Source organism: Crocodylus siamensis, chromosome 5, assembly GCF_052110815.1.
Source record: "Crocodylus siamensis isolate JL-2025a chromosome 5, ASM5211081v1, whole genome shotgun sequence".
NCBI lineage: Eukaryota > Metazoa > Chordata > Crocodylia > Crocodylidae > Crocodylus > Crocodylus siamensis.
The window spans coordinates 4,110,393-4,215,198 of NC_143399.1; the positions used below are offsets into that span (position 1 = coordinate 4,110,393).

Sequence of the window (104,806 nt, forward strand, 5' to 3'; positions counted from 1 at the left end):
TGGCAACCACCCGGGTGCTCCCACCTGCCCAGGCTGGGTGCAATGGGACACCCCAGGGACCGAGCTGTCCTCACAGGGGTGCCTGCACTGTCTCCCCGTGCAGTGTTTGGTAGGAGTTGCGATGGCCTGACAGGCGTTAACATTTCTCACGCCATTCACGTGCAAGTTGTGTGAGAAAGTGAACCCGTGGCCCGTTAAAACCGACAAAAAAACCGCTTGAGCGACGCGGCTAACCAGCCACAAAGAGGTTCCACATCACCTGTGGAACCTCTTTGTGGCTGGTTTGCACAGCGCTTTCGCCCTGGTCCCCTGCGTGGAGGCGCGATGGATATTTTTTACTCCAGCAACGACATATGCGGCTGCGCTAGGTCTTGAATGTTTGGCACGCCAGGACACACACTTTTGGGAGGTCTGGCTTCAAATTCCTCAGATCCTGCCATGCAATTAAAGTAATGTCTGCCTGTGCCCAGCCACAGGTGGGGGGAAGCCAGGTGGATAAATAGTGGCGTTGCTGGTGGGTACGAGACTTTATGAGGGGAGCCTTAAGGAATTGGTAGGGCTGTTCAGGGGAGACCTAGGAAGTGTTGAGATGCTTGGGGAGGAAAGTAGGAGTAGGTAACATAGCAGAGGAAGGAAGGGAGCCCTGACACCAGCTTATACCACTGTCCTAACTACTCGCCTTCCTTTTACCCCATTGCCTCCCAATGGCTGGCGCCTGCCAGGGGTCCAGCAATGAAGGAGAGGTGGCCCTTGGCTGTCAGCTCGGTAGCCTCTTGGTAGCCAACAAGTTCAACCGCAGCCAAATGTCTGCAACCTTCCCATAGCTCAGCTGATTGCACGCAAATGCAGTTGGATTGCTGCATTTCATGGCTACCAAATGCAAGAGCATTGCGTGAGACCCCAGCAGTCCTGAAACGGTGCTGGGGAAACAGCCCAATACAACCATCAGTGATGCAGTTTCTTCTACAGAGACAAAAGTTGGAGATAACATAAGAAGATCAGTCGTTGAGCAGAAAACCCCCCTCTATGGAGCAAGTAGGGGAGGAGACTTGGCTTTGTGCAAGCTGTTTTCCCTTTCTATGCCTCTCTTTTTTTCCCCCCACCCACTCCGTTTTCATCTATTTAGATTATAAAATGGGAAATGTCCCTTATCCTTTGTAGAGCCCCAGGTACAACAGAGCACTGGGCTTCACTGGGATGATCCCAGTGGGATCTCTGTGCATTAGTGTAAGGCAAACCATGAATACTCATTAGAAATGGTTGCATAGTCAACAGCAAACACAAAATTCAGGGCATGCTTTGGGAAGACCGCCCCATCGCAAAATGTCCTGTCAAGCTGAACAAAAAATGCAAGCTGACATTGGCGCTTTCTGCCTGCACCAAACTCTAGTTAAGCAGTGGAGGGGGGCAAAGACACAGTTAATGTTTATCACCTGGAGGTCTTTTTGTTTGAAGTACTGTCTCAAAATTAACTATTTAATCCTGGGATGTAGTACCATTATACAGATGGCCCGGTCTGTTGTCCTGGTATACATCCTAAAAAGGCTGATACTGCATTGTCTATGGGATGCCAGGGGCATCAATACAGCCTGCAGCTGGTATTTTGAAAATTCATCTCCCTTCTCTGCTTTCTCCCTTTACTTCCCATGGGCCCAGCTGGCATGTTGGATAAATAATAGGTTTCTCAGAGATCTCTCATTTAGCCTCAGGATCCAGCAAGGTACTAGCGTAGCTCAGCAACCTGTCAGATAACACAAAGGGAAAGTCTTCAGCTTCTTTGCCTTCACATCTTCTGGGCTAAGGTCAATGCAAGTTCTCCTATGTCTCCCCAAACCCTGCTAGCCATATCTCTCTCCAAGCAGACCAAGAACAACAATAGTAAAGTAACAACAAAAAGAAAATGAGTGTGGTATGTCCTGCTTGTTTTGCAAGCGGCATGCGTTCTTGGGTTCAATCTCAAATCATCAGACCAGCCACAGCTGTTGCCAACTTGCACTTCTTTTGTGCTCTGCCCTGCATAATGTTCTACCTCGGGTCATGACAGCTATTAAGAAAAGGCTCTGTCCACCACAGCTGAATCTGAGTGTTCAAGACCAGAGCAGCCTCTGCTCCTCCAAGCAAAGCTGTCTCTGCTGAGCCTGGCTGGGTGCTTCTGATTTACAACAGTTGCCCTAATTCCCTTACTCCTTAGCCACTTCTGTGGCTGTGTAGGACCGTGGCTACAGTGCAAACAAGGGGGGATGGAGACACCTCTAGCCCTTGCACACCACGTAGTTGTGCTTTACAGCTCCTAGCTAAGCATGAACAAGGGATTGGCTTGGAATCTGGGGCTGCAAATGGATGTCGCATTATCCCCAAATAAACCATTTTATCTTGGGATGTAGTGCCATTGTACAGATGGCCCTGTCTGTTGTGCTGGTATACATCCTAAAAAAGTTTCCCCAATAAGAGGTAGTACCCATTTATCCTGGGATATTGCAAAGGACATCTGTACAGTTATCCCAAGATTGAGCCACTGAATCAATGGCAGCAAAGTGGCACTGCATTCAGCGGCTCGCTTCACCCTGATCAGAAGGGAGATGTTTGTACACGCTGTGTCTAGGATATATTTGTTCTGGGACAAACAGTGGTGCAACTTATCCAGGGACAAATGCAACTGCTGTTCCTAGCCTAGAGGAATTGAGATGCACAGAGGTTAAGCGAAGGGAGAAATGTCATTCCAAACCCAAATCTCCAAAGGAGCACTATGCGCATTCAGTGCTAGAGGACACGCAACCTGGAATGTACTCCTTCCACAGACTCAAACTTATACCGACACGAACAACTAAAACAGCATTCAAACCTCACCTCTGTTATAATTACAAACACTTAACGTTCCCATTTTGCTGTCTATTCTTTTTCAAATCATTTGCCAGGTCGCTCTTTCTCCCAAAGATCCTAATTCCTCCCCCCCTAGATTGCTACCTTTTTTTGCCCATGCACAGATCGAGATGAACTCCTTGATTGTGATCATTACTGGGGGTAGTTTTGAACTGCTGGTGGCAGACAGACCATTCAGGAAATAAGCCCCACTCCACTTTCCGTTCCAGGCAGGAGGTGGTAAGAACACCCTGGATGTGCCCCATGCCATCATTTTTGACTGTGCTACAATCCCAGACATCTTCTCCACCTCATTTCCAGGGTACATGAGCACAGAGTTTGAATGGGTTAGGGAGATTATTTCCTTGATGTGCGACTAAATAACAGCAATAAACCAAAGGCAGAGGAATTCACAGATTCACCGAAGTATAGGGCTGGAAGGGACCTCAAGAGATCATTGGGTCCAGCCCCCCTGCTTGGGGCAGGAAAGACCCAAATCACCCCAGCAAGGTGCACGTCCAGTCTCCTTTTGGAGATCTCCAGGGTAGGTGCCTGCATCACCCCCACTGGGAGTCTATTGCAGAGTCTGCTTGCACGAACCATGAAGTTTTTCCTTATATCCAAATTAATCAAACTGCTTTGGGATTTCTCATACCTGTACTACTGAACGAGGTTTCTATTTTGGTGAGATTATCTATATTGCCTCAGTAAGTAAAGGACTCACTCAAAGGTCAAAGTCGTATTGGGTTAGGTGCTCTACAGGAAAAAAAAAAATCACATTTATACTTCCCCCTTAAAACTCTTTCTGTCTTAATGGGACTCTTTTGCACTCCAAAATAAATTCCACTGGACTAAGTGAAAAAAGACAGGCTGTTGCAGGGCAGGTGGAATTTGAAAGCTCCCCAGAGCCATGCTTATGAACCTCAGTAGAGGAACAAAGGCATTATCAAGCAGATGTAAGCAGATGATTCCAATTTTTCTCTGAGCCTGATCTGCATATAAAATGAACTTTTCCAAACAGATTTTATCATGACTGCAACACCACCTGTGAAATATGAACTTTCATTTCTACCCAGGAGAACTTTTACAATCTTTTCTCCGATACCTGATGGAGGGTGGTGCCCAAAAGCTTGCAAGTAAAGAATACTTTGCAAAAATCTAGTTGATCTAATAAAAGATATCGCCTCTACTACAAGTCCTGTATGGCAAGAAACCTTTGTAGAAGTATGTTCTGTAGCAAGTCTCATTCCTCAGCCAACAAATGATTCCTGTTTCAGTGCACTTGAGCTGTAGCGACCAGTTCTATATAAAGCAACTCCAGTCCACCTCTCTGATCTAATAGAAAGGCTTAAGGGGAAACAGTGATCAATGGGACACAGGAGTGAGGAGGGGAGTCGAATCACTCGTAGACAAATATCACCGGAACGAAGGAGTCCTGCGCATCTTCACTGAGGCTGACATTTACAAAGGGCATAATCAGTTCTGCTGACATTTCAATCTGCCGCTCTCCGCACTAAAATAAATACAGGTAACCCGTGGAAAGCTCGTGTCAGTATAAAATGAAAAGAAACAAAACAGGAGAATTAAAGCCACGAGCAACAACAAGAAAAAGCTACCAGCAAGTACAACTACCTGGCTCACTTATAAGACCCTCCATACAAAGATCTCAACACCATTAATATTCTTGTCTGGCAATACCCTTAGTAAACACGAATCCTACTTTTAAAGGTTTGCAGAGGTTAATTAACCTTTTCAGTCTTGCTAATGTAATACTCCACCTAGAAATTCCAATCTGTACTTGTCAATACCCATAGACACGATACAAGTCCCGCTCCAGATATCCCCGTCATCTGCATACGCGCCGAATGAAATTCACCTCTACTCACGCCTTACCCCAAGGCCAAAGCACCCTTGAAATCAAGCAAGATTTAAACCGATGAATAGACGTCATGCTGGCCTTTGCACGGGGAGACATTAAGACTTAAATATCACATAAATCATGCAGGGACCAGGTCTTGACCCCTCCCCATAGGGATAAATTTTTCCCTAGTGATATTTTGAAAGATCAGGAGCAAAAAATGAACACATTTCTTTTGAGTGTGGGATGCTATAGTTTGGAAGGTGCCAGGTTCATTTCCCCCCTTCTTTAACTACTTCAGGTCAGAATATGATCCAGCTGAATGTGATCAAGAGAGCAATACCAGCTATACCCTTCTCTGCTGCTGTGCTACTCCCCCATGCATCACAGTGAGGTCACAGGGGAGGGGATCTGAAAAGGTTGCACATCTTCACACTTCTTCTGGTCCCTTAGGTCAGCTGGTTGAACCACCTCTATTCCACAGGCCTTTCAAGTCCACTCTGAACCCCAGTATTATCCCAGGATCATGGGGTTGGAAGGGACCTCAAGGGTCACATGGCCTAACCCTTTCCACAAATACAGGGATCCTATTCTTCAATCATTCCTGAAGTTTCTGCAAAATCATCTTAGCCTCTTCCTGAAAATTTCCAGTGAAAGAGATTCCACACTTTCCCTGGGTGACAAGAAAGTTTTTCCTGAGAGCCAATATACCGGTAAGTCTCCTTTTCTACAATTTAAAACACACAATTATAGGGCCCAATAAGATGTATGTGCTGAAACGGTCTTCCAGCCTGAATTGGGAGACTTCAAGAGACGGAGAATTCCCCACCGCTCTTGAGAGCACTGCCTATTTGTTGTTTCTGACAGAAACTAATCCGTTAAGAAAAGGACTGTAGGAACCAAGCTTATTTTCTTGATTAAACTCATGTGCAAACAGCAAGGTGTAGAGTTGTGTGACAGCAGCCCAGAAGGAGTGACAGCAGCTACAGCTATGGGATGAAGCAAACTCATTAGACATGCTTTTATCTATACCCCTCCAGTTTCCAAAAGACTATTTTGTGCGTTAATCAGAATCTTACCAATCAAGTTTCTACCCATGTTCTATCTTGTTCTGAATAAACCATTCCAGAAAATTAGCACATATTACAAACATTTGTAGTAAGCAAGCCCCAGTATAGGATGTGTGTTTCCTGTGCATCATTCAACTCTACTTTCTTAGGATGCTTTATCCTGTTTTTTTCTGCTATGTTGTTGTATCTAGCACCATGGAGTGTGTAACATGAGTGCAAAACCTTCTGGGACTGCAGTTCATTGCCATGCAAAGTGCTGTGCTCAGTGGGGGAAGGTGGCAGAGCAAGGAGCAATGGGCTCAAGTTGCAGCAAGGGAAGTTGAGGTTGGATATTAGGAAAAAACTCTCTCACCAGGAGGGTAGGGAAACACTGGAATAGGTACCCAGAGAGGTGGTGGAGTCTCCATCCTTGGAGGATTTTACAGCCTGGGTAGACAAAACCCTGGCTTTGAGCAGGAGATTGGACTAAATGACCTTCCAACCCTCACTTCCTATGATTCTGTGAAATAAAAGACATTCTGGGAACACACGAGGTAAGCTAACATTAGTTTGTACCTCTTTATTAAACATTCCTAATTTGAGCTTGTGTGGCTTTAACTTGCATCCAACAATTCTTGTTCTGCTTTCTCTGCTAGCATCAGAGCTCTTTCGTATCCCATAGTTTTTTTTCCCTATGAAATATTTACGTACCATAAACAAGATAAATATGCTTTGAGTCCTTCCCACAGCTCCTGGGCAGCAGCTCAGCTGCATGCCACACCTTTATAGATGACTAACCCTATAGTATCAAACTAATCTGGTAGAACAGGGATTCTGTTTCTAGGAAGTGATCAAACGATTATGCTAATATTCCAAGAATTAATCCTCTAAAAGGGTAGCAGCAAGACCAATTACTGTCATCTGTAAAGGTGCTATCAATGACGCATGATAAAACAGTTAATTTTACACATGGCTGTTCCTTTTATTTCTTCTGCTAATGGCTTTTCAGGTAGCTGTTTTCTTTGAAACTATTTGATAGACAGCAGAGAAACCAAGCAGCCTGTCCACATTAGGAAATGCTACATGAGTAAGAGATAATTAATAGAATTATCTTTGTACTTGTAAGCGTTAGGCTTTTATCTCAGCACATTGACCTACATGTTATAATTAGAATGACTTAAAACCAACCCTGGCCAGAATTTTTACAACTAGCTGCCTAAAGCCAGGCACCTAAATTGGTCTGGTCTGGTTTTCAACAGGCAGGGATAGACCCCCACCCCGGAGATCTCGCCTGACTTCTGCAGAAGTCACTGGCTAAAAACGGATGTCAGGCTTGTCCTGCATCTGACTCGCATTAAAACAGGTTTCATAGTTTCTAGGGTCAGAAGTGACCTGAGCAGATCATCTAGTCTGACCCCCTGCCATGGCAGGAAAGAGCACTGGGGTCAAACGACCCCAGCAAGGTGTTCATCCAGCCTCTTCTTATAGCCCCCCCAGGGTAGCAGCCTGCACCACTTCTCTTGGACGTTGGTCCCAGACCCTAGCCGCCCTGACGGTGAAGTCGCGCCTCCTGATGTCTAGTCTGGATCTCCCCTCTGCCAGCTTGTGACTGTTATTCCTGGTCACTCCTGGCGGTGCTCGGGGGACAGGGACTCCCCCAATGCCTGCTGATCCCCCCTGACTGGTTTGTAACAGGCCACAAGATCCCCCCTCAGCCTTCTCTTTTGGAGGCTCAACAGGTTCAGGTCCTGTAGCCTCTCCTCATAGGGCCTGCCCTGCTGCCCCTGACCATGCAAGTGGCCTCCTCAGGACCCTCTCCATGGTGTCCACATCCCTCCTGAAGTGCGGTGCCCAGCACTGGACGCAGTCCTCCAGCTGCGGCCTGACCAGTGCCGCACAGAGGGGGAGGATCACCTCCCTGGATGTGCTCGAGATGCATCTGTGGATGCAGGACAAGGTCCGGTTGGCCTTCCTGACCGCGTCCCCACACTGCCGGCCCATGTTCATCTTGGAGTCAGTGATGACTCCAAGATCCTTTTGTGCCTCTGCGCTGACGAGAAGGGAGTTCCCCGGCCTGTAGGTGTGGTGCCGGTTCCTCCCTCCCCAGGTGCAGCACTTTGCTTATGGAGGGGGTGTATGTCTGTGTGTGCAAAGGAAACAAGTTATTACCAGTTTATGGAGGGTGTGTTTATGTGTGTGTCTGGGCATGTCTACACATGCATTTACACCAGCTTAAATTTACTGCACAGTAAGCAGGACTAGGCCGGTATCTACACATGCAGGCATTAAAGTGCATTAACACTGTGGACTGACTTGGGACTAAAGTTACACTAGAGGACTTTAGGTTTTTGGTGTTAATAAAATTTATCACCAGGCCAGTTCTTCCTCTCATTTACATGAATCTGAATCACCTTCACGGAAATCAACAGAGCGGCTGTGCTGCATAGACTCTACCTGCAGTATCTTCTGTATATCTCTAAATGGGAGGCGAATCCCAAAGTAGAAAACACTGAAATAGCCCTAAAAAAAGGCCAGAATAAAAAGAAAAAATCACTCCAGGATTGGTTCTTTCCAGATTTCCACATTCCACAGGTCTGTTTGCTGCCTGTCCAGTTTTACTGCTAGCTAATGACCACCCAAGAAAGACATCTAGACCTAAAGTCTGGGGCCGCATTGGGGAAAGACTTGCCTGTTTTTAGTTCACCTGCCATGTGCCATGCTGCAGTCGCCTGTTCTGCGATAGCATTGAAAACCATTTTGTCCAATCTTCACTCGTTGTTCAGCAAAAAGCGAACCACTGCTAGCAATTGCCATCTACCATGGGTCATTTCCAAATGTGCGCAGATCCTCGGACATCTGTCAGCTGTTATGCCAGGGAAGGGAAGTCTTATTTTACTCCAGGATCTCATGCATAGAGAGCATCTTCTGGCTGAAGGTCTCAATGCACTTTGCAAACATCGACTCGCCAGCTCTCCCATGCATCCTGAGGTATGGAAGGATCCTCATTTTACAGAGCATAAATTTGGAAATACAAGAGCTGTGACCTAATAGGACTGCTTTGTTACAAGAAGCCAGCAACAAAGCCATACGTAGAACCAGCATCCCTGACACACTAATTCCCTGTGAAGCCACTATACTCTCTTCCTCCCTTTTTCACAGATTCATCCTCTGAAAATACCAATTTTTCTTGAGCCACTAGCCAGGATCTGGGCAGCCTGTGCACCCCCGTGTCAATCTTATCTCATTAAACATCCCATATCTTCCCATTACACCTTTTCAGAACAATGGAGAATACCTCTTTGTTATAGCCTTGTAAAACCCTAGTATATGAGCTCAGTCACAGCAACACTTTCAGACTGTGGTGACATCGTTAATTAAGCCCGCCTTATCCAAGCTTCTGGAAACATCCACTAATTAGGTTGATAGGTTCACAGATGGTGGAAGGGACCTGAGCAGATCATCAAGCCTGCCCCCCTGCCATGGGCAGGAATGATTAGTGGGCTCTCATGACCCCTTGTAAGTTTAAGCTCATATGACCCCGGCTAGATAATTATCAAGGCTCCTTTTAAAGCCCCCCAGGGTAGGGGCCAGCACCACTTCACTTCTCTTGGAAGTCGGTTCCAGACCCTAGCCGCCCTGACCACGAAGTCGCGCCTCCTGATATCTAACCTAAACCTTCCCTCTGCCAGCTTGTGACCGTTAATCTTCGTTACTCCCAGTAGTGCTCGGGGGAACAAGGTCTCTCCCATTCCCTGCTCTTCCCCCCTTAGTAAATTTATAGGTGGCCACCAGGTCCCCCTCGGCCTTCTCTTGTGGAGGCTGAACAGGTTCAGGTCCCGTCGCCTCTCCTCATAGGGCCTGCCCTGTTGTCCCCTGATCATACGAGTGGCCTCCTCTGGACCCTCTCCATGCTGTCCACATCCCTCCTGAAGTGCGGTGCCCAGACCTGGACGCGGTACTCCAGCTGCGGCCTGACCAGTGCCGCACAGAGGGGGAGGATCACCTCCCTGGACCTGCTCGAGATGCATCTGTGGATGCACGACAAGGTGCGGGTGGCCTTCCTGACCGTGTCCCCACACTGCCGGCCCATGTTCATCTTGGAGTCAATGATGACCCCCAGATCCTTTTCTGCCTCTTCCCTGACGAGAGGGGAGTTCCCCAGCCTGTAGGTATGGTGCTGGCTCTTCCTCCCCAGGTGCAGCACCTTGCACTTGTTGGTGTTGAATCCCATCCTGTTCTCGTCCTCCCAGCCCTGCAACCTGTCCAGGTCCAGCTGTATCCAGTCCCTCCCTTCTAGTGTGCCCACCTCACTCCAAATCTTGGTGTCATCATCAGCAAATTTGAACAGGGTGCTTTTCACCCCATCGTCCAAGTTGCTGATGAGGGTGTTGAACAGTGCGGGCCCGAGGACCGAGCCCCGGGGGACCCCACTGCCCACATCCCTCCGGGTCAAATAAGACCCATCCACCACCACTCTCTGGGTGTGGCCCTCCAGCCAATTTGTGACCCATCTGACTGTGTAGGCATCAACACCACAGTTACCAGCTTTTTAATGAGGATGGGGTGAGAGACGGTGTCAAAGGCCTTCCTGAAGTCCAGAAAGACGACGTCCACCGCAACACCTGTGTCTAAGGATTTGGTGACCTGGTCGCAGAAGGCCACCAGGTTGGTCTGACAGGGCCTGCCCCTAATGAACACGTGTTGGTTGCCCCTGAGCATCATCCCCGCTGCTGGCCCCTCGCAGATGTGTGCCAGGATAATTTTCTCAAAGAGCTTCCCCAGGACTGAGGTAAGACTAACGGGCCTATAGTTGCCCCGGTCCTCCTGCCTCCCTTTTTTGAAAATGGGGACCGCATTGGCCCTCTTCCAATCATCTGGCACCACACCAGAGCACCACAAGTGCTCATAAAGCCATGCCAGGGGTCCCGCAATGACCGCACCTAATTCCCTCTGCACCCTGGGGTGGAGCGTGTCTGGACCTGCTGATTTGAAGGCATCCAGCCCCTCCAGAAGTTCCCTAACTCAGTCCACCCTGATCACAGGCCTGGCAGAGTCTCTCCTGAGTCCGTCCTGTATCCCAGTGGGAGAGATGTCCCGGTCCCTGCTCAGAAAAATGGAGGCAAAGAGTTTGTTAAAAAGGTCTGTCTTTTCATCTGGTGCAGCCACCAGATTGCCAAGCTTATCCTGCAGGGGCCCCACATTGCCTGGTGCCTTGTTTTTACTCCCTATGTATTTAAAAAAAGGACTTTTTGTTGTCCTTGATCCTTGTTGCTAGCCCTAGTTCTGTCTCTGCCTTGGCCTTCCTAACAGCCCCCCTACAGACTCATACTATGGAGGTATAATCCTCCCCCTTTCGCTGGATACACGCCTCCTTTTTGGCTTTCAGGTGTTCCTGAATGCCTTTGGTGAGCCAAGGGGGCTTTTGAGCACCCTTGCCCCCTTTGACTTGTGTTGGGACTGTCACCCCTTGGGCTCGGAGGATTGTCTTCTTAAGGAATGACCACTCGTCTTGGACACCTAGTTCACCTACCCTCCAGGACCCCAGTGCCTCTCCTACCAATATCCTCAACTCGTTGAATTTGGCCTTCCTCAAGTCAGGAGCTACTGCCTTTGACACCCTGAGCTGGATGGTGAATTCCAGCAGCCAATGATTGCCGTTGCCCAGCTGGTCGAGGACCTGGAGTCCCCTCACCAGGTCATCGCCTGTGACCAGGACAAGGCATTTCCCCCTGGTAGGACTGTGCACCTCCTGGGTTAAGCAGAGGTCCTGTATCTCGGCAAGGAACCTACATGAGTGGTCAGACCTGGCTGACTGCTCCTCCCAGCAGATGTGCGGGTCGTTTAGGTCACCCATGATGACCACATCCCTTGAGCTGACCCAAGAAGTCCTGGCCCAGCTCTTCCCCCTGGTTGCGGGGTCTGCAGTAGATCCGCACCATTAAGTCTCTTTCCCCGTGACCCCCTTGTATCCTGACCCAGAGCACTTCAGCCTGCCCCTCCTCTGACCCCACCCTGTTAGTTGAGGACGTGTATTGCTGTTTGACGTAGAGCGCCACACCCCCACCTTTGACCTTAGCCTAAAGCCCTGGTTTGACAGCAGGCTCACCAAGAAGTTGCCTATTTATTGAAGCAGACCATCTTTGGATGGGGAAAGTGCTGTCTCCATCAAGGACAGGTACTGTTATTAACCCAAATTTGTGGGGTCTAGGTACTGTTGGGAGTGATATGAGTCCCGCTTCCATGGCATGATGGCAGAGAGACATCAGAGGATCAGTGCCCATTAAGAAAATGTCCTGTTGCTGGTGGTGGTTGTTAGCAAAAGTTTGCTTGTGGCGTAACTGCCAGTGAAGATGGGCTAAAGCTTTTTCAGAGGCATGGGCCATGGTAACAAAAGCAGGGAGGCCAAGTGAGTTAAAACAGGCAAGTGTTTCTTGTATCTCCCCCCAACCTTAGCCATCTAAATACATTTTGAGGATCTGGGCTGGAATTTCTTATTGCATATCCTGTTTGTACAGCACCTAGCACGATGCAGCCCAGCTGAGTCTCTACGAGCTATTCAATTACTTACAGGATCAAAAGGTTAATCATATCATCGGGGTGTTGGGATGCTCGGCTTGTAAAGCTCACGGTGACCCTTGGCTGGAAAGGGAATGAAGAGCAGCGTTCGCAGGGGCTGTCAGGACTAGTTCTTCCCCAGCATTTTCAACACGTTGGCCTGCGTTTGCTAAGCGTATGGTTGTTAGGAGAAACTCGGGCAGTTCACTTTTGGCATCCGAACCCTCCAGGCATATTTTTAAGCAGTAAACAGACTCCTCGAGCTAGGAAGTGGGTGAGATTCATTAGTGCCATTTCACCCTTGACAGCTGTCAGCTGCTTCTAGGCAGGAGAAATCAAAGCCAGCCACTGAGTCAGCAACTCAAACACCCTGAAAACAAACTAGTTGCCGCCTTTGGCATCAGACCAGCGACGTACAGCAGAACGAGGGGGCCCTGGTACTTCTAGGATGACCAGCACGATGCCCAAAAAACTCAAGTGCGGAGGCTAAGTGATTGAGGCCCTGGTCACAAGTCCGATAGAGAACCCGGGTATCCTGACTCCAACCGAGGCAACTTGTTCACTGGATGACGTGATCTCCCTTGCTTGCATTTCTCCAGACAACGCTAACCTGGCCTTTCCACTTGGGTCATGGGTCAGCCTATTGGGGTAGTGTGGGGAAGGCAGGCCCATTTCTGTAGTAAATGGCACATGTGCGAGGGAGGTAAGAAGCAGAACAGCCCAGGGGTCTCCATCTCAGATGGCCAAGCCACCATTTATGGGTCAACCGGAGGCCACCTTTGGCACGAGTCAATGCTTGTGAGATGCCTTGACCCCGGCAGCCCGCATGCCAGCATCGCACCCTTTTTCCTGCAAACGGAGGCGGTCTGAGAACTAGCCCAGCACGTGTTGCCAATGTGTCAAACAAGATGGAGCCATTCCACCATCCCCCCGTTAGGGAATATTGATAGGCTAAAGGGGACCTTTCGAGAACGCTTGTCATTAGGGGACAAAGTAGCTTGAGCGGGGAGGTCTCCTCGGTACCACTCTCCTAAGAAAGCAACATGAGTAATTGCAGTTGCTTATTTCTGGGAGTGCTTGCAGAGCGGTAGATGCTGCATGAACCTATTGCGATTGCCTCCGTTACCATAATATCGGAGCACTTTGTTCGTCCTTAATGTATTTATCCTCCCAACACCCTGGCGAGGGAGAGGGTCGTTTAGAGAGAGGGAACGGAGGCACTGAGGGATTATCCAAGGTATTTAGGCACCTGAACTCGCCACTTAGGTGACGCCGACATTCTCCAAGCTGCTGCCTAACCCTGTGCTCATCGGCATGCCCACCTCAGCATCCACCCCAACCCTATATATTAATAAACTGCATATAGCCCTAACTCCAGCCAAAAGTGGGATTCTCAGGCAAGAGGCTCAGACTGGCTGCAAACCAGGCTCAGATGGTGGCTGGGGACCCTCCCTTACGTGGCCAGCTTTCCCCATGCATTGTACAGGGGTCCACCATTGGGATAGACTATTTCGCCGAGCAGCAATCTGGTTAGGTATTCTACGCTCAGTATGGTAATCCCATAGTTTCTCTGGGGACATAGCTCTAAGCAACCAAGCTGAGGTCACACAGGAAGCCTTTTAGAGTTGGATGAAAACTCTTCCACCAAAACTTTGACGGACAATTCATCTCCGAGCATGAAAACTTGCATAAAAAATATTTAGTGTCGTTTTTTGGGGGGTTTTTTGCTTTAGGAAAATAAATTATTTGAGAGATTTTTGAATAACCAAGTTGCAGCAAGGGAAGTTTAGGTGAGATATTAGGAAAAACTTTCACTTCAGGGTAGTAAAGCTCTGGAACAGGTTCCCCCGAGAGGTGGTGGAGTCTCCATCCTTGGAGGTTTTGAAGACCTTGGCTGGGATGATGTAACTGGGGCTGGTCCAGCTCTGAGCAGGGGGTTGGACTGGATGTGACCTCCTGAGGTCCCTTCCCACCCTCCTTTTCTATGACCTTATGACTTTTAAAAGCAATTGTTTTGGTAAAATGCTCTTTAAACACCCCCGTAAACTTCTCCCTTTTTCCCCAGTGGAAAAAGGTCAAAGAAAAGAACAAAAGGGAAGCGAAAATATGTTCCTGAAAACCTGGAAGATTTTATTTAAAGATGGAAAATGCTGGCTATAATGAGAACATTTCTCTTTTCTTCACCAATGGTTCTACAAAGCCACTTGTGCTTTGCCAACCAGCGCTTCGGTTAAAGATCCTCTCATTTGGAGCAGACCTATTAGCTATTACGATGTGTTGTGCTTGCTCAGTCATCTGATGGGCATATACGGATGCTCAGATATAAGTTACAACGGCTCCTAGCTACTAAGCTGAAAAGCCCCAAGGCAAGATAGTAGCCTGACCATCACCCTACACCAAATTGCCCAGCATAATTACGTGTGCCTTGCTCAGAAAAACACAAGCCAGCCATGCCAATGAAACAACACAGGAGCGGAGCGTTTAAAAACCACAAGATGCAAGCTTCTCCCCTTGTAATAGTTTCCCTCTTTCTTTACTGCTAATTTAATTAGACCCTCTTTTTTCCTTTCTGAATTCCCACTGACTTTGTTTTGCTCACTGGTAGGAGCAAAAGCTGCCAATTCCTGCACTGTAAGGCTGAGCTGATGAGCTTCTACTGACTGCAGCAGATGTTACGGCTTTATAAAACCAGTCTTTCCATCCCTCTGCCAAGCCAGTAAATGTCAGCCCCTTCAAAGCTGGAATTTTAACTCTCTTGTTAGCTCCAAATTCATCGTGGTTGCGTTTTTCCTTGCTTTTATTTAATAACAGGCATGTGTCATTAAATAGTGGATCTTGACGGAAGGTAGTTAGTGGGGTCCGCCAGGGTTTGGTACTTGGGACCGGTGCTTTTCAACATCGCCATCAATGATCTGGATGCGGGGGTGAAACGCACGCTGGCAAAGTTCACCGATGACACTATGCTGTGGGGAAGTACAGGTAGGCTGACGATCCAGGTGGACATAGACACGATTAGTTAGATGGGCGGACCAGAACCAGATGCAGTTCAACACTGAGCAGTGTAAAATGCTCTGTCTGGGGAGGAAAAATTCACAGCAAACTTACAGGCTCAGTGGCGCCACGTCCGAAAGGGACCTGCGGGTCAGAATTGGCCATCAAATGAATACGAGCCTCCAGTGTGATGCTACAGTTAGCAGAACAAACGATACGCTGGCATGCATCAACTAATCGCGTCTCAAGCAAAACTAAGGACATTATTCTCCTGCTCTACTCGGCATTGGTGAGGCTGCAGCTGGAGCACCGCGTCCAGTTCTGGGCGCCGCACTTCAAGGAGGATGTGGACAAGCTCAAGAGAGTCTAGAGAAGAGCCATGTGTATGATTCGAGGCCTGAAGAGCAAGCCATATGAGGACAGGCTGACAGATACGGGACTGTTCAGCCTAGAAAACAGAAGACTTCCGGGGGGGGATTTGGTGGCAGCTGACAAATATATCAGGGGAGAGCATCGGGAGGTAGGCGAACAAAGCACCCCAGGGGAAAACAAGGAACAACAGCTATAAACTCCTAGAAGAAAATTTCAGACTGCATATAAGGAAAAACTTCTTCGTGGTACATGTGAGCAGACTCTGGAATAAGCTCCCAGCGGAGGTGTTGCAGGCAGACCTGTTACAAACTAGTCGGGGGGACCAGCAGGCACTGGGGGAGTCCCTGTTCCCCCGAGCACCGCCAGGAGTGACCAGGAATAGCGGTCACAAGCTGGCAGAGGGGAGATTCAGACTAGACATCAGGAGGCGCGACTTCACGGTCAGGGCGGCTAGGGTCTGGGACCAACTTCCAAGGGAAGTGGTGCTGGCTCCTACCCTGGGGGGCTTTAAGAGGAGGCTGGGGTCATTTTGACCCCAGTGCTCTTTCCTGCCATGGCAGGGGTCGGACTCGATCTGCTCAGGTCCCTTCTGACCCTACTAACCATGAAACTAGTCGTGTCCCCCAGCCCCCAAACTATTTTCATTGTTCTCTGCTGGACTCTCTCCAAAGTTTCTGTAGGGTGGGGGGGCAAAACTGGACACAGGACTCCGAATGTGGCCTCACCAGTGCTGAACAGGATCATCAGTGCTATCTGCTCCTTACACCCCTAGCTCTTCATACATATATGTAGTAAAAAGCCTATGCAGGGGTGTAAGTTGTAGCCGTGTTGGTCTAAGGACCAAGGCAAATAAGGTCTTTCGGGTGAATCTGATATCTTTTATTAGATCAACTTAAGTTGGTCTAATAAGTTGGTCTAAACTTAAGTTGGTCTAATAAGATATCAGATTCACCTGAAGAACCATGTCTGTAAGAAGACTATGAAAGCTCAAATGCTACAGTAACAGGAGAGACGGCCATGATTTACAGGGCTGATACCGATGTCACCGCTTTGTCCATTCAAATAAAAAGCCGGGAACAGCCCCATGCTGAAATAAAGCACTGTGCTGGCGCGTGAGCTCTGATGTAGCTCTAATGAGCTGTGGAGGCCATCTGCTCTGCAGAGTCCAAGACTGTAAACTAAAATCAAAGCTGGCATCCTCAGCTGCAAAATGTATAGCCCTCAAGCTACAGCTTCTCGCAACAGGCCAGTGGTGAAATGTGTGTAGTCACTGGGAAAACCCAGCAGTGGGAGACACTCACAGGCCCCATGGGATCAGCAGCAACACACAAAAGAAAAGCAAAATAGCGTCTCATAAAATAATCGGGACAACCTCCCAGGGTGCAAGCTGATTGTAAAAATCCCGCTGTGAGGATGGCTCGTCCACACGCACAAGGTTAGGCTCACGGCTGAAGGCTCTTCACATCTGCAGTAGGATGACTGATCCCGGCCCGCCTGTGGCCCCATCTCATCCTCGATCCGTGCCACAAACAGAAAGTAGGAAGCTACTCTGACTTTTTCAGCGATTGTAGCATTCATTTGCTCAACGTGGCCTTGAGCACTTCGGATTTACCCAAATGTCTTGCAGGGAATCCGCATCCCTGCAGGGATTGAAACTCCGGGTGCCTAGATGCATGCTTGAAACCTTTGACTCCCTGACCCCAAACTTTTGACTCTACACCTGTCTTTGCTGAATCTAAAGCCAAGTGATTTCTCCTGTGTTCCTCTGGTGTGAGTCCCAGGCAACTCTCTTGACAGCAATACTGTTACTCCAGGTACATACGAGCTTCTCATTACTAAAAGGGGAATAAAGAAAAATAAAGATATTTTCCTACAGGCCTGGAAAAACGGCTATTCGGTTTTCTTTTTTGGCAGAAGGTAGGGCAGGAAGATAGCGAACCTTAGAGTAACTGTTTCAGAGAGGCATGGATTTTCATAGCCTGTTTTGTCAGGTGCTACGGATGGCTTGCAGAAGTACAAAGGACAGAGGATGGGAGCACTGCTGAGAGAGGTGAAGGTGGGTTCAAGAACTGAAGCTGGCCTGAAGACAGTCCTCCCTGGCTGACAGCCTCATAGGGCCCACAGACTGCATTATGTTAAGTGTGGTCTCAACAGAGACTCTGGATTCATATCCCATCAAGGGGTTAACTGCTTTGTGTATCCCTATTGACCTATCAACTTCCCACTGTGCCTCTCAGCAGTACTCTTCCCCCTATCCTTTATATTTAAATTCCCACTTATTTAGAGCCCTGACTTTTGGCAAGTCCATCCATAACAGTGATGAAAGAGAAAGCTTATGCTTCAATGGACCAGTTTGTCTCGAAGGTGCTACCTTGCCTTCTCCCTGGCTTCTAGCTGACGTGGCTAAATCTCTCTACTCATAGTTTTCTTTACGGGAACTGCAAATGTGCCGCCCACGTCCTAGAGTCAGACCAAGGCAATGCTAGTGCCCGATCCTACTAAGACTTGCACACGCCCTTAGCCTGGGAGTACAGGAATGGGGCAGGTTCAGTGCCATGGGACGATTCACCACGTGCAGATTTAAGCCCATGGGTCAGCCGTTGCCGGATCAGGCCGCAAGTTTATCGCTTGCAAAAGGGAACCTGAATTCTTTCTGCCTTTTCCTTTTACAAGAGCATTTCTATCCATGCTATAATACATGCATCAGCTCAAAGGAACAAGGACTGCATGGATGGTCAGGCTGCTCACACCTTTTTCCATCAAGCGTAGCAAGACAATAATGATAATCAGCAACACATGAAAATCACCGACAAGCATAATCTAACACAGAGCTGTCTACCTGGTGGACCTCAAGAGGTTAATGTGTAGCCCTCAGGATCTCACCCAGCCCTCGCTCCCCTCCTTTGCAGAGTCTCCAGGCTCCTTCCTCTCCCAACGGCTGCCGCTTTGTCCCAGGGGATGGGACAATGCAGGAGGCCAAGAGTGAGTACAGGGCTTCACCAAGGGGAAAGGGTGGGATTGTGGTGGGGATTGTGCCCACACACCGCAGCAGTGGGTTAGGGGAGCATCTACACTGAGTGTAGCCCCCTGGGGTCTTAGAAGTTGGACAGTCCTGATTTCAGAAATAACTCTCGATAGCACTTTAGATGAGAAGCTCAATTATCAACGTTCACACCTACCTCTTCTCAGCTACATCCAGTGGAATATAGGAAAAAAAAAAGATACAGGCCCTTGGAGACAACCTTGGTGTCATTAGAAACAACAGCCAGTCATGCAACCTGCTCTTGTGACTCCTTTTCCTAACCCGGTTACAACATCGTTAACGTAAGCAGCACAGAGAGGGACTGGATCGTGCTGAAACCAGGCCATGTAAATGTGGCTAAATGCATGAAGTTAAGTAATACTTTGCAGCCCTTTTCATCTAGAGTTGGTGATGTGCTTTATAAAATGAGAAAGCAAGACAAAATCTGGATAGATTGTTCTCACTGATGGAAGAGGCCCGCCTTAGCTGGGTAAACTCCCCTGGGCTGCTCTGGACTTACAGCAAGGTGAGAGAAAGATCAGGACCCAGAGGTAACTCTTCTATTCGTTTTAAATAAGATATAGGGCTAAAAGCCCTTACACCTCAGTTAGACAGGGTGCTTTGGGTAAATCTGATATCTTTTATGAGACCAGCTAAAATAGTTGGAAAAATTCTTTGCAAGCTTTCAGGTGCAAACACCCTTCTTCTGGCAGAGGGAGCATCCACAGTTGTTTTGCACTCTTCGAAAGATTGGGATATGCCATATCTTCCTCTTGTGCTCTTCCTGGATGGGATATGCCATACCATCCCTCCCTGGAACCTGTACGGAAAGTCCTCAAACAGTTACAACCCATACTAGAGGAAGACCCAATTCTTCAAGAGACCTTCCCAGAACCACCGAACCTGATGATGGTGGCCTCATTGTTGGAAGTTAATCAGTAAAGAACGGAAGACGCTGATTTCTTGGTTTCTTTTCATTGATGGTTCTTTAATTAGTAACAGATGAAAACACTTGGAATCCTACCAGTTCTTACAGGCGCAACAAATATTGGAGTGGCACTTATTCCATTTTTTGCTCTTTGTAAAAATATATATATTTGGCAGGTGAGTTGTGTGTTTTGTTTTGTTTTTTAAAGAGACATTCACAACAAATGGAGTGCTTTGAGCACAAAGAAAGCTGGTGCACATTTCTCCTGGCTTGAACACTGACATTTCATAGCGAAAACTTAGGACAGCACCTGATATAAATATCAATATTATATACTATACAAAACCTTTATAGAAAAAAATGCTGGAAAACACATATATGACTATACTGTGGCTCAGATCATTTCTTTTTTAAACAGAAAAAAAAATCACTTTCCTTCTTGTCAAGAAGACAAGAGGTAGGCAATTGTCAGACAAAGAAACACAGTAACATTAAGACAATGGGACACAAGGCTAGTTAATAGGTTCTCCAAGCACTTAAGAGAAAGGCTCAAGTGTGAGCTCACTGGTCCATTAGAGTTTACATGCTAAAAACCATCAAAGCACATGAGTTGATCACAGTGAGGTGACAGTGTCTCTTAGTGGTATCTGCTTCTCCAAAGCAAAGAAGCATATCAGAAATGCTGACTGCTGTTCCCTTAGGTTTGCCTGCCTTCATTTAGGATCAAGACTTGTAGTACATGAAGGTACGCCGCTCCCCCCATCAATGGGGGACAACCGACATAGACTATAAACCTTGTCATGTGGTGCGTGTCTTCACAAGAGGCAATGCTCCTCTGATGGCACAATCCTGGGATGCTAAAACACAGAACCTGAAATCTTGATGTAAAGTAGCCCCCGATAATATAGAGAACATAAAATTACTCTGCTAATCTTTCTGTAGCAGCAATAGGAAGGTGAGTCGTGTCTTGCCACTCCACCAGATTCCCTTCTGCAAATCCTTCATCTGTTGCGTATGCTGCAAATCCTCCATGGGCTGGTCCATCCTCCGTGGCAAATCCTCCATGGGCTAGGAGGGATCTGCTGGTATACACAAAGTAGGAAAAAAATCCTGATAAGAAGTGCAAACCTGATACTGGCCTGGTTAGCAGCTGTCTGCTCCTGGGACTAACTCTTGCTTAGTCCGGACCATGTTAAATATGTCTTGGAAACACTGTGAAGTTCCCTTCATTGAGTAGAAGGAGGAGATCCGTTTCCTGGGAGAAAAAATGGCTCTTGTAGAGATGGAGCAGTCCACTGGTATGGAATAACGCAGTTATGATTGTCCGTATCCTATGCTGAAAAAGTGGTCTGTTGGCTTTTAACCCTGTAAACCCAGTAAAGATTTGCATGACTTTGAAAATAGTGGGATGGTGGGGAACATTTTACTTAAATGCATTCAATCAACAATCACTTGCTCCATTGTGAACACATTCAGGGAAGCAGCCACCAGCAGTGAATTTGGTTTTGTATATGGAAGTTATTAGACCATTAACTTTTTTTTTTTTTTTTTTTTTTTTAACCTATAAAAAGTGTGAAGACTGATTCAGGGTTTGACGTCACTGACAGCTGCCTGGCTTGGAAAGTTTTGGAAACACCGGGGGTCAGTCAGCTCTCAGTGCCCACTGATACCAAAAGAAAGTGCTGTAGACCTTGAACTCACAGCTCTGAGCCCTTAAAATACAGTCTTTGTTCAGAGACATCTTTGCAGTGAACCTGGATCTAGATTGCAGGCTGATTTAAGGCTTTGTGCGGAGACTTTCTGTGGTCTTAAGACAAAATCTGAGAAGCATGAGCAGTTTTAACTGAGTTTTCTTTTCAGTGGCAGGGCTGTGGTCAGGCCCTAGACTCAGAATGATGTTGCAGGCTCTGAGGCCCAAACACAGAACAAAAATAGGCTGAAAAATGGGGTATGGACATCATACAAAAGACTCAGCACTACAGCCGAGATGGCAAGAAGGTGGGACTACAGAACCGGCTGGGCCCATGGGAGCTGCCATGCTCCTTCTAGCCTGCATGTACGGGCCCACAGCCTGTCCTTCAAGGGCAGGGGCTATCAGAGACCACTGGCATGTTACACACACATGCACACGCACACAAATACACACACGTACTAGGCTCTGATCATACCCATGCATATCTCTGCTACAGTTATTGCTAGGGAGTGAAATGAACTCTTTTGACTAGGCATTTAATATATACATCTTATTTAAAAAAGGATGAAAATAATGGAATGATCTGGTTCGTGTTTGTGCACTGCTACTCTCTACGGGGTGGATGCAGGATCTCTCCACTGTCCGCCACAGGCATAGCTGAGTTGCTCCATCAGCTCACGGAGCTGGGACGTGTGCCTCTGAGCCCAGAAGGTCTTTACTGGCTCCTTATGCGATGGGATGCCACGTGGCCACGGTAAAGCGACATCCGGGAAGTCCCGGGTGGGCTGAGATCTGCTGATGGGGCAACAATCCCCTTTGTGTCTCTTATACCATGTTTGACCACTGCATTGCATTTGCGTGCACTCGTGTATTGTACTTCGTGAGGTCTTTCACCATACACGTGCCTTCAAGCAGCGGGCATTGCAACAGGTGGTGCATAGTCTGAGGCTCCGTGCCGCAGTCACAGGTGGTTGAACCAGTGGCATAGCCCCACTTCTGCCCTGGTTCCTTGGAGCACCCGCCTCTGGTACGTAGGTACGGTTGAGACATCACCGCCTGGACCACGGTTCATCCGCCCCGGTGGCAAGGACTTGGCCACTGGACTGTCCATTTTTCCACTGTCAGGTGTTTTCTTCAGCCTCTCATTCCACATCTGTAGTCGTGTCTCCTTGGTGTGGCATCGAGAAGTTGGGAAGCTGGTGAGGAAGCTCCTGCGTGACTTCAGACATTTGTGTGCTGCGAGGCGGCGGTCTCGCATCTTCAGTTTATTGCAGAATCCACTGCAGAAAGGTGATGGTCGCCCAAGCGTCGAGCCAAATGTGTTTCCGTTAGTGGGAGCAGCTGCATGAAAGTCAAAAGCATCGTGCTACTCCTGGCAGCAGTGCACGTGGTCCATGATCTTGATTCTGCACCTCTCTGGCTCTCTCTGGGACCCCTGCCTTTCTACAGGTCAGGTCCTGGGGTTTCTTCTCCATGCTCCCTCCTTCCTTTCTCAGGGTCCCAGGAAAGTTCAGCAAGGGAAGGCATATTGAGGCATAAGATTTTGCCCTCAGTATCTTGCGAGGGATGCTGTCTTTAGCCTGTTGTTTAAACAAGCCACAGCGCACCGGAGCTAACGTGTCTCTGGAAAAAAATGAAGTTGCATTTCTTTGGCCTCAGGCTCCAGGGAGTAAGTTGCCAGGTGAAAACACTGTATAATGGACACACAAGAACTAATTCTCTTCCGACTGACACCAGCTTGAGTTAGGGCTAATTCAAGGGAGGTCAGGAGAGGAAGACCATTTTCACCTCAGTGTGAGCAGAGGGAGCCAGGCCCAGGGCTTGAGTTTGAGAAACCAAGTTCCCATTCCCACGTGGGTTGTTGAACGTGGCTCAGGGAGATGAGCAAGATGAAAGGTTCACCTGTAAGACGAGCGATGCAGATGCTGAAGAAGAAGAACTAATGGAGAGCAGTTGGTTTTAAAACCACAGCTATCATTTCAACACTGAAAGAGAAAGCTACTGCCAGAAGCAAAGCAGTATTCCCCGGGGCATGCAACTTAGATGAATAAGATGATGTACACTGTTTTTTAATTGGGTGCAATAAGTAGGCACTCTTAAACTACTTATACATGGAGAGCTCACCGGGGAATAGGCCGGCACCCCTAGTCGAAGCGCGCAGCATCGATACAGGGACAATGCTGGACTCGTCTCCAAGTTTCAGACCTTTGTCCCTGGAAACAGCCCTGACGGGGGGATCCCAAAGGCTGCACAAGGGTCATCCCCGGTGAAGGAGAGAAAGAAGTGGCTCTGGGTCAGGCACTGGGAACAGCAAACTTGATAGGGGTCTGAAGAAAGGCTCGAATCTTCCACAGGAGCAAGGTAGCTTTTGTGGCTGGAGAATGGCTTTATATTGCTCCGGGGACATCTTCACATTTCTGACCAGGTCTTTGGCTCCACCAAAGAAGAGACCAATTGCAGAAATTGCATCTCAAATTTGACAGCAAGCCTAGTGCATGCTGGGACTGGTGCTTATTCAATAGGCATTAATACTCTGGGCAGGCATCGTTGATACCCGGCACTTAGCTACATATTTGACTCTCCAGGCTCAGCATCGGAGTTTAAGGAGATCCTTATAAAGCTGAGGACACTGCAGCATGATAAAAAGGGGTGGTTGAAAGGACTTGAAGGACATCGGGGGGCTAAGGGAGCAGTCCACAATATGGGCATGTATAAGATGTCTTATTCCATTCGAGCCACTGGTTCTCTAAAAACAGTAAGTCCATAGAGACTGGGATTGTCTTTCAACTGTGTTCAGCAACTCCTAATATGATTCAGGATTTTGCCCAGGCCATAATATGGCTTTTAAACAGTACATATTTCTATAAATTTCAAATCCCCAGCGCCAGTCCTTCGAGACAGATTGTCCCAACATCCCATTGCGAGTTGGTTTGGTGTGACGCAGGCCAACTGCTCTTCAGGAAACCCTTCAGTGGCAAATCCTTTCCGTCATTTCTTTCTGCACAGGGAAAAGAAAAACAGATAAAACACCATGTGCTATTAAGGTGAAGTTTCAGCCAGCTGGAGGGCTACACGAAACACTGTTAGGGTCTGACCGTGCACTTCCAGCAGAGGTGGTTTGGGATGTTGGTTCTCCTGGGCCGCGTCTACACAAGACGTTAACTGCGCAGTAGCCTAATAACACTGTGTACTAGCGTGCCGGGCAAAACCCATGCTAAGATGCTACTGCGTAGTAGCATAGGCTACTGAACAGTCATCATCTGTAAAAACCCATGCACCAGTGCTACTCCGCAGTAGCACTAGTTACTGTGCATTAATTTAGTACTTGGTTACGCAAGTACTAAACTTAATGCACCGAATGAAGGTGTAGACGTGCTGTTTAATTTGTGACAGATAGTTCCTTATTTGCCCTCTGGTATTTCATCCCTCTGTGTTACACAGTCTCATCTCAGATTTAGTTTGTGAAGCGCACAAAAGCTTTAACCGAGCAGAGCAGCTCAGGCCACAGACAGAGCATGTATCACAACTCACAGACTTGGGCTCTCGTCTTGGCTGTGCTGCCGGGAGACCTAAAACTGTCCCCTCCTCTCCCTGTGGGTCTGTTCTCCCTTATCGAGACTACAAGCTTCTTGGGGTGGGGGTTGTCTCCCCCTGTGTTGACGGCAGCTAGCTCAAAGAGGCTGTGGTTGCCAACAGGCCACATTGCAATGCAAATAATAACCAAGTGGTCATAATCGAGGGCAGCGGGGAAGCTTCCTGCTAAACCACTGATGACTGCAGGTGCCGATATATCAGTTATCTGGCTCCTGTCAAGGAAGGGTAACACTGACCCTAACAACCAGAAAGCAAGGACTACAGCACAGCCTTCCAGATAAACTCCCTTTGTTCAGTGCCGTTAGGGGGTCTTGTCATGATATTGCAAATTCACTTGGACCCTAAATCAACATCCACAGTTTTGAAACATGAACAAAAAATGCTGCTGAGATCAAATAAAGTTCAACATAAACTGAGCTGGTTGGTTTTGTTATGGGTCATGTTCTCGTTCCTCATGGGAACTCGGAGCTGGAAGGGACCTCCCTGCATTCAAAGGTTATTCTTGACCCAAGGCTTCCCTAAAATTGCCATATCAAGCTCTTTCGCACACAAGGCCAAAAGCCAGAAACACCAACAACTGCTACAGGTAAAAGCAGGTGAAGTGAGCGTTCTGCAAATGCCCTGCTGTTACAACCATCGGGACTGAATTGGTTAATACTACATTTGCTCAGACACGAGAATAAAATATACCCCTTGTTTTGGGGATGGGAGAGTGGAGGAAAGATTTTTCTAGAGTTGTGGCTGCGTAGAGCAGGCACGGAGCCCAATCTTCAGTTAACTCGCTCTCCTTTTTCTGCTTAACTAAAGCTGAAACCTTAGCTGCTGCAGAAGACTGGTCTCCATGAGGGGATCTATGCTTTTGAAAATTGCTAGAGTCTCCGAAGCTGTGAAATAAGAGGAAAGACACCAAAACCAGCTAGCAGGCAGCAAAACTGCCCTAAGAACAGTGAGCTTGGTTAGTGGAATACCAAGACCATGGAAAAGGAGAGATGCTCATCAAGGCCCCTGGAGTAAAGACGAGCTATTAAGCAATTGGGTGCCTCAGTTGCCTGAACAGTAAGGCTGTAGCTGCACTGTGGAGCAGGAATCAAAGCAGGGGACTTCTATCCCAGTTAGAAAATCAGCTTAATAATGCACCCCAGTTTTGCAGGGCTGGTGTTTAGGGAGAGAATGTGTGGGTTGTATGTGAAAAGATACAAAAACACAGGATCGTGTCCCGTGCCAGAGAAGAAGGCAACACCCTAATGATCCTTTCCTAGCTGACATAGGGTAAAATGTCTTCCTAACCCCAAATTCAGTGATGGAGTGGACTAGCAAGACTTTCTTGCCAGGATCCTGAGTTTTCTAAGCGCTTGCAGAAGTGTCAGTGCATCGCAGCTTTAGTGATGGCCAATAGCTAATGCTTTTGAGGAAAAGAAAAGAAAAAAAAAATAGAAGCCAGTAGTATTCATAACAAGAAAGAGAGATCCTGCCTGGCTCCTATAGGCAACGAGAAAAAGCCCTGAAGCCTGGGATTAGCCACCAGCTACCACTGGACAGGCAAGCTGCCTCTGCTCTCCAGTCTGGGCATTGCAAATCCTTGATCCCACACATCGCACGTGCTGAATCTTGAAGCCCAAACCCCCTGGTCCCACCAAACCATCCCTTCCATAAATATATCCAGTTCAATCTTCAAGTGATTCAGGTTCTTTGCCCTCATGGCTTGGGCTTTAACTTTGATAGCTTGAAATCCCCTTCCAATTTCCAAGCTACATTGGTTCATAGCCAGTTTGCAGCTATTTGATCCTATGCTAGCATTGGTCTTTGGGCCTGAAAAGCTCTCCTCCCTCCCTCTTGTTTATTCATGGACCTCCATTCGCAGTTATTCATGTATCTATTGCCTTCAAGAGATCATTTCCAACCTGGTCGTTCACTCCCCTGGCAAGGTGATAGACTGCAGTCATGTCCCCCTTTGGCCTTCACTTTGCTAAGCGGACCAGGCCAGGGTCTTCTGGTTTACCCCTCCCTCTGAATAAATCCTTACTCCCCACTTTATTTGCCATCCTGCTTTGCTCCTCAATAGGAGTACAGATGTTAGAATCTGGCCCTGAGAAATAGTGGCCCATCACAGTCTACATAAAGCTTCTGCCTTTCTGATTTCATTTAGTCTATAAGGTGCATCGTTACCCTGCCTTCTGCCTGACTTCAAACTAACACAGGTAACTACCTCTCTTGAGATTATACTGCCTTTCACTTGCCTCTACTAGGGTGCATTGAAGAGTTTCTAGGTACACCCTTAAAATACTCAGTATAACCTTTAAGTACATATTAAGCTATGAGATTTAAGCATGTGCTTAACTGCTTCATTGAGTTAGGGTCTGAGCGACTGAATCCTTAAAGTTTTCTAAATGCTCATGCAGCATAGAAAGTACTGAACAAATGCGTATTCATAGAGTACAAGGCTGCAAGAGACCTTTGCAATGATGCTGTCTGACCTCCTTCATACAACGCAGGGCAGAGAACTGCTCCAAGTTAATTCTCATGTGAGCTAGAGCAGGCCTGGCTGCTTTAAACATCAGTGACAAAGAAACTGCTATGAACTTTGGTAAACTGCTCCAAGAGCTAATTAGGTTGGCTTAAAAGCTTGTGCCTGGTTTCTATCCAGATGTGTCCCGACCTTTTTCATGCTACTTTTGTCTGCTGAAAGGAGGACCCTGCATTGTCAAGTTGCTTTCCCCAAATGGATATATTTGCTAAAGGGTAATGTGGTCACACTTTACCTTCTCTATATTAAGCTAAGCAGATTGAGGTCTTCGAGTCTCTCACAATGAACTATCATAGACCTCGTGCGCTGAGGTCTGTGATAGCCCATTAACGTCAATGGACTGTGGATCAGCCCCTCTGAGTCTAGTCCCCCACGGTATCTAGTTATTCTTGCAAGAGAATGGACACCTTCAACTCACGTTAAAATTACCTGGCATAGAGCGGTCTAAAGCCACTGAGCTTATTCTGCAAGTCACTTGGATTATACCTTAAAAATGCTTCTGTTCTACTTTGGCCTTATCCTGAGAGAGTTATCATGAGGAAACAGGTTCATATCCAAACTTCTCCCTTCTTCCATTGTTCAGTGGCTCATTCTGCGCCTGTTCGGACTCGGCATGAAGTCAACAAGAATCCTTCTACGGACTTTCACTGGAGTTCGATGAGACCCCGCACTCTTACTGCCCAGTGCAGAGGTGCTCGACCTCCAGCCCATGGGCTGGGTTGGGGCCAGGTCAAGCCCCACTTCTCTACACCCCCCGCTCAGGACCAGGTCACATCCCCTTCCCCTGCAGCGCTGGGTTAGAGGTGAGCTGCCCTCCACACGGCTCGATGGGGCCCTGTCATGCCTGCCCCAGGTTTTGAATCGGGACCCCCAGATGGACCCGGCCCATGCATGGACTGGGCATTGCCCATGGCACTGGAGGCAGCTGGCAAAACCCTTTGGCATGAAACGTTTGATTATAAAAGCAGGTTTTCCTAGCTTGTGGTCTCCCTTCCAAAGCAGCAGGCCGTGATGCATGGTTTACGTCTAGGTCCTGCATATGCAAATGTTTACTCTGGGTGCTGGGTTGGTGGGCTTCAAATCTTACAACCGTTGGACAGAAAACTGAAAGATTTATCTCATGCCCAAACTGGTAAAATGATCACTGAATAAATATATGTCAAGTAAATGATCTGACTTCTTTAAGAGGAAGCCCAAGAGAGAACCACCGCTCATACAGAACTTTAGGAGCTCGGTAGGCAATTAACACTGGAAAATAAATCACCAGAGGAAAAGAAATCTGTATTCACAGATGCCCCTTTTAGAATATTAAATGCAGAGCACAGAGCACTAATTACTTGCTGGAGGTTTATAGTCATTAAAAAGGGGTCATTACCGAGCTAGAAGAAGAAACATTATTTATGTGGCACACAAATACGCACCAAGACATCATGGTATCATTAAAGGGGTGCTTTTAATAGCCACAGAAGTGAAGACATTTTAAGACTGGAAGCTCTCATTTCCTCCCAAAAGTGATCATGTCAATTGAAAAGTCACAAAGACGACCTCAGTACGACTCCAAGATCAGAGGAAAAAAAATTCCCCCCTCACTTCCACTGTTTTGCACACACACACACATGCAGATAGATAGATAGATAGATAGAATGTATTTTAAATACACGCTATTTAAATAGGCAGCCTGGGAGCTAACCCTCTACAGCATGCAATACCCTGCTTTACAGCTCTGGATTCACGCCATTTAAACATAATAAAATCAATCCATTTCCCAGCCAGGGTCTAAACCATCCGGCCTCCGCCTGTGAAACAGTGCCACCTCCTTGCAGTCCAAAGGGAAAACACAGTAGCCATAAGGGAGGAGAGCAGAGATGCTAAATGGCTAGCTTAGGACAGCAGCATCTTGCATTTCCCAGATGTAAAGGACCATGCTTTAAAATGCAGTTCCTTTAGAAGAGCTGCCCTGAAGTTAGAAGAGCTGCCCTGAAGAGGCTGCCTCTTCTTTGAGAGCATCCCTGCAAATTGCATGTCAACATTTGAGCGGCAGGTCCAGTATGAGAGTTAGGGGGAACTGGAGGCCTCATATCCAACACTGCCATCCACAGACAGCTAAAAAGCTGCTTGGTAAAAGCAAAAGCAGTTCCCAGTCTGACTTGAATGCTCTCCAGACCACAAGTCATATAGAAAGTGAGGACTGGAAGGGAATCACATCCGGTCCAACCCCCTGCTCCAAGCAGGACCAGCCCCAACTACATCATCCCATCCCTTTGTCAAGCTGGGTCTTAAAATCCTCTCTTCCACCACCATCCTGGGTAACCCAGTCCAGTGCTTCAGCATCCTCCTTTTGAGAAAGGTTTTCTTAATATCTAACCTACACTTTCCTTGCTGCAACGTGAGCCCATTGCTCCTTGTCCTGTCACCTGCCCTCACTGAGACCAGCCCAGCTCCGTCCTCTTTGCAACCCCCGGCAGGGAGGTGAAGGCTGCTACTCAACCCCTCTCAGTCCTGCTTCTTTACATGCCCAGAAATCCCTCAGTGTCCCCCAAGGGCTGCACATGAAGATGCAAGTGAATACCAGCTATGGAAACCAACTTCCATTCAGTCAAAAGGAGCCTTTTCCTTTCCAATGGCTCCGGCACCCGCTGGCACTCAGCATTTCCCCGCTGGACCTGCAGAGTGATGCTGGCAAAGCAGTGACCTGACTGCCTTGGAGAAATCATCTTGCTCCTGTTTTTCCCTGGCTCAGCCCTTCATAATCAGCAGAGTTGATATGGGAGAGGAATTTGTACAACTGGTCCAGGCACACGAGGAGGGGTGTTTCTGTTCACTTCTAAACTGAATCTGACTGAGGACTCCCTGGAGGTTTCCGGGAAGAAGGAAGGACGGTCATCAGGAGAGACACAAATGGCAAAATAGTTTCTTAGCACCCCTTTAAGAGCTGCCTTTGTGATATTGCCAATAAGGCCATAAGAAGCTGGAACCTGTGATTTTAAGTATGTGCCTTCGTCATTTCAACTTTTAATGTCTTTTTTTTTTTTTAATGCAGCTAGGGAGGGGAAAAAAAGCTGCAAGGACGGGGCATCAGGGTAAACACCAGAAATGACCCAACTTTAGGACTAAGAAGAAAAATAAAACAGGCTGGTTCTAAAACACACACGCACACAAGCCAAGCTAAATGATGTAGGGGGAGAGGGAAAAGAAAGAAAGGTTCCTGATCCTCCAGCTCTGTAAAACTAGATCAACCTAGGAAGAGCTAATGAGCGTGCACAGATGCCTCATTAGCAGTGAGCACAGGCCTAGTGCTTTCGGTGCACACTGCTCCCTGAAATGCTGCGTACTGACCTTGGAGAGTGGGTGGTTGGCACTTCACAGAGAGAAAGTTTTGTGGGATGAAATGCGATCTGGGATCAAGAAGGGAACCACGAAGGGAACTGTCACCTCCACAGACGCTTGGTGAATCGAGGTCGGCGTTTCTCATGAGCTACCAGTAGTCCAAGGAGCTTACAGTGGCCCATAGGGATGCACTGGTGTTTTCCCCCTATATTTCTGATCTTCAGTCCTGGATGCCAGGCCCTGCAAGGTCTGCTTGGAGCATGACTCTAAAGCATTGCTGAGGTCTAGATGAGATGACATGCCATCAGGCTAGCCTGGCATGACGAACCCCCAGAGCTGAGCAGCTGAAGAAATCACAGAATTGTAGAAAATGAGGGTTGAAGGGACCTCTGGAGGTCACGCCTGCTCCAACCCCCTGCTCCAAGCAGGACCAGCCCCAACTACATCATCCCAGCCTGATCCAGGGCTACAGCCAACGTGCGAAGGAGTTAGTACCTGCCACTGGGCGCTACAGAAAGAGCTGTGAAGGCATAGGGGTCCGTGACACACACTGCATTTGGGACAAACCAGTTAAGTCTGATACTACATTCAACCAGGTTTGGTTTCAAACTGGTTTATGTGCACTGAATGTCTGTTCTGTTGCAGGTTTAAACCAGCTTCCGATCGGGTTTGTGTGTGATCTGGACTGCCAGGCTGTCTTAAAAGCTTCCCCCGTCCGATCACCTTCAAACCCATCGGGAAAGCAGCCTCCCAACCAGCAGGCTAATGACAACTTCATTCAGCCTGAAATGCTACGGGTACAATTCAGACCTGTATTCAAGCCCAGCAAAATAGAAGTCTTGCTCACTGATGCAGGGGCTGGGCTTGGTGAACCTGCCTCCCCCTCTCAGCTGCAGCAGACACCAGGAGTGAGTGGCCAGGCCACAAACCCTTTCTAGACAGAGACATCCATTTTTCTAAACAGGATACCCCTCTAAAGCTTGCATTGCATATCTGATGCTGCTTCCTTCGGCTCCAAAGAGTTCGTGGAGGTGCAGCAGGTTGGGTACAGCTTAAAGAGGACAGTGTCTTTGAGCCCCCAGATATGCAGCAACCAGAGCGCCCGAATCCCAGCCCACGTTCTGCCACGGGGCCAAACTGCCTGTTACATATGTGCCGACATAAGCCATGTCATGACCTATAGGCTGTGAAATGTTTCAGACAAATCTGGTGTTTCTACTAAGTAGAAAATCCTGGAACTTTTCTACTTTCCTTTCCCTAGTCCCTAGACTCTTCAATCATGCTCCCCCACACACTTCTTTTTAAAGTAAAGAAATGAATTGGTTGCTTCTCGGTGACAAAACACCCACGCAGTTTTCTCAGCAAGGCAGAAAGGCTCAGGCGACACAAGCCCAACAAATGTAACAGGCAGATCCCACAGAGGTGACCCAGCTGGGTGATGTTCAGGGCCAGTCTGCACTGGTTAAATAGCCATATATAGGATGAGGCCTCCTGAGTCATCAAGTCTGCTACCCTGCATTTACAAGCAATCATTAAGCCAAGGAACACCCTAAATCACCACTTCAAATCCTCCCCCAAACTGCCAGGCACAATATCCACAACACCATACAACACGCCGTAGGTAAAAACAGGGGAGACGAGGGCATTGCCAGTGCCCTGCCACTGCAGAGGTAGGGAACTACTTGGATAATATCTGCTCAGCTCCAGACCCCATCGCGTGCTACAGAAGGCGGCAAGAAGCATCAGGATTTCTGGCAGACAAGGTTCTTTGGGTAAATCTGATACCTTTTATTAGACCAACGTAACGAGCTGGAAAAATTATTATTGCAGTTCTTATGGAATAATTTTTCCAGCTATTAGAGTTGGTCTATTAAAAGATGTCAGATTTACCCAAAGGACCTTGCCTACCTATGTCCTTAGACCAACACGGCTCCAACCTACGTACCTACACCTACAACCTACATCTCTGGTAATTTGACATAGGGGAAAAACTCCATCCTGCTTCAGATTTGGCACTCTGAATGACCCTGAATGCCAGAACTAGACTTTCTTGCTAGGCACCTCTGATTTTTCTAAGAGACAAGGATTCTTGTGCGTGATATCTTTCATCAGACCAACAGCATGATTGGGATTGATTTTCTAAATAACTCCTGGCGCTGGCGGTTATATGCAAAATGTTGTATGCAAGATGTTGCAGCAAGAGATAATTGCAGCATTAATGCAATGCTTGCTCTCTATCATGATGAATAATGAGTAGATGTGGGGTCCAATAGCACCAGCTTGGCCACTTATGTGGCATGAGATGGACGGTGAATTGTGGCCTATGGGTTCCACGAGACAGTAAAGCGTCTTTAAGCGATGAACCCAAGAGCTCAGTCCCATGGTGGACTTCACCCTCGTGAAGCCGCATGACTGGTTGCTTGAGCGTTAAGACATGCAATTAAATAATATTTTTTTGCAAAAATCTAGTTGGTCTAATAAAAGCTATCACTTCTTTCATGATCAGCGGGCTTGCAATCTTCTTTCTGAATAGATGGACAGGAGTTGGAAGTGTTCCCTTTAAATGGTCTGGGAGCCCCCAGAGCTCCCTTGGCCTAGCTCCCTGGCATAGCTTCCTTGGTCTTCTTTGGAGGGAGCCACAAGCTCCTAATGGAGCAACAGGCTTCGACCCACAGGGGACCCCACACATGGTTTTGTCTATTAAGGCAATTAACCGCATCCAGTCTTTCCCTTGTACTCCTCGCCTCGTGACTTCCTTCTCCATAGATTTCATAGATATTTAGGGTCAGAAGGGACCTCGGTACATCGAGTCTGACCCCCTGCCCTGGGCAGGAAAGAGCGCTGGGGTCAGATGACCCCAGCCAGGTCAACTGACCCCAGATTAGTTGCATCTACCTATTATGTGTAGTCTTCCACTTGGAATGGGACCTCTTTGGGGAAGAGACGTTTTGTTTGTTATCCATTCGTACCCTGCCTGGCACAACGGGCTGGTACCTGCTGGCATTAATGCAATGCAAACAATAATACTCTCCCAGGTAGATAACTGCTGGAGTTACTAGTGCAGGAAGGAAGATCCGGTGCTCCCCTGAACCAGGTTCAGTCCCTCCTCCCCCCTCACTCTGTCCGTAACTCTAACAAGTGGATCCTCGGGGGGTGGAAAAAAGAGAGGAAAAGATTACAGTGTGCCAGAGGAAGAGAGCGAGAGGATCAAGGGCTGCAGCAGTGCAGTGGCAGGGAATGTGTAACATGAAATACGCCCTGATGATTTCAGAGTGCAGACCGTGCCCCGTCCTCCAAAGGAAAGCAAAAGATCCCGATAGTCCCGGCCACGCTGACCTAGGGGAAAATTCCTCCTCGCCCCCAAATCTGGTGACTAGTGCAACTCTGAGCACGTGAACAAGACCCATGAGCCAAACACCCAAGAGGTTTCTTGGTACCACATTACTAACACGCTTCAAATACCCATAGAAGGAATCAGGACTCATGACAGAAGTGATAGCTTTTATTAGACCAACTAGATCTTTGCAAAAAAATATTTAATTGCATTTTTTTGCGAAAATGTTTCTTGTAAAAATCTAGTTGGTCTAATAAAAGCTACCACCTCTACCACAAGTCCTGATTCCTTTTGCCTCTGGACCAATATGACTACAACCTGGATACTTTCAAATACCTGTAGGGTACTTATAAGGAGGATGGAGATGGACTTTTCTCTGTGGCTGCAGAGGACGGGACAAGGAGCAACGATCTCCACTTGCAGCAAGGGAAATTGAGGGTGGAGATTAGAAAGACCTCTCTCACTAGGAGGGTGGTTCAGCTTTGGAATAGGATAGAGAGGTTGTGAAATCTCCATCCTTGGAAGTTTTTCAGAGCAGGCTGGACAGACACATGGCTGGGATGGTCGGGGTTGGGATGATCCTCCCTTGGGCGGGGAGTTGGACTAGATGTGACCTCCTAAGGTCCCTTCCAACCCTACCATCCAAGCAGTGCGGCACAACCCACCCATCATTAGCCATGGCCAATGTCCAGTGTTTCAGAGGGACCGTCGCTCCCTCTCCACCCTTATGCTAGCTGTGACGGGCAAAGGGAGAAAACATCCAACGAGCAGAGAGAGCAGGAGCTGCGCTACGTTGTCTCCGAGGCTGACAATCTCGGCATCTCTTCCGCTCCCCGATCCTCCCCTTACCCGAAACAGCCAGCGAGGCTGCGGTCGGAGGCGGGCGGAGGAGGAACGCTCAGCAGTTGTCACAGCTGCATTTTAATTGGCCCGCCGCTTTAAACAAAAGGCCCAGCTGTTCCAGCTGGTGCTACATTAATTTCCACAATTATATTCTCCAGGGGAGTTCAGCTGGCTGGCGAGGAAATAAGCATTGATCTAACTGCTTGCAAACGCCTACTAATTGGCTCGGGGAGAAGAGGGTGACGTGGCCTGGAGGACTGTTCATATGGGAACATAAAAAGGCCTCGCCAGTGTTACGTGCTCAAGCCAACTCCAACCCAAGATGGGCCAAATTATGATTCGAAGCAGCTGCAATCCTCTACAAGCAGGGTTATACCGAAGCCAGGGGGCTATTGTCTAGCAGTTATAGTAGGACCCGAAAAATAAGGCAATCTGAGTTCTGCCCCAGGGCCTGCCACTGATTTGTCATGTGACCTTAACTTCTCCATGCCTCGGTTTCCTTTACCCAGCGAGGAGGATGAGTCCAATGGTCATCTGTAACAAAATAGCAGATGGCCACGGTGACGTCTGGTGGCCACTTAGCCTCTGTCCCACCCTGTTCTCACGGCCGCCTCCCCTTCTACTTCCCTGCCACTCCTTGACGTAAATAAGGACTCAGAAACGGGAGATTGCTCTCGACTGAGATCTCATCATGGCCTAATTTCTCATCACCTTACGGGCTAATTTTGTGGCATCCTCTTTTCCCCACACTCAAGCCTTGCAGGTGTTTCCAATCAATCACTGCAAGACGTATGCTCTACCCTGTTCCCGGGCTCAGTCAATTCAGTGTGCTCTCTAGCGCCGTCTTGGCCTCTCTAGCCCTGTCTCTAGCCTTCCTGCCAGGCCTATTACCTCCCTGCCCTGTTCCCATGCTCTAGCCTGCTCCCGGGATGGCTAAGACCTCTCCCAATAGTCCCAATCCCAAACCACCAGTGCTCTCTAGGCAAGTCCACAATATTACACTTGCCAGCCCTACTCCTGGTGCAAGCCAAGAGCTCCTCTGCAGCCGTCCTGTTACACCATCATACAGCACGTTGGGGTCCGTGGGTGAGAAGTACAATATGGTCTATTATTTACTTATTCTTGCATCCATTCACGCAGCGGGGCAGAAAATCGAGGTGGCTGAGTGTCACACGACTGCACTGGTGTTAGCAGAGAAACTTCCACTTATTGCGTCTTACAGGAAAGCATGGTGGGAGGGGGAAGGGGGAATGGGTTATTACAGAAGCATTTTTCTCCTCTCTCAGCCTCTGCAGTTTGCTTGTCTTTAATAATCTTGGAGGCACTATCTGGAAACGAGCAGCTCCCACCTGACACACGCTAAGATTGCCTCCTGATGTCTAAGCCAGAGCAAGGGCTGTGGCAGGACACATCTGTTACGTCGGCTGCTGAAAACCTATGGGGATCGTGGCTGGCATCTCTGTGGCAGTAATAAGCCATATTTTCTGCGTGCACAGCAGAGAAAAGGGCTATAAAAAGCTATGAGTCCACACTCACTCACACAGGATCTGGCCTTCGACACTGTGCACGCAACTGGCAAAATTAAGCTGTCTCTGGGGCACACCAGATGGGTCCATGGCAGGGGGATTGAACCCCCTCGTTCTTAGGAAAAGGGTCCTGGGATTTTTCTGGTAGGATCTTGATTGTCTAAATGTGGGCAAACATTACAGGACTCAATTTCTCCACCTCCATAGACTACATAATAGACTTAACCTTACCGGGGCTTGAACCGTGGACTCTATGGGCGTGAAGGGATGACCGCATTACTCAGTATAAGTCACATATGCCAGTGTAAATTCAGCCAGGATCACAAAAGGACAGCCATGTAGTTAACATGGGGTGCTCAGCTTTGCCGCACTTTACCACAAGGAAGAACATTAAAAATCAGTTTGTTGAAGGCAAACAGCTACGGTGGGATGAACACAGACAGATGAAACCTAAACCAGGATAACTTGCACTGGGATTTCTTTCAAGGGTAATTCTCCACTAGTTTGGGGGAACCTATCCTGGCTTAGGGATATATCATTTGTCTTCTACTTTTTATGCTGACTGCACCAAGGGTAAATGTTTCATCTGTCCACATCCTATGTATTTCACCCAAGAATAAGGAGCTCCATTTGGTTCTGGGTGAACTGATGCATGTCCAAAGAAAACTCATCAGTGGCTATGCCAGATCTTTCAGACACTTGGGTCTGGATCCGTGTTTGGGTGTTGGCCGATGGGATCACAGAGAGATTTACAATTAAGCAAAGCAGAGGCAGGGATGAGCTTGGCTTGTTTCATTTAAATTGCATCCCACCAAAATGCTCCCCTTCAGCGAACCCATAAATCACATGGCAGGCCAGATACATCACCTGTATCGAATGCCGTTGAGCAATCGGAGGCTATAGAGGTGCCCCCATCCTAGCCCCATGACATTCATTAGGTGCTAACGATTTACAGCACCCAGGCATCAGTCAAGAAGGAAAGACAATTATGGTCTGTGTCTTGTCGATGCCGGAGGAGCTTCGTGATGAGAAGGCTGAGGAAGTGGAGCAGAGGACTGATCACTGCCGAGCCACGGACGGCAGGGACTCCAGGCTATAATATGAGGATACAGATCAGGACCAGTTCACCTGATACGATCAACAGGGATGCCACTGTGTTTTGAGCATCCCTTGGCGAGCATCCCTGGGCGGAGTCACAGTCAAAGCCGTCAGGCAAGATGGGTAATTAAGTAGGCAGGAAAAGGCAAGGGAGGACGTCTTGCTCCTTCCTCCCCACTCTCTTCTGGAGCTGGCGTCTCTGGACCTGGCTGCACCAGCCATTTGGCACTACCACAAAGCTACGACACGGTGCTCACGGTGCCGTTCTTCGCAGAGCAAGGAAAGAGGGTGGACTCAAGGGTCCTTATCCCTTACCTGTCCATTTCTGTGGCCTTCAGGTCACCCAACCAAGTTCCCACGCAGGAACCAATCCCCATATACTACAATACTACTGTCGTATTACTATTCGGGCAGCTAAGAGGAAGTCAATTAACTTAATGTCTTATTGTTCTTCGTGACACAGGTGTTAATGACTGTCTCTCCTTTTTAACGGTCTTGATGCACAGGTAACGGAGCTAACCTTTCTTAGGGCAATTCTGCTGCCCGCTAGCTGTCTTTCTCCTCCTATTTCACAGCTTTGGAGACTCTTTAGTTTTTTTCCAAATCATATATCTACCCATGGAAACCAGTGTTCAGCAACAACTAGGGTTTCAGCTTCAGTTAAGCAGGAAAGAAAGGGCAAGTCAGCTGAAGGTTAAGTCCCTGCTCTATGCCGCCATAAGTCTGGAAAATTATTTTTCCCCTTCATTCTGCCTTTCAACGGCAAGGTGCATATTATACTCTACAGTGTGCTGTAGTCAAGAAAATATGGTAACATGCAGGCACCATGGCAGAGGCAGGGTATAAGGGATGATGTATAAAATTATGAACTTAGATGGGAAATTCTTCCTAATTGCAACAGACAGCTTAGGAGAAAGCATGGAGGTCTAACAAAGCAATAGGGATCGTGGCTGACATTGCTGGCAGAACTACGGCAGACATCAATTTCCCGATAAGAAACCAGACGGGGAAAATCCAAAGAGCAAACAGGCGCAAAAGGTGAGGGCATCTGCGAGGGGCTGACGCTGTGCCGTCCCCCTGCCCACGGGACCATGTCGCCCCCCGTACAAAACAGACAGCGAGTTACCCTCGCAGATCACGTTCTTACCAAGGGCTCCAGCTCCCGGTGGTCGATGAGACTGAACTCCCTGATGAAGTAGTAGAAGTGCTTGTAGCAGGTGTTGACGTGTGCTTCAGCGCCCATGCTGATGATGCTGTCGAAGTGGTGGATGTAGACGTGGACGAAGACTCGGAAGAGGCGGGTGAGGATCTTGGTGCACACCTGCTGGAAGTTCTTGGGGAAGGGGATCCCTGCAAGACAGACACGAAAGGAGCCACTGTCAGGTCCCAGATGCCTCTCAGTTCCCAAGCAACAAACGTGCTGAAAGCCTGAGTGCATTATCATCCTAGTAGCAATACAGAGTAATTCTCACCACGGCTCATTGCACTCATCGCCATCATCTCCCTGTTACCTTGTGCGTCCCTGTTTGTTTTCCTGTAGCCACCTGTTGCCTCTCACATTACACTGAAAACCTAATTCTGTAAAGATTAATTCACGCGCTTAACTGTAGGCACTGAGAATTGTTTCCCCACCGTCAATAGGAAGTTCCCCGCTGAGTCTGTTAGACAAGCACTTGATTGGGATAGTTTAGCTAGCAAAGATCCTGCCTTGTGCATGGGGTTGGGCCAGATGCAACTTCCTCAAGTCCTTTTCAGCCCTATTACCATAATATATCACATACAACATGCACCCCCTTTTTCATAAAAGCAGCTTTTCAAATTGCAGTATTCATTATATATGTTAGTATGGTAATAGGATATAAGGTCATAGCAGTTTCTGTATCCTAGGCCTCTGCAGGGAGAGGGGCAGGGGAGAGGAAGAAGGTGAAGCAGAAATAACAGAGCCAGAAAACAAGCATGCTGGGATCACTAGCTGATGCTATTAGTTATTTCCTGATACTTTTCAAGGAAAGATTTTTTTTTCTTCATTCTTTCTTTCAAAAGCAAGGTATGTCTCTTACTCCAGGGCATGTTGTATATGAGATAATACAGTATTTTATGAGTTTAACAGGTTTTGCATCAGACTCCAGTCTACCAACCCCCCCCCCCCCCCCACAAAATGAGCAAAAAGAAACAAAACCCAGATTATTTTCTTTGGCAAGAAATAAGGAAAATGACTGTCCCCTGGGAAGTGAAGTTAGGAACATGGGACCCAAAAGGGTCTCAAAGGCTGCTAGAAATATAAGGGGAAAAAAATCACCAAATAAAACCCCCCAGACATTCAAAAAAGTCTCTGGATTGGTAATACTGAAACAGGCAGTTTTGATGCTGTAGAGGGAAACACTTCGTTTTTAAATATCAAGAGGCTGTCTTGAGTTTAGTTTCAAGCAACCTGAGTCGAACGCAAAGCACAAATTTTTCATTTCAGTCTGCCTCACTGGAAAACGACAAACAATTTTTTCTTGCAAAGAAATCATTACTGGTAAAATTATTTTCCAGTGGAAGCATTTTTCAGCATTAAGAGGGAAAAAAAGGCCAGCCCTATTCAGACTATATCAAGTTAAGCACATGCATCAGTTTTTCCAGGATTAATCATACCTTGGATTATAATTTCTTTTGTGAAGCGACTGTCCTTTCCTTCAACAGATATACAGCACCTAGCACAAGGGACGCAAGCCCACAGGTGCTAATGCCGTACAAATACTTATTATGAATTAGGGATACAGGTTTCAGCCACGTTGGTCAACAGGAAAAAGTAGTCAGAACTCTTGGTAGAAGTAATATCTTTTATTAGACCAACTAAATAGTTGCAAAAAAAGTCTTTATTTTCAAGCTTTCCGGCTCACAACTATGTAGTTGGTCTAATAAAAGATATCGTCTCTATCAAGACTACTTTGGGCTGTAGGCCAACGTGGCTAAAACCTGTATCCCTGAAACATGCAAAAGATATTGTAATTAGCCGTTTTGAAATAAAAACGTCATAATTTTACCAAAAAAAGGAGCAAAAATTCAACAACCTGAAACCTGGAGAATACCCCCTGCTCCAGCCTTTTGTCTGAGCTGAATGTGCATACCTGCTAACCGACTTCTGTGCAACAGGGAGCCAGGAGAAGCACTCCATCAACCCTCTCTCTCATGCAATAGAAAACACCTTCCCCAAAAAGAAGCAAAATGCAACACCCCGCTTGCCATCAGACACTTTTGAGGTAAACAGACTGCTTTAACTTTTGTTTGAGCCCAATTTGCATACAATGAACTTTTCCACCCAGGGGAACCTATAACATCTTTTTATTCTCCTGTGTGATATGAACTTTGATTTCTACCTGGAAGAAATGTTACAATCCATTCTCCTTCGCCTGAAGAAGGGCATGTGAGCCCAAAAGCTTGCAAATAAACCATTTTTTTTGCAACTGTTCAGTAGGTCTAATAAAAAGATCATCGCCTCTACCGAGAGTTCTGACTACTATAGTGAATCACGATTTACCAAAAAACTTTACCCAATCCAGCTGTACAAGACTCCTCCATTATAGCAGTGGATTAGACCTGGCTGAAATTTTGTGAAAATATCGTTTTTGTCCCCCTTTACTCAGAGGACAGAAGTAGCCCGCCTTCACTATTCATGTGACTGACTCTGGTGCAGCAGTTGCCTCTCAGCGTCTGGTAGAAGAGCAGGAGGCCCTGATCTCAGCTTGGACCTGCCCAAGTCGACTGTACTCGTTCTCAACCTTTCCAGACTCAAGGCGCCCCTCGATAGACTGGAGGCCTCCCTTCAAAAATGCCAGCTCTTAGTTTTCACTCAAGTTTTGACTACAGAAAACTACTGGAGTCATTCTTTTGTTGCAAAGAGCTCTGAAAGGCCACAACAGAGCAGAATGGTTTTAACACTGTGCATTCCTGTTTGAAATCTCGGTGAATTAGGTTTGCACACCTAACAGGGCTAACGTTGTGTGGCACCCCGGAAAGGTTCTCAAGGCACCCCAAAGTGCTGAGGGACTCAGGTTGAAAATCGCTGCAATACTGGAAGACAAATCATTAGTAATAATATTGCCTCTAGAGGGCACCAGGTGAACGCATGTAACGGCCGGTCCTGAGTCTCCTCGGTGGAGGTATGCCATATGCTCTGACAAGAGCCAAAGCAGCAATAACAAGTGTTCTGTGTACTCCCACCTCCCATATATAACATACCCACAGGGACTGCTACGACAAGAATTTGGCTGCCCTATATGGAGCCAGCAGGAAGGAAAGGCCTTTCTGTTATCTTTTCCACCGTACAATCTTGCTCAACTCAGCTGGAACGACGCATCATCAAAACTAATCCTGGCAGAGAGATCCTGGCTTCTAGCAGCATGCTTAAGCCATGCGGCATCTTCACCCAGGCAGCCAAAGGAGCCAAAGAGCCTGGGCAGAGACCTCAGTGCAGCCAATTTACAGATGCATCCACGATTCCCTTTCCAGATCCATCCACCCCACCTTATTCCATGTAGTTGACCAATTTTGAAACATGCTTGGCACTACGCACTGACCTTCCTAACCATGCTTGCAGCCCCAGCACTTCCCGCTGGGGAATCCCACAGATGAACACAAGTGCCCCCTCCCTGATGCTTCTCCACCTCTACATGCCATCAGGCTTCCCTGAAGCAGTCACACCAGCAGGAACCAACTTGCTTTCCACACTGGTTTTCAAATGAGCCACCTTAAGCCCCTGTTTCAAATGAATGCCTCACTGGAAACGTAGCAATGGGCAATTAAATCAATGAAGCCTCCCAGCTCAATAATCTCCAGGTGATTGTTTTAGTACAGCTAAGCAGAGGCATGTCTGCATAATGCCACAGATGAAACTTTGCTGTGCTAACGAATGGGCCCCATCACGTTACTCTATCTATGTTCCCCATTACCCAGCAGGTCTCCCTGCACCAGACAGCATGCGACTCGCTGCCTTTTACAACCGTGCCAGGGTTGAACTAGCGGTGGATTCGAGCCTTGAAGCTCCAGGGTGTGGGACCTGATGTAGGGGTGCATGCAGGAACCAGGGCTAAGTGGAGGTCATTAGAGACCAGCTAAAAAGCGTGGCTCCCTCTCTATACTAGCATAGCTGCGTGGCATTGCTTTGTCCAGTCCCTTCTCCCTATGAAGTCACCTCCTCTCAAAGGCTTGGAGGAACGCTAGAAGGATCCAGTGAACTTTTTCCTGGAGGAGAAATATTTCCTTTCTGGCGGTGGATGCGAAACTAGTCGGTGGGTCTCCGCCTTGTTCCACGTAGATGAGTGACTGCAAGGCTCAGGAGAGAGGCCAAGGGGAGAGGGAGTCCTTTGCATCGAACTCCTTCTTGTGAGAGGAGGACTCGTGGCCTTTTTTATCTTAGGTTGGCATGCAGGCCTGCCCCAGTGGGACCCAACACCCTGACCGCAACCTATAGGAGCGCCCATAAATCAAATAGTAACAACTCCCACGCCGTGGGGATGTGGTGACAACGCATAACGTGTACAAGCGCCCATTGAGGCCAGCTCACCCCAATGTAAGATCATCTCCCAGGAGACCGATCTTTGCGCCTGGATCTTCCACTCACCTAGGAAAATACATGATCATTGTAAGAGAAAGCTTGTAATACAACAGCTGGATTTGGAGAGAGAGGGGTGGGTTTCAGAAGGGCTTAGTTTTATGCGGCACCTGGAATTCAGGTATAAAAGCTGGGAGCCAGGCCACTAAGAACGAAGATGGGCCCCTCATTTAGAGCTCTGCAAATGAAAGATTTTTTTTTTGGTGACACATTGATCAAACTAGAACAAAACCAACCAAAGATCAGCCTTGGGTCAAACAAAACATCTCTTGGGGACAATGTTTTCCTTTATTTACTCAGTCCCCATCTATAGTGAGTGATGAGACTTGATGACCTGTCCCTCCCTGTCCCAGGTCTTCTGAACCTGTTTTAATTAACTGTAGGAATGTTTTGATAAATAAATAGCGACATTTTCGGAGAAATGTCTAAATGAGTCCTTTTGGCTTCTTTAAACAAGCTCCACGTCTTTTTCCAGCTGAAATTGTTGGATAAATTTGACACAGATTTGCTGATAGTTTTGATCAACTTGAGTCTCTGTTTTTCAGCAAATAAAACATAACCAAAACACTTTCCCGATCTACTCCTAACATGTAAGAGTGACTGCTACATATCACCTCTTTTCTACATTTCTACTTTCTCATTCAATTGCTTATTGCTAATTAAACAATACTCACTCACTTAAAAGTCCTTCACTTAAAAATACTCTGTCGCTCCTACAAGCACTTTCCTCTTCAAAACAAATCCACAAGCCTCTTCTGCCAAGAAAAGAGCAATGATTTCATTCTGAAGTTTTCTAAGACTTGATAGAGAAGTGAGTGGGGTTTTTCCCGCCATCAAGGTCCCACTTAATTCTATGAACAAGCCATGCTAGCAGTCTGGTCTGCCTTCTGAGATTGACTGCTGGGTTCTTCAGAAAAAGAAAATGGAAACATCTTCTGTATTTTTTTTTTATTATTGTAAAACCCTGCATTCACAAATGCCATTTTCCTGAAGACCAAAGTTGTATCAGTGCCACTGCTGGGCTGTCTTTTTGAGATATTCAAGATGAAAACGATAGATGCAATCTCTCCCCAAGAACATACAATTGCCACTTCTAGCTCATAAAACAAACTACAACACAAAGGACCACATTACTGGGGGACTGTCTACATGTGCACACTTAGTGCGCAGTACCTTAATTACTGTGCAGTAACCAAAAATTACTGCGCCGTACGGATGTGCATCTACACATGCATGCCCGTACTGCACAGGAACTATGGTGACTTGCGCTGACTTGGGTGTAAATTTTCTACCTGCATCATGCAGGTAGCAAATTTATGCCCAATTAGTTACTGTGCAGTAATGCACATGTAGATGCATTGCTGTGTAGCAACACTGTGTGTGGACTGACTTGGGAATAACTACTCCCAAGTCGGTCCAAAGTCTGCTTACTTGTAAATTTACTGTGCAGTAAATGCACATGTAGACACACCCGCTGCATTGCTGAAAACCAAACCAAACAAAAAGCTCATCCTGCTCATAATATATCCACCAACAGGTATACAACCAGCGGACCAGATTCTGCTCTCCTTGATGCTGGGATAAGTCATTCCCATGGGTTTGCTGGAACCATGCTAGTTTTATGCAAGAGGAAGAGAACAGAGCTGTAAGTGTCCTTTACTAAAGAAAAGAAAAGCACTCTTCACGCTCAGCGTCTTTGCCCTTTTGCTATAATGTACATGCTTTTCTGTTAGAAAGGGATTTTTTATTACTTTCTTGGCTATTGGGTGCAGTGCACACCTGGGCTTCGAGGACTCGGGAGATGTGTGCTCTGTCCATCTCTGCCACAGGCTTCTTGACCCACCTAAGACAAGTCACTGTACAAGCCAGGGGCAATCCTGCCGTATCTATTTAGGGTACCACATTTTTGAGGCCACTGGCATATACATCTCTAACATATTTAACGATTTCTTTACCTCTGTCTTCCTAATAGGGACCAGTTCAGCCATCGGGCCCCGAGAGAGACACGCCTGGGCCAGGGGTTAGCGAGGAGTTAGAGGGTGGACGTGTTCAAGTCCGCTGGTCCGGACGATCTTACCCTAGGGTTCTACAGGAACTGGCTGAGGTCATTGCGGGACCCCTGGCGCGGCTCTATGAGCACTCGTGGTGCTCTGGCGAGGTGCCGGAGGACTCAATGTGGTCCCATCTTCAAAAAGGGAAAATAAGAGGACCCGGGAAATTACAGGCCAGTTAGTCTGACCTCAATCCCGGGTAAGCTCTTTGAAAAAATTATCCTGGCACACATCCAGGAGGGCCTTGCGGGGGAATGCATGCTCAGGGGCAACCAACATGGGTAATAACACATGAAGATGAACATGGGCCGGCAGTGTGGGGAGGCAGTATCTCACTCGTATGATCAGGGGTCAGCAGGGCAGGCCTTATGAGGATAGGCTACGGGACCTGAACCTGTTTAGCCTCCACAAGAGAAGGTTAAGGGGGGACCTTGTGGCCTGCTACAAACTGGTCAGGGGGGATCAGCAGGTATTGGGGGAGTCCCTGTTCCCCCGTGCGCTGCCAGGAGTGACCAGGAATAACGGTCACAAGCTGGCGGAGGGTAGGTTTAGATTAGATATTAGGAGGCGCTACTTCACAGTCAGGGCGGCTAGGGCCTGGAACCGGCTTCCAAGGTAACCAAATTGCACAGCCAGGGCCAAGCTGTCCCTGAAGACTATGGGATCCTGCAAGAGTTCAACTGAAGGCCTTGCCTATCCTATCCCCACTACAGACCAGATTCAAAGGCCCTTGCTCCAAAGCCTTTCCACTGATTTCACCAGGCTCTGGGGCTTGGAGTCCAAGCACAAAGCTTCGGAGATTTACCTCTGTGTGAATCGCATCCGTGCTTCTGCAGGGCACCGCGGCCCCAGCAGACCCATCGCAGCCTGCAGAGCGGTGAAGTGGCGGCCAGAAACGCTCCCCTTAATAAAGAAAATCCATCACAGTAAATTACCTCTAATGAGGAGATGGTACTGATGCTTCCACTGGGAAATACACTCTGTTCTGAACAGCGCATATCCCCAAGTCCCTGGTGAACGGCTCTCGCTACCAGGAGCTCAGCATGGGGCTTTGTGTTTGTCGCCAGCTGTTTATCACAGGGGCTGTTTCCCCCGTTGCTTTCCTCACAAAAACAAGTGACAAGGAAGACGTTTGAGCCTACTGGATGGGTGAGGTCTCTTTGGGGAGAGAGGGGGAGAAAAAAGCAGCCAGGAAATACGGAAAGAGCAAGTTGGATAGAAGAATCATAGAAACCTAGGAAATGAGGGTTGAAGGGACCTCAGGAGGTCACAGCTAGTCCAACCCCCTGCTTCAAGCAGGACCAGCCCCAACTCCGTCATCCCAGCCAAGGCTTTGTGAAGGTCTTAAAAACCTCCAAGGATGGAGATGCCACCACCTCCCTGGGTAACCTGTTCCAGTGCTTCACCACCCTCCTCATGAGGAAGTTTTTCCTAATATCCAACCTCCACTTCCCTTGCTGCAGCTTGAGCCCACTGCTCCTTGTCCTGTCTTGAGCCCATTGCTCCTTGTCCTGTCATCTGCCCCCACTGAGACCAGCCCAGCTCCATCCTCTTTGCAGCCCCCCTGCAGGGAGGTGAAGGCGGCTATTCAATCCCTCTCGGTCTTCTCTTCTGCAAACTAAAAGGACTGTGCTTCCCAAGGAAAGTAGTGTCAGCGGTCCCGTATCCACCTGATTTCATCGGGAGGAGCCTAGAGCAGTGGTGCTCAAACCTTTTGGTCTCACAAGCCAGACAAACAGCCCAGGCTGGGCCGTAGACCAAATCTGCAAGGCTGGCACCCAGACTGGGACCCGCATGTGCAGATACGGCCTCAAACAACCACACACCCAGATTGGGACCTGTGTCACCCTGGTCCCACACACCCAATCTGGCACCCAGAGCCACACCACCCAGCCCACAGGGCTTCCCACGGGTCTGGAGATTTGGCAGCAGGGGAGGAGCAATTCACACTGCTATTGCTCCCCCGTTCTCCGATTTCGGGACCTGCAGGAAGTCCCACAGGCCACATGACATGGATCCACAGGCCAGATCGGGCTCTTCGGCTAAGGGTTGAGTACCCCAGTATAGAGGATGAAAAAGGGGCTGTACACTAGACATGACAGCACCAGGCAGATCAGTATGACTACATTTGGCAAAAGATGCACTTACATTTTAACAAGCAACTGCCCTTCAATCTCCACTCAGGCGTGTGCGTGTGCGTGTGCGTGTGTTCATATTTGGGTGGGCAGGAGCATGGGTGTCTTCTCCTCTGCCCGTATCTACCATCACTTGGGTCTAGCGGCCAGCTGCACGGCTGCCATTTGCATCACAGGGCTGGAGGGGACCTCACGGGTTATCTCCCTGCACAGATGCAGGGTTCCCTGTTCCTGATCCATCCCAGGCAGATGCCTCCATCCAAAGCCTTCTTGAAAACTGCCCAAGGAAGGAGATTCCCACAACTTCCCCAGACAGTTTGTTTCATGTCCCTACCATCCTTAGCAAGGAAACATTGCTTGAAATCTGCTTTTCTCCATTGCTTAGTGCCTGGTGTACTAAAGCAGGGAGAACCTTGTTTCTCCTTTTTCTTTAGAGTCGCTTTCAAACCTCCGAACGCCGCAATCATATCTCCTCTTCATTTCTTTTTCTCCAGACTCATCCTACTGCATCCTCATATAGCTCCCGAGCGCGCTGTCATCTGCCTATTGTCTCTGAATCCTCTCCAGCTTCTCTACCTCCTTCTTTAAAGGCAGCGTCCAAAACTGCAAACAATATGCCAGCTGTGGTTCAAGCAATACCAAGTAGAGTGGTATTATCAGCTGCTGTGCCTTGCATGCAATGCTCTGATAATACAGCCGCAAACAGCATTTGATTTTTTTTTTTTTAAACCTGAAACAGCATTGCATTGCTAAGCATCCACCTCAAATCTGATCAGCCACATGCCACGCTAGAGAGAGACGCTGGCAGAACTCAGGTTTTGTTAGACTGATCGGTGACGTCCGGTCTTCTGGCAGCTCGCTTCAGATGAATGGGGAAGGGGAGGAGAAAACACAACAAGTGTGGAACAATTGTCTAGGGGAATGGGAAGTCATAATTCCTTCCTGACACGACTGCGACCAGGAAATGACCCGGCGCGTGGAGATTGGACTGTAGAGTCTCAGCTTCTCCCCCCTGACAATTGCACCAGAGGCAGGTTTCCACTGCAGGAAAACAGACTTCCCCATTTTGCCCATATTCAGATCTTAACACAGGCCACGGCCCAGTGTTTAAAAGCAAGGAAGCAAACAGCCCAGGTTGGGTCCACAGGATCTGTTCAGCGTGGGGGGCCGGTGAGATGAATGAAGACCTTCCTCTGGGCAGGAAGCATGGTGGAAATCTGATAAGCCATCTGTCTTCTCTTTATAAGCCACTGCAAATTTCCAAAGCCCTCAAGGCTTTTTAGCATCCTGCTGCCTCCACCCAGCTAAGTCATAACAGCCTCCGGCGCAGGGCAAGATGCTGAACTTCAAACGGTGACAAGTTACAAAGCAGCGGGCGCCAGCTTCGTATTTTCTTCCTCTCCTGGTGAAGAGTTTTGGAGTCAGATCTTCTTGAATGCACAACAACATGCTACCCCTCTCCTACCCCCAGCCACAACAAAATACCAGCTCATGTTATGCCCTGCTGCATTTAATTTTGCAGAGCTCCTTAAATATCATTCCCATGCATTTGCAATGCTTTGTCTCTTGGCTCTTGCCTGAGCTGCCCCTAAAACAATGACCAATATCTTCTTAAATACCATTGTCATGCATTTGCAGTGCTTTCTCTCGTGGCTCTTGTCTGAGCTGCCCCTAAAACAGCGACCAATATCTGACCTGACAGTGGAGCAGGACTTGTCATGGGCTTCTGCTACAACCAGGGACCTGAAGAGCTACATGAATCGCCCTCTCACTCCATCCTTCTTAGAAGAGGAGCCTTCTGGTCTGAATGCCTCGGGATAGTTTTACTAACCAGAGACACAGAGTCATTAAAGTGCCATGAATCCAGTGTCAAAAACACCAAGAAAAGCAGCAGAAAATGACTGGGGGGCAGGTGGGAGGGATCTGCAAGGAGAAATTAAAAAGAGCTAAACAGGCCAGGTCACCAGCTGGTCAAAAATCTGCATAGATCCACTGTGTTGAGTGATGCTTCAAGCCCTAGGCAAGGTAGCAGCACGTGAGTCAATCCTCTTATGTCAACCATCCATTAGAGGGGAATACATCTCTCTCTTCCCTTGTGGGGTTACACAGGGTCCCCACGAATGGTTACCCATCTTGGAGAACCCTTGAAGAGAAGCCATCGCTCCATCTCTCCTTGTTTCTTGTTCCCTTTCCCTAGCAATTACAGCAATTGCACCCCTTGAGCCAAAAGTCAGCCCATGATGGGGATGTAGAAAGCAGCTGAGGGTGCTACAGGGGTTGGCAGATGTGATTGCAGAGCTGCTGGCCATCATCTCTCAAAGCTCATGATGATTGGGAAAGGTCCTGGATGGCTGGAAAAGAGCAAATCTAGTGCCCATCTTTAAGAAAGGGAAGGAGGATCCGGGGAACTACAGACGAGTCCCTGGAGAAATCATGGAGCAGGTCCTCAAGGAATCCATTTCTAAGCATTTGGAGGAGAAGGTGATTAGGAGCAGCCAGCATGGGTTGACCAAAGGCAAGTCCTGCCTGACCAACCTGATTGCCCTCTATGGTGACATGACTGTCTCTGGGGATGTAGGAAAACCCGTGGATGTGGTGGACCTTGACTTTAGCAAGGCTTCTGATACAGTCTCCCACAATGTTCTTGCAGGCAAGCTAAGGAAGTACAGGCTGGATAAATGGACTGTAAGGTGGAAAGAAGACAGGCTGGATCATCAGGCTCAGAGGGTAGTAATCAATGGCTGAATGTCTCAAGTAGAGTGTCCCAGGGGTCGGTCCTGCGACTGATTTTGTTCAATATCTTCACCTGGAAGATGGCAGAGTGCACCCGCAGCAAGTTTCCAGATGACACCAAGTTGGGGGGAGTAGTAGGTACACTGGAGAGTAGGGCTAGGATTCAGAGAGACCTTGACAAATTGGAGGATTTGGCCAAAAGAAATCTCATGAGATTCAACAAGGACAAAGTGCAAAGTCCTGCACTTAGGATGGAGCAATCCCCTGCACTGGTACAAGCTTGGGACCAACTGGCTAAGCAGCAGCTCTGCAGAAAAGGACCTGGGGGTGACAGTGGACAATACGCTGAATATAAGCCAGCAGTGTGCCCATGTTGCCAAGAAAGCAACCGGCATCCTGGGCTGCATCGGTAGGAGCGGTGCCAGCAGATCGAGGGCAACAATCCTTCCCCTCTGTTCAGCACTGGGGAGGCCACATCTGGAGTCCTGTGTCCAGTTGTGGCCCCCACTACAGAAAGGATGTGGACAAACTGGAGAGAGTCCAACAGAGGGCAATGAAAATGTTATTAAAACACACATCTTTTTCCTCAGGTAGAGATGGACAAACTGAGAGCAAGCATGGTTTTGCAGATCAAAACATGGGGCGGAAGAGACCTGGGCTCTGCCATGATGAAGGGCTTTAAGGCACTTTGCCTCTAGGCTGGAAGCCGAATCTGTTAAATTGCAAGAATGATTTTCCCCCGTCTTTGTCTATATGACAATATTAAATATTTTAGGGCTGGGGGCTGTTTCTCACTGCCCACACACTGTCTAGCCAGCACAGTCCTGTAAGCATAGCGACAATATACATATTGACAGCTGGTTGTTATAGACAGCCATAGTTTCCAGGACAAAGAAATATCATGGCTCTAAAATTCAGATTAACCCCAGTCAAGATACAGAATAAGCCTCCTGAAAGCGACCGCGAAGAAGGGACGCTGCCTGACAACTAAAATGAGACGTTCTGGTATTGCCGCAGTCCTATTCCACAGGATTCACTTTGATTAAGGGGCATAATTAAAAATAACTCCTCTCATTTAATAATGTGCCAAGGTTTCCTCCCAGCCAAGCAAGAGTATCAACAGTCAAGTTGCAGCAAGGGAAGTTGAGGGTGGATATTAGGAAAAACTCTCTCACTAGGAAGGTAGTAATATGCTGAACCAGGTTCCCCAGAGAGGCGGTGCAGTCTCCATCCTTGGAGGTTTTGAAGCCCCAGGTGGACAAATCCTTGGCTGGGCTGATGGAGTTGGGGCTGGTCCTGCTTGGAGCAGGGGGTTGGACTAGATATGGCCTCCAGAGCTTCTTTCCAACCCTCATTTCCTATTATTCTATGAATGGTCAATCAATTATAGTGGCTGCTGTCCTAAAGTTTTTGTCCTACTCCACTAATGGGACCATCTACATCTAGAAGAATCGTTCGTCCCGCCACCAAGAAGTCCTGTCCGAGGTGGAAGAGATCATCTGCTGAATAGCGCTCAGCAGTACCGCAATACTCAGGTTTTTAGCATGCATTAAAAACCACACTAAGGATTTAAGTTGGTTAGAATATAAATTTCCCTGGTTGGGAGATGGCCAGGAGAATGGGATGAGGAGCAATTCATAGCTGGGCACTGATTCAGCATCTCAATTTTAGCTTTGTTGAGATGCTTTGCTTGAAACCCACAGTTGGGCTTTCATGCTTAGACAATTATGTTTTCTGCACGCTACACTGATCGCCTCGAAACAGAAGGGAACCATGTGGGACAGCACAAAAAAAAGACATTAAAACAAGAAAAATCTGAAAGCACTCATAATTAAGGGAATGGCAGCCTAATATGTCTTGTATCTCTCTTGCCAGAACTACTTTGCCTATATAAGACCAGCTAAATGAATTATTAATCAGTACCATGAAATAGTAAAACAAAGATTAAAAAAAAAATCATTGATTGTTACAGAGGAAATTATTATTATATTTAAATCCTGGATTTTGTCAGCTTACTGTTAATTGAATTGTCCCTTTTTTATAAATGTCTTCACAAAAAAACCCACTACTTATAATTAATTGTATAAGAGCAGCTGCAAACATTACTTGGTGTCAATTTTGGAAGGAGATGAAAAAAAGTTAAAAGAAAACTTCTTGCAAAAGCACCCAGCTGAGAAAACATCAACAACACGCTGAGGTCAAAGATTGCTATGATTTTTCCTTTATTATGCAAAGAAGTCTGAGATGGTTTTGCTTTTTAATATAATTGTGCTCTTTGGGAAAGTGCATTATATAAGATAGAAGCAAAATCTCCCTTTGATGCTTGCTTGACTCTTAAGAGCATAAATAAATCTCATTCGTTTCCCTGCCCAAACTTCTGGGCTTGCTATGATTTGTCAATCGCCAGAGATCCAGAAAGGTATTTGTGTGTCCAGCGCCTTCTTAAGCACCTGCATGCCCAGAGGTTTCTGGTCTCCAGCAGGAGCTGGGCACCTAAGCAGGAGTTAGTTTCCTGACCGCCTTTTTGAATGTGGCTCCCCTGGTCTACAACTAGGGTTTGAACTAGGAAAATTATTTGGGGTACCAGTGCAATTTTTTACTGAAATGATTCTCATAGTATAACCCACAGTGTGAATGCAGATAGCACCTGTGCCCCAGTCTATCACTAGAGCTCGTTGCTCTTCTGCTACGGGACTAAGACTTGGCCTCCGTTTTAAAGTTGTACAATGCAGGGGAGGAAAAAGTCATACCTCTACCTCTGCAGCAATGCTAGCAAAAGAAAGACTTTATTGGACTTTACTGCCTTTACTGGGGCAGGAGGCTGGACTTGATGATCCTCAACGTCCCTTCCAGCTCTTATGTCTACGAAATCTATGAAAATCTGCCGAACAGCACTCAGCGATACCACAATGCTTGAGAATACTGCATGCATTAGAAACCACGGTAAGGATTTAAGTTGGTTAGAACTTAGCCAACTTAATAACAATACTTAATAATCATGAAATAATGCCACTTAATAATAATGAAATAATAGTAAAGTATGTACGTCTTCCAGGCCGTGCTCAAACGCATCTGGGAAAGTACATCTGACAGGCTCTCGTACAAGGCGCTGCACTGGAGAAGGCGGCCAGCCTTGCTTACGGGGTCTCCTCTCCTCAGTCCCGGCTGAATTGCTCTCCGTGTCGGGTGTGCAGGGTGAATGGGTTCACGGCGTATCGAGTCTCTTGCACCGTCTGTCAATGCGGGCGGCTGTCTCGTCTTCCTGAACCGTGCCCTGTCTATGGGCTTGTGATTTTGGGACAAACGAGGAAAGTTGAGGTTAACCTCAAGCAATGTTAGTGAATCCGAGCAACACTCGGCATTTCCCAGAACAGACTGTTTGTCAGGGATCTGTCAGCCCCTGCCAGAAAGCACAGGAAGCTGTCTGCCCTTGGAGAAGTCCACAGGACACGGCAACATCGCGTCACGAGAGAAGACAGACAACACCCACGTACAGAAGAGGGACTCGGAAACCAGGGCAAACCTCCTCCTGTCAGTAAAGGGCGTAGACAAAGATCTTACAAAATCCTCATTTGATCACAAATTAAGTGAGGATTTTGCCACATGACGATAGCGCTATGAAAGACTTATGCGATGTGTCAATGTTGTGTAAGAATCCATTATCTGGCTTCTCCCGGCTACGGAAAGCGTGAGGGAAGGGGAGAAGGAAAACCCGAATATTTTTAGCACAAAAAATTGTCATTTAAAAAAAAAAAAAATCAAATGAAAGTGAAAAATTTCTCCATTTCCAAACAGAAAAGGGAGGGGTGGGTGGGAAATCAGCTCTTCTCAAAAAGGTCAAAACACAGGGGAATGAATGAGGCAACTTTGAAAAGTACCTGGAACTGATGGCCAGTAACCAAGTCAGTGAGCTCCCAGTGAAGTGCAATAGTGAAGAGATCAGGATCCTTAAATGAACAAATATTGAACAAACGAATATGAAATTGAACAAATATCAATTATCACTAGGGCGGGGGTATGACCTCTCTGTGGGGTGCCAGCGTCACCATGACTGGAAGATGGTGACCCGAACCAGTGGCCGAGTCTACACGAGCAAGGACATTTGGTATCCCAGGAACAAATAGTGACACCTTGTACCACTGCCAGTTACCCCTGGGGAACACCCAAGCCACGTGCCCTCTGGCACGCAGCAAGTTACCCCAGGCGGGGTAGGAGAGGCTGGGACAAGCACCGCGCTAGCCCCAGCAGCCTTTCCTGGGGGCCTCCCAGGGCTGCAACAGCAGCGATCCTGCTGAAGTGTGGCTCCAGCCGGCCAGGCTCTGGTTGTGAATGGCATATGCTGTTGTTCTGCTTTTTTTTGGTTTTTTGCACAGGTTTTTTTTGACCCCTGGGTATCCACGGGCCAACAAACCTCCTCGAGCTGCTCTCCTGCAGCATAGAGAACAGCTGAACGTGCGGTATGTGGCACAGCGGACGTGTCTGCGGCTCCGCATACCGCACAGTTGCGCTCGTCTGGATGTGGCCAAGAAGATTAAGAGGCAACTTGACAATAACCTTGAGGTGCCCACATGGAGAAGAGATTTCTGATCATCGACAGCTCTTTAATCCATCAGGGAGATGGAGTAATGATGTCTGGTAGTCAGAACCTGAAGTCAGATAGATTAATTCCAACTAAGCATGAGGTACAAATGCTAACCAGGAGGGTAATTATTCATTGGAGCGGTTTAGGGCCACGATGGATTCTCCACAGCTCTTGCAGTCTACATCCAAGGAGCCCGGATCTCTTTCTTGCTAACTGACCTGCTCTTGTCCAAGCAGAAGTTGCAGGACCCCAGAATGAGGAGCCTTGACTGGGATTCAGGACACAACAACACAGCAAATGCATCATTAATGTGGGCTTAATAAGTGCTCTGCTCACGATATGGCTTGAAGACACAACAGACTGATTCTGGGTTGGCTGTCACGAGGAAGACTTTCTGGACGTGAGTTCCCACTGTAGCGCCTGCACTGATGCACTGACATCTTTTTATCCAACTCAATCCCCCTCGCCACAGAACTGAAACCAAAACCAACAGAGAGACCACTTCTACCACCATGCAAAAGGTGGACCCCCAGAAAGGATTCTTCCTTATGGATCAGAGATGCCATGAAATGCAAAAAAAAAAAGGAAGACTTCACTGCCCTTCCTGATTTGAAGGAGGAGCACAGATGCCCCAGTGATGGGTGGCAGTCAACAAAAGCGCTAGATCTTGAAGTTATCAAGCAGCTTTTGATCTCAGGTTAGGATATTGGCTAAAACTTAGGCACTTTAATCTGTATTTAAGTACTCAAGAGCTCTGATCTTCCAAAAGTGTCGAGCAAAACAGTAGATCCTTACATTGTTAGCAGCTCTGGCTACTCAGAGCCTCTGTTAACCAAGCTGCTTATTTAGGAGGATGCATTACAGTACCTGTTTTGGAAAGTCTCAGTGGTGGCTCATGCAAGCACCTGTGGGCCAGCACAAGAAGAGGGCAATTAATACCTTTGTCCTATGACAACAGTCAATATCCACTCATTCCATCATCTCCTGCAGGCACCTCTGCAAAGGTGCTCTCAGTGCTACCCAACTTACAGCCAAGGTTAATGTATTTCTTTCCATCACCTGTAAGATCAGGGTGTAACTGTGTTTAGTCTGGATTTGGGTTGTGTCCCTGGGGATGAAGCTAGGAAGCCAATTATAGAAAGCTTTGCTTAAAAAACTCGCAGTTCTCTCCTTGCATCTTTGTTTTGGCTCCTAGGAATTCTGCATGCTTCCCTGCTCGGTGCAAAGACCCCAAGTTACAGCCCATGAGCAGTCCCAGGTTAGGATGAAGAGCATGTACCTCAATTGTGCTGGACCCAACACAGATGTGTTAGGAAGAAACTCCCTCTCCAGGAGGCTGGTGAAGCACTGGAACAGGCTACCCAGAGAGGTGGTGGCATCTCCGTCCCTGGAGGTGTTTAAGACCCGGGTAGACAAAACCTTGGCTGGGATGATGTAGCTGGGGCTGGTCCTGCTTGGACTAGATGACCTCCTGAGGTCCCTTCCAAACCTCGTTTTCTATGATTCTATATGACAGCAGTGCTCTGGTACAACCATCAACCCAAGGCAGTCCTCCAATGCTATCCCACGATACTCCATGATCTTCTCATGATCTGCCTTTCCTCTTACAGCAAGAAGTGACCCAGGCTAGAAACCACTTTGCCATTTAACCTTGTCCTCTCCAGTAAGCCTCCAATCAAGTCTTTCCTTCCAAGTTCTCCAAGAAGGCCATGCAGTGTCCGACACAGCACGCCAGAACACACCTGAATGCTGTGGTAGCACAGAGTCAGGGATGCAACCACTGCCCATGTGCGCAATGTGAGTCTGCACTCACTGCACTGCATTAACTTATCTTGGGTCTGGTTATCAAGACAGACTGAGGAGCCAGCCTGTGTGTGTAACACAGACATATAGTTTCATAGTTTCATAGTAGCTAGAGTCGGAAGGGACCTAGGTAGATCATCTAGTCCGACCCCCTGCCTTGGCAGGAAAGAGCACCGGGGTCAGATGACCCCGGCAAGGTGCTCATCTAACTTCCTTTTAAAAATCCCCAGGCTAGGAGCCTGCACCACTTCCCCTGGAAGCCGGTTCCAGGCCCTAGCCACCCTGACTGTGAAGTAGCGCCTCCTAATATCTAATCTAAACTTACCCTCCGCCAGTTTGTGACCGTTATTCCTGGTCACTCCTGGCAGCGCACGGGGGAACAGGGACTCCCCCAATACCTGCTGATCCCCCCGACCAGTTTGTAGCAGGCCACAAGGTCCCCCCTTAACCTTCTCTTGTGGAGGCTAAACAGGTTCAGGTCCCGTAGCCTCTCCTCATAAGGCCTGCCCTGCTGCCCCTGATCATACGAGTGGCCTCCTCTGGACTCTTTCCATATCGTCCACGTCCCTCTTGAAGTGCGGTGCCCAGAACTGGACGCAGTACTCCAGCTGCGGCCTGACCAGTGCCGCATAGAGGGGGAGGATCACCTCCCTGGACCTGCTCGAGATGCATCTGTGGATGCATGACAGGGTACGGTTGGCCTTCTTGACTGCCTCCCCACACTGCCGGCCCATGTTCATCGTGGAGTCAATGACGACTCCAAGATCCTTTTCCGTCTCCGTGCTGGCAAGAGGGGAGTTCCCCAACCTGTAAGTGTGGTGCCGGTTCTTCCTCCCCATGTGCAACACCTTGCACTTATCAGTGTTAAACCCCATCCTATTCTCATCCGCCCACCGTTGCAACCTGTCAAGGTCAGCTTGTAGCCTATTGCACCCTTCTAGTGCACCCACATCCCCCCACATCTTAGTGTCATCAGCAAACTTGAACAGGGTGCTTTCTACCCCCTCATCCAAGTCACTGATGAAGATGTTGAACAGTGCGGGCCCGAGGACCGAGCCCTGCGGGACCCCACTGCCCACGTCCTTCCAGGTCGAGAAGAACCCGTCCACTACCACCCTCTGGGTGCGGCCCTCCAACCAGTTAGCGACCCATTTGACTGTGTGGGCATCGACACCACAGTCTCCCAACTTTTTGATGAGGACAGGGTGAGAGACAGTGTCGAAAGCCTTCCGGAAGTCCAGAAAGACTACATCCACAGCAACCCCTGCGTCTAATGATTTGGTGACCTGATCGTAAAAGGCCACCAGGTTGGTCTGACAAGACCTGCCACTGATGAACCCATGTTGGTTGCCCCTGAGCATGCATTCCCCCGCAAGGCCCTCCTGGATGTGTGCCAGGATAATTTTTTCAAAGAGCTTACCCGGGATTGAGGTCAGACTAACTGGCCTGTAATTTCCCGGGTCCTCTTTTTTTCCCTTTTTGAAGATAGGGACCACATTGGCCCTCTTCCAGTCCTCCGGCACCTCGCCAGAGCACCACGAGTGCTCACAGAGCCGCGCCAGGGGTCCCGCAATGACCTCGGCCAGTTCCTGTAGAGCCCTAGGGTGAAGATCGTCCGGACCAGCGGACTTGAACACGTCCAGCCTCTCCAGAAGTACCCTAACTAACTCCTCGCTAACCCCTGGCCCAGGCGTGTCTCTCCCGGGGCCCGAGGGGGGCCCAGCAGGGAGGTGGCTGAACTGGTCCCTACTTAGGAAGACAGAGGCAAAGAAATCGTTAAATATGTTAGCTTTGTCATCTGGCGTGACGACTAAGTTGCCCATCGTGTCCTGCAGGGGCCCCACATTACCCGGGACCCTCTTTTTACCCCCTATGTATTTGAAGAAGGACTTCTTATTGTCCTTAATCCGGGAAGCTAGTCCTATCTCCATCTCTGCCTTGGCCTTCCTGACTGCCCCCCTACATCCTCGGGCGACTGTAACATAGTCCTTCTTGGTGATGACCCCATCCCTCCATTGGGTGTATGCCTCCCTTTTAGCAAGGAGACATTCCCGGATGCTCCTAGTGAGCCATGGGGGTTTATGTGCCTTCCTGCTCCCTTTGACCCTTGTTGGGATTACCTCCCTTTGGGCATGGAGGATCGTCTCCTTAAGGAGCAACCACTCACCTTGGACATCTGGCTCCCTTCCCCTCTGGGTCCTCAGCGCTTCCCCAATGATCCTCCTTAGCTTGTTGAAGTCAGCCCTCCTAAAGTCTAGGGCTGTTGCCTTGCTGCAGCCCTTTGCCACCTTATGCTGGATGGATATCCCTAAGGTATGCCAAAATCATCTTTTGGAATTAATGGAATCCGAATTCATACAAGTCATTTGGGCTAAGTACAGAGTCAAAAAGCCCAAGGCTGAATCAATTTAATCTTCACAGGTTAGTTTAAGTTGTATAGCTTGAACCAGTAAGCAAGTGAACAGACATTCACGTTTGATTCTGGAAATGCAGCCACTTGCCTGCAGTGGCCCAGGCCAGAAGCCAGGGGGTGCTAGAGTACACCTCCCTGCTCAGGTGGAGCAGACTGCTTGGGCCAAGGCCAGCCTGCCCACCCAACAAGTGGGGCTTGTAGGGGAGATGCAAAGCATCTTGGGGTAGTGTAAGTTAACTTAAATCTGGAGGGGGATTGAGGACAGAAGTTCAATAAACTCATATCAGTTAAGTCTGATACTACATCCATCCAGGTTTATCTTAAACCGGTTTTGGCCATTCTGCAAGCAGTTTACGTGCACTGAACTTATGTTGTGTTACAGATTTGAACTGGTTTCCAATCACTCATATGGGTTTATGTGTAATTTTTGTCCCTAGCCTTGGAAACAGACCGGAGGAGATGAGGAGCTATGCCACTTCACGCCAGCTGAAGAACTCTCATCTGAAAAGAAAACATTTCCAAGGGAGACAGAAAGGCTTGGTGGCATATAAACCAATGAGAGGAGAGATTGTTATCTAAGGGGAAGTTTATTTATAGAGTCCCAGTCCTTCGTGAAAACACTGAAAACAATGAGAGCAACCTCTCAGAAAACTAAATTGATAGTAATAGTGCTTCAGAGAGCAGGGTGGTTCACCGATACCCACCACAGAGCACAATACCATCCCTGAACGCTCTGCTCCTGAAAGAATGCAGAAAAACCTGACTAGCACGTGTAACATTATTATCCTGCCTGGTTAATGAGGATTAAATCTGGAGGTTAAGCAACAGCATCCGTGTCTGGCTTCTAGAAGCCAGGTTTTAAATCCTGGCTAAGGTGCTAAGAGCGTGTATTTCTGGTGCGCCGAGTCCTAATTCCCTCAGTGGTGATTTAAGAAGACCACCTCGTTGGCTGTTCCCACCATCATTAGGACGAGGAGTATCAGATACAACATAGGTCAAAAGGAAGGTGCATCAGTAGAAGAGTTTTCAGGAAGCCTGAGATGCACCCGTCCACACAGCCTGCCTGGCTCTAGGACTTCTTCCACCTCCACAAAGGCCCAAGTTTAGGAAAAAATATAATTCCACAAGCTAGCACCGCTTCATTACAGCGGCTTTGTGCTGCAATCAGCTAATTTTCCCTTGCCTTTCCAATTATTCTGAGGCAATTATTTTTAAAGAGGAAGAATAATTATGCATGGAAGGAGATTACTAGGATGTCGTAAATTCTCCATCATTCATCGGCTTGAAATCAAGTCTGAATCATTGGCTAAAAAAGTCCCATGCCTTGTGAGGGCAGAATGTGGGAATCCCTGGATGAAATTCTATTGCCTACAATATATGATCACAACAATATCTTTATTGGGTCTTAAACTACCAGTTCCCACATTTCTGTTCCTGGAAGACCACTTGAAGGGTGGGAGGTGATGTAAGGAGCCACACCACCAAGTGAACCTCCAATGCAATCCCATTTTTGCTCAACCTAACATATAACAAAGCTCTAACGAGGAGGATCATTGCTTGGTTCATCACAGGTCAACACTTACACAAATTCTCTCTGATCACTTGCGACAAATAACTGAATACAAAGGCTGTGGATCACAAGGAGCCCTTGGGCTGCACATCTGGAACCCCTGCTTTAAGTATTATCTTGCATATCATACACCCCCAAATAAGATGCGGACCTTGTTTTGGAAAGGATGAATGAAGACCAAAAATAAAATCTTTCCAGTCATGGCTAACTACTGATCACAGGTGACCCTGACTACAGCAGCTGTGGCTGTGAAAGGGTTAACACTGTCACTCTGACCCTGAAGGGTGCCAAGATGCAAGCACGGCAGCCATCTTGCAGCAGTGTCTCCCTGCTTCTATTCCAGGGAAGAAAATTAAATTCCCAACTTAAGACATGCATCCCAACTTTGTAGGGCTGATTTGTGGGGAAGGGGTGCATGTGACACGCAAGTAGATATAGGAGCTGCCAATAGTTTACTGTAGCCTGCTTACCTATCCTGGTAGGAAAAATGTCCTCATTGTTAATGAGCGTCTCGATCCAGTCCATCAGCTTGCACATATACTGGGGTGCCGACAGTTTGGTCGGCTTCTTGTATTTGTTATCATCTTGCCACCTGTACTCGTACTTGAGCCCACCGGACATGATGGGACAGGTCTTCTCAGTGCAGAATTCGGACATGGTCCCATAGATGAGGTTGATCCTGTTGAAGAAGTCAACCACGTGCACCGCGATCCAGTCATTGATGTTCTCCCCTGGTGGCAGCTGGACCACGGCCTTCAAGTCCAGCCCAGACTTGAGAGAAGCCTGGGCTTTCTTATACAGCTCAAACCGCTGTGTGCCAGGCTCAAATTTCTTCCGGGGACGAAAGGTCTTGTCCTTGTTGAACACTTGCTTGAGGCACAAAGCCATTTGGAGTGAGGACAGCCAGGTTTCAAAGCACAGCAGCTCGACCTCCCAGAGAAAATCTCTCCTAGGCCAGAAGTTTCATCATGAGCAATGCTGCAGGTTTCTGAAAGGCAAATGGATAGATCAATTATATAGCAAGCCAGCTGTACCGGGACCTCGTTGTTGGGGCTGCTCATGAGAAACTGGTAGCACGTTCAAGAGGACGGACAACTTTGTTTCTAAAGACCAGGACTGGGACAAAAATGAACTGGGTTCATGTCCTGGTTCTGCCATAGTTTCTCTTGGTGGCCTGGGACAAGTCCTGCAACCCCTTCTCTGTTCCTTACCTGCCCCATCTGCAAAATGGGTATAATATTACCTCCTTAGTTAAGATTTAGATGAGAGGGACTGTGAGTAGTTTTTGTGCCTTGCAAGAGGGAGTCCCTAATCTCAATGGAAGTCTGCAAATCCCCCAAACCCAGATTGCAAGATATGATACTGGTGCTACCAAGCACGGCCTCCCAGAATGCGCTGCGTGTATAAACCAAGACCTTTCTCATGGGAGGCTAAGCCACTGTCCTCTGAACCATGCCACGATCTGTTACCGAACAAGGCTCCGGTATCTCCGGGGCGTTTAAACAGCTGTTGCTCTGAAGCAAAAAAACACTTGCCTCGAACCAGGTCTTCCCAGCAGCCCCCAACATCCGCCCAAACTCCCCGTCCAATCACAACTGAAGCAGCTTAGTGTCGATTTCTTTTTTTGGGCAAGAGCGATGTTTCCACGCCCCCAAGAGCTTTTCAGCTCATAAAAATAGGTCTTCTGACCTACCCCTGTAGCTGGCAGGCGGTTCGCCTGCGGGTCTGCTGTGAATGCAGATGGCCGGTGGTTCACACAGGACTGTTACTGGTGTGTAGCGAGGGTGGGGGTGGTATTTGTTATTGTAAAAATAAAAAAAGAAGAAGTCCTTTAGGCCCCAATCTGATGCAGAAAGAGGTCCCAAGGGAGGCACCGGCTGAACGTAACAAAGGGGCATAAAAAGAAACAGCCCCCTCCATATGCAAAGCAGAAACACAATGGCGGCGCAGTGGTCTCGTTCCACCGGCGTTGGGAGGGATAAGCTAAATGCATTTTAGATTGGTCCCGTATCAGTCCTGACATTATCTCTGTCCCTGCTGAGGGAGGGTTGCGGGTGCTGAGGAGAGGGCATCGACCCAGGGAGAGCAACGTGGAGGGCTCTCCATGCACCAAACTTAATTCAACTCCCAGCTGCCTTCCTGCCTGCTTGAATTCCCCAGCATGAAGCAGATCCGGTTTATTCTCCTGGAAAGCTGAACTGAAAATCCCAGCCTGCTTTTCGGTTCTCCAGAGGAGCTCTGCAGACTTTACAAGGACCCGCTCAAAGACACTGTGCATGTTTACCCAGCTCCCAATGCAAATCATGCTAATGGCTGTGACGAGGGCCCCACTGTGCAAGGCGCTGCATGTATACATAGGAAGCCAGAGTCCCAGAATGGCTTGCACACTATAGATAAGGTAGAGAAAGATCAGGAGGGAAGAGAGGTATAGATTGTAGCCATGTCGGTCTAAGGACATCGGCAGACCAGGCTCTTTGGGTGAATCTGATATCTTTTATTAAACCAACTCAAATAATTGGAAAAAAAATCTTCTTTGCAAGCTTTCAGGTAGAAATGTCCTTTGTCAGGCAGTTGGTCTGCGCTCTTCCTGGATGGAGGGGAGAGAGACACCCGTACAGGAGAAGCCACTTGCCCAAAGTAACATGCAGAAGGGACAAGAACCCAAGTCCAACCTATTTGCTGGGCTATAGCAGCCCTGTATATTCACACAGGGCCTTTACAACCACCTTTGCAAGGTAGCCAAGAACTGCTTCGCTCACTAGAATAAAGCATGGCACCTCTGGGGGGTAGAGCACCGCAGCTCCTTAACAGCAACAGCCTATTACAGATATTGCTAAAACTCAAGGGAGAGGGGTTTCCTCTTGGGGCTGTGGCCATGTCCATGCTGCAAAGGTGTTTCAGTGCAGCTTGTATCAGAGCCCTGCAAGCAGCCTGCATCTCAGTACAAGCTAGCAGCCCCGGGGATCACCCAGATCCTCCAGTGAGTTTTGCTGCTTGCACCGTGCTTTGCGCCGTGGCTGGCCGTACCCAAGATAGCTCGGCTCTCTGTGAACCAGGCGCCTTCGCACGTGAAGGGCGCTTGTACACGATGCGTATTGTTTGCCTACACATTACGAAACGGGGCCACTTGCCTCTTTCTAATGGTTCTTGAGGGATAACAGGAGGTTTTTTGGTTCCTCTCTTCATGCTGGATGACCCCCCCACCTTGGAAATCTTCAAGAGGAGACTGGACGGGCACCTCGCTGGGGGCGCTTGATCCCAGTTGTCTTTCCTGCTTGATGCAGGGGGCTGGACCCGAAGATCTTGCAAGGTCCCTTCCAGCCTTATGATCTGCAGATCCCAACAGGTGGCTCTTGCGGTACCTGAGCCAGCAGGAAACTCAAATCCCTGCAGCCAGAGACCGGTCCCAAATACGGCCTAGCAGTTGCACAAGGTAGCAGCCAATACAGCCTGGGAGGGCTCCCCTTGCTCCCCCCCCCACCTGAGCTGCCGATGCAAATCTCATTAGCTCCTGTAAGAATTGCCCCGCTCCACGAAGCGTAGTCTGGTCTTTGGAGTGACGTTCAGCTCTGCCCTAAAGGGTGAGCAAACGGCTTGTGCTTCACTTCAGCCCTAGCCCTCTCCTGCTGACCATCAGCTCCAGGCCACACCAGCGGCGTGACCCCTCCCTGTCGAGTAGCACAGGACAAAGCCACCGGGAGCAGGGGTGTGAGTGGGGGTTTTCAGAATAGAGGCCAAGGGGTTTTAAGCTGAAGCAGACAAAACTTTCCCAGGCAGCACCAGGAACTGCTGCACTCGAAAGAATGGGCCTTATCGTGGGGTTTCCTGCATGGCTGTCCCATTTTGAAGGCACATCCTGCTGATACCAGCTGGCTCTCCACCGCTCTCGGACCTCCGAACACAGCCAGTCACAGCCAGGTCTAAGAATAGACGGTGCGGGGCCCCGATCCGGCGAGGCAGCGAAAGCACCTGCTTCACGCGACCCCCAGGCCCCAGTGATTTCACGTGGAGCAGGAAGTTTGAGTCAGCGCAGCCTGAAAGGGCTTCCTTCGCACAACTTGGACAATTCACTGGAGAAAGGAAAGACTGGATGATTCTCACAACGGTTAAGCATAATCTAAATTGCTATTAACAGGGGGTGTCAAACGTACCGCCTGCAGGCTGGATCCAGCTCGGAAAGCCCCGTAATCCGGCGTTGCCCCGTTGATGTACACGCTACACCAGACTGGCCCTGTGTGCGGTGCCTCGGATACACGCTGCCCACTAGGACCGGGTCCCGGGACGTTGCAGACTGGCCCCGGCGGGTGCTGCGTGCGCTGGATCAGGCACGTGGAGGGGAGGGGTCCACAGGCCTGATCGGATCCACAGACCAGCCCCTCGCCGCTCACCCAGCTCGTGGGGCCAGATGAGTTGGACACCCGTGCTTTAGCATAACCAGCGCAGCATTATGGGAGCTCTCTCCGCTGCTTTGCATAGCCCTATAAAAGCTCTATCCTGATAAGCGTGCACATTGAAATAGTTACCTAAACAGCAGCATAGTCACTGCACACACAAGGTGCTACTGAGCCCTGTGGCTCCATATTTAAGGCTGCATTGAAATTTGCACTTTGCTAAAATAGCAGCCTCCAACTCCCTGCCGGGGGGCTGCAAAGAGGATGGAGCTGGGCTGTTCTCGGTGGGGGCAGGTGTTAAAACAAGGAGCGATGGGCTCAAGTTACAGCAAGGGGAGTTCAGGTTGGATATTTGGAAAAACTCTCTCACTAGGAGGGTGGTGAAGCCCTGGAACAGGTCACCCAGGGAGGCGGTGGACTCTCCATCCTTGGAGGTGGTTAAGCCCCAGGTAGACAAAGCCTTGGCTGGGATGATGCAGTTGGGGCTGGCCCTGCTTGGAGCAGGGGGTTGGACTAGCTGCGACTCCTGAGCTCCCTTCAACCCTCATTTCTGTGATTCAAAAATGCCCGTCACATGCATACTCTAGGTTTCTCCCTCTCACACTCATGCACACTTGATTCACAACCCTATTACTTCATTTTCACACCAGTATAGTCCCAACATGCCAAATCCACAGTTCATCTAGACCAGCGTCTGGACTCTTGTCATGTATTTTAAGGAGCCACCATAAGGGTTTGGTCTGACTTCGTACATAATACAGGACACAGCCTTTTACGCCTCCTTGCTGTTATAGGGACAACCTAGGACTGGCGCAGGTCAGGGCAGGTTTGCCTGCTACCATAATTTACAGTAGACAGTACTACCGGTGCTCATAATGTCATCTGCTAAGTGGCAGTTAAATAACATGGCAGATCTAGGCTTTGGTCAGGACAGCACCTTAGAGGGGAATACAAGTATTACACCTGGCACAGGAAATGCCACCCAAAGGTTATGGGACTGAAGTCTTCTCCCTAATGGGGTAGACTGCTCTTTAATCCCAGTTGGCAGCTACTCTCGGTACAGACAGACAAGTGAATGATCTCCCTTGTTTTGGCAGCTCCTGCAGCCAAGCTCGTTCAGCACCTAATTTTCCTTTGGATTTAACCAGCAAGGCTGAGAGGAGGACACTGGTGTGCACTGGGTCGTCCATGTACCGGGCAGACGACCCAGCGTCTCCAGGCCTTTGCAGCGTGGAGAGGTCACTCCACCCTCGCTTTATCTTGTCTGGCACTGTATGGGCCTTACCTTTCTAGGGCCTTTGGTTGATGCAAGTGTAGTAGAAGGAACTTATTTTGTATCAGAGGAGGCACATCTACACGTGCACTTTAATGTGCCTATTTTCATGCGCATTAAAGCATTAGAAAAAAACATGCTCTTTAGTTAGTGAGCATTAAAATACGCTAATGCCCATTCTCCTAGTACCTCACAATGGAGGTACTAGATTTAATGTGCATAACCTCAAGTGCATTCATTGAACGTGTGGACCAACCCAGAAACTCTGAAATCAAAGCGTGGCTCAATCTTAGATGGCTCGAGGGTCACGTGGTCATGTCATAACAGCTTCTGTAGCCTGCAGCACCCAAGGGAGTGACACCCTCAGCTGCCTTTGGTCCCCCAGCTTGAAGGTCCAAGTGTCCATTGACAGTGAGGGTAAGTGGAGTTAGCACCAGATCCAAGACAGCTCTGGGCTGGCAGGATGGTGCCTCGTCTGTCGCACACGTGCAGAGTAACTCTCCTGCAATCCAAGTGATTCTGGTGCATCTAGGGCTGGCCGTCAGGGACATTCGCCGTGTGAGGTCACGTGCTAATAGAGGCTTCCCTTGGTCACTTCCTTCGGAGTTTCTCATTGCTGTCCAGGACCGCTGCGCTTGCCTCCGACTTCACGCCCATTGAGGCAAAGCCTGTCTTCTTTCCAATCACATCTACACTTCTGCAGCAGGTGGAGAAGTGCGGCTCAGGACATGCAGAGATAGGAAACTCAAGAGCAAGAGCTGGGGTACTCCCAGCAGCGACTTCATTGCCCCATTCCCTGGCTAAGCCTGTGCAGCCTGGGAATGTGTGGGTGGGACCGTGCTGGCACCACGAAAGCCAAACAGGCATGCCCTTTGGGCTCTGCAGTACCCAAGTCTACAGCAAATCCTCAACACAAAAGGCTGCGGCAGGTGAGAGACCATAAAACTAAAAGACGGAGCATAAGAAAAAGAAAAAAAAGTCGGCACTTCATGGTGACGAAGAGTTTTAACGACCTCTCCCTGCGATCCTCACGTTCTCTATTACGCTGCTCCTTAGCAAATCCTTTATACCCAGTGGGAAGCAGCCCTGCTCCAAAAACCAGCTTGTGCGGACACATGTCACAACAGAAACCTATTCCACCGCCTCGTTTCATGTTACAGCAAGAAGGGAACTCATCAGTCATCAGGCAGACGGCGACGCCTTTCATTTCTAGATGCCACTGCCTTAACAAAAGCCCATTAAAATCAATGAGGCTATGAAGCATCTGCCCTGTTGTAGAGACGGCACGGCCGTGCAACGTTGACACAAACCGCTGCAGCAAAAACAAGCCGATTTCCCAATGCTCAGACCCTTTCGTCAACCCCCCCCCGGAAAGGCGGTGCAGAACATGCACAGTCACGGCCGTCCAAGCTGGCTGCTCGGTGCGCAGTGGGGCACATGGCAATTATTTGCTGTGGTTTTGCTTGCTGAAGGACTCCCGGCATCCCTGTCAGGTTGCCAAGTCATTAAGGCTGCCCGGCCTCGTCAGCCTTTGCAGGAAGTCAGAGCAGTTCTCCAAACGCTGTTCACACATCAGGCAGAACAAGCACCCACTGGAAAAGCAGGCATGCTAAGGCCAAATCCAGTGCATCCCATTATAGCACCTCTGGGATGAAACTGGATCTCACCTTTGGCTTGCAGAGCTGCAAAGCTACCCTGGGTCAGTCTCCCTCCGGAGGTGGAGGTTTTTAAACAGTGCGAGTCCTGCAGGAGGAAAGTACGTGGGCTCAGTCTCAACAGGGGCCTGCGGGAGAAATCCTGGCTGCGCTCAAGTCAACGGGAGCTTTGCCATCCCACCGACAAGGCCAGGGAGAGCAGCTGTAGGGTCTCATCCCAGCTCTGGGTCTTGGGCTTAACACTTTGCAACAAGGTTCAGCAAACCCAGGTCCCATTCCTGGCTGCCCAACCACTTGCGAATGCAAACTTAGCGCCTTTAGCACTCTGTGCCTCAGTTTCCCCATCTTTAGCAAACTATTCTCTACCCATTGGAAAGAGAAATTGGAGAAGAGTTGTCAGGGAAGGTGCTATATGACTGCAGAGTGTTATTACTGATGCCCTTAGCTGTGGGCTCCCCGATACAGTCTTGAGACAAAGGCCAGGGAAATGAGTTCCCTTGACTTCAAACAGACTTTGTGACTCAAATCCACAGGAAGGAAACAACACGCTACTTAGACAGAGCAAGCAAATGCAAAGAGGGGTTGGCGAGTCCACAACAGGGCCATATACACGGTAGGAAAACAAATCTGCCAAGTCTCAGCTGACACATCAAGTCCAACGGCATCCCGTGGAGGCTATGAAGTCCTCTACCACGTGCTCCTCAGAAAACCAGCTGCTTCTCACGGGGTCCCGGGTAGGGGGTCCGGGCTCCCACTGTCCATCTATGCTACAGGGGTTTTCCAAGCACCCGGACCAGGTGGCACGTCGGAGAGCAGCCTTAGGCCGACACCATTCATGCTGCCAGCCCTCTCCCTTGCACCCTGCCCCGGCTTAGCGTCCATCTGTACCTTTAATTTTCACATCAACGCCCTTCGTAAAGGGTCAGATCCTCCGGGGAGAACAGGCCCATTTCATTCCAGCAGCATACTGCAAACTCCACCAGGGAGATGGCTGAAATCGAGCTACGGAAATGCAAATAGAAAACATTTGCTTGGAAGATGAGGACTTCGGGGGCTGAGGGAGGGGGGTGCATGGAGCCAGATGTGCTGGCAGTTCCCTAAAGGTAGGATTGAAGGATCCATTCTGCGTGCCTCAGTTTCCCCCGCCCCGCAGCATTTTCCCTTCATTAAAGAAAGGATTTGTTGACCCGAGAGTCGCCGAAGGCAGGGGTGTCAAACATCCAGCCCTCAGCCTCGAGGGGGACTGTTCCCCAGTGCCGGTCAAGCACCTGGGCAAAACCCGCAGCGCCGGACCCTCACCAGCACCACAGCTTGTTCCCAGCCCAAGCCCCTGGGATGCCAGACCTCTTCCCACCAGGCCCTGGACTAGCCAAAGCGAGTGCCTTGTGCACCGGGGATGGGAAGCAGGGCAAGAGAGGGTCCGTGGGTACGCCTCGGCCCGTGGGACCAGGTGAGCTGGACACCTCTCCCCTAAGCAACATGCAAATATTGTGACTTCTGCCTGGGCTGCTGCATTTATCGTGGGGCTAATGGAGAACTTGGCTTGTATCCCTGTCTCTGCCGCGGGCTCCCTGCGTGACCTGGGGCACAAGCAGCTGTTGGAGGCGTTCTGGTCATGCCAAGCAAAAGTGCCGAAAAGCAGCCCGGGGGGAAACGGGCCTCCTGACCACTGGATGACCCAATAAGGAAGGAAAAAAGAAAACCATGCTAATGAGTGAAAAGGCACCGATTCAAAGAAGGGAGCAAGAAAACAGCAGCTGAAAAAAAACCAAAAACTCGAGGTCAAACACAACGTAAAAACTTGCTAATGAGACCGAGGCTGCCGAAACCCCAGCGCGGGAGTGGCAATTCTGCAAAAGAAGCTAGTGCAGGTGAACATGTGGGCAGGGAGAGAGAAGAATTGATACGAGACGGTGCTCGAGTATAAATACAGGGGCTGTGAGACCTGTTCCTTGTAGAGACCTCGAGGAGCATGAAGACCGTACTGTGCTGCTACCCGGCACGGGCAAGCTTTGCTGACCGTTAGTCAGAGCAACTCGCGGGCTGTCCAAGGACAGTTTCTGAGTTTTGCCACTGAACACGGATTTGAGTCCTCGTTTCTGTTGGTATGTGGAAGTCGGCTTGCTAGCGCCGGCCGCCCGGGACCCACCACTCTGGCAGCCTGTACATCAACGCCGACAGAGACAAAATACCACCCGCGAAAACAGCTGTCGCTTCTCTGCGCCTGTTCCCCCCTCCGGGCAACGGAGGCGATGCCCTGCAGAGCGCATGCTGCTGCATCGCTCTTGCCTGGAGCTTCCTCGGAGAGACTCCTGGCCCCCGAGGCCGCGCTACCCCTTTCGGTTGCGCAACGCAGCTGCAAGGGCCTGAATTTCGGAGTGAACCGGGGGGGGACAGATCAGAAACCGCAGCCCGGTTCTGGCAACCAGGAGACAGACTAGCGCACGATGGAGCTGCTGAATCTGGATCAGAAAGCATTTTCACAGCCGCCCTTTCACCCCTGAGGATGTGTCATCCCTTTTTTCTCCTCTCACATGAATGTTGGAGAAGGCGAATAACCTTCAGCCTTTGTCCCACTTATGGCCCTGGCACGACGCAGCGGCTGGTGCAAAACCCAGGCCGCTCAAGCTGCTCTTTCCACCGGTGAACCTGACCCTGGCTTGACATGCCAGGAAGTCTGCAGGAGAATTAAATCCAGCTTAACAGGTTGGTTGAGATTTGCTTTCTTTGTGGGTTTGGATGTATAATTTACCTTGGGCAAAAACAACCCGGCAGGTAAGGTTTTTCCCACGCATCACCTGCCCCATGCTAACCGCCCACGGGCACACTCTTCCTTCACGGAAACAAAACATTATTAGCTTGGCCCCCTGTTTCCGTATCTCCTCTCAGGCCCTGATATGTCCCCCGTGTCCAGAATGAGCCCCATGTTCCCTCTTGAACATGTGCTCACAACTTCCTTGGGAAGCGCGGTTATACCCATTTTACAGACAGCAAAGTGAGGTGCATGGAAACTGAGGCCCCGCCCCCCAAAAGGGGCTTAGATGCTGATTTCCAGTTAAAAAAACAAACAAACAAACGAATCAGCGGGAGTTAGGCACCTTATTTTGTTGTGTATTTTTAGCTGATGTGAGTTAGCTGGCTTCCACACTCTGGGAGCCATCTGAGTTCCTAGCGCAGACACCTCCCGATCAGGATGGCACGCTCTCTCTGCCCCTGGCCAGCGGGGTGTACTTGCACCCGGGGTTTCACTTTGGACCCATCTTGAGCAGGATCTCAGGAAAGTCACTGTTGTTGAGGACTACAGTGCAGTAGCCCACTGAGCTCCCACAAGGCCAGGTGCCACACACACATACATGTAAACACGCACGTACACACACACAAACACACGCACACTAGGAAATGCTCTCTGCCCTGAGGCAGTTACACACCAAACAAGCACAAAAAAGGAAGAGGAGGGGGAAACCGAGACACATCACCAGTAAGTGACTGGACCAAGGACATCCCGCAAGTCAGTGGCAGAGACAGGAATGGACACCCAGTGTCCTGACAACCGTGTGGGGCCTGAGCTGCTCTATCCACATCCACCCCAGCGGATGGCAAGACACCCTGTTTCCGCGCTCCAGCCGCAGGAGGGGCAGGAGCAGATGTGGGAGATGCCAGGGCCCCGGCTGCCTTTCCGGCCCTGCCGGCCCCATTGTCCGTGCGGCCTTCCTGTGGGAGCGCCTGCCTCTCACAACGGCATGGGAAGAGGCAGGAAGCTTGAGCACTGATGTTTCCCTCCTGCCTCATCATTGTTCCCATTGTCGTCGAGCAGCCGTCGCTGTCCCGGGCGGGGGGGGGACGATGCCCCAGGCCGGCAGCCTCCTCCCCGCTGCTCGGGCCAGAAGGGCAGCACCAGCCAGACACTCGCTCTGCTGCCTCTGTCTTTTCCCACCAAGCATCACTGCAACAGCCTCAGCCCTGGGCCCACCCAGCTTCATCCGCACGCGTAAACCGGGGAAAACCCCTGCCTGGACTCTGATACCGGTTTAACACAGGGCTTTAAATTAAGCCCACCGATTTACCAAAGCAAGCTGAGGATGCACGCACGCAGGCAGATGCATGCCCACAGGTGCACGCACGTGCACACGTGGCAGGGATAACCACGAGTGGCTGAAGCAGGGGGGTGACAGCAAAGCTAAGGCGAGAGACGAGGGTGTGGGTTTAACGGAGACTTTTGACCCCCCACCCCCAATGACATCTGGATTTGACCACTGGGGCAGGTCCTGCCAGGTGGACACGGTAATCACCCCGTGAACGTGCTGCGCAGGCATAGACATGTCAATAGGGGATGGTGAATCGATGGCGCTGCGCATGACGCCGTACGGCACCAACCGAACCGCGTCCAGACGAGGGGTAGCACGGACCACTAACACTGTTGTACTGATCTAAAAATGTCCTGAAGAAGAGGTTTAGGACAATTTAAAGGGAAAAAAACAAACAGTTCAATTCGGTCCTGAGAAGTGAGGCTCAAAGTGAAGAAGCCTGCCTCTTCTCCCAACACAATGCCCCACGAACAGCCTTCCCAGTGCCTGGAGAGCATGGCCAGCGTTAAGAGTTTTACCTATGAGTTTCAAGGCTCCCTACAAAACTGGCTTTATCCCTTTTTTCCCCTCTCCATTTTACAGACAGGCAAACTGAGGCAGGAGGACTATGTGACTGGCCCAAAGCCATGCAACACCTGACCAAGGCAGAGGAGCACCATGGGCTAGGAGGCCTCGGACACCTGGTTCTGTTGTTACGTGACTTCAGGCAAGCCACTTTACCCGTCCCACCCTCCTTTGCCAGCCTTGTCTATTTAGAGTAGACCGTGATCAAGGCAGGGACTGTCATTTGCTACACTGGCTGTACAGCACCTTGCACAGCGGAGCTCTGGCCTACGTCAGAAGCCACAAATAAAACCGCGTGCAGGCTTCCTCCGCCCGCCTTCCCCCAAAATCATCAGACGACCTACAGACACGTCCCCCTCCGCCCAGCGACCCGCACACCGGAGCAGCCTCCGGACAGACAGCATCAGGACGCACACAACATCAACCCGGCTGCAGGTGCCTTACCTCGACCTTAATGCACCGAAACACGCCGAAGGAGACAGGGTGGTAGCACGTGAATGAGAGGCCACGCTAAAAAGAGACGTGGATGAGACACCACGCAAAAAAAACAGACCCCGGGATACAACCAGTAAAGACACGCGATTGGTTTTCAGCCTCTACAAAAAAACTCCAAACCCAAAATATTGGGGGTCAAATTCAGTGTTTCATTTCAAATGGGAAGTTTAAGTCATTCCAACTTTTTAACCAGGACACGGAAGGACATTTCAGGAGTCACTTTGAAGACAACCCAAATGACCTCCCAACCCAGTACAGACAACAGTTAAACCAAGAAGAAATGCAAAACTAGAAAACTCTTGGTTCAGCGATGATACCTTTTATCAAACCAAGGAAGAAATCACCAACAAAAAAAAAATCATATTTTCCTGAAAGCTTTGGGTGCACGTGCCCTTCCTCAGGCTTGGGTAAAATTAAAGATGGTAAAAAAGTCCCATGGGTAGAAAATGAACTTCATTTTTGCCCAGAGGAAGCTGGAGATGGAAGTCTGTCCCTCTGACCAACACGGCTACTAAATACATCCCAGTAAAACCAAGATGAATTCATGCGATGCTTTGGTGATTGCAAAATCGACAGCATTTGCCAGGGAAAAATAAATATCTCAATTGAAAAATCTGACTCTGTTGTAGCGGAGGAGGAAAAGACTGGGAGCCCGGCACTCCTGCGGGTCTGGACAGACGTCACAACACTAAACGACCCAGGCAGGTGACGTTCCAATATCGTTTCAATCTCTCTGCTCCTGTGGCTGTATAAACGTACTGAAATCATTTAAGTTGACCTGTTTCATTCACTCATGCTCCTTTTTAAAATGCTTTCAAGTAGCACGCGTCTGCACCGGTAATTCCCAACCTTTAGACCCGCGGCACCCCTTGGAAAACGCCAGCTCTTTCGTCACTAAAGAAATGCAGCAGAGCAACTCTTCTGCTGCAACAAACTCCAAAAAAGGCCAAAGCAGGGCAGCATGCTTTTGAGCCTATATGTTTCTATTTGAATGTGCTGGGTTTATCTTGTGAATCCCGTCGGCAAGCCTGACAGGACGAAGCACCTCCCCGCATCCTGGAGAGGCTCTGGGGGCACCCCCGGGTGCTGCGGCACCCCGTTTGGGTACCAAGTGGGCTACGACCACGGCAGCCAGGAAAGAGATGAGGGTCGGCAGACAGGCCGAGCTGGAAGGTCTGAGCTGGCCGCCTCCCTAACCAACACGGCTCCGACGGCACGCAGACGAGGGTTGAGGGGTCAGGGCACACGGACGTGGCACGGGAACGGACCAGCACCCCAGCCCTGACTCGGACACGCGGGTGCGCACGTGCTACGCCCCAGCGGGTTCGGGGAGGACACCCCACAGCGAGGAAGAAGGGTGTTTGTGCCCGACAGCTTGCAAAGAACACTTTCTCCAACTATTTACCTGGCAGGGGAAATACCATGACCACCGAGGTGGTTTTCCTACTGGCAGGGAATAGTAACCCTGACTGAAGTACTGCACAGTCAGCCTCCCACTGTGGGAAGAGCTCAGCTACACGCCGACTTTATGGAAAGGGGGGACCCCTCCCTAGCTTGCTCCTGCAGCCATACAGCTGAGGGCATCCGAACCCCAAGCCTCCGAGCTTGGGTCTGCACATAGGATGCCCGCTAAAGGATTTGGGAGCATCTGAAGCCCCAGGGAGGATGCTCGCTGGTAGTAGGGCCACATGCAGTTTTTGCATGACTCACGGATTTGGAATTGATTTGGCTGATTTGACTTTGGACATGAAAAATTTTCCTTTAAAAAAAAAAAAAAAACCAACACATTTTTCCAGCCATTTAGTTGATCTAATAAAAGAGCCATGTCTGGCTAAGGACGCCCCCCCACGCCCAACATGGAAACGTGGTGAGGAAGCCACCCCAGCGTTGCCCCCCATTGCCACTCACACGGGACGCAGACACGTCAGGAGCACGTTCACGGGGGACGGGAGCAGATGGAAGAGGCCGAGAGCACGGGCTAAGCAGACCCAGCTCACATAACTGGGTACAGGCCTACCTCGGGCATATTGCGGGTTCGGTTCCAGACCACCGCAATAAAGCGAGTATCGCAGTAAAGCGAGTCACACGAAGTTTTTGGTTTCCCAGTGCATATAAAAGTTATGTTTACACTACACTATAGTCTACTAAGTGTGCAATAGCATTATGTCTAAAAAAAAAAAAAAAAAAAAAAGTAAATACCTTAATTAAAAAATACTTTATTGCTAAAAAATGCTAACCATCATCTGAGCCTTCAGCGAGTCGTAATCTTTTTGCTGGTGGAGGGTCTTGCCTCGATGCTGATGGCTGCTGACTGATCCGGGTGGTGGTTGCTGAAGGTTGGGGTGGCTGTGGCAATTTCTTAAAATAAGACAACAGTGAAGTTTGCCGCATCGATTGACTCTTCCTTTCATGAAAGATTTCTCTGTAGCATGCGATGCTGTTTGACAGCATTTTACCCACAGTAGAACTTCTTTCAAAAGATCACAAATCACCATAACAAATATAATAATAATGAAAAAGTTTGAAACATTGCAATGTGACACAGAGACACAAAGTGAGCAAATGCTGTTGGAAAAATGGCACCGATGGAAAAATGGCGCCGATAGACTTGCTCGACGCAGGGTTGCCACAAACCTTCAATTTGTAAAAAAAAAGCAATAAAGCGAAGTGCAATAAAACGAGGCGTGCCTGTACTGCATAGGGGCAAGGCTGGCTGAAACGCGCGGCGGGTTGGGTCCCGTCCGTCCCCTCCACCGGCAGTTACATACTCACACAAGCATGTGACGCCGAAACCTCAGGCAGCACTTAGCGGCGCTCTCCCAGCGGCGTAATCAGCGGTAACAGCTGGTCTCACCCTGGGACAGAGCAAGGCCTCTAGCGCCCTGATGAAACCACACACTTCATAGGCGAGATGATGTCTTTTATTAGACCAGCAAGATTTTTGCAAAAAAAAAAAAAAAAATTCTTTTGTAAAAATCTTGTTGGTCTAATAAAAGATCACATCTGTACTACGAGTCCTGATTGCCTTTTCTTCTAGACCAATACGGCTACAACCTGGGTACCGGATTTCGTTCGGGCAGCACTCGCACAGCACTGACTCCTAGGGAGACGCGCAGACGGGGACGCCTGGTGGAAGGCAGCCCCTCCAGCTTGGTTTTTCCAAAAAGGGAGGATACAATTCAGTGGGGACCATTAGCTGCGGGGCCCAGTTTGAGGCCCCAAACATCACAGCGGGAAGGGAAGACATGACAAGAGGTGGGGGCTGCAAAATTGCAGGCGTTCCCCGCCATGCGAAGATCAGCGTGTCCATTTGAACCTGCCTCTGCCTCTTCAGAGCCTGTAGCTCATTGCAACATCAATCCCGGCTGGACGCATGCAGTCCTGGACGTGCCTACAGGTGTCCCAGCATAGCAGCACGGCGGTCAACTCGGTCCTACTCTTCTGCCCTTCCCCGGCTAGCACCCTGCTCATGAGTCTCAGAGGTGGAGAGAAGCAGGGCAGGTCAGAAAGTCCGACCCCCCGAGACAGGATCATCTCTATCCAAACCATCCTACATAAATCCATAATCTAAACTCTCCGTGAAACTACCATCGACGCGACGTAACACCTGAACCTGCCACGGGCAAGGCAGGAGGACCCTGGCATCCCACGCCCTGCTTCTGTAACAGATAGCTAATCCATGCTCCAGAGATGCCAGGTAGAGGGCCAGGCCACAGTCCCTGGGGCTTGAGCTTTGCAGGGGGGACGGCAGCCATGGCACCCCCTCGCCCCTGCCGTGCGGTGCAGGTGGGAAGGACCTGGGTGGCAGACGTGCAAGCAGGGGCCTGCAGCTGCCTCCAAGGCTAAGTCGCCGCTCCTCTTCACCCTCGCCGTCTGGCCCTCGGTTTCGGTTCCACCAGTCAGGGGATTCCCTTTTTTTCCTCAACGATAAAAATCGAGGCTTCCCTTACTGGCAGCGTTAGCAGCGCTGCTGCAAGTTGGAGCTTAAAAAAGGGCGATCGTCCCAACACGCACCTGCAAAAACCTTGTTGGTCGAATAAAAGATAGCATCTGTACTACGAGTCCTGATTGCCTTTTCTTCTAGACCAATACGGCTACAACCTGGGTACCGGATTTCGTTCGGGCAGCACTCGCACAGCACGGACTCCCAGGGAGACGCCTGCTAGAAGGCAGCCCCTGCGACGGGGCTGACCGGTGGCTGGGCCCCGCGGCTCCAAGCCCTGAGCCCCTGGCTCGTTGTAAGCTTGCTGCAGCCGGCAAGGTGCAGAAGCACGCGGCCACCCAGCCCCTGCCAAACACACGGCGCCGCTTCCCGACTTCGCTCCAGACAGCGCCGTTTCCTCCTCCGCTCGCAAATCCACGCTAAATTCCCCCTTCCCGGTCGCTAAATACAGCCTCTGCTCACAAACCGAGTCCCTCCGCTCCCTGCCCCGGCATCAGGATGCGCAAGGCCGGCCATAGGGCAGAGCGTCACCCGAATACCAGCCCGCTTGGCGGTGGACGGGGAGCCTCCCCTGACTGCAGCCCTGTCCCTGGGGGGTGGCGGGGCCAGGCCGTTCGTGCGGGTACCGTGAGCAGGAGTCCCTGCCAAAGGGGGCTGGCTCCCCGCCTCCCCGCGCCGAGCTATGGCCCGCTGCTCGCAGCCTCCTGCCAGCTGTGGAAAATTCCAGGAAACGGGCCAAAAAAACAGCGGGGAGGGGTGGGAGGTGGGGGCGATCTTTGGCTGGCCCGTGTGAGATAGGCTGGGGCCAGCGGGAAAGCCCCGAGAGGCCTAACCCGAGACGGCCAGGCCTGAAGAGGTCGGGCTGCGTGAGCGAGATTTCCCCAGGTCACTCGTGGGGGCCGAAGCAGCGAGGGCTGGGCAGGGGTTTCCTGCTGGGTGCGTCTTAGCCCCTCCACAACCAACCCCACTGCCAGGAGGCCTGCCCCGCCGTGGCTGCCCCTTTCTGCTTCCTCCCACACTTGGAAACCCCCCTGCATCTCCCCTCCGCGAGCGACACAAAGCTAGATCTGCTCGAGACGGCTCCTGTGCCGCAGCCGGCGGTCCCCTTGACTCTGCCCCATCCGCTCACCGCCCGGGGCTCCTCAACCTGCTCCTCCCCGGCCCTGGAACGGCGCCTGGCCGCCGGGCCCTCCCGCCCCCCTTTGTACAAGGGCTGAAGACCCGCCTCGATCCATCACCGCCGTAACCGAGCAGCCCTCCGTCTTTATCCTCCCAGGCCCAGCGGGGACGGTCCTGCTTGGAGCAACGGGTTGGACTGGATGTGGCCTCCGGAGGGCCCTTCTCACCCTCATTTGCTATAATTATAGGACTCCATCCCCATTTTACAGCCAGGAAACGGAGGCGTGGAGGCATTAAGCGACTTGCCCAATGTCCTGTAGCAGAGCCAGGACCTGAACCCAAATCCTTCTGGCCAGAACCCGGCACCTAGCTACGAGCCCTCAGTACGGCGGGACTCGGACCTGCAGGGGACATGAATTCATCGCAGCTAACAGCTGGGGAACTTGGGGCTGAGCCTAAGCCAGAGGGATGATGCAGTCGCTCGCGCTTTAGCTCAGAGGGGTCTGGAGTCGGTCCCTGGGGAAAGGGATACAGGGCCAGACCCGAGACTCTCCGGCCTCCGGCGCCGCTGGGTTTGGTAAAAGACTCAGGCCCAGAAGGCAACTTGTTACCTGAGACCCCCGTGGGCTGCACCCCTCACGCAGACAGACTAACAACTCCCAGGGCGCACGGCCTCGCTTCCCAATTAACCTCTCTGGTGACTCAGATGGTTTCCACGGGCTTTCCGACCACGAACTGGAGCGTCCCTAGGGGACTCCTACACACAGCGCCCGGACCTGCCAAACGCCGGACACCGCTCCCCAACTTCAGCCACTTCAGACCGCGCCTGCTCCAAGAAGTGCCGTCGACTCCTCCGCTACCATGCCAAATGCCACCCCTTCCCCTGCCACGCACTCCTGGCTCGGGTCACACTCGCCAGCCCCACCGCGCACGGCGTCAAACCCGCGAGTGCCCCCCAGCCCCACCACTTCCACCGTCAGAAACCAGCCCCTTTCCCCGAGGAGCAGAGCTCCCCGACACCGCCCCGCAGGGACAGCCCGACTTTGCTGGGAGATGCCAATTCTCGGAGCAAAAAAAAAAAACTCCCTTAAAAACCACGCACCTCCTACCAGAGCCGGTCGGAGCCGAAGAATTTAATCCACCGTGTTAAGGCAGCAAATGCCGGGAGATCTGCTTTGAATCCCTCCGGGTTCAGCTCTCAAGCCCCCCTCCCCGGGTGTCAGGGAGAAAACTCTCGCGCCCACAACCTTCCTGGGGTTTTCATTAAAAGAAACTCTGGCCGGACTCTCCCCTTTTTTTTTCCCCCTGTCAGTGATGTCACATCCTGATTGTGTCTCAAACTACAGCTGTCCTTGTAATAACTCGCTTGCGAGAAAGGCGAGCGGTGCTCCCTGCCCCCACCGCCCTCCCTCTTGCTCCCACGCTGTGGGGCCTTTCACCGTGCAGCGAGCTTCTTGGGAAAGTGTCTCGCACACACATGCACGCGCGCAGCATTTTTGGCTGCCGTACGAAATCTTTTGGCTACGGGTCCTTCCACTTGGCTCCCCCCTGCTTGGCTCTAAACCAGAGACTTCAGGAACTATATATATATATACACACACATACACACACACATATGCACATACATATATATATATACAAAATGCTATAGCTCAAAAGAATATGTTAAAGGGGGCAAAGAGGAATAGACACATGCTACTTTTGTTCCCTCCTGCACCCATCTAAACCCCATACATAACTTTTTAGTCCTGGTCAGTTTTTCAGGGTAAAAAAAAAAGGGGCTTTTTTGAGCAATAAAAGTTATTTTGTTTTTTGTTTTTGGCCCTTGGGCTGCCAGGAAATGTCTTATCAAAGCAGCCTGCTCTCAGCTGCTTTCTTTAAGCGTGGCTCTGAGAATAAAGGTCTGCCCCTGCAATTCAGTGCGACTAACCCTGACGTCAGCCCCTGGCTCGAGGCAGGGCTGGGACTCGGGGAGGGTCATGCTGCCTCTCTGCTTCTGGAAAGGGATCTCGGCGTCTGGGCTCTGCCAAGAGGGCTGGAAAAAGCCTCGGGGCAGTGGAGGGAGGTATGCAATAGTCACGCTCCCCCGGCCCCCCGGCGTTTATGCGGGCGCTGGAAGAGGTTATCCAGGGCGGCGGAGGAATTCCCATCATCGGGACAGACAAATGCTGGGCTGGGAGGCTACAGCCAGGGCTGATCCTAGTCCGGCTAGCCGGCCTCCTAAGGGCCCTGCCAGCTCAGTCATTCTCCGATTTGGATGAGGCATCTCCCGTCTTATTCCAGTTCCCAGGTCCAGAATAAAAAAGCCCAAAAAGCTTTTCCGTGCCCGACTGATCTCGCGATGGGCTTGCTCGGCCAATGGGCCCTGCAGCCAGCGAGGTGCTGGGCCTGCGTGCCTGGTGGGCTTCACTGCAGGGAGATGTTTGAGTCGCCGGTGTACCTGCTTGGAGAGCACTTGCGGAGGTAGCTTTCAGTGGGAAGGGAAACCCCAGGGGAGTTTTCTATTAGGTCATAGCTTTTTTAATAAAGCACTTTTGGTTTTGGTTTTTTTATAGGAGTTTAACTCTGGTGCGCTTCCCTGTTGATCATATCAATTTACAGCGCGGCTAAACAGCTTTACTGGATAACACCACTCCTCCCCTTCCTTCCCCCACAAAGGGCTGTCTGGCAATTTAATGCTAATGCTTTTTATCTTCTTCTTAAAGAGGCCCCTTCCACATCAAGGTTTCATGCGAGGGGCACCGTGCGGCAATAAAGGGGCTCCATTTGGACCGCAGCAACCCAGAGCTTTATTTAAGTGCTGCTGCTTGCTGCCGCGTGCTACTCGGAGCCCTTGTCCAATCTCCAAGCCCATGGAGCTTCCTGGGGCCACCCTCCAAATTATCCCCCCTCCAACCTGCAGGTCATCGGGATGATGTCCCAGTCCAGTTGATGGGGTTATATCCCACTCCAGTCCTTGGCCAGAAGTGGTCTTTGGGCCTACTTGCTTGGTCCATGTTCTTGAAAGACCCCCTCTGTCATGGACCAGGCTTCAACCCCCTTCTCTGGGCTCTCTAGCACACTTCCAGGGCCCCAAATCTACCGCTAATCCCTTGCTCTGGAAGCGGGTCCCTATGATGCAGCTGCTCGGTTGCAATGCGGACCCTGCTAAAGGCAGCATGACGACTTGCTGCGCTCTGTCCCAGGCCACCACCTTGCAGGCATGCTAGACCACACCTCCGGGGGCACGTAAGGATGGAAGCAATCAGACACAGGCGTTTCTTAACGTTGCTCTCCTCGCTTGGAGAAACTCCTCGCTGGTTCACCAAACCCTGAAATCCCCCCTTTGACTTCCACAGCCAGCTTCCTTCAGCTGGGTCACTTAACAGGCCTCCTCTGCCTCATGTCTTCCTCTCCAAGTCCATCCGTTGTCATAGGGCCTGGAAGAGTCTTTGGTCTTGTTCTTGGCCAAGCCCAGGGCTCTTCCCTCCCCTCAACAGACAGATGTGGATCTTCTTGGGTTCAGGGCTTCCAGTGTCCCAAGGGAGTCACACGGGTGACTGGCTCTCCCTTGTCTCGGGGCTGGGAGAGATGTGACGCCGCTCAGATAGTAGTTGGCGGGCAGAGTCATTTGTCCACTGACCTTTGCAGGGGTCATCGACTCGTACCCTGGGCAGGATGTCCTGTTCCACACTATCCTGGACTGATGCCTCTCTGCTTGCCCAGCTTCCCCGGACAGATTTTGCATCGTCTGACTGCTCTTATGGTCAGTCGCTGCTTCCTTTGGACCCTCAGGGTCTTCACAGAGCAAGGCAGCGGTGGCCTTTTCTGTCTGGCTGTTCACTTCCTATGGTCCCATGGACTGTACCCGTGTCATCCTCAGCACCCCTCCCCTACTTCCACGACAGCAGAGAGAGTCATTGCACCGGGGTGAACTTCATAAATTCCCTGCTAGCTCTTAAGCATCGACCACAACTCATCAAGTGTACAGGGAGGTCCCCAAATCGTCGTATCGGCCCAGAACGCTTCTTCTGCCAGGGAATCAACATCGAAGAGGCTTCAGAACTAAATGCAAAACTGTACCACTAAATAACTGTGTTATAATATGTTTTATTTATAATATATAATAAAATAATGTCATAAAATTATAATAGAAAATAGAGTTGCAATAAAAAATAAAAACATAATAAATATATTAAAACATTTTTTTTTTCCTGAGTGGTGGTCTAGTGCGAGGGCTAGTATTCCCAACGCATTTTCAACCTGGTTAGCAACAGTCGCTATCCCTGGAGTGGCCAAATCCTCATCTGGGATCTAGCTTTTGCCCACAGAGCTTCCTGGTGCCACCCGGGAGGTAAGTAAGATCCCATGGCAGGGAGTTGCATTGGGTGATCGCTTCAGGAGCACTGTCCGTCTCTCACCAGTTTCAAGTGATTTGCCTGCCCCTTGGTCCTGGCATTGCACGGAAGGAGCTCTCAGCTGATCCTCCCTAGACCGGTGATTCATCACTGGCACGTCTTTGTCAGGTCCCCTCTGAAATCACAGCCACTCCTAAAGGAAGAAGCATTAATTCAGCCATCTGCAACTACAGACAAGCCTAGGGACTTCCACACAGATCAAATCCCATCTTTCTCTCTTTTGCTTACCAACAGCCAGCCTGAAATGCTATGCAATGCACAAGGATCCTTATGGGGTGAATACTATCCCATCAGCAGTTGTATACCCCCAAAACCTAAGCAGTTTACACCTGAAGTGGAACCACTCCAAAATTCAGGAATGCTTAAGGAGAAAGGGAGTCTTGCTTCAAATCCACCACTAAAGACTTCCCAATTTCACGTGGATCTGGGGGTGAAGAAAGTCAGAGGAGAGGATGCTGATCTGAGTTAAACTAGTGTAAATCAGAAACGGCTTTATTGAAGTCTCCTGATTTACCCCAAAGCGTAAAACGGGAGCAAGAGCCAGGGCTTTGTTTAATTCCCAACCTGCCAGCGTCAACACTAATGCAGCCTTCGTGCGGCTGATGTCGATGCAGAACAGCAACTCTAATTTTACGTTTCGGTGGCTGAGCCAGACCGTTGTGTCAGGAGCATCAATCGCTGTGCAACCTCCTTCGTATCTGTGGATCAGACATCAAGTCGGTCCATGTTCCACGTTTGTTCTGGGTGACCGCAGTCACGCTCCGGAGAGTTTTTAATTTTCCGTTCGTGCATCGAGTGTCTGTGTCTCCTGTGGTTTGCGTGTATTCGGTTTGGAGTTGCCCGAGAGCATCACGGGAGATCAGAGCCATTGGTATCTGATCCAGTGCCCGCTGGAGCTCACCGAATGACTCCTGTTGACACCGGGAGGCTGCAGATTGGGGCCTGTGGCCGGCCAGCGTCACTTATCTTCATTGTCTCACCAGCTATTCCTGGGACGGGGTGGGCGTCACCTGCCACCGCAGCCTGCAGGCTGGCATCAGATGGGTGGTGCACTTCATTTCGCCTCTCCCTTGCTGTCACGTTACGGGATCTCGTTGGACAGCCGAGACTCAGGGCTGTGACCAAAGAGTGACAGCGAGAGGCAGGAAGCCACAAACCCATCAACCTGCAGCGTCGCAGACTCGCCCTCCCCAGCGGTCTCAACTGTGCATCGGGAGCGGGAGGAAACAAGGAGGCCGCCGCTCGGTGCAGACCTATTTCCGCTTTGCAATGTCTCTCCCCAGCCGCCAGCTCAGCTGTTCGAAGCCAGCTCAGCCTTGCTGAAGTCAGTGCTGCCAGGGCAGTTTGCAGGAGCTGTGGCTCTCGCGCCTGTTCACAGTCCTCCCTGGAGGCTCTCGCAGTCCCGGGGGCTGCCAGGCTCACTATGACCATTTTATTTTTGCATCCAAAAATTTGGGGGATGTGTTGGGGGCTTTGGGGGATGTGTTTCCCAAGCTTTGCTTTTGCTCTGGGTGGATGGTTCAAAGAGCAGATGTGGCCCCACGTGCTCCCACGCAGACGGCATCCGTTGGACACACCACGTTTCTTACCTATCCGGCCTGCGAGTCGTGCAAAATCAGCTGCTTGTCACCCTGATCTCGGCTCTCAGATGACGCTGGGGTTTGTTCTTATGCCACTGGATTCAAGGACCGTGACTGAATAATAACACTAAGCCTGCCACCCTGGCAAACTCTTTGTTTCATTTTCTAATGAGCTCTGGCTTGTTTGCTTGGTGGGGGCAGCTCATGACTCGACCAACCTAAGGACTTTCATTCCTTTCATTCAAAGGGACCTGCCGCCAATTTTCTTTGGTCTGCAATTGCACAGACCCCACCACGTATCACACCAGAGTCCTGGTTCATGATGGGAATCGCTGTGCAATAATAAAAATAATATTATTAATAAGGAAAGGGGCCTCTCTTTTACGATGCCTCAAGGCAGATTTAGGGAAAGCCAAAGAAATGGAGGCTACAGCCAGGTTTAGCTTGGGAGTGAGGGACAACCACCGGGCCCATTTGTGTGTAGCAGCCTTAATACAAAAAATCCCCTCACATGCCTTCGGTTCTGCAATGGGGAGGTTGCTAAATAAGAGAGCCAGCTCCCCACTTTCAATCCTGGCAGTCATGAAGGGCTCGTTTTGTTGAACTGAGCAGCCTCTTTACAAAAACTGGCAGCAAGGAAAAGAGAAGAAGGGCGACCTGGGGCCAGTCAAGACGTTTAATGCAAAAATGAGGAATGGTAGCAAAAGTCAGGCTGCTGTTTCCTTGTGAATGAGATCAGAGAGGATCAATTCCCCATTGGGGGGCGGGGGCAGTCACCCCTACTCCCTCTTTAGGAGTTTGTTAGCAGCTGGGACACCGGGAGATGGACCTTAACATGATCCACAGAAGGGCCTTGCTGGAGAACGGCCAAGCATCGCCATAGGACACTTCAGTTTCATAACAGGACGCAGATATGATAGGCTTGGGGCTGAGCTCCAAAGACCCGCTAAGCGCAGCTGCAGAGCGCAGCTCACGCAGAAAGGTCGGAGAGGAGAGGCTGTGGGCCGGGACCCCAAAGACAGAGCCCGAAGACAACTGGGCCTAAAGCGGTAGAATTAGCGACCGCATAGGAACCAGCAGTGAATCTCAAAAGGTTTGGCCTGCAACCCTGGGTTAGTTTTTGGGCTGGAGCAACTTCCCTCACCCCCTCTTCCGAAACAGTACTGCTTGGCCCTCGGGACAGAGCATCCGTCCGTAGCTCGATCGGACACTCGCCTCCTCTGTGGCTCGCATGTGATGGGTCACCCCCGCTGCTCCCATCCCGTGCTGGCATTGCCGTCAGTGCTGAGCAGGGATGAACACGCCTGTGGCTGCCGGGAGCGCCGAATCAGTGACCCAGGAGTCCTTGATATCGCACCGTATGCAGCTGCTGTGTTCATTCACTAGCCTTGCCAGGGGAACGCAATCCAAGAGGAAGAAGAAACCCTGCGGCTGCCCTTCTCCGCAATGCACGCTTGCAACGCTGGGTCTGCCACCTGGGATGGCCGGCTGGACTCCCGCGGCCTTGCTAAGCAGGTTTCTACAGGAATTTGTCAGCCATCTGCAACATGGGGATGGGGGAGGAGATGGGGGGGGGGAGGATGTCCAGAGCTCAGAAAGGCTTAAAGACACTCTCTCTCCCTCTCTTTCTGGCCAGATGACTAAAGGGGAAACTGAGGCAGACACTACTGGGGAGCAGTCTAACCCCCAAGCCCCTACCCAAGCCTTTTAGTAAGGCAGAAATCATATCAAGGCAGGGTGGAGATGTGCCTTTATATAGACTAAGTTAATAAAATAGAGAGAGAACAGAAGGTTTTGTGAACCCAAGTTCGCTTCATCAGATGCTGTTTTCATTCAGCTGAGCGTGGTGCCATCTACAAGCAATGAAGTGAACTTGGGTTCAGGAAAGTTTGTGCTGTGTGGATGGATGGGTAAGAAAGAGAGCTCTATACAGTTATATATAGCTCTATCTATCAATAGATAGAGAGAGAAAGAGAGAAAGATACAGCTATAGATTATATAGATCTCTACATACACACACAATCTTATTTAATCTGTAAAAAGTACATGTCTAACATCCCTACCCTGCCTTCTGACTGACTTCAGACTAACACAGCTAACTTCTTCTCTCAGATATCATATAAACCATCCTGTTTTTAAAACACCCTTCACTCTGGCTATACCAGACGCCTTAACTGTTTTTTTCCCCGCTGGAAGTGCTGCCCCTAAAGGCCACAATGAGATGAATTAATCCCATACAAGCGTGCAGCATTCTTCAGCCCAGGGCAAGAGCTGGGAGCCTGACCAGAAAGAGAGCGCTGCCAAGCAGAAGCAAATGCGATGTCTCAGCGTAAGCCCTGCAATAGTACCAGTTTATAGCGGCAAGCTAATACAGTGAAGCAGGGGTTTACATCTGCACTGCCACGCAGTGGCTGCTCGGTGCAGCCACGTGTAACTACCCGGGTAATAATACCACAGGGAGCTAACCAGTTGTTCAAAAGCTCGTTGTGTAAGGTCAGTGCCGACCCTAGAGACTAATGCAGCAGATGTGAGCTTCTGTGCAGGGCAGTGCCAGAGGTGGGAGCAGCTTAGCGCTTTTATTGTGGGTGCCAAGTACAAGAGCAAGCTGTCCAGGGAGGCAGTGGGGTGGAAAGAGGGGCCAAAAGAAGGAGAGCAGCCTCACCCCCATGGACCGGGCTTCTCTACGGCCCCACCATCACCTAGGCCCTCCCTACTTGCCAGCAGACCCAGCCACGACTGATGTTTTGCGCAGAGACACCCCACTTCGATTCTGCTCAATGGCCTGTGCTGCTGGGGGGGTTCCCCGAGGATGGGCCCCAGGCTGCAGCTGCCTCTCACATCTGGAGAAAGCAGGACCAAGAAATATATCCGTGCTAGTGCTCTCTCCCAGCAGTGCTCACTATGTCCTGGCAGAGCCTTGCAGCGGCCCTGGGGAGGCCTGTCCGCAGCTCGAGTCACCGTGTTGCCCGCGGAGCAGAGGAGGCACGCGAGGAACCGGCGGTCTCCGACACCTCTGAGAGCCTGGTCGCTGGGACCAGCGGACAGCCGTCGCTCCGGCAGCAGGAGACCTGAGTTTTGTTCTCAGCTCTGCTATGGGCACGGATGACGTCACCGGTTTCCTCTCCCCCGCCTCAGTTTCCCCACCTGTAGTAGCAGGGTACCTGGAGGAGAGCAGGCAGACCCGCTGGCAGGAACTAGAGTCCCCCCAGCCAGGGCCAAGCTATGGCCGGGGCATGGGGCCCAGGAGCAGAGCAGCTGGCACTTTGAAGCCGGCCTCTGGAAGAGACTGAGGCCCGCTGCCCACAAGTGGGGTTAAGTAAAGGACGTGCCGCCCCCCCCAGACAATCAGAGGAGGGAGAGGCAGGGCTGGTGGGATGCACCTCAGCTGGCCCATCAGCCCTGCTTTGTAATGAGCCAGAGATGAAATGTGCTGCCCCAGGGTGATCTCCCGGGACGGGAACTTGCTCAGCACAGCATTTCCTTCCCTAAAAGTGCCCGGCTGCTGAAAGACAGTGCCCACCGCTTGCAGGGGAAAAGATGCCTTGACCCAAGCAGGCCTGCCCGGTCTGTGCTGTTACCCGGGGGGAGTCTGGGACACGGCCCTGGGAAGGGTCAAAGGCATTTCCTTTCAGGAGCCGATAAGAGATCATACAGCCAGGCAAACCTGGACTCTCCCCACAGGGAGGGGACTCACCGTTTCAGACACCAGTCCCTAGATCTCCTACCACCTCCCTTGAAGGTCAGTCCTGCAGCTGCTCATCTCCTCCTCCACCGCTGCCTTTGCCCCCTCGCTGCCCTAGGGCTCTGCCCTTCTCCGACCACTTTGGGCTGCGTGCCCCCACTCCCAACACACGCACAGAGACCAGCCGCCAACCAAAACCCTTCCACCACCTGCCTGCACCTACCCAGGCACAGCTCATCGCGCGGCCTCCAGCCCTGCTGCAGTCTCTGCTCAGCTCAGCGCGACCGAGAAGACCGGTCCCCGGCGGGGTGACAGGGTGTTTTATGAGACGGTAGCTGCTGGGCGAGTCGAGCGATTCGCAGAGACGCATCACCGGGCTGAATGAGCGAGCGGGATCACAGCGATTTATCATCTGCCCATCAGGGTGACACCTGGGCAACTCCATGCACAGGCTGGAGGGGCAGCAGCTTGCATCACTGATGCAAATGCTCCAAGCCCAGCACCTCCACCCTGAAGGCAGGGGTGCAATGCCCAGGGGTGCCTGGGCTAAGCTGGAGACTTTCTGGTGACTCTTAGAAACTGCTGGCGTGGCCCCTGCCGACTAGAGGCGACACTTCTTAAAGAAAAACTAACTTTTGGCATCGCCTCTCCAACCAACACTCACTGCCCCCGTGCAAATGTGGGGGTGGTGACTTTATGGGGAGAGGCGGAGGCAGAAGAAATACGTGTCCATAAAGACGTACATTTTGCAGGTGAGCATAAGAGGAAAAAGTAGCTTTCACTAAGAGCTGTTAGGGATGCCGATCTTTTAAGATTATCACTGTTTTACTTCTTTTTCATTCTGCTACTTGGCTTTATTAGCCCAGTTGAAAAGCAAACCATGGAAAGGCCTGAAAGGCACTGTTATTGCTTATAATCATTTTTAAAGGAAATATTCATGTGGAATAAATATGAATATGTCCCTGTTAGGATTTCTCCCTTTTTCCATTAGAAACGCGGGTCTCTTATATACTATTTTTTTTTTACTATTTCTCTTCGAAGACACCATGACTCAGTCAAGCCCCAGAAAGCTGAATAATCAGGAGAGGAAGGGATCTGAAAATCGGTTTGCTTCAAATGCTGGTTCCTGTTTGCTTGTTTTGCTCGAGCCCGGCTAGCACAAATGCCTAGCTCACAGGGTTAAGAAATGATCTCCACATTAAAGATTCAAGACTCCTTCCCTTTAGTTCAGGGAGAACTCAAGAAAAAGGAGAGGGGGAAAAACAACGCCCCCCCTTTCTACTCCTGACTTTGTACTGTATTTCCAATTCTCTGAAACCAGGGTTTTTCCCCTGAAACCAACCAAAAGGGGGAAGCATGCCATCTTTAAAAGTCTGGAGGCAGCTTTTTTAAAACCTGGCACGCGTTAATTTTTAAATCAAGAAATGCAACAGATCTCAGAAGACTTCAACCGCCAGAATAGCTGGAGCGCTAAATACAGGAGCAGACGCACGCCGGTGCTGCCTGGCGAATGCTCGACTGGAGTTATTGAGTATTGTCAGAACAAGCCATCATTGCCTGGAGGCCAAAGCAGTTTCTTAGCAACTTGCAAAGCTGCAACGCAGAAGAGTCCTACCTTGCAGCTTACCCCTGGAAGGGCTTTCACCACCTCCGGTCACTGATGAGGTCCCTGCTGCGTCTTCCTTCTGTAGCTCCATCCCCAAAAGCCTTGGTGAACTCTTCTGAGCGGAACACGGATGGGACAAACCTATGCCGGCTGCCAGCTTACCCAGCGCGGGGATCAAACGGTGGCTCCCACAGCAAAAACCACAAGTGCCCAGGGTCTGCATTAGACAGTCCAGCTTGCAGATGCGGAGTAGATTAGTAAGGTGATCACAGAGGATTGATTTATGTTGGGAGGAGACACTGATGTTATCACATTGCATCTGAACAGAGTGATGCTGCAGCGTGATGGCACTTTGCAGCATACTATGTTCCCTAATGGGCAACCCAGCCTGGGCTAGTGGCTGGGCTGATTAAACCTGCTTGAACTGGTAGCCCCAACCTTGCATCTGTCAATAGATTCACAATAGCATAACAGATTCATAGATGCTGGGGTTGGAAGGGACTTCAGTAGATTGTCGAGTCCGACTCCCGTTGATAGAATCAAAGGATCATAGAAAATGAGGGTTTGAAGGGAGCTCAGGAGGCATCTAGTCCAACCCCCTGCTCCAAGCAGGACCAGCCCCAACTACATCATCCCAGGCAAGGCTTTGTCTACCTGGGGCTTAAAAACCTCCAAGGATGGAGACTGCACCACCTCCCTGGGTGACCCATTCCAGTGCTTTACTACCCTCCTAGACTGACTAGCCCGCTGCACTTGGATGCAAATAATAAAGGCAGATGCCACTCTCAAGACCCCAAATCAGATCATGTCCGAGGCACCCATTTGCTCCCTTTCTCATGCCTGTTTCAAGAGGTTGATAATGTATCTTGCCAACTTGGCTTGTAAGGCCTAAGCCAGCTGCTTAGCCCTACCAGATGCCCATATTGCAAGGACCAGGTCATAGGCAGTCTGGCCTAGGGAGGGCACAGGGGATGGCTAGAGACAGGAGTTGGGCATCCAAAAGCCACACCAAGCAGGGTAAAGTGCAAGTTATTCCAAACTCCAGAAGTGGAGTCTAAGTCACAGGCCAAGTGACCAAAGCCCAGCAGAGTTTCTAAAGCAGAGTCCGAAGCCAGAAAACCAGAGAGCACAGGATCAAGGGAAGCTCATCACAGCAGATCTTTGGGCAGATGCCACAAGTGCAACTAGATGGGGAGGATGTTTTCCCCAGCAGACGACCCAGTGGCCCTAACAGTGGCCAGCTGATTCATTAGACGGGTGGGGGCTACCAGTTCAAGCAGGTTTAATCAGCCCAGCAACTAGCCCAGGCTGGGTTGCCCATTAGGGAACATATTGTGCTGCAAAGTGTCATAAGTGTCATCACACTGTAACCGTGTTCAGATGCAATGTGATAACATCAGTGTCTCCTCCCAACATAAATCAATCCCCTGTGATCACCTTACTAATCTAGTCCTCATTGCCTTAAATGCGCAATGCTATCCCAGTGATTTCTGTGGCCTAATTTTCATTGACTGCCTGCAATTCATTCTCAGCACTTGGATAACGAAGTGTGGGATCCAAAATAAGAGAGCACAGCCAAAGTGCAGGGGGCTGGACCCCATGATCTGCAAGGTCCCTTCCAGCCCCTAATATCTATGAACCTACAGACCATGCCACAAATGGGAACAGATCTCAGCTTCCTCTCCGCCGGGTGACAGGTGCTGACGGATGACTGGGATATATTTTCACAATGAACAGAGAGGTGGGTTAATTTGAAGTCAGGCAAGAGACAAGGCAGGGTGGCACCCACACAACCACCTGCGGCATCAAGTGCTACAAAGGGATCCTGAACAGCAAATCTGCCAAGAGAGTCCAATTTTAGAGGAAAGCAAAAAAACATTTTGCAAACTGGGTTTAAATCTTGCAAAAAAAACAACAACAAAATCAGCCAAAAAATTGAAGGAAAATTTCATTAAAAAGATCCAGACTCCTCGTTTCAGTGTTTTTAATTGAAAATTTACATGCAGGAACGCTCGAGTGCTGTGACACCGTCTTCATAAAATGCCCTGTTCACTCTCCTGTTCAGCCCCTGCTCTCTGCCGCTGTGCGACAGGCCGCTGGCTCCGACCCAGGAAATGGCAGTTTTTATGTTCTTACGTGATAACTGTTTTGCTTCTAGTTGGTGTTTCTTTTGTTTAAAACCCAAACTGAAAAAGGAAAAGGGAGTTATGCTTTGTGTAAAGGCTTAATTAAAAGCAACAAAACACATGTGGGGTTCATAGGAAAGTAAGACTCGGAGGTTGTCCATGAGCCTCGCGGCAGGATCAGGCCCAACTAACCCATCCTTCAAGTGTCTCTCCAACCTGCTTTTGAAAATTTCCAAGGATGGCGATTCCACAACTTCTCTAGGTTGCCTGTCCCATTGCCTGACCATCCTTATAGTCAGATAGTCCCTCCTCATCTCCAATCTCAGTTTCCTCTGTTGCAATTTAAGGCCATTGCTCCTAGTCCTGTCCCCTCCATCCACAAAGAAAAATCAATCTCCATCCCCTTCACAACCACCCTTCAGGTATTTGAAGACGGTGTCCAAATCTCCCCCTCGGTCTTCTCTTCTCCAGACTAAATAACCCTAGTTCTTTTGGGGGCTGTTGACCTAAAACACACCAGGCAGGTTGCTTTATTTTGTCAAAGAGTTCAACAAACAGGCAAATAGGATGTTGCAGTCCAATCCCAACTGAATTATGATCATGAAAGGTCTTTCAGTGTGTCCACCAAACCAACGCCTCCAACACTGGTCTCTACAACACATTAACTGATAGCATGGGGGAGATGGGGGACTCTGTACATGTAACACCACCTCAACGGAGAAACGCAGGTAATGCAACAGGGCTGCTGGCTGTAGCTGTGCAAGTCTAAGGATGTAGACAGACCAGGTTCTTTGGGTAGATGTGATCTCTTCTATCAGACCAACTACATAGTTGGGAAAATTCTTCTTTACAAGCTTTTGGGTACAAAAGCCCTCCTTCAGGCATAAGGAGAGTCAGGTAATGCAACAGGCATCCCGTAGAAACTTCTGCTTGAGAACTCAGTGACTGGCTGCTTGATACATGGTTTGCAAGGCTCTTAGAGTAGAGCCGATATCTTTTATTAAACCAACTTAGTCGGAAAAAAGTTCTTAGCAAGCTTTCGGGCGCAGTCACTCCTTTTCAGGCACATGGTTTGAAATCTATATGGCTCGAAAAACCCGCCACGAGCAGCTTTTAACCTCTGAAACGCCAGGAAAGGCCACGCTTCGATTCAGTTTAAACTGAGCTGATTGCAACGCGTGCACTAGTCGTTTCATTATCCAAGGAGCCATTCCCCAGCCTGGAGGTCAGATCCAACTCCAGAGGAATTTAATTGCATCTCAGCCTGAGCACAGCATTCATCGCCTTGCGGTAATTGGATTCTCCTCCTCAGACTGAAGAGAGACTGAATGACAGCAGGGAATGCGTCCGAGTGGCAGGTTCAGCACAGACAGACGCTGATGTCTCCATGTTGCCCATTAACACCACATAACTGATGATGGACCCAAGAGGAGACGGGTGCTGGGAGACTTGCAGTGACCCCCAGCTGCACGGAGGCCGGGGGGTGCTGAGTGGGTCAGATGCATCAGGGTGTTTATTCTTCCCCCAACCACTGAGTGTCTTGCTGATGATAGACTCCTGCTCGCACCATTCCTGTGCAAGAGGAAGCCTCTGTTTCCCTGTCAGTGAAATGGGGATGATCCCCACCTCGCAAGCAAAGCTCATGCTGATCTACAGATGAAAAGCCCAGAAAAGGGCTTAGCGATTGTTAGGAAATCTGCATTCTCCCCAATGCAAGCGACTTCAGAGCTGCCACCAGAAGGTCCCGGCATTGCCAGAGAAACACAAGCTGTTCATAGGAGCACAAGAAAGCAGGGCTGAAAAGGACCTCACAAGGTCATCTGCTGCATCAGGACAGGATCAGCCCTGGCTAAACCAGCCCAGTCAAACATCTAACTTGCTTTTGAAAATGTCTAAGGATGGAAAGTGGAAAACTTCCCTGTTCAATGCTGAATCACCCTCATACCAAGCAAGTTCCTCCTAATCTCCAACCTAAATTTTCTCTGCTGCAGCTTGAGGGCATTGCTCCTAGTCCTATGGTCACAGAGAAAAGCCCATCTCCTTCCTCTTTGTGACTGTGCTTCAGCGATTTGACAACTTATCAAATCCTGCCTCAGTCTCTTCCTCTCCAGATTCAATCACCCTAGTCCTTTCAGCCTTTCTTCATAAGTCTCGTTTCCCAGGCACCTAATCATTTCTGGCTTCCATGGCTGGACTCTTTCCAACCTGTCCACATCCTTCTTGAAGTGCGGGGGTCCAAACCTGGACACAGTACTCAAGGGTGAGGCCTCACCGGTGCTGAAGAGAGTGGAAGAATTGCTTCCCTCAATTTGTGACACTCCCATTAACACAATCCAGGATGCTGCAAAGAGAAAAAAAAAAGGCTAACAGCAAGAGCACATGGCTGGGTCATATTAGCCTATGGTCTACTGTAAGTCCCAGGTCTTTCTCTGCAGTCCTGCAGCCTGGCCAGTTGTTGCCCAGGCTGTTCTGAGAGCTCTGCCAACAACCCATGGCCAGTCCTGTCCCCTTGCCAAGATGCCTAGACTCTCTTCCCACAAGGAAACCCACATGCCCCAGGTACCATCCTGCTGCCATGGAAATCCAGGACAAAAATCCCCCACCAGCTTTCCTGCATGTGTACTGGCCTCTGGTTTCTCTTCTATCCCATCCAGGAAGAGCACAGACCGCTTGCAGATGCTTCCCCAGCCTGACAAAGGGTGTTTGTACCCCAAAGCTTGAAAAGAAGAATTTTTCCAACTATTTTAGTCTAATAAAAGATACGGGATTTACCCAAAGAACCTTGTCTGCCCGTGAACGTTCACAGCGCAGATCCGGGCTCTGTCGTGGAATAACATAACAGCCAAGTATTGTCCCCTCTAATGCAAATCCAGAAACTGGGCCCGTGGGCTCGGGGTGGCAGGCTTTCCGCATGCTACGCACCAGCGGTTTTGCATTTGCTTGTGGCAAATGATGCTGCGCTAATGACTGTTGGTGTTGGGTGCCAGGGGGAACCTGGGAGCTTGATTCACAGACCCGTGATCCCACAGTGCTAGGTGCTGTACAAACACAAGCCAGTCCTTGTCCCAAAGAGCTTGCATCTCCCGTCGCTAACAAATGAAAGCTTTTGTGTCCTTGATGTGCAGAAACCACCGCAAGTCACAGAACGATGCAGCGTCTTCCAGAGCAATGGCTTCTCAAGCTTTTCTCCAAGGCTTGGCTGCCCTGAGCCATTCAATCGGGGCAGACAGTCACCAGGTTCAGCAGGAGGCAAGAGGGTGAATTTCACGGGGTCAAACGAATCGACTCCTGGAACAGCTCAGCCTGGGCAGAAGCGAGAGGTGCTCGTATGGAACGGGTTGCTACACCAGCAGCCTTGCAGGGGAGGCAGGTGATGCATGCAGAACATAACGGTACGTTTCTCAAGGCCTCGCGGTGCAGATGCCTTATTAAGACCAAGACTTAGGTGCTGGAGGGATCACTGTAGGTGCTGGGAGTTTAAACCGAGACGCAAGCAAATCAGGGGGGTGGAGGGAGGGAGAGAGAGAGAGAGAAAGGGAGCTCTGCCACAGGCTGCCTCTGTGTCCTTAGGCAAGTCACTTGGTTGCTCCGTGCCTCAGCTTCCCCACGTGTAAGTCATGGACAACACACCATCCTTTGCCTGTATCATTTTGATGGTGAGTTCTCCCTTACGATGCGTCTGACGAAACACAATTAAAAAAGAATTGATTGACTTTTGTCCTGTCATGGTGTCCTATAACGAATGAAAATATAACATTTCAACATCCAAGCTCAACAGAAATATTAGCTCTAAGACCATCACCGCTCTGTACCTACCACTGTTCATAGCGGATGTTCATGGTATTTATAGTTTGCCTAGACTAGACTTGTCATGCACTTGCACAGTTGTCACTTCCCCTGGTAGATGATTTCACCACCACAATGATCTCACTAGCCCGAAATTCATCCTGGTCTTCATCAGCAGTTTGCTTTCCCTTATTCTCCTCCCTCTTAAGAGTTAGATCCTCCAGCCTCTGGTTATTTTAACAGCAATTCTTAACTTGTCATTATGCATCTCAAATCTTTGGAGATTCAGGCCTCACTGCACAGCAGGGCATCTCTAAAATAAATCTGCAATTTATACTAGTCTCATCAGTCAATTTTACCCTCACTCTACCTCATCACCTAATCATATTTTGGTTGTTTTCTGTATCATTCCCCTTGGTTTATTAGTATTATTTTGGTAATGAGGTACCTGATCTATCTACTTACGGTCCCAGTATATATGTGTGTGTATACCATACACACACACACACATATACACATACATACACATGTATACGTGTGTGTGTGTGTGTGTGTGTGTGTGTGTGTGTGTGTGTGTGTGTGTGTGTATGGTCCCAGTATATATATTTTCCTGCTCACGTGCAGGGGGGCTGGACCCAATGATTTGTAAGGTCCCTTCCAGCCCCTAACAACTCTGAAACCACGAAGGCACGCACTTCACATGTGGGTACACACCAACATGAATATAGTTATATGCATAACAAATAAGAGCATAATTCAGTTAACAGTCTAGCACAATGCCTGTACCAATCCTATTGCTATTGCCTGTATTACAACAAATACCACTTATCTGTATGGGCCTTAAGTACACCCACACTTAAGTGCATAGGATATTCCAGCCCCTTCTTCTCCTCTGTAAAGTAGCTGTACTCTGATTAACCACCGAGATCTGGTGAAGGGGAAGCAGCTATCGAAACACAGCTACAAGAAGGCTTACAATCGAGGGGAGCTGGTCCGTTCCAGAAGCTGCTTGGTGGCAGCATCTCTGCAATGACTATTAGATGTCTTGGAAAGGCTGGAAGCCAGTTCGTTTCAGGGCTCTTAATTGGGCAGCACTGACTATGCTGCAGACTTAATTAAGTTCAGGCGAGTGCATATCCCAGGCAACTACATGGTTATTCCTGCACCGCTGGGAATGTCTTCTTGACAGCTCTACAACTCAATTTGTGCTGACAACGCTGTGGACAAGAGGTCACCTTTGCTCACCAGTTACCTGAATTGTGCTATAAACACCCATGATCTTTTACTCTGCGGCGTGCTCTTTGGCATTCTCTCCTAATCTATCTGAGCTTGTCTTTTGCCCTTTGCAGGTTCAGCGATGTAAAGCGCATACGTGCTTATTTCCTATGAGCAGCGTCCACCATGCACAAACTTATCAGTGTTAGATAGGTCAGGAAAACTCCACGGCATTAATTTAGCAAGAAACCTGCTCATTAATTGAAAAGTCTGTTTGCTGAGAGAAATCATTTCTGATCACGGTCATCCCCAAACAGCAGGTAATTGTGCCCTCTAGCGGATTTTGGCTGGGCTCAGGGTCTGAGACACAAACTTTTCTTTTCTTTTTTTTTTTTTTGATGCCTATTCAAGACAGCATGCACCGTTTTCACTAGCACATGTGATGAAGAAAGGCAATGGTCTATGCTTCAGGGGCATTTCATGCATTAAAAGCCTAAACGATCCAGTAGGATCTCCTGTGCTAGAGACACTGGAGAATTTCACGCACCGGCTTCTGGATCAGGTCCAATCATTTTCAGCCCCATGAGGTCTCATATCGAAAAAAATATCCGGGATTAATTTAGGCAATCAAAGGCAATTTGGCTGTGGTGCATAAATACTTCTGATGAGAAAATACTGGGGCGGTTGCAAATAAAGCCCTGGACTAGAACGTGGGAAACATGGGATCTAATCCAGCTCTCCCACTAGTATGTGCATGTGCAAGCCATTTCCTCTCACTGTGCCTCAGTTTCTCCATCTGTAAAACTGGGATGTGATACCAGCCTCCTTTATAAAGCACTTTTTTCAAGGATTTTCCCCAAGACCAATGTGAGGCCCATAAGCCTCACATCGGTCTTGGGGAAAATCCTTGAAAAAATTATCAAGGATCACATCTGTGAGGGGCTGGCAGGGGAGACCATGCCCAGGGGCAATCAGCACGGGTTCATCAAAGGCAGGTCCTGCCAGACCAACCTGATGGCCTTTTATGGCCAGGTAACTAAATCTGTGGATGATGGTGTCACCATGGATGTAGTCCTTCTGGACTTTAAGGTGGCCTTGGACACTGTCTCTTACCCCATTCTCATTAATAAATCGAGCGACTGTGGCATTGATGCCTGCACAATTGGATGGGTCAAAAATTGGCTGATGGGGCGCACCCAGAGAGTAGTGGTGGACGGGTCGTATTCGACCTGGCGGGATGTGAATAGCGGGGCCCCCAAGGGCTTGGCATTGTTCAACATCTTCATCAGCGACTTGGATGAGGGGATGGAAAACACATTGTCCAAGTTTGCCAATGACACCAAGATGTGGGGAGAGGTAGGCATGCTTGAAGGGAGAGAGAGGCTGCAATTAGATTTAGACAGAGTACAGAAGTGGGCAGATGGGAAGAGGATGGGCTTCAACGTAGACAAATGCAGGGTGCTGCACCTGGGGAGAGGGCACCCACAGCACACAGACGGGTTGGGGAGCTCCCCTCTTGCGAGCAGAGGCAGAAAGGGATCTTGGAGTCATTACTGACTCCAAGATGAACATGAGCCGCCAATGCCAGACCGCAGCCAGCAAAGCCAACCGCACCTTGTCGTGCATCCAAAGGTGCATCTCAAGCTGGTCCAGAGAGGCGATACTCTCCCTCTATGCGGCACTGGTCAGGCCGCAGCTGGAGCACTGCCTCCAGGTCTGGGCACCGCACTTCAAGAGGGATGTGACCTGCCTTGAGAGGGTCCAGAGGAGGCCACACACTTGGTTGCAGGGCAACAGGGCAGGCCCAATGAGGAGAGGCTGAAGGACCTGAACCTGTTCAGCCTCAGCAAGAGGAGGTTGATGGAGGATTTGGTGGCTGCCTAGAAACTCGTTAGGGGAGATCAGCAGCAAATAGGAAGGGCCCTATTCCCTCCAGCAGTACCTGGGGTGACGAGGAACAATGGCCAGAAGCTGGAGAATAGGTTCAGGTTAGAGATTAGGAGACAATATTTCACTGTTAGGGTGGCTAGGATCTGGAACCAACTTCCTAGGGAAGTGGTCCTTGGGCCTACCTTGGGTAAATTCAAAAAGAGGTTGGATGAACACCTGTCTGGGATCGTGTGATCCCAGCGTGTGCTCCTGCCAGTGGCCGGGGGTCAGACTAGATGATCTGTTCAGGTCCCTTCTGACCCCAAAATACTATGAAACTATAAAACTTTGACAGATACTAAGGAAGCATCTATACAACAGGAAGGTATTATTACACACATTTTCTTTGGTGGAGGAAGGCACAACATGAATGGCTGGAAGTTAAAGCCAGACAAATTGATAAATAACAGGAATAGAGGGAGAGGGATGAACCACAACAGCCAAAGGGAACAATGAATTCCCCTTTTCTGTAAGTCTTCAGATGAAGACCAGTCGCCTTCCTTGAGAGACCTGGGTTAGTGATACTAGTTGTTGGGCTCAATACTCCCAGCAACTAAAAGAAATCTTCTGGTCTCAGCTCTGCAGGTCTGATTAGACCATCTAGTGGTCCTTTCTGGCAAGCCTGCTTTAATGACTTCACATGCCAGACGGGGAACTTAACCATGGCCTCCGGAAAGTTGTTTGAACAAGGAGATACCTTCAACTACTGACTACCTTCACTGCAACTTTTGCTCATCCATTTGACAGCTAACTGCCTTCCTGCCTCACCTCCCAGTAGAAATTGGGACCAGGTGAACTAGCCAGGACACAGGGAAACATCTTATATGGCCTTATGCCAGCCACCCCAGGGGCAACAGGGGTTAAGAAAATAGCCTGGCCTGGTGTGCTGATGCACAGTGAGGGATGGTGCAAATTCACAGTCCACTGGCTACTCCATGACAATGCCTCCTGTGGACACACCACAGGCATGGGAGCGTGTCCGACTTCCAGCATGCGACATGCTGTGAGCTGGCACCCTGGCTTTTGCACACTTGCTGCCCTGGAGAGAGAAGACAGGAAGAAACAACTCTTCCCACATTCACGTCCTTATGCTGCACTGATGGCCCAGCGAGCAGCCCAGGGTCTGCATCAGCTCCATGCTCCTCATCAGGGTATTTAGTGCGCCTGGCATTGGGCTGCTCCATTAGCTTCAATGAGGGTCCTTCCAATTCATACCAAGTGCAAGTGGGTGTGGGGGGAGAGAATCAAGCCTGGAAACCCTGTTCATCAAAGGCTCCCTGAGCTCATGTGCCAGATCCAACCTTCAAGCAAGTCATTAAGGTGCCTGATAACGTGCCACTCTCCCCAAGCCCCAAAGCCAGCACTGGTACCAAAGCAGGGCTGGACTTTCCAAGGAGTAAGACCTGCCGTCTTCCCATTCGGAGTCAGCAGGGGGCACGTCTGAGACACGCTACATTCAGAGCTCAATACGGGGAAGCAAACTCGACCCGTGGCTTGTAGCCAGTGCAGTGGTCTGGTTGGCATGCAGCATGTCTTAGATGAGAGCTGGTCAACCTGGGGCCTGTGCTCCACAAGTGGCACGGGTAGCCTCTGTATGTGGCACGCAGTAGGCCAGGACAGCAGAGAATAGGGCAGGAAACAGAGCAGCAACTCCGACAGGGAACAAAAACCAGAGCAGCAAGGAGTGGAGCACAGGGCAGGGGGGCAGAAAGCAGAGTGGCAGATCAAGCAGCGGAAGGGAAGCCCAGTGGCGTTTGGGGAGGGTGCAGGATCCAGCATCCTGCTTCCCAGTGACAGGATGGATGCCGAGAGGCAGGGTGAACGGGACATATCCCCCTGCAGCTTCCGGCACTCAGCGATACAGGATGCCCAATTCAGAGGCTGCTCCTGATCTCCCTTGTTCGATACCTACAGATGGACCTTTCCTCCAAGAAAGGCCTCCTTTATAAAGTACTTTTTCAAGCTGTCTGCCTCCACGGCGTCTCACGGCCACGAGTTCCACAAGTTGCTTACACGCCGTGTGAAAAAGCACACCCTTTCACTAGGTTTAAACCTACTGCCTAATGGGTATTAGGTCCTGTCCTAGCTGTGTTGCGTCTCATTCTAGCATTGAGAGCCATCTCTAGATCCCTATCGACTGTCCGTACTATTTAGTATTTGGTAAACTTCATCCCATCCCCACTTCAAAACATAAGATTTTTCAAGTGAACTTTCTCAGTGCACAGAAATGGGCTCAGTCAGAACAATGCCCCACACGGCAAATTAAGTATATGTCAGCAGTACACCATGCCCATTCAACAGATACCTTTTAGCCTCTCTGCACGTATTTTCTAATGCCTCTAAAGGGCTGGCCCCCAAATGCACAAGTTAGTGGCAGGCATGGGATCAGAGCCCAGGAGCTGTACAATCCTTGGGTCACTGCCCTTTACCCATGCAGAAAGACCTAACTGGCACCACTTACCAGCTTGCTGCAGAGAGAGCCTACAAAATCCCAAAGCAAGTTGTACCTGATATGGGGAAGATGTTGGGAGGGAAGTGAGACTATGTAGGTGGTCCAAGAAAAGATATTACCAAACACACCTTGCCTCTCATGTGTTCCCTGAACCATCAAGGCCACAATGCACTAACTTTGACGTTGAGTCAGGCATGGCTGAGGAACAGAGAAAGGGCTGCTGCCCTTGTCCACCAGTACCAGATTTGCAATCTTGGAAGAGTTGGGGAGAGAGGCACAGATATTCCAACAATAAAAATATTTCCATCCCTGTGGTTCCCCACATCAACAAATTCTGCCCCCAATCCACGCCTCCTTCCCCACCTGGATTCACCTTCCAACCAACAGCTCTTCTTCTCAAAGCCAAAGTGAGCCCTGAATTTCTGTTCAATTTAGGAAGAGGAAATATGATCTGCGGTTCTCAGCTGGAGGGAGCCGGTTTCTATGCTCAGCTCACAGAAGAAAGAAAAAGGTCTTCAGTTCTTGGACAAGTTAGACACTTGACCTAGTAGTACTGGCTGACCTCACACAATGGTTGTGAGGTTAAATCTGCTGCCTCTGTTAAGACGCCTAGAGAAACTCAACGGGAAAATGTTATAGAGGGAGAGTAAAATGGTGTTGCTTTCACTGAAGGAAAGCAGAAAAGCAACCTTTCCTGCAGGAAGCAAACTCCGCTGGTTTAAAGTGGAATTTTCCATTTATGTAAAAGGCCAGAATTTAAAATGAACTTTCTGAATCATTACTAGACGTCAGAAGGTCAGCGAATGCAAATGCATCGGCAGGGTGAATAAAAACAGCATCTTTAAAAATGTCAGTGAACATTTTTTCACGTTATCTCTCTCAAGGGGAAAATCCAAAGTGCTCCTGCATTAGGTGCCTTAAAAAACCCTCGTTAACACTCTCCTTTGGCCATGATGCCAACAAAAAGCACACTAGTGCACAGGTTGTTGGTTGGGACCCCTGTCCATCACTGTTACCTTGCAGCTGCTTATATCCATCTGTTGTCCTGTCACATGCTTCGCTTGGAAGCTCTTTGGGACTGCCTTTCTGTTGTTTGGCACATCTACAGCTGACACTACAGGAATAAAAAAAAAATACTTTTTTCTTGTAGAAAAATATCAAATTTGCCAAAACTGCATTTTCCCACTGGAAAGTCTTCCTGCCAAAAATTGCAACCAGAGACAATGATCATTTTTCCCTCCATAAACTCACCTCCTCCGTCTCGCATGTGGGCACACAATTAAGTAACTGGTATGGGGAAAAATGAAAAAGCCCTATTAATTAATCATCTTCCTTCCCACAACCATAACATTTGATTACCTTATTATCTTGGCACGAACAGCTGCAAACGCTATTATCAGTTTAGATGTTATCAAGCCCTTATGTAAATACAGGCTTAGCAGCAGCAAGGCCAAGCTCTCATTGCACTGATGTTCAACTTGCACAGGAGAAATGTTTCTTCTAGGTTTCTTTACATTTCCTGCTTGTTGTTTTGCAGCCAGCCCCTTGTACTATTTCTTGTCCTGCAATTATTGATGGGATTGGCTAGAAGAAAGCACTCTAAAATAGTGAGACACATGCCCTTACACAGGACACACCTGTCACAAGGCTTGATTAGAGATATGAGTCTGCTAGAGCCTCGAATTTAGGAGTGCTTAGCCTCTTCTTTCTGACAGCGGAGGCTAGATTGTAGACTCAAGACGTGCCAATGCCTGATGCTGAACTCCCATAGAGGGATGTCACATTGGGCATTTTCACAACTATACACACCTTTAAAGCAGGAAGTAGCCAACGTGGGGGAGGTCATCCTTATTTCTGCTCACAAAGGGAGACTGAGACATTGCACATGGAAGCACCATGTATCATATCAGCTATTCCTTGATACAAGGAGGATGTCGGTCAGCAGGGGGATTAGTGGTGAGTTTTAAGGAAGAGGAGTCCAATCCTTGCTCTGCAAGTTTCTCTGAAAATATAAGTGGTGCCTTGGGATGTACACAACTGTTGGCCAAGATGTTGTGTGCTTTCCTTCCTCCTCTGCCATTCCTCAGCTTCCTAAGCAAGACAGTTCTCTTCGAAGCGGGCTGTAGCTTGATGTCTGGTGCCGTACCACAGCACTTCCAGGGGACCTCCAGGGGAAAGAGAGGCAGCAGTTTGTAAAGAAGAGGTATGGTCTGGTATTTGTATCGCTAGAGCACCAACCAACCACCTGTGAAAACACACCTGGGTACTTGCAACCTAAGCAAAGACAAGATAAAGTCAATCACCCTCCACGACCAAAACCACCCTCTGCTGAAGAAGAACCCAGCTAAGGAAGAAGTTCAACAAAGACCCTTTTCCAGGAAGATGCCACTTTGCCTCTGCAGGGGACAGGGTTAACGGCCACCCCCTGCAGCCGAGATCACCAGAATAGTCTCCGATCCAAGCAGATACCGAAGAGGTCTGTGCGGTGCCAGGTTTCCTCACAGCTGCCTCCCAGGACTGCGGAAAAAGACTGCAAGTAAAACACAACTCCCGGTCTCCGTTGATAACCAAATCTTGTTCAACCAGAGAAATGATATGCCTCTCCCAGCCCAGTCCCACTCTCTTCTCCTCTTCTGGCCCACATTTCACCTTAGCCACAACTTGTAGGCCTGACTAGTCAATTTGATGTCGCTTCATTGACTTCAGTGGGTTCCTGCAAACTTCAGCCAAGTGATGGGGCGACTCGAGCCCGTAATTTCTGTTCACGAACCTGTGACAATTCTGAGATATCTGCTACAACGGCCGTCAGCAAGGCTCTGAAAATGTGTGCTGCTACCCTAATTGCTGGGGCCAGTGCAATCGTTAAGGAATGGCTGGTCTTTCCAAGGAATAAGAGCTGCCATATTTTCCACTTAGAAATCAGCAGGGATATTTTAGAGCAACTCTCTTGGTGGGTGGCTGACCAGGACAGGACTTTGATTGAAATATAGCATCTTAGACGATGGGGTATCCAGGGTGAGTAAGAGCTGTTCGGCAAAGAGAGGATTGGCAAATGAACTTTCTGAAGAAACAGTGGAAACTTCTTTCACCTCCGTAAGAAAGACAGGTGCATCTCCAGGGTACAGATCCAAGTACAAACATAGGGAGTTGGCTCTGGCCAAGCGAGAGGAGAGACAAGACAGGAAAACAGGGATCATTGTACCCAAATACAGAAGCGAATGATGTGCAACGAGGGGTGAGTCTAACCCCTCGTTCTAACAGTGCCTTAAGCACAGGATTAGGAAGCCACTCTAATCCTTGCTCTGATAATTGTTCCCTCTCTTGACAGATGCCAGCCACTTCACTTTTGGGTCTCTATTCCCGTTCTGACAAATGAGGTTCATTAGGATGCTGACAGGATTAGTTTGCAAAGGGTTCAGGACAAGACAGTTGGCTCCCTGCGCTCACTTAGGGACCAAAGGCTATGACGACTGCTTTGCACTTGGGAAACGTTTCACTTGGATTTTTATCCATATATATCTCCAGAAAAGACATTGGCTACTCTAGCTATGATCCAGCATCCTGATAGCATCAAGGAAGCCACCAGAGCAGAGCAGATGCTGCTTGTGAGACACTAGAAAGCATGAAAGGTGGAAAATGATACCACACACGGGGTTAGCTTGGCTCATTTTAATAGCTGCTGTGCTATAGCGTGTGTATGAGTGTGCCAGAGGATATTTTCACAGACATTGCTGTCCATCCATCTTAGGCAGAATCAACAAGGTTCTCCTTGTCGTGCTACATCGGACTATTTTTGTTGGACATGGTGCCTTTTCTGAAGCATAAATGAGTTTTGTTTTACCCTTCACATGCCATTATAGCTGAAGAGCTGGCTGTCGAGACATCTGACAAGGCCACTGAGTAGTCCCATTGGACCACATTAGGAAACTCAATATACAAACTCTTTATAATATCCTGTCATGAGTAAAATCATCTACAAGTGATGGACCTAGCGGCTGGAGGGCTGGATGAAGTTCATACCTCAGCTAAGAAGCCTGACATTCCCAGAGCCA

At 49.5% G+C, this 104,806-nt stretch overlaps 1 protein-coding gene across 3 annotated transcripts; it reads right to left on the reverse strand.

The window, feature by feature from the left end:
- Positions 1–19,674: 19,674 nt before the first annotated feature.
- On the reverse strand, positions 19,675–79,280 carry MOB3C (MOB kinase activator 3C). Of its 3 annotated transcripts, none has more exons than XM_090048758.1 (4): positions 79,091–79,280; positions 60,927–61,444; positions 38,721–38,923; positions 19,675–24,325 (listed from the first exon to the last, which is right to left on the reverse strand). In XM_090048758.1, exons 2-4 carry the CDS (start codon positions 61,342–61,344, stop codon positions 24,296–24,298), a joined length of 651 nt encoding a protein of 216 aa, XP_089904884.1. In that variant the 5' UTR covers positions 61,345–61,444; positions 79,091–79,280; the 3' UTR covers positions 19,675–24,295. The 3 variants fall into 3 exon arrangements, with proteins under 3 accessions (XP_089904884.1, XP_089904883.1, XP_089904885.1); XM_090048757.1 differs by having other exon boundaries at positions 79,084–79,280; XM_090048759.1 differs by lacking the exon at positions 79,091–79,280 and adding an exon at positions 64,608–67,799.
- Positions 79,281–104,806: the final 25,526 nt, after the last annotated feature.

Bases quoted from the DNA above. Each gene is read 5' to 3' on its own strand.
- MOB3C (XM_090048758.1), bottom strand. From the start codon at position 61,344: ATGGCTTTGTGCCTCAAGCAAGTGTTCAACAAGGACAAGACCTTTCGT. The intron at 38,924-60,926 runs GTAAGCAGGCTA...TCTGTCTTGCAG, and splicing joins CATTTTTCCTACCAGGATAG to GGATCCCCTTCCCCAAGAAC. The intron at 24,326-38,720 runs GTAAGAACGTGA...TTCCCTGTGCAG, and splicing joins ACCGGGAGCTGGAGCCCTTG to AAAGAAATGACGGAAAGGAT.